General features: G+C 39.9%; 1 protein-coding gene across 1 annotated transcript; it reads right to left on the bottom strand.

Moving 5' to 3' along the window:
* Positions 1–22659: 22659 nt before the first annotated feature.
* Positions 22660–131593, bottom strand: KAT6A (lysine acetyltransferase 6A). Its single transcript, XM_081221089.1, has 17 exons — positions 131503–131593; positions 128041–128957; positions 74497–74605; positions 70459–70574; positions 69556–69637; positions 66694–66829; positions 65045–65361; positions 62493–62611; positions 49201–49316; positions 38941–39082; positions 37289–37450; positions 36185–36278; positions 33455–33686; positions 32487–32742; positions 30693–31310; positions 27484–27796; positions 22660–25399 (listed from the first exon to the last, which is right to left on the bottom strand). The coding sequence occupies exons 2-17, from the start codon at positions 128638–128640 to the stop codon at positions 22725–22727; spliced, it is 6087 nt and encodes a 2028-aa protein (XP_081077215.1). The 5' UTR covers positions 128641–128957; positions 131503–131593; the 3' UTR covers positions 22660–22724.
* Positions 131594–144179: the final 12586 nt, after the last annotated feature.

Genomic DNA, 144179 nt, shown 5'->3' with positions numbered 1-144179 from the left:
GAGCATTCCGGGGCCTCCACATCCTCGCCAGCACTTGGTATCGCCCTTGGTTCTGAGTTCAGCTCTTCCAGTGAGCGAGCCGTGCTCACCTACTGTGGTTTTACTTTGCATTTTCTGATGACTAGAGAAGCTGTGCACACCTCTGTGTGTTTACCGGCCACTTTAATATTCCTCTTGGCTGAAGCTTCGCCCACGTCACTCCTCAGGCCGCGCTCACCCCTGGATGGACACCAGTCTCCGTCTGGATTTCTAACCACCTCTCTAAGGCCAGGGGCTTCAACACACCGAACACCGAGCCCCGGGCTCTCCCCCACCCGGCTCCATCCCTGGTGCTGGCGGCTGCGTCCTTCCAGTCGCTCAGAACAAAAACACTGCAGAGCTCTCCACTCTTCTCTTTCTATCACATTCTACGTGAGATTCGTCAGCCAAGCCTAACGGCTCTGCCTTCAAAATACGCCAGAATCCAGCCGCGTTTTATCAAACCCTCTACCCCACCCTCATGCAAGCTGCCTTCACGCCTCATCGGAAGCTCTGACCCGCCTCCTGAGTGGTGCCCCTGCTAACTCCCTCGCTGGCCTGACGTCTGTGCGCAAGTCGGCAGGCAGATCGCCTCTGTTGAAATGTAGGTCAGAGCGTGTCTCACTTCTCTGTCCAAAACCCTCCAGCAGTTTCCCATCTCGGAGTAAAAGCCAGAGCTCCCCCCCAACCCCGCCCGCCTCCCCGGACCCCCTGCTACCTCTCTGCCCACCTCCCGCTGCTCTGTCCTGGCACACGGGGCATATCCCTGCCTCAGGGCCTTTGCACCTGCTTGTCCACCTCCCCCCTCCCCCCTGCTGGCTCGTCCCCTTGCTTTCTCAGTAAGGTCTTTGTATGAGTTCGCTAAGGCTGCCGTAACAAAGTACCACACACCGAGCGGCTTGAGGAACACACATTGATGTCTCGCTGATCTGGAGGCTAGAAGTCTGAGACCAAGGTGTCGGCAGGGCTGGTTTCCTCTGAGGCCTCCCTCCTGGGTTTGTAGACGGTCATCTTCTCCCCGCGTCCTCACACAATCGTCCTTGTGTGCGTCTGTGTCCCAATCTTCTCTCCTTATTAGGTCACGAGTCACACTGGATCAGGGCCCACCCTAATGATCTCGTTTTAACTTAATTAGCTCTTTATAGGCCCCGTCTCCAAATACAGTCACATTGGGACGTGCTGGCAAGTTAGGGTTTCAGCATATGAATCTGGGGAGACACAATTCAAGCCCATCCTAGTCTTCTTTAACCATTTTTCCTAAAATTTCACCCCCTCCACCCCACACACTTCATATCTCCCTTTCCTGCTTATATTTTGCTCCTTAGCTCTCATCATTTATTGGTCACACTGTGTGTTTTAAATCTGTATTTTATTTCTCATCTATCTTCCCACTTGAATGTCAGCCCCGTGAGTGCAAAGCTTTGTCTCCTGTGTTCACTGCGTTACCCCAATGCCTCTAACAGAGCCTGGGACACAGCAGACGCTAGGCTAATACAACATCATTAACATATATAGTTTATATATGTTTAATTAATTAATTAAAGACACAACTTTTTTTTTTTTTTTTTGCGGTATGCGGGCCTCTCACTGTTGTGGCCTCTCCCGTTGCGGAGCACAGGCTCTGGACGCGCAGGCCCAGCGGCCATGGCTCACAGGCCTAGCCGCTCCGCGGCATGTGGGATCTTCCCGGACCGGGGCACGAACCTGTGTCTCCTGCATTGGCAGGTGGACTCTCAACCACTGCGCCACCAGGGAAGCCCAACACAACTATTTTTACAAGGCCTCCAGAACACCCTGGTGCTCATATTTCTTTCTTTGGATATGTTTATTAAAGATTTTTTTTAATGAACTTTGAAAATGGACTCATCATCTAAAACATTTGCTGTCATCATAAGTGGCAGGCGTGGCTCATCTGTTAGTGGACTGTTTTATCCCTGGTACCATTCCCTCAATCCAACTATAAAAGGCCTTTTCGTTTCTTAATCTCCTTTTGGCACAAGAAGGCATGTAATTTTTTTCCCTCCTGCCCTTCTATTTGGTATTTAAAAGCACACCCTGAGAGGCATAAATACAGCCTTTTTCTCCCTCCAGTGAATTTTCTGTAATTGTGGGCCTTGCTTTAAGAAGACTTAAAAAGTTGAAATACATAAAAAGTTGAAAATGCCAAAAACATCAGCTAAAGGTAGGGGGCAAAAGTGAAGGGTGATTTCTTCAGTAAGATATTTTTTAAAAAAAATTATTAACAATCTGCAGATTCAATGCAATTCCTATCAAACTACCACTGGCATTTTTCACAGAACTAGAACAAAAAATTTCACAGTTTGTATGGAAACACAAAAGATCCTGAATAGCCAAAGCAATCTTGAGAAAGAAAAATGGAGCTGGAGGAATCAGGCTCCCAGATTTCACACTATACTACAAAGCTACAGTAATCGAGACAGTATGGTACTGGCACAAAAGCAGAAATATAGATAAATGGAACAGGATAGAAAGCCCAGAGATAAATCCACACACATACGGTCAACTTATTTTTTATAAAGGAGGCAAGAATATACAATGGAGAAAAGACAGCCTCTTCAATAAGTGGTGCTGGGAAAACTGGACAGCTACATGTAAAAGAATGAAATTAGAACACTCCCTAACACCATACACAAAACTAAACTCAAAATGGATTAAAGACCTAAATGTAAGGCCAGACACTATCAAACTCTTAGAGGAAAACATAGGCAGAACACTCTATGACATAAATCACAACAAGATCCTTTTTGACCCACCTCCTAGAGTAATGGAAATAAAAACAAAAATAAACAGATGGGACCTAATGAAACTTAAAAGCTTCTGCACAGCAAAGGAAACCATAAACAAGACGAAAAGACAACCCTCAGAATGGGAGAAAATATTTGCAAATGAAGCAACTGACAAAGGATTAATCCCCAAAATACACAAGCAGCTCATGCAGCTCAATATCAAAAAAAACAAACAACTCAATCCAAAAATGGGCGGAAGACCTAAGTAGACATTTCTCCAAAGAAGACACACAGATTGCCAACAAACACATGAAAGGATGCTCAACATCACTAATCATTAGAGAAATGCAAATCAAAACTACAATGAGGTATCACCTCACACCGGTCAGAATGGCCATCATCAAAAAATCTACAAACAATAAATGCTGGAGAGGGTGTGGAGAAAAGGGAACCCTCTTGCACAGTTGGTGGGAATGTAAATTGATACAGCCACTATGGAGAACAGTATGGAGGTTCCTTAAAAAACTAAAAATAGAACTACCATATGACCCAGCAATCCCACTACAGGGCATATACCCTGAGAAAACCATAATTCAAAAAGTGTCATGTACCCCAATGTTCACTGCAGCTCTATTTACAATAGCCAGGACATGGAAGCAACTTAAATGCTCATCGACAGATGAATGGATAAAGAAGATGTGGTACATATATACAATGGAATATTACTCAGCCATAAAAAGAAATGAAATTGAGTTATTTGTAGTGAAGTGGATGGACCTAGAGCCTGTCATACAGAGTGAAGTAAGTCAGAAAGAGAAAAACAAATACCGTATGCTAACACATATATATGGAATCTAAAAAAAAATGGTTCTGAAGAACCTAGGGGCAGGACTGGAATAAAGACGCAGACATAGAGAATGGACTTGAGGACATGGGGAGGGGGAAGGGTAAGCTGGGACAAAGTGAGAGAGTGGCATGGACGTATATACACTACCAAATGTAAAGTAGGTAGTGGGAAGCAGCCGCATAGCATAGGGAGATCAGCTCGGTGCTTTGTGACCACCTAGAGGGGTGGGATAGGGAGGGAGGGAGGGAGATGCAAGAGGGAGGGGATATGGGGGTATATGTATACGTATAGCTGATCACTTTGTTATACAGCAGAAACTAACACACCATTGTAAAGCAATTATACTCCAATAAAGATGTTAAAAAAAAGAAGATTCTATAGAAATATATTTAATTGCATGGAGAGGTGTTCTTACTGTACTAAGTGAATAAAATAAATTATAAATTTAAAAAAATTATTAGTTTCTCTGTAAGGATTTGGTGTGCATTTCCTTAATAGTGGTTTTCCTCTGGTGCTTTTAAACTGTGGACTGACATATTTGCATTCATGCAGTACCACACAGAGCGCTCGTACTGCATCAAGTTAGGTACAGCTGTCCTGGCATTTCTTTGGTAAAAGGCCTTTCCTTGACCTTTTCATCTTTGCCCCCTAGAATTTCTAAATGGCTGCTCTGGGCTCCCAATTTTGGAATCAAGAGCCTCAGTGAGCAGAGGCGTGGGGTGGTGATTTGCGGTAACGGGGAGGGGTCGGGGCGGGAGGCTGGTTCCCTGCTCCCCAGTGCCCGGGGGCGGGGGGATGGGGGCTCCCAGCTTCCTTTGATTTCACCTGTGACCGGGGACAAGCCACCTCTCAGCCTGGGGCTTAGAAGATCTCACAGGCATCCCCCTCGTTCCTCAGGATGTCAAGGCCACCAAGGAGGGCGGCCTCCAGGACTCAGGTTGCTGGCAGAATCCCCGATGTCGGAGCCAAAGGCTCGCCAAGATCCTCCGACCCTCCTCCTGCAGAGGAGAAACTGAGGTACAGCGTGGGGAGGAGGGGCCGTGACTTGGAGGGGTCAGGAGGGAAGGCCAGGTCTCCCGAGACGTGCTGGGCCCGGGCTCAGGGACCCCGGAGCCCATGGAGGGGTGCAAGGCCCGAGGCGAGCGGCACAGTGAGCCCACCGGGTGCACGTGGCCCAGCGATCGCAGCCTGAGGTCGCACCTCAAACAGAGCGACGCGGGCTGCAAGAAAGGCCAAAGGAGCCCCGCATCCCATGGGGCCCCGAGGGTAAGTACGGTGGGGGAGGGCAGGAGGGAGGGAAGGGGCCGCGGGGAGGGGGCAGACGATGCGGCCGGGCCTAGGCCATCTGGAGCCGAGTCCAGAGCGGGACAGGCCGTGTGGCCTCTTCCTAGCGGTGACCGCCAGAATCCGCGCTGGGACAAGCGACACTGAGCCTCAGCAGGCGGGGGCGAGGCTCCTCTGGTCTCTCTGCCCCTTGATGGCTGTAGCTTCAGCCTCGGCCAGTCTCCAGCCGTGAATGCTTGTTGAGTGAATGAGCGAGACCCATTTCCGTATCCACAATCACACACAGCCTCAAAGTGACCATCACGTCGTGTGACCGCAGGCAGGCCCCCAGAGCCTCACCACCCTGGGCCCGGCCCCTCATGTCTGCGAGGAGCTGCTCTGCAAGGCCCTGCCACCGGGATACGCCCACAGCCCGTGAAGTACAAGTTAAAAGCCTCAGCTACTAAGACCAAACACACTTTCAATGTAGACCTGTCCAGAAATATGCATATATCAGCACGTTGGACCTTTGATTGTGGGTTTGGCTTTGTTCTAATCGAGCAGAAGGTGAAGGCCCTCTGGGTGGACAGGCCGTCTGGATGAGAGTAGAGGGTAAGGCTGTGAAGGTGGAGGTGTGTGGGGAGCCATCCCCCCAAAGGCAGCTCAGGAGGAAGGAAGCAAGAAGCCGGGTAGGAGGGAGGAAAGAAAATGAACAAGGAGGAAAAGCAAATGAGGAAGAGCGGAGCCGGAAAGGCTGTGCAGGGCCGAGAGGTTTCTAGGGCCAGAGGATGGACCAGGTTCCACGTGATTCACTGCAGGGCTGACCGAGCACGTGGGCCACGCAGCCCTGTGCAGAAAAGACACCGCGGGGCAGGGACACCTGAGTACCAGCCAAGGCCACCAGGAGAGACCGCGCGGCCCCGGGGAGAAGTGGAAAGGGGTTTGCATTAGCCTATAACGAAACATTTCCCCATGATGGAAAACCATGCAGCCTTTACAAAGAACAAGGCAATTCCATGTGTAGTGATGGCTGCACAGAACCCCTCCAAGAGGGAGCCAGGGATACAGAGAAGAGGAAGAACAGTGTTGATGGTGGGCTTGCATCTGGGGAGCTACACGCATGCTCTAAACAGAAGGTGTCTGGAAAGATCTGGGGAGATCATTAATGAGGCTGCCCCTGGGGGAGGGAACGGAGGAGACGGGAGGAGAGAGGAATTAACTGTTCATTGCAAACATACACTTCTATGTGGTTTTACTTCTCTAATGCGTGTATGCCTTACTTTTCTTACTACTAACTACTAGTTAATTGCTCCCAGAAGCATCACTTTTCATTGCAAACATACACTTCTATGCAGTTTTAGTTCTCTAACGCGTGTACGTCTTACTTTACTTACTACTAATTACTAGTTGATTGCTCCCAGAACCATCACTTTTCAGCTCCTCTTTGGTTGTTCTCTCCCGGACGGTCTCAGTAACCTCTTTGCAGGGCCCCGATAAAGGACTCATGTCTGAGCTGGCATAAGCCTAGCTAAGACGGTTCTGGTTCTCTCCCGTGTGTTCCCTTCTCGTGGGCACCGTCAGCAGCTTTTCAGCTCTTTTCCCATCAGTGGTTTGAGCCGGCTGTGCCAGGTGTTGACCCCCCCGACCCCCGTCCTGCTGGCACATGGGCCTTTGAGACCCCCCCAGACCTGCAGTCATGGCTCTCTCAGAAGACGTACAAAGAAAAAAATTGGTCCCTAGCTCCCCTTTGTTGGGTCTTTCCCTTCTCTTCTTTTAAAAATTGTTGTAACATATATAAATTTTAGCATTTTAAGCATTTTTAAATGTACCATAGCATTAAGTATATCCACATTGTTGTAAAACCATCACCATCATTCCCCTCCAGAACTTTTTCATCTTCCCAAACTCTGAACCCATCAAACACTCCCCATCCCTCCCCACTCCCAGCCCCTGGTAACCACCATTCTACCTTCTCTCTACGAACTTAACTCCTCCAGGTACTTTATTTAAGTAGTACCATTAGTGTTTGTCCTTTCGTGTCTGGCTTATTTCACTTAGCATAATGTCTTCAAGTGTCATCCACATTGTGTGATAGCAGGTGTCAGAATTTCCCTCCTTTTTAAGACTGAATAATATTCCATTGTATGTATAGTTCACATTTCGTTTATCCATTCATCCATCAGTGGACACTTGGGTGGCTTCCACTTTGGGGCTATAATGCATAATGAAGCTGTGAACATGGGTGTACAACTATCTCCTGTTTTGTTTTGTTTTGAAATCAAATGTAATGAGGGATAATTTATATACAACAAAATTTACCCATTTTACGTGTGCAGTTTGATTAGCATTGACTAGATATAGGACATGTCCATCACCTCAGAAGTCCATTGTGCCTTTCACAGTCAATCCCTCTCCCCACCCCTAGGCCACAACTGATCTGCTTTCTGTCACTAGAGATTAGTTTTGCCTTTTCTAGAATTTTATATAAATGGAATGATAAAGTACTCTTTTGAATCTGATTTCCTGTGCTCGGCATAGTGTTTTTTTCTTTTTAATAAATTTTATTTTATTTATTTATTTTTGGCTATGTTGGGTCTTCGTTGCTACGCACAGGCTTTCTCTAGTTGCAGCGAGCGGGGGCTACTCTTCATTGCAGTGCGCGGGTTTCTCACTGAGGTGGCTTCTCTTGTTGTGGAGCACGGGCTCTAGGCATGAGGGCTTCAGTAGTTGTGGCACATGGGCTCAGTAGTTGTGGCTCACGGGCTCTAGAGTGCAGGCTCAGTAGTTGTGGCGCATGGGCTCAGTGGTTGTGGCTCGCAGGCTCTAGAGCACAGGCTCAGTAGTTGTGGTGCACAGGCTTAGTTGCTCAGCAGCATGTGAGATCTTCCTGGACCAGGGCTTGAACCCATGTCCCCTGCATTGGCAGGTGGATTCTTAACCACTGTGCCACCAGGGAAGTCCCAGCATAGTGTTTTTGAGATTCGTCTCTGCTGTTATATATCTGTAGTTTTTCCTTTATTGCAGAATACGTTAGTCAATTGGATGGATAGACCACATTTGTTCATCCATTCAGCATTGGGTTCTTTCCAGGGTCGGGCATTTGTGAAACAAGCTGCTATGAGTATTTTCAGATCAGTCTTTGGGAAGATGTATGCTTCCATTGCTCTTGGGTAAAAACCAGGGAGTGGACGTGCAGTGAAGTATGTGGTCAGTTTATGTTTGACTTTATAAGAAACTGCCGAACTTTTGCAAAGCGGTGGTATCATGCACATTCCCACCAGTGCTATGTGAAAGTTCAGAGCGCTCCACATCCTTATCCACAGGTCATAAGGTCAGGCTTTTCCTTCCTAGTCGTGTGAAGTGATGTCTCATTGTGGTCTTAATTTACATTTTCTCGATGACTAATGGTGTGAACATCTTTTCACGTATTATTGGTCGGTCATTCATACGTCATCTTGGGTGAGGTATCTGGTTTTTTTTGTTTTTTTTTTTGCGGTACGCGGGCCTCTCACTGTTGTGGCCTCTCCTGTTGCGGAGCACAGGCTCCGGACGCGCAGGCTCAGCGGCCATGGCTCATGGGCCCAGCCACTCCGTGGCATGTGGGATCTTCCCGGACCAGGGCACGAAACCATGTCCCCTGCATCAGCAGGTGGACTCTCAACCACTGCGCTACCAGGGAAGCCCCTGGTGTTTTTTAATTGGATTGTTTATATCATTGAGTTGTAAGCACTCTTTATATATTTTGGGTGCAAGTCCTTTGTCAGATATACGTATTGCAAATATGTATAGCTCCCAGGCTGTGGGCAAACTTTTCACCTTTTAATGGTGTCTTTTGAAGAGAAAATTTTTATTTTGATAAAATCCAGTTTATCAATTGTTTCATTGTATGGTTCATGTATTTGGTGTCCTCTGGATTCTTTTATATTTGGTTTCTTTTGCTCACTGTTATGCCTTAGATTCATTCATCGTGTGTACTGTAGTTCCTTCACTGTTACTGGTGTATGGAATTCCCTTGCATGTACAGTCTGCACATTTATCCATTTTATTGGTGACGATGTGTGGGTTGCCTTCAGCCATTATAAATTTCACTGCTATGAACACACTTGTACCCATATGCTGGGACATATGTGCATGTATTTCTCTAGGTTTGTAACAGAGTAGAATTGCTGGGTGAGTGATAGGACATGTATAACTTCAACTGTACCAGATAATTCCAGGAAGTTTCCAGAAGGAGGTGAACTAATTTACACTTCCGCCAGCAGTTTATGAGTTCCACTTGCTTCACATTCTCACCAATGTGAGAATGGTTTATATTTCTTATCCTTCTCACTTTTACTAATCTGCTGGGTGCACAATGGCCGTTCATTTTTCAGAATTTCTTTTTGAATATTTGTATTTCAATTAAGCCATAAATTTCTCTCTAAATATTTCTTTGGTTGCATCTCATGATTTTTAAAACCATTTTTATCAGGAAAAAATTTTAATGTATTCAAAATTGGAGAAAATAGTATAATGAACTCTCCTGTTCTCATTAGGCACTTTCATCAATTATCAGCTCGTTGTTAATATTATGTCATTTACACCCGTGCTGGGTTATTTTGAAGCAAGTCCCATTCACACATATCCTCTCATCTATATATGTATTATAGCATTTAACTCTAAAAGAAAATGATCTTTTAAAAAAGAAACACAATATCATTATATTACACTTAAGGTGTAATATAACACACTTTATCACAAACCTCCGATAAAATCAAATATACAGTGTTCAAATTTCCTTGTATCATAAACACTTCTAAGTTAATTTCCTAGACTCAGGATTCAAACAAGGTCCCCACGTTGCATTTCATTCGTGTCTCTTAAATCTCTTAATTTGTACGTTCACACCACACTGCTGCTCTTCCCTCACCTCCTATCTTTTATTATTCTCTGCAATTTACCTGTTGAGGAAATTGAGTCATTTATCCCATAAAGTTTCTCATATTCTAGATTTTGTTGACTGCGTCCCTGTGGTGGTGCTTAGCATGTCCCACTGTCTCTTGTATTTCCTGTAAACAGATAGATTGAGGCTGCTTCCAAACCAGGTTGATTTTCGGGCAAGAACACTTTCATCGATGGTGTGGAGAGCACATGTGTCCTGGATGTCTCTCTTCCTGTGATGCTACCAGCATTTGATGGTCTTCGTTTAGATCCACTATTTCATGTGGGTTGCAAATAATGTCAGCTCAAAATATTTTCTAAGTTTTATCTTTCTGTGGACCATGAATTATCTCAAAGTGTATTTCTTAATTCCTACACATATGGAGATTTTCTAGTTATCTTTTTGTTACAGATTTCTAGCATTATCACAGTCAGAAGACTGTGGGTTGCAAATAATGTCAGCTCACAATATTTTCTAATGTTTATCTTTCTGTGGACCATGAATTATCTCAAAGTGTATTTCTTAATTTCTACACATATGGAGATTTTCTAGTTATCTTTTTGTTACAGATTTCTAGCATTATCACAGTCAGAAGACTTACTCTGTGTGATTTCAGTCCTTTAGTATTTGCTGAAGCATGCTTTATTGCTTAGTATTCAGTCAATTTTTAAAGACAATGCATATTCTGCTACTTTTGCATGCTGTATTTTAATTAATTAATTAATTAATTGTTTATTTATTTTTGGCTGTGTTGTGTCTTTGTTGCTGCGCGCGAGCTTTCTCTAGTTGTGGCGAGTGGGGGCTACTCTTTGCTGCCGTGCACAGTCTTCTCATTGTGGTGGCTTCTCTTGTTGCGGAGCATGGGCTCTAGGCACACAGGCTTCAGTAGCTGTGGCACATGGGCTCAGGAGTTGTGGCTCACGGGCTCTAGAGTGCAGGCTCAGCAGTTGTGGCGCATGGGCTTAGTTGCTCCACAGCATGTGGGATCTTCCCGGACCAGGGCTTGAACCCATGTCCCCTGCATTGGCAGGAGGATTCTTAACCACTGTGCCACCAGGGAAGCCTTGCATGCTGTATTTTATATGTGTTCATTAGGACAGTTTTGTTACTCTTGTGCAATTATCTTATATCATGACTGATAGAACTAGCCTGCTTAGTCATTTTTTTTTTACTTAGAAAAGTCATTAAAATCTCCCACCCTGTGATTTCCTATACACCAGCAATGAACAAGTGGAATGTGAAATTAAAAACACATTACCATTTACACTGGCATCCTTCCAAATTAAATACTTAGGTACAAATCCAACAAAATATGTATAAGATCTATATGAGGAAAACTACAAAACTCTGATGAAAGAAATCAAAGAAGAACTAAATAAATGAAGAGATATTCTAGTTTATGGATAGGAAGACTCAACACTGTCAATATGGCAGTTCTTCCCAACTCGATGTATAGATTCAATCCAATCAAAGTTAAAATCTCAATGAGCTATTTTGTGGATATCAACAAATTGATCCTAAAGTGTATATGGAGAGGCAAAAAACCCCACAATAGCCAACTCAATATTAATGAACAAAGTCAGGGGACGGACACTCCCTGACTTCAAGATTTACCATAAAACTACAATAATCAAGACAGCATGGCATTGCCCCCTCCCACAAAGAAAGAGAGGGAAAGGGAGAGAAACAGATCAATGGAACAGAATAGGGAGCCCAGAAATAGTCTCACATATATAGTCAACTGATCTTTGACAAAGAAGCAAAAGCAATATAATGAAGAAAAGATAATCTTTTCAACAAACGATGCTGGAACAACTGGACATCCACACACAAGAAAAAAAAAAGAATCTAGACACAGATCTTACACTCTTCGCAAAACTCAGAACTTACCTCAAAATGGATTATAAACCTAAATGTAAGACACAAAACAATAAAACTCCCAAAAGATAATTTAGGAGACGACCCAGATGATCTTGGGTATAGCTCTGATTTTTCAGAGACAGCACCAAAGGCATGACCCTTAAAAGACATAATTAGTGAACAGGACTTCATTAAAATTTAAAACTTCTGCTCTGAGAAAGACAATGCCAAGGGGAAAAGGAAACAGGTCAGACTGGAAGAAAATAGTTGGAAAAGATATAGTCACGAAGGACTGTTATCCAAAATATACAAAGAACTCTTAAAACTCAACAATACGAAAATGAACAACACAATTAAAAAAGGAGCAAAAGACCTGAACAGATACCTCACCAAAGAAGACATACAGATGGCAAGTAAGCATATGAAAACATGTTCCATGTGGCATTAGGGAACTGCAAAGTAATACAACAGTGAGATACTATCAGAATGGCCAAAACCTAAGACACTGATAACACCAAATGCTGGTGCAGATGTTGAGCAACAGGAACTCTTGTTCACTGCTGGTGGGAATGAAAAATGGTACAACCCCACTTTGGAAAACAGTTTGGCAGTTTCTTAAAAAACTAAACATTCTCCTAATACACGATGCAGCAATCACACTCCTTGGGATTTACCCAAATGAGTTTAAAATTTATGTCCACACAAAAATACCTGCATGTGGATGTTTATAGCAGACTTATTCATAACTGCCCAAACTTGGAAGCAACATAGAGAAACTGTGGCATGTCTAGACAATAGGATATTATTCAATGATAAAAAGAAATGAATTTTCAAGACATGAAAAGACATTGAAGAAACTTGAATGCGTATTACTAGGTGAAAGGAACCCATATGAAAAGGCTCCATAGGTATCATTCCAACTACATGACATTCTGGAAAAGGCAAAACTAGGGAGACAGTAAAAAAAACAGTGATTGGCAGGGTTTAGGGGAGAGAGAAGGATGAATATGTGGAACACAGAGGGTTTTCAGGGCAGTGAAGCTATTCTGTATGATACTACAATGGTGGATACATGATATAAATTTGTCAAAACCCATAGAAGGTACAATGCCAGGAGTGAACCCTAATGTAAACTATGAACTGCCAGTGATTATGATGTGTCTATGTAGGTTCATCAATTGTAACCAATGTACGACTGTGGTAGAGGATTCCTTAGTGGGGGAGGTGTGCGTGCATGGGCACAGGGTGTATATGGGAACATTCTGTACATTCGGCTCAATTTGCTGTGAATCTAAAACTGCTCTAATAAATAAAGTTTCTTAATTCAGAAAGAAATCCCTCACTATGACTGTAGATTTTTTAAATTTCTTTTCATAGTTTTGCCATTTTTGATTTATATATTTTAGAATCATGTCAATAAGTGTATATGTATATAGAATTCTTTAAAACTTTACTATTAATCCTCTTTTAGTAATCCCTTTTGCTTTAAATCCTATTTTATCTCATATTAATATAGCTTTAGGAGCTTTCTTACTACTATAGTAATTTCCTGACATATATTTTTCTACTTTTTTATTTTAAAATTTTTGGTATCTTTATGTTTTTGCTGTTTCTCTTATAAAGAGCACATAATAAGATTTTTAGGTTTTTCTCCTAAAAAGCTTTCTTTTAGATGGAATATTTAGTCCATTTAGAAAATAATTAAGTAATGAACATACTGGGGTTTAAGTCTTCTTATTTTGGGTTTTCCGCTATTAAGTAGGTTACCACCTGTCTGTGTTTTTTCTCTCCCTTGCTCCCTTCTATGGGATTTATTATTATATTTTATCATCCCATTTCCACTTATACTATTTTGGAAGTTACACACTCTGTTTCTATTCCCTTAGTGGTTCCCCTGGAAATTAAAATATGCACCTTTAATTTATCAATAGCTAAAATTAATCAAGACAATGTAAGGACATTAAAACACTTTCACTCAATTTATCGTCTAACTCATGTGAAATTGTCATTTTATATTTTAATTATATACATATTGTGTGTATAATCATTTAGATTTACCCACGTATTTTCCCAAATATTGGTTTAACATTAGAAAAGCAATCAACATTTTGGCCACATTGATAGGTTATAGGAGGAAAAAATCGAACCCTTTCTCGATAGATGCCGAAAAAGCATTTGATAATATTCAACATACATTTATGATAAAAACTCTTAAAAAACTAGGGACTGAATGAATCTTCTTTCATCTGATTAAGGGTATGCCTGCTCTTACCACTTCTATTCAACATTGTGCTTAAGGTCGAACACAGTGCTGTAAGGCCTGAAAAAGGAAAAAGGTATAAAAATTGTAAATAAGAAATAAAACTCTCATTTTTAGAGATGACATGACATATAGGTAAATAGTCCAAGAATCTGTAGATAAATTATTAGAATTACTAAGTGACTTTTGAAAGGGTTTTGGATACAAGGGCAAAATACAAAAATCACTGAAATTTCTGTATACCAAAAATAAACAGAAAATAAAAATTTAAAAAGATATTTTAATAGTTTCAAAAATATTAAATATCCAAGAATAAAATAACAAAGCACAGAATCTCTATGCAAAAAATCAATAAAATTTTCAGTAGAAATTAAAGAAGTCAAACAAATACATCATGTTAAATGAATGGGAGAGTCAATACTGTTGTCAATTTTTGTCAAATTGATTTTAAGGATCAATGCAATCACAATAAAATGTCATTAGGACTCTTAAAGGAATCTGATAAGTTAGTTCTAAAAATATATGGGCAGGAATTCCCTAGCAGTCCAGTGGCTAGGACTCCATGCTTCCACTGCACGGGTCAGGGGTTTGATCCCTGGCTGGGGAACTAAAGTCCTGCAAGCTATGCTGCACGGCCAAAAAAAATATATGGGGGCAGATAAAAGGCCTAGATGGGTCAATCATTCCTGAAGAAGAAAAACAACTTAGGAAGACTTGCTTTACTTAATATCAAGACTTATCATAAGGCTATAATAATTAAGCCAGGAAGGATATACAGATCAGTGGAACAGAATAAATAGTCCATACATAGATCTATGCATATGTGGACACTTGATTTAGAGAGGTGGTGAAAGATGGAGTGATGTTAAAACTGTATATCCACATGGGAAGAAAGTGAAACTGGTCCCCTACCTTATGCTTTGAACAATAATCAATTCCAGATATATTAAAAAATTAACTATGTAAGCAAAACAATGAAGCTTTTGGAAATTACTCTACAGAGAATACTATTATAACTTCAGGGTAGGAAAAGATTTCTTAACACAGGCAGAAAAAGCACTATCCATAAAGGAAGAACTCTGTTCATCAAACAACACAGTTAAGAAAGTGAAAGGGCGATGAGACTAGAAATCAACTACAGTAAAAAACTGCAAAAAACACAAAGATGTGGAGGCAAAACAAAAGGCTACTAAACAGCCAAATGGATCACTGAAGAAATCAGAGAGGGAATTTTAAAAATACCTGGAGACAAATGAAAACGAAAACACAAAAATCCAAAATCTACGGCAAGCAGCAAAAGCAATTTTAAGAGGGAAGTTTACAGCAATACAAGCTTACCTCAGGAAACAAGAAAAATCTCAAATAAACAACCTAACCCTACACCTAAAGCAACTAGAGAAAGAAGGACAAACAAAACCCAAAGTTAGTAGAAGGAAAGAAATCATAAAGGTAAGGTCAGAAATAAATGAAACAGAGATTAAAAAAAAAAAGGAAAGAAAGAAAGAAAAGATCAGTGAAACTAAAAGCTCATTCTTTGAAAAGATAAAGCAAATTGATAAACATTTAGCCAGACTCATCAAGAAAAAATGGGAGAGGATCCAAATCAATAAAATCAGAAATGAAAAAAAAAGTTACAACCAACACCACAGAAATACAAAGGATCATAGGAGACTACTATGAGCAATTATACGCCAATAAAATGGACAACCTAGAAGAAATGGACAACTTCTTAGAAACATACAGTATCCCAAGACTGAACCAAGAAGAAAAAGAAAATACAAAAAGACTAATTACCAGTAACGAAACTGAATCAGTAATTTAAAAATTCCCAATAAACAAAACCCAGGACCAGATGGTGAATTCTATCAAACATTCGGAGAAGAGTTAAAGCCTATCCTTCTCAAACTAGTCCAAAAAATTGCAGAGAAAGGAACACTTCAGAACTCGTTCTATGAGGCCAGCATCACCCTGATACCAAAACCAGACAAAGATATGATTAAAAAAAAAAAAAGTACAGGCCAACATCACTGATGAACACAGATGCAAAAATCCTCAACATAATAACTAGCAAACCAAATTCAACCATACCATTAAAAGGATCATACATCATGATCAAGATTTATCCCAGGGATGCAAGGATTTTTCAATATCCACAATTCAATCAGTTTGATACACTACATTAACAAATTGAAGAATAAAAACCATATATGATCATCTCAATAACTGCAGTAAAAGTTTTTGATAAAATTCATGATAAAAACTCTCCAGAAAGTGGGCATAGAGGGAACATATCTCAACATAATAAAGGCCATATATGACAAACCCACAGCTAACATCATACTCAACAGTGAAAAGCTGAAAGCATTCCCTCTAAGATCAGGAAAAAGACAAGGGTACCCACTCACCACTTTTATTCAACATAGTGTTGGAAGTCCTAGCCAAAGCAGTCAGACAAGAAAAAGAAATAAAAGAATCCAAATTGGAAAAGAAGAAGTAAAACTGTCACTGTTTGCAGATGACATGATACGATACACAGAAAATCCTAAAGACACCACCAGACAACTACTAGAGCTCATCAATGAATTCGGTAAAGTTGCAGGATACAAAATCAATACACAGAAATCTGTTGCATTTCTATACACTAACAACAAACTATCAGAAAGATAAATTAAGGGAAAAAAATCCCATTTACAATCACATCAAAAAGAATAAAATACCAGGACTTCCTTGGTGGTCCAGTGATTAAGAATCCACCTTCCAACGCAGGGGATGTGGGTTCGATCCCTGGTCAGGGAGCTAAGATTCCACATGCCACAGGGCAAATAAGCCCATGCACCACAACTAGAGAGCCCGCGCACTGCAATGAAAGAGCTCATGTGCTGTAACTAAGACCCAAAGCAGCCAAAAATTAAATATATATTTTTTAAAAGAAATACCTTGGAGCCCCCAAAGAAATAATTAAGGTAGGCTGTAGTGGCTGGTTGGAACCTGTTTTCTTTGTTTTCCTTTGTAATTTTAATAGAATTTCTTCCTCAGCCTCTACAGTTGGTCTCACTATATTCCATATTATTCAGTTTTCAGATTCACGACTTTCTTTCCATCAAGAACCCTTTGGGGACGTCAAGTTAGGGGTCCTAGTCAATTCTAGTTCTTTTCCTTAAACAAGAGCTAGACAAACTTTTTAAAAATTGTGTAATTATTCCATTTTGCAAGAGGTCCTTGCCTCCAGCAAAGCCTTTGCCACTGTGTCCTATTCAACATATAACTGTCCTCACTGTCTCTGGAAAACTATGATCAAATTCAGTCATTTTGAGTGATTTTCTAACCTTCTTTTAAAAAGAAAATGTAATCAACCAACTTTATTCAATGTAATACATCAATTAAACAATTAGAGCTGTTTGTACATGGGGCAGAGCCTCAGTCCTAGCAAAGAGGTTTTGTGTGTGAATGTTTTTCTTTACTTTGTTCACAAGAGACTTTGAACTTAGGATAAGAGTTGAAGGGTTTTAAATGACATTTTCAAAAACAGAAGATTCTGAGGCTCAAAAAGCTCTTTAAGGCCAATGTAAATAACTTGAAAGGTGATCTGAATGGCTGGTCTCCCAGCATTAACCGGATGTCAGTTTCTCAGTGCATATTCATAGACATCCCGGTGAGTCCCGGCACGGTAGCTCTCTAATGCAGGCAAAGGTGATTAGTTTACCTCAGTTCACCTGCTTGCCTTTGCTTTCTCCTCTTTGTGTGTGCATAAACTAAAAACGGTTAAAAATCAACACATCAGGCTTCCCTGGTGGCGCAGTGGTTGAGAGTCCGCCTGCCGATGCAGGGGACACGGGTTCGTGCCCCGGTCCGGGAAGATCCCACATGCCGCGGAGCGGCTGGGCCCGTGAGCCATGGCCGCTGGGCCTGCGCGTCCGGAGCCTGTGCTCCGCAACGGGAGAGGCCACAACAGTGAGAGGCCCGCGTACCGCAAAAAAAAAAAAAAAAATCAACACATCACCCCAGAGAACGCTTTTTTTTTTTGAATGTTGCTTAAATGTGGCTTTCACAAATGTCTGTTATTATAGAGTTAAATGTTAGAATATTTTTTCTTGCTAACAAGAATGTATCTCTCACCTTCAAAAAGAGTATTCACAATAGTCACAGGAAAACAATTCCTTATGACTCTGTCTGTTTCAAAAGAACTCAAAAAACCAAAGTCCATCAGACTCCATGGCTGTCCTTATTTCAGGCAAAAATTACACCTGCCACCTTTCTGAGGTTTATGTAATCTGTATACCAATATTTAGGCTCCTTATTAATATAGCAAGGAATTGCAGTTAAGCCCAATTTGTAAAGCTGTCATTCTGGAAAGAAAATCCATGGGTCTGTGCTGCATTATATAACCACACCAACTTAGATAACAAACCCAACCTGCCCCTTAACAGAAACTTATAAACAAACGAGGTGGGTTTTGTTGTGGGGATTTTCAGCTTTTAATTGGATGACCATGCTCAAGAATTCCAGACATTTGACAACACAAATAAATGTCACTTTTCATGGTTTTGAGTTCATTTATAGAATATGTCACTTGAATTTTTAGATTTAAGTTACCTTAAGAATATGGAGCTCCCTCCCACCCACCATTTGTCATAACTCTGATTACTTTGTTCCATCAACAAGGACAGTCATTTTCTTCTCTTTTCACTATGCTTTTCCATCATCATCACTGACCCATTATCTTGTACATTATGAAAAGACGAGAGGAAGGGCGAAAACCACACACCGTGCAGGGTGTCCCAGGGAGAACCTAACACAGTAATTCTCACCTAAAGAGCTAGAGCTGTCAACCTGACACTCGGTGTTCAGGGAATACACACGGTTCTCACCACACTACAGAGAAAGTTGGCACCACCTGAGATGCTTAGAGAGGCCGTACAGGAAAATGACTCCTGGAAGCCTAGTAACTGAAGGCATGGCAGTAGATTCGAAAACCGGTAGACCAAGGCTCTCGGCAGTGCACACGTTAGTCAAATGTGTTGCCGTTTCCCCCAACACATACCTTCTGAGAGTGAAAAGGCCGGATGGTAGACGGTACAGGAGAGCGTTGGCTACACAGGAGATGCCTCAAGTTACAGTTTACATGTGATACATAGTTAGGGTTGTTAGCACCTCGATGAACTCTGCAGTATATTCTTTGGTCACAGTACCTCCTTGTAGAAAAATCGTAATTGTTGTTATGCTGAACTCACTTAAAAGCAGGTAGTTTGCAGTAGCAAAGGCAGTATGTCTTCGGGACAATTCACTAGTAACTGCACAGAGCAGTGGCAGTCTTGAGCTCAAACTGTTGACTAGGAAGCAAGCAATCAAGGGAGACAAGCCATTTATCTTCTGGAGATGACATGACTCTATGGCTTAAAACTTCAATGGCACGAAGTTTAAAACAAACGCCTGCTACAGACACTGTTCACACCACTTCCTAAATTCCTGACTCAGCGGTAAGGAACAGCAGATCAAGTCAGGAGGGCATGAAAACCTGTGTCTGCCTCACCCCTCTACCCCAGGAAGCCGTTAGCTTCCCAAAGCTAAATCTAATTCTGCAATCTGCCTTACATCCAAAATTCTTAATGATGAGAGGCGAGCACATTAACTCAGAACACACCAGAAAAGATCATCAGTGTTTAGGGCCCAGGTTTCTGGCAAATCTTCCTAGATTACATAATCAGGTCAACTGAAATGAGAAAAAAACACTTTGTTCCAAGTGGGAGCTACTTGTTACTGCAACTGTATTTCCTTTTTTTGGTTGGAGGAATTACAACCCGTCTAGAAGGTTTTCAAGTGGGTTTCCCTAAAAAATCCAAAGTGAGGTCATAATACCATTTTCTTTGGAAAAGAGAAAACCATCTATATTCTTGGCACTGAACACATTATGAGTGAAAACAAATTTCAAAGCAAAGGTCATAAACTTATACTTGCTACATAAAGAAGAACATGAAAAGGCTTATATTTCTAAGTGTCTGTGTGTAGAAAAAGAATCAGAGAATTTGAAACACTTGGAAGGGAGAAAAATTCCACATGCAAGACAGACATCCAAAATGGCTCAACATAATTTATTTTTTTTTATGTTAAAATGTACAGAGTTCTTTTGAAAGTACTTGCTAGAAAGGGGAAAAAAAACTGATATTACATACAGGAGAGGAAGGAGACCAGCTGGCCCAGGAGCGCGTGACACGGAGAAGTACAAAGGCATCCAGGCACCCCTTCCCCTTAGCTTACGAGTCACCATGAACAAAGTACAAAGAGGTTACAAAACAGGAAAAGCAAATATAAACAGACAGGAATAGACTTAGCTTCATTTGTACATGCGGCTTTTAGAGGCATCTGGAGCTCTATTCACACACTCTAGAGATCTCTTTAAAGAGAATTTTTATCTTTCTTAAAATAGTTTTTAATATTCTACAACAAAGATAAAAAATTTTAAAGATGGAATGAAATGAAAAAGCTCTTATTTTAAAAGGCATCAAAGTCACTAACAGTGAGTTTTTAAATTTCTTTTTTTAGAAGATTACCCAAGTTATCTTGCTAAAAATACATTTTTTTAAACAGAAGTGAAAAAATGACAGGTACCAATATTACTGTGTTGGATAATTTCTTTTATAATATAGAAAAGAACATTTTCTCTACAATAGTTCTAAAGTCACAAAAAGGCTTGTGGAAAAGGGAGCTGCCTGATTGAAATTTTTTTTTTTTTTTTAAAGAAACAAAACCAAACACAACCGCAAACCAACAGAAACTGAATTCACGGCCCTCATTTCAACAGCTTCTCCTTCTGCCTTGACCCACCCTCCTCCCAATACACCTCCCTCCCTCCCGACCCACCCTGTCCCCACCCCAACCAGGAAGCAATGACAGCGCCGAAGAGTAGGCAGAAGGCAGCACAGTGCACGTTCTACACCGAGGACTGGGAACTGGCACAGTATATACAGAGAAACTGGGTCCTACACAGCCTTGCACATGCTCAGAATCGATAGCGGTAAGATGTGGAGTTCTGCCTTTTTCTACCTAACACGTTTAATTGAGAAAGTCAATTAAAGTGTATAAAAAAACCCAACAAACCTGTGCGTTTGAAAAAATTTAATGCCTAATTCGTACTTCAAAAATTTATCTATATAAAATGTACAAATAAAGGAGAGAATTTAATGCTTACAGGTATTTCTTTAAGCAGTACTTCCCCCTTTTGGATATTTGACTGCACATACCAAGTGGTATAATAATGTCCATCTTCTAATGATGGAACGTATATATGTATATATATATATATATATACACATATACATATATATATATATATATATATTTTTTTTTTTACCTATCCCTGGAGCAAGTAACAAGAAGAGAATGGGCGAACTGGCTGCACAAGAGAAAAGAGAATGAAGCTGGGAGCAACACAGGAGCCTGCTAAAACCCTGCTGTCCAGATTTGCCCTACTATGCTGGTGGTTGGTTTAATCCCTCTTCTCTTCAGCCACTCACAGGAGAGGGGCTGGCGCACTCTGATTCACAGGGGAGGAACTCAGGATCTCAAAAGACAAAGGAAAACTAGAGGTATGTATCACTGAAGTAGCTATAAAACTCACACCACGATCTCCCTCACGACACACATTCTGCGTCCTCTCTTCCAACACACAGTAAACAGTGTCAAAGGTTAGTCAGGTATTTCTCAAATCATTGACATGTACAGTCATCCACCAACCCTTTACGTGAGAATATAAGAGGCTAATCACTGGGGACTGCTGTTTGAATTTAATCAGAGTCAAAGGCTCAAGAATCAAGACCCTTGGCATCTCAAAGTACATACTAAAAACAAGAGGCTGCGTGGAATATGTGCGTATGGCTGATTCACCAGGTGGTAAAAAACAAGAGGTTAACTGCCTCTTTTTGATTGTTAATTGCCCATCTATTCCTCCAAGGCTGGATTAGATTGCAAACAGCTTTCCTCTGAGATTCCGCTGTTAACTGAGACTTACAGTATTTTTGTGTCTCTGAGTGCTGAGTGGGAGTAGTTTAAAAAAAATTATATTACACTTGATTTAAGAAAAACAAACATTTCAATGAAACTTCATCTATAAAGAAACATTCTTGGGGAAAGGTTTCAAGAGGTGTGTGTGTGTGTGTGTGTGCCTGCACGTGTGCGTGTGTAGGGAGTGGAGGGGATTTTAAGAGGAGAAGCATTTTCCTGCCTCACTTTATTAATAATAATAATAATATTAACAATAATAATAAGTTTAAGGAGCTTGGGTTGTTCTCCATGTCCCCGTCCGAGTCTCCCCTAAGTGCCTCCTGCTGGAATGAAGTAGGGAATGAAAGGCTGGGCGTGGAGGAAAGGGTCTGGCTAACCCTCGAGATGTATATATAACATTTAAAAATGACAACATTGGGAGCTGCAAACACTGAGGGGAAAACATACATCTTAAAATAAAATAAAGATAATTCACTCTTACACAAAGTCTGTCCATGTGGTGTGTAAAGAAAGTAAGGCTCTTTTTAATTATGAAAAGATTTTTGTGCATGTTTCCCCATCCCCAAATCCATTTTTAGATGAGTTCTATTGTAAAATGTTCAAGATTGTGAAGAAAACCAAAACCCAGAACAAAATGAACCCCCCAAAAAAGACCAGGTTTTCTAAAAAATAAAATAAACCAAAGAAAAATTCCTCTAAATCTACAGCAATATTTTAACTGGAAAAAAGGTCCATTTTTCTCTGGTTTGTCAGTATAAAAGGTTCCTTTATTTATATATATTTAAGTTTTTAACTGCAAGTTCGTCTTGCTCATCTTCTCATGTAAGGTCCGTTGAGTGACTGCTTGGGCACGCCAGCAGCGTTCATGTAGCTGTGATGGGAGGGGCCCGTGTACATCATGTTTCCATGAGGGTTTGGCTGCATAGGCTGCTGGGTATAGGCCTGGCTCCCCATCATCCCCATCTGCATCTGCATAGGATACTGTGCTGTCTGGTTCATGTAGGCAGGGTTACTATGGTAACTGCTGTTCATCATGGGCTGCGTCATCCGATAGCTGTTCATGGCGTTCAAGGTGTTCATATTCATGGAATTGACATTATAGGCGGGGGTTGGCATCAAATTAACCCCCATGTTCATGCCACGCTGAACAGCCAACGCACGGGGGCCAGCCTGCATGGCGACCGCAGGTGGGCTGCGACCATACAGCTGCTGCTGGTGAGCTGCCGCGGAGGGCAGGGGCGCGGACTTGGAGCGGATGGAGATGTGCCCCTTGACTGGCATCTGCCCTTGCAGCCTCTGAGTGTGGGGAATGCCAATGTTGGTGGCAGACATGTTGCACTGCAGCAGAGGGGACGTGAGGTTCATGGTAGTGGAGGCCAAGTTCGGGGGCGGCGTCATGGTGGCTTGTGCTTGAGGGGTCCCAGCCAAGGGGTGCGACGGAGCCAGCTGAGCCAGTCCCGTGTTGGACAGAGAAACACTGGTTGCATAGGAAGTCACAGCAGGAGAATGGCTATAAGGCATGGCATGAGGGTCCATAATGGTGTTGGTCAGCTGCTGCAACTTGGCTAGACTGAAGGTGGCTGACGGCTGGGAGTAGCTGCCGGCCCCGAAGTCCCCAGGGATCCTCTCGTAGATGCTGATGTTCCCCGTGCTTCCAGATTCTGGGATCTCCATGATCATGGGCGCTGGGGTGAAACTGCTGTTCATGCTGCACTGGGACAGCGGGGGCTGCTGCTGCTGCTGCGGGGGCGGGGCCGGGGGCTGGGGCTGCGGGGGCGGCGGCGGCGGCTGCGGGGCCGGCGGGGGCGGCGGCGGGGGCGGGGCCGGCGGCGGGGCGGGCGGCGCTTGCGGGGGCGGCTGGGGCGGCGGCGGCTGCTGGGTGCTGGGAGGCCGCTCCACCGCGCAGCTCTGAGGGGACTTGATGCTGCAGGTGGCAGCGGCGGGCGGGACGCTGCTCTGCGGCATCAGGCTGCAGCTGCCGCCCACGCCGGCCATCTGCTGGGTGACCACGCAGCTGTTCTGGGTGAGGCTGCTGGAGGACGACAGGCCGCCGTAGGAGCAGCTGCTCTGGGAGGAGCTGTTCCCGCAGATGCTGCCGCCCATCGTGGAGTCGTAACTGCTGGGGTTCTCGTAGTTCTCCGTGGTGCTCTCGATGCTGCCCAGGTCGCTGAAGCCGCTGTCCACCACCTGCTGGGAGTGGTCCGATACGGAAGGCACGTCCATCATGGGGCTGGTCTCCATGTTCTGCATAGACGGCGCGGACAGGGATCCTTGCTCCGGGCTGATCTGGGTGTAGCCCCCTTCGAGGGCAGGCACGCTGGGACTGCCGACCGAGCGCACCGACTGGCTGGGGTGGGACTGGACAGAAGACAGCGGGCTGTTGTGCTCCGAGGCGTGGCAGTCCTCCACCAGGGGCAGCTGCGGGTCCTCGTCGGCCTGGGTGTAGCTCTGCAGGGTCTGACAGGCCGCCAGGGTTTCCTCGCAGTCCTGGTAGGCGCCCTCATGCTCGCTGCTCTCCTCCTGAGTCAAAGACTGCACGGCCTGCACGGTTTCCAGATCCAGGTCGCTGTGCGCGATCTCCGCCTCCTCTTTCAGCTGCAGCAGCTCTTCCTTAGAGTGGGAGTCCTCCTCGTGGTCGTCCTCAGAGCCCGGCATGTGCTCCGAGACCACGGACGCTTCGTGGGAAGTCTGCTCCTCTTCGGAATCCGGCTCCGTCTCCTCCTTGTCCTTCGCGTGCTCCCGACTGCTGTGCACGTCAGGATCTAAAAAAGACTCCGGGCCACCGTGCTCCTCCTTGACGTCGCCCCCAGCCGGCTGCTCCTCCGGCCCCTTCTTCTCTGTGGACTCCAGGTGGCCGTCGTCCTCATCATCCGCGTCGTGGTCTTCGCTCTGGTGGGTCTCTGCAGCGGCGTCCTCCTCCTCCTCCTCCTCCTCCTCCTCCTCACGTGCACGCTGCGCCAGCTCCTGCGGCCCCTCCTCCGACGGCTGCTGCCCGGCAGGAACGCGGGGCTCCTCCTCCTCCTCGCCCACCTCGGGCCCCTTGGCTCCGGTCTCGGGGCTGCCACTGTCCGCCGGAGAGGCCGCCCTGACGTCACTGCTGGTGGTGTCCTCCTCCTCCTCCCCCTCCTCCCCCTCCTCCGCTTCCAGGGGCAGCTCCTCCCCTTCCTTCCTTTCCTCCCTTAAAGGCAGGTCTTCTCGTGGTCCCACAGCTTCCTGGTTCTCTTGAACTTGGGGTTCACGTCCCGGCTCAGGAAGGGGGACAACGGGCTCGACAACGCATTCTCGAGTAGAAACGGCCGCCAGCTCCCGATTCAGCTTAAGTCCCGGCTTGCGACCAGGTCTTTTCTTCCAGTGGACTGGTTTGCGGCTCTTGCCCTTGGGCCATCCCTTCTTCTTTTTCATGGGCGTGGACGTATCTGGCTCAAGTGGAGAATCCTTCACATCACATTTTCTCAAAAGAGATACTGGCTTTAGGATAGGAGTGTCTGCACAGGAGGGATAAAAAATAAAGACAGATTTTACAGGATCTTGTATTTTTTAGTGCCTCTTTCTGAGACCACACGTACAACAGAAATGATTTTAATAATCATCCTGAACTCCGGACTATCTTCACTTTCAAGTTAAGAATCTAAAGGAGATACCCACTTCATGATATCCTCTAAAGTCACACAGTGAACTGGCAGAACGGATCTGGCCGTTGTTCAAAGGATCCTGGTCCACCCACTAGGTTCAAGTTCATCATCACCAACTGCATGGCTTTGGAGAGTTACTCTTAATATTCAGTTTCACCATCTTTAAAATGGAAATACGCTTTATAAGGATGCAAATACTAAGTAGTTCCTACAGCTACTTTAGACAAGCTGTCTTTACTGTGTAAATTACACATTAGCTCATTTCTCCTTCTTTCCCCCCACCCCTGTTTGCAATTTATATTATTGCTCTGGTTTTCTTAGTTTCTACTAAATCATTACTTCAGGTAAAATCAAGCCAATTACTCCAGGCCATGTCTGAGCAACCCTACACCAGCAGTTCCCAGCCAATGTTGTGTTTGTATAGGAAGAGCCGCAAGGCATGTAGTCCCGGACAAATACTGACCTGAAGCAAAAGTTAATGTACCAATGACAACGGTTTATTAGAAATAAATTTGATTATTAGCATTATTTTCTCCCCATTGATTTTTTCTATTTCTAAAAACTATGAATATGCACAGCATAAAATTTACCATTTTAACATTTTTAGGTGTACAGTTTGGTGTGGTATTAAGTACATCCATATTTCCCATTAATTTTTAAAGAGAAGGCCAGCAAATCCTATTTTTTAATAGGATTGGGGGAGGGGTACTGGTGGGACTGAAAAGGTAGTTAGCAGTAACAACCTGAAAATAAACAAAGGAAATGTCTACATTAGAGAAAAATTTGTCCAACAGGAACTTATAGGATACTATTTTAATCTATGATGATCCAAGACAGAATTTTACTAAAGTGCCACATGTTTTACAAAATAAATTTTTAGCTTCCTATACATCTCAAAATATAACATAATAAAATTCTGGAAAATCATGCACGATAAAGCAAAAAACTTAGTCATCTTATTACTATATTAAAAGTATTTATTATACAAAAGTATGAGACTGAAGAAAATGCAAGTTGTCTACTAGATTTGAAATTGAGTGAATTTATTTTTAAAAGGAGAATAAAAGCCCAACTGGTTAGTACATAAAAGCTATAGGTTTATGTACCAAGCGTGGACAAAAAGATTCCTACAAATTCGCCCAGCAAAGCAAAGCAGCTCAATCTGACCCCAGCAAGGCAAGCCCTGCTGCACGACACACGGGCAGAAACTTTAGGCTACACGTGAACAACTAGTTTGGGACCCAAGTCATATATAAGCCCATTTTTTTCATCTTTAAAAAGGAAATGACAACAAGTCTAATCAGTGGATTTTTAGCTATGCCATAAAATTTAACTTATTTTGAGGTACTGTTACCATTTTTATTAGAAATTTAACTACTTGTTGAGTAAGACATATTAGAGATATGATTCAGGAACAGATCTGAAGCAAGTCCAATTTACATGAATCTGACCTTATTTGAGAACCACTTCTAAGCACTTAGTCATTTAACAATATTTACTGAGTGCCTATTTTAGGCACTCGGCATACACAATTAGCAAAACAGGCCAGGTCTATAGATTGCACATTCCAGTAAAGGGTTATTAATTAACTATCTTCCTGATGCTAAGTCTAATCTACCCATTGACTAAAGATTCAGATAATGGCCAAGAAAGGAGGAGGCAAAAAGAACAATTTCCTACCAGCAAGATATTTTCTGCAGAGGTCTTGAGTTGAAGGGGGAACTACGAAAAAGCACTTTTATAAAAGGACAGAAAACTAAGTGAGAAAATGAGGATGAGTGCACTTGAGACAACTCTTCAGAGGCTGCAAGTCATTCTGCACTTGCCCAGTGGGTCGTGTCTGCCTTTCAGCCCTCTCTGTTGGAGGTCTGCCACTATCACTGCTGTATCTTTCACAACAAGAAAACCACAGTAAGCAACAGCTCTGCGAAACATACCGTCGGCGTCATCTGAATCTTCGTCTTCGTCCCCGTCTTTAGACTTCCTCTTAGAAGCGGGTCGACACCTGAGAACGTCCTGTGAGGACAAGTGACGGAAGTACCCTTGAGAGAAGAGCTCGTTCTCATCCTCTTCCTCTTCCTCCTGGTCAATCTCAAACGTGGGTTCTAATCTTGGCATTGGCCTCTCGGAGTCAGAGTCTTCAAAAGGCTCGTCTAAGACCTCCGTGGTCTCAGAAATGGTTTCTGTGACCACACTGCTATTGTGGTGTTTGCGCTTGCGGACTCGCCTTCTTCGGTGAAGAATTGGTTTCTATTTAAAAGAGAAAGGAGCATTTTATTTACAGTAAAGAATGCTATCATTTCCATTAGTAACATGATTAATAGTTTTTAAACCGCTAGAATTAGCACATACAAAATGAATAGGCCGTTTGCCAAAAGACATTTTGAATATTATTTCAAAATACTATAGTAAAAGATAAAAAATACTATAGTAAGATACTATACATACATAAAGTGTCACAGATACAAAGTATCACTGAATACAACTTTGTAAAAGAATAGACAGGCATGCCTCCAGAGTAGATATTAACATGCCCTTACTAACAGTTCAGTTAAATTTAGCACCCTAGGGAAGCTGCCTATTTCAGAAATGACACAGTGGCTAGTCCCTTAACTTCTCTTTTCCTCAAAAGAAAAAAAGAAATAAAACACTCTTCGTCTCACAGCTCCACTGCGCAGGTCAGCAGAACCACCAGGAAGGCTGCTATCCACAAAGAGTTACAGTGGAGCCTGGAAATCCGTACAGGTCTCCTTGGTGGCCGTGAGCATTCAGAAGTAAAAGAACTCTGTTATTGGGACCTGGTACATTAGGTACAGTTTTGTACTAGGGTTGATCTAACACCTTGAATCACATGAAAGATATCACAAAATAACACTGTATCACCAAAACTGATCTAATTCAATCCCCTCATTCTAGAGAGGCCAGAGAAGTTACAGGACTTGCTTTAAGGTCATATCCAGTCAGTACAGAAATGGCTGTAAAACAGTTTCTGACTCCTAGTCAAGCGAATCTCTTCAAAAACTTCAAAAGTATCCTGTACATGATCTCACTGCCTGTTATAATATTCTCTTTTTACACAGGGAAATAGCACAATTTTATTTTATAAAAAGGCAATATAAGTCTAGGATGGCAAAGATATATTCTTCATGATCACGTAACGAACAGCAGGTTAATCATTTTTTCTCCACTTCAAATTTACTAGTTTTCTAGTTGAGAAGACAATTTTCAAACTAGGTTAAACATGGACTTGCTCTGAGGAGAAATGGCTGATCCTAGGACTGGGGCATGAAATACACAAGATGAACCTGGAACATTTTGTAGAACCAGAATATAACGAAGTGCTCAAAACAAAACAAACCAAAAAAACTTCACAATGTTGAGGGTACGTATGTTGAAGAGACACAGGAGCAAACCTGAAAGAACTCCTCACAGCCAAGGCTGGAACAATTTGAGCATCAAATTAGTAAGGTGGTAGAACTGGATTATAACTTGAAGTATAAAGTAAATATCTATGAGTCCATACTGACATAAATAAATGCTTGAATCAAGAAATAGATGGGGAAAAATGGATAAATCTCCCAAGCAGAATTCCAAATAATTAACACGATATTCTGCTCTTAGGCAGTAGAGCCTAACTCCCTGTATCTTAAGTGTGGGCTGTAGGCAGTAACTTCCTTTCAAAGAATACAGTATGGAAAAGAGTTTGAAAAAAGGAGTAACTTTACAGTAGAGAAACCTGACAAACCTGATACCTGGAGCCAGGCGACCGGGGTTAACGTGGACGTGAACAGTGAGAAGTCACACTGACAGCAGATACCCTGGTATTTGGTAATCGGTACGGACTGACGGCAGATACCCTTACATGATGTGATGAGAACGGCACTTTACCTCTGGGGCCTTCTTCGCCAAAACACATCACCCCATTTTACTATCATAAGGGGCATTCTACAAAATCTAGCCAGCACTCCTCAAACCTGGCAAGGCCTTCAAAAACAAGTAGTCTGAGAAACTGCCACCAATAAGGGGGCCTAAAGAGACATGACGACTAAACGTAAGATGGTGTGCTGGGGCAGGAGAGGACATTAGGGAAAACAGAGGAAAGCTGAATGAAGTATGGACTCTAGCTAAAAATGCGTCAGTACTGGTTCACTATTTGTGACAAATGTACCATACCAAGGTAAAAGGTTAATAACAGGGGAAACTGGGGAATATAGGAACTCTTTGTACTTTCTTTGCAATAAATTTGTAAATCTAAAACTGTTCTACAATGGAAAGCTCCTTCTTTAGTAAACAGCCCTATCTTCTTTTTTTTTAAGGTTCTGCTAGGGAAGAGAACGATTTTATTGCTCTGGATGAAAGCCGTCACCTCACTAGCACAGAATGGCTCATCCAGAGAGCTGACACACTTCTGTCTGGCTGGTGTGCAGCAATGTTTGGAGCTCACTCCATAGCCTGGGAGATTTCTGGTATACAGATGAACAGAATTCACTGTCATCATCACACAGTGTTTACTAACGATCTGGTTATCATTCAACCTTTGCAAGATGATGAAATATAGTTTAGAAAATACTTTTAAAACAAAGTTAAGTCAAACCCCTGGAGGGTTGGAGAGGAGAGCGAGAAGGGAGGACCGAGGACGGGGAGACAGCACCGCCTGGGGTGAGAAGAACGGCTTCACTCGGAGCATCGCAATACAGGGCACCGTTACGTCCACTTTCCATCGAACTGTGTAGTGGTTTCCCCTCCTTTTCTAACAGAAGCATTTCTAATCTGTACGTTTTGTTTGTTTGTGTTTGGCCACACTACGTGGCATGCGGGATCTTAGTTCCCCAACCACGAATCAAACCCGTGCCCCCTGCGGTGGAAGCGCAGTGTCTTAACCACTGGACCACCAGGGAAGTCCCTGTACGTTTTTTTTTAAATCCCTGAAAAGTCATACTTTGAAATCAAACCAGCAAGCTGAAAACAGTCTGTCAGCCCTTAAATAAGTTTATGACTTCTAAGTGAACTCCCATGAACCAAAGAAGTCATGTGCACATTTCAAATGTTCACCGAGAACATCATATGCTACAACATACTGAGGCTTGAAGCGGAAAGGCTAACACACTATGGATTAACTCCAGGACAGCACAGAGACGGGCCCCACCTTCCGCTTCAGCGTGGGCTTGGTGAGGACCGGAGGCGAGCTGGACCGCGGGCTCTCGGGCTCCCCTTCCTCCTCACTGCTCTCGCTGCAGCCCCGCAGGAGGGCCCTGTCCCCATCGCTGTAGCGACCTTCACTGTAGCGACGGGGCAGCCTGTCGTGGCTTTCTGGCGGCCCACACTTCAGAGGCTCGGGGCTTCTCTTGAGCGGTCCTCGCCAGAGCTCGAGCCCCTCACTCGGTCTTCTTTTGGGACCATCTGGCTTCCCGTCCTGGCTCTGCTGCTCCTGCGAGGCTGCCGGCTGCTCCTGGCTTTCCGGGTACTGTTCTTGGCAGGTTTCTGATGTGTCCTCACAGTCTCCATACTGCTCCGCAGGAGCTGATGTCTCTTCCAAAAGCAGTTTCGAATCCTCATCACCAAAGCGCTCCTGGGCTTTTCTGTTCTTCCTCCTCCAGCGGCCTCTCCGCGATGGCTGATTATTGGCAGGAAGACTGTCACGGGGAAGGAGCTGTTTGTTCAAACGCGCAGAACTGGCTGGTGCCGTAACTTCTGGTTTCTTTTCACTTTCTACCGAAGCATAAGAATCTTGTTCTTTGTTCTCACGAGATGCAGACTTCCCCACCTAATTTTAGAAAATAAAGCCATGGTGGTTAATTTTCAGTCTTATTTGGTTATATCTCCTATTCTGACCTTTTAAATACTGAGATAAAAAAAAGAAAACAGAGCTTTAAAGAGAAAGTTATTAATTACTTAATGGCTAACATAAATATGTTATGTGTTAGGCACTGTTTTAAATGCTATATGGGTATAATTCACACCAATTACATGAAGTATTATTATTATTATATCCCCATTTTACAAATGACGTAACTGAGGCACAAAAAATGTAAGTAACTTGCCCCAGGTCATGCAATGGCAAATGAAGAAGCTGGGATATAAACCCAGACAGTCTGATCCAAGAGTCAGTGCTCTTAACTGCTATACAATACCATATTCAATAAACAAAGTGAATATTATTATTCTTATAATCTAGTAAATGTTAAATGAGATAGTTTATGAAATTTCTCAGAAACAGAAATTTATAAACAGAGGAGAAGGACTCTGGGGCATGGGCAAGAGAAAGAGGATGCTCAAAAAATGAAAGAAAATTTCTGTAATTATTTTGACTTATTTTATTCTGAATATTTTATTTTATTTTGAAAATTACACTAAACAGGGGCATGAAACTTTATGTTTATCAAAGGAGGACACAGATTTTTAAAGGATGAAAAGCACTGCTTTAAAGAATAGAACAGAGACAAGTACACATCACATGAAGAAAAATATTGAAAATGATGTAGTACAGTCCCTCATTAACCCTTTAATGGCTAGAGACACCGAACTATTTGGTGCTCTATTAGAAAACACGCATCTGTTTATTTCCTTAATGTTTTAAGGAAAATGGATCTTCATTTTATTTTAAACAATGGTCAGATTTAGATTCAATTCAGATTCCTCAATTCCTATACAGCTTCAAATTTAGCTGCTTATTGGCACTGTGATAAGAAATATTTACTCATAAGTAACATATTATAACAAATTTAAAGGTTTCCTAATGATACAAGGCTTAAAAATATAGAAAGAAGTAAACAAAACCCAGTCTTCCTGAAATTTCTATCACTTAAATAAACTCAGAAACTCTAATGTGAATTTATGGTGTTAAACAGTTTAAGATATCATTATAGGTACATCACAAACACTCATGAAAACCAAAATATGCTCTTGTATCCCCAACAACAGGGACCATTCGTGCCCTTACACTCAGCTCTAATTCTCCTTCCTGGCTCTGAGGCTCTTCCTGTTCTCCTTCCTCTTCCTCCTCCTCCTCCTCTTCTTCCTCCTCCTCCTCCTCCTCTTCCTCCTCCTCCTCCTCCTCCTCCTCCGAGATGACGGAATTGGAGACTATGACAGGAGTCCAGCGCAAACACTCTGGATCTACATCCACGGGCCGCAGATTCAGCTGAAGCTTTGCCATGTGATCTTGGATAAGTTTTTCCCGGCGGATAATCACAAATCTGAAACCAGAGGAAAGTTTATAGCAATCAACGACGCACAAGGAGTACCAAACAATGAATATGGAGCTACACCCTCAGAAAGCCCTGGAGATAAATGCTTCACAAAAAGCCTGCCTGGGAAGACACCACCACTGAGATGGCTCAGAATATGAACTGGACAAACACTTCACACTCAACTAGAGCGAGGGATGAGGTTGTCTCAGCCACTTCCCGTTCTCACACTTCCCACCTCTGAAACTTCTGCTACTCTCCTGTACTCTATCTTTTACTCTCCTGTACCCTTTTACTCTCCATCTTTCTAGCCCAAATGCCTCCTTTCTTTGTGACCTTTTCTCAACCACACTAGAAAAGGGTAAGCTGTCCTTCCTTTGACCTGTATTTCTTTTGTCCCATTTGTATGGAAATTAATCAAGAGTGTATTTTATTTGACACTATTTCCACAGTTGTTACTTCTTGTATGGTGAAGGAGCTCCCAATAAATAAAATAAAAGATTCAGTAGCTTAGGTCCAAAAGTTAGAAGGAAGACCAGAAAAGAAGTTAAAAAAAAATATGGTCAACAGTATAAAATACAGAAAGGAAAATGATGTCTCAGTATCACCAAGTACACCATTCGTATTAGTTTACGTCCTTTAATTGACAATTGGGCTGTCCGATCCAAAACCTTCCACCTAATTATCTTTCAAAGGTTACACAAAGGGATGTGATACTCACTGGTCACTCCGGAAGTCCAGCATTCGCAGGTGGTGGAGTGTGGAAGTAATGTCTTGAGGGCAGATTCCAGTCAACTTACTTAACTTCTTGATGCTGATCTGCTTGTCATTTTGGTGATAAAGGCACTCCAATATGACACTTTTCCAATAAGCCATGTAGGAGAGACGACCGAGGTCGGATAACGGTTTCTCTGGAGACCCCGCTTGGCCTTCACGCTTTGATAACAAATAACCTAAAGAAACCCCCAAATCACAGATGTGTCAGAGAGCCTAAAAGAGGGCAGTTTACAAAAATAACAAGCCCCTCTTCCACAATCAATCCAAGTATCATAGGCTACAATTTCAAAAGTAAATTCCTTCAAGCAAAAGAACAAAATTACAAAACCACTTGAAAACAAATTTGCAGGAAGATAACATAATCTGTATACACTGAACATTAAGTTAGTATTACTTTGTCTACAGTTAATATAAATCACACTGTTAGAATATTCAAACTGTTAAAAATCAGAACTTCACATTAATAGGCAAGAATGCTTTTTATTCAATGTACAAGGAGGGGAAACCACCCTTGCATGTTTTATTTCAACCGCTAGATGGCAACAGATTTACACGAATTGCACAATACAAAAGAATGCCTTTAGTTTTTACATAACCCTATCTATGAAGATTGCAGTTCTTCTGTGAGTGATTTAGATGACGATTTCTCACTTCAACCAAAGCTCTCCTCACAATTACCTATCACCCTAATTCCTGGTGAGCAAGAATGTCAGTGTGCGAGTGTCACTGTGCATGGTGGTGGTATTACTTTGTCCTCTTGTCCAGTGCGTGAGTCTCAAGAACAGGAAAAGAAAGGCATAAATTCTAAGGGAAATCACTCTAAGAATGGTAATGTGGGAAAATACATTGCATTAAAATAAATACTGTAATCATACAATTATTTGTATATCTCAAAAAAATGACCAATGCATAATAAAATATTTTCCCCTAACTTTGCTACTTAATGGCGTACATGTCCAATCATGAGTCCTATTTCAAAACAATATACTGATATTAAAGGAAATAATCTGAGTTTTACCCTCTACTATTACTCGGAAAAAAAACACCAAGAAAATGTAAAAAATAACCAATGGCACATACTTCCAATAAAATATAGTCAGGAGCACAGTGAATAAGCTTCATTGGTCTGCATGAGAATTAATACTAGTGATGTAATCATCTGATATTTAGAAGAATTTCCTGTATCAAAATCCTTAGTTTAACCGTTACTTCTTTAAATATTATTTAAATATTATTATTATTTAAATATTATTCCTTTAAATATTATTTTTAGCAATTATCTGAGGGAAAATATGCCCTCAAATACCACTATTTTATAATCAATATAAAATTTACCTCAAACATACATTTACTTTCTAAGCAAGATTATCAATGTATAAAACAAAATGCAGGGCTTCCCTGGTGGCGCAGTGGTTAAGAATCCGCCTGCCAACGCAGGGGACACAGGTTTGAGCCCTGGTCCGGGAAGATCCCACATGCCGCAGAGCAACTAAGCCCATGCGCCACAACTACTGAGCCCATGTGCCACAACTACTGAAGCCCATGCGCCACAACTACTGAGCCCATGTGCCACAACTACTGAAGCCCACGCACCTAGAGCCCATGCTCCACAACAAGAGAAGCCACCGCAATGAGAAGCCCGCGCACCGCAACGAAGACTAGCCCCCGCTCACTGCAACTAGGAGAAAGCCTGCGCGCAGCGACGAAGACCCAACAAACACAGCCAAAAATAAATAAATAAATTTATATTTTTTTAAAAAACAACAAATTGCAAGTTCCACAATAACCTTTTTTTAGAACTGTTAGCTTTCAATTTTAACTCAAATTTTTCACTGTATCATTTACTTCTAAAATTTTTAAAGGTGCATAGCATATTTTTAACCACTAGGTAGAGCCTGTAACTAAAAAAATGATGCAGACACCCATTTTCTCAGATAACTGGGTAATAAAAAGAGGGCAGGTGCTGCACTTCTTTATTTGTACTAATTTAAGTAGTTCTACAGTGTTTTTAATATTGTTGTGAGAATTAACTGCATAAAACAGAACTAAGTTCTGTTGTAAATTAATAGCTGCAAATTAAAACTATTTGCTATAGATCACACAGAAGCTCATATCCAATATTAGCTATTTTTGAAATATTCACATGCAACCAAAAGAAAAAAAATGTTCATGGCCTTAGGCTTTAAAGTTCCACTCAGCAGGGCTTCCCTGGTGGCACAGTCATTGAGAATCTGCCTGCTAATGCAGGGGACACGGGTTCGAGCCCTGGTCTGGGAAGATCCCACATGCCGTGGAGCAACTAGGCCCGTGAGCCACAACTACTGAGCCTGCGCGTCTGGAGCCTGTGCTCCGCAACAAGAAAGGCCGTGATAGTGAGAGGCTCGCGCACCACGATGAAGAGTGGCCCCCACTTGCCACAACTAGAGAAAGTCCTTGCACAGAAACAAAGACCCAACACAGCCAAAAATAAATAAATAAATTAATTAATTAAAGTACCCTTAATTTTAAAGAAAAAGAAAAGTTCCACTCAGCAATATGACAAAAGATACAAGCAACCAATAAATCATCTGCAAATCTTTAAACACACACACACACACACACACACACACACATACACACTATCTCTCTCTCCACAGGAAGAGACAATGAGCAATTATGTTACTATAATCCTTACTGAAATCGATGAGAAACCTGCCATAGCCCTTGCGTTGGTACTGGGGAAGAATCATTATACAGGAAACGTTGTACTTCTGTTGGCAGTGCTTTTCCTGGTGGAGAAAACAAAAGCCAAGTTTTTGGCTGGTAAGACTAAACACTGATGCTAATTTTTAAGAAACAAAGACCAATAGTCAAAACCACAGCCCTGGTCCTTTGGGAGTAACAATGCACATCAAGAGAAAAACACCCCTCTGGGAGGAGAAAGGACACGGTTAAGTCACTGCCATTACCCACAAAGCAACCATACCAGGAGAATAAAAATATAAAATGGAATGATGCCACCCAACACCAAGTGCAACTCAAAAACAGTATGTCAATGCCTGAGGTGAGCAGAGGAATCCGAGTCCCAACGGATCTGCAAAGCTACAAATGGTGTGTCAGTGTGGCACCCTAGAAGTGGGATGATTCATCACCAAAGTTTCTTTTATTTCCCTTTTTGGTGCTACATAGGGTGGGTATAAATACACTTTTATAAATCAAGCAATATATTTAAAATTATATTTAACTATTGAAACAGCCTAATAACAGAACTAGGACTTTTCACTTAACTATCTTTATACACTTAGATTTTACCATGGGCTTGCTTAAATGAAAGTACATCTTTTACATTGTTTGACTACAAAATAAACTTTTTTTTCTCCCCAAGAGAATGAAAAATTGAAGGAGAGAAAATACCCTTTAATAAAAATGGCTTCCTAAAAATTCTTACGTCTATGCCTAAAATGCAAATTAGGAAGAGATTTAAAATGAGAAAGAACTCAGAGAGGTAATGACTCTGTTTATTTCACGAGTTCTATCTATCATCACCATGGGAGTAGAAGTCATAGAAGCTCTCCCTCTGGGTAAGCAGTTCATGTTCCCAGCAGACTACAGTCTGTTGAACATTACTAGGCACCTGCTGGTACCAGGTAAGTTTCTCAATGTTCCTTCTGTTTCCCTTTCCAGAAAGCCAGATGGAACCCAGAGGTGCTGCATCCTGTAGTGTCTCCTAGTGAGAACCAGCAAAGATCGTTTCAGATTTCCATACAAATTCAAAAAAAATTTAAGCTGATATACTTACTTTAGAAAAATAGCCAACAAGGTGGCAGCCCTTGACATCATTCTGGGTTAGTACATAAAAAAGAAATGGCTCCACGTCATAATAGAGTGTTTTGTGGTCAAGAAACAATTTTGCCAAGAGACACAGGTTCTGACAATAAATGGTACTCACATTCCCATCAACCTAGAGGAAAAAAATAGACAAAATGGTCAGCAGGGTGTCTCTTTAGTTCTAGAATAACACACATCAGAAACAAGCATCTGTGGGTACCCACAGTCCAGCCTAAGAGGAGCTGGCAGCTATCAGAACAAAATGGACCTGGAAGCTGTCCTTTGAAATGGCAGAGTACAGTGCCTGCTATTTTAAGACAACTAAATATATAAAACACTGCACTTCAACAAAGCATGAAAAGTCTAGACAAGGAGGTGATGGCCAGTTTTAAAAATAGCACTTTTTGCTTTTATAACAAGATTGACTACAGGAATCCTTCAGATGGCAAGCTGATCTGATGTATTTTTTCAAGTATTTAATTCAACAAAAGATCTAAATGCAACCTCTCTTCTAAAATACATATAAGCAAGGTAAAACTATAGTTTAATCTGTGCCAGCAGCTAGAAGCAATGTAATCTGACTGCCATGATGAGATTTCCCCCAAATAAAGCTACTCAAGGGATTATTATCTATTGTCAGAAGCACCAAGCAGGTTCCCTAGGCAGCAACCTGGCAAGTGAGGTATTTCTTGGACTCCAGTTGGCCAAGATCAGGAGGACTAGGCTATATGCTCCCAATACCCCTGCAATTCTTGGCATTGCTGGAGCCAGCTCTTTTATGAAAATGCCAACAATTGCCTACATCAGACCCAAAGACCAGTTGACATTTCAAGACTGCAATTTCTTTAGCAATTTAAGTATTTATTGTACACCACACCCTTTCCCTCCCCACGAGGTCAAGAGCTCCTCTATTCCTCACCTAAAATAAAGGCTTTGGGAAGATGAGGAAAGTGAGGGATGGAATAGTTCCTGACAATCTGAAATTCTATCATCATAGTAATTAACAGAACTGAGCACATGGCAGGTACTCAATTAATACTTGGCAATTAAACCACAGAACTGAGATCAAGAAATTAAAAACCACTACTAACAACACAGAATCACGGATGTAGCGTGAGTCATACAACCATGATGCAGTCAGGAAATATATTAAGATTTATTCAATATACAGCTATTACACATACCTCTACACAACATTCCTTTAAATAGAGCAGTAGAAATCTTTTCATTTAAGTGTCATATTTCATAGATTCTAAGACACAATCTTATCACATCTAAACATAAGTAAAATCTGTTGGCATTTAATAATCGAATGGAGTTTGATCATAATTAGCAGTACCTTTACCTTCTCAGTGGTACATAAAATAAGATATATTACAACTGATGTCTTTGATTCAATGAAATACAGAATAGTTTATTCAGAGATCAAGCTTGTGAACTGGGTACCACTTAGATTGGCCTAATTCTGCTTCTCCCTCATACAGCTGAACTACTGACTCAGTAGTGAATGAACAACAGTAAAATAACATTTCCAAAAAAAAAATCAAGTTGTGCAATTAAAGTACAGGTGGCACTGTACTTGAAATGGGTAGGAAGACAACTACTAAACATCTTCTACTTTACCTCAAAGACAGAAATGTTATTCTTTCTATAAATCTCATTAGCAGGAGGATGGAACCAACCACATTTCTTCATGTGCTGCTGTAGAATAGTTCTACTTTTCATATATTTTAGACAGAATTCACAGAGATACAACTTAGGCAGCCTGTAAAAAATAATTACACAAATAAGAGGGCTTTATATTTTATAAGACTTTAAACTTTCATCACTATTCTTTTCTGATTCTCATTACTACCCAGGTAAAAAGGTAAAGAATGTATCATTATCCCCATTAACCAAATGAAAAAAAGGAAAAACTAAAACTAAAGATAAAACTAAGTTGAATAACAGGATCCAACTAATTAACGGCAAGAAGGCAGGGGTGAGAATCAATTCACCCAATTCAGTGCTCCTCCTATTAGACTAATACTTTGCAGTCTTTTTAAGTTATCCACGGGACAGACGTGAACATCTCACCTTCTCTACTCCGTGATAATCTCCAGTAAGTAAAAAGTCAAGTCTACCTTGAGAACACACCAGTAAGTGAAGAAGATTTTGTTATGCTATATATTCTTTCTTCCTTTATTTGGTCATTCACTCATTAATTTCAGAAAATGATTTATTGAATACTATCAGGCTCCTGTGCTAGGTATACTAGGTACAGAGTGCTGAGTAAGATGGACATATAGTAGGTATTATAAAAGCAGATTTTATATATCTTTTTAAGTATAAAATTATAATATGTTTTTTTCAAGTTAGGACATACTACACTACCTCCTTCCTTCCACCCCTGAAATTCTGGCTTCCTCTCTAGTTAAATATCACATTAAATCCTGCAACTCAAAAGTCTATTTTTCAAGGTGAAATAAAATTTCAATTTATTCATTCACATATTCTCTGTTATAGTCATATCATTTATATTTATTCAACAGTCTTTCTATTTTAGCCGTAGTTTAACAGGATTTCTTCCATATAATGTCCCTTTTATGAGGAGCTAGGCAACAAAGTGATGAGATCAGTTCATAAAGTAACAGAAGGAACATAACCTAAACTAAAACCCAGTGGCTTTTATATGTGTTTTAGTCTGAATTGAGAAGACTCCTGATGGCTCTCTATTATAAAATATACACCCCATGTATCCTCAGCACAGAGGCTTCCCTGCATCCTGAACTGTGTCCAAAACTGGTAAGCACACCTTGGTAAGCTCAGATCTGATCCTACAATGAAAACTGCATATGTGAAAATACTGGATGATATGACAAAAAATATAATCCAAATAAAATATGGTATCTTCCCTCATATAAATAAGTACTGAGGCTGAAGGAAATTTTTAAAAAACCAAAAAACCTCATTAATTTAGTGTCGCCATCAGTTTAGATAGCTATGCTTTAAAAAGATTAATCTGGAATTTAAAAAAAAGTAGATTAATGTACAAAAATGTTTGCTTTGTTAACGTGTGAAGACCATAACTATTTTTTCAAGTTCTACTTTAGAAGCAGCTTTTGAAGCATATTTATCTGAAAACATCTAACATTCAACTAAAGCCTTTCCCAGGTGTATTATGGAACACTAGTTCTGTATACACTTAAGTGTTTCATGCTCAAGTAAAGTGGGAAAAGGCATGTGATTAATTTTTTCTTCTCCCTTGGGGATTCACAATGTGTATGAATTCCTTCTCTACAATCCCACATCTTATTTTTAAAACTGCCATTCAGCACACTAAAAGCTTCCATGGAACTGCTGTGGTATATAATATTTCTAAATGTCTACAATATGTAACACAAAAATAATATCTAGTATTAGTCAAACTCAAACAACCCGAAATTATATCATTAGTACAAAAATAAGCCATTCCAAAATAAAGTACTGAGTGAAACAAATAATGACTGACATTACAAATAAAAGCAGAAGCCAAGAGCACAGAAAAGAAAGGCTTCCTAGGCCACTCTGCTTACTTCCCTTGCATGTTGCCTCAAACTACTCAGAGAAGGAATGACAGCAGGATAAACAGCTTTTTCCTTCTTTCCCACCAGAACTGAAAAAACCTCAAAATGAAATGGCCCCAGTTGAATACTTCATCATCTAATGTGGGCACTAAATGTATTAACTGAGTCTCAAAGCTGACCCACAACTGCCAGCCTGTCTTCCTGAATATCTTGGATTTTGAACAATTTCTTCTTCAAAGGAAGGTGGAAGAATGAGGTTCTCCCTATAAATGTACCTAATGGCATCCTCCTCCCTGCAACTACTCTCCTACTTACCTATTCTTTACTTGTTCTAAATTCTCAATGAGCTATATCTAGAGAAGACAAAAGCTCTTTGAAAAGATACATGAACCTCAATGTTCACAGCAGCACTATTTACAATAGCCCAGACATGCAAGTAACCCAAGTGCACATCACCAGAAGATGTGGTACATATACATATACACCCATATACATGCAACGGAATATTACTCAGCCATGAAGAAGAACGAACTATTGTCATCTGCAGCAACATGCATGGACCTAGAGAATATCATACTAAGTGAAGTCAGACAGGGAAAGACAAATACTTTATGGTATCACTTATATGTGGAGTCTAAAAATGAATACAAATGAATCTACATACAAAACAGAAACAGACTCACAAACACAGAAAACAAACTTATGGTTACCGAAGGGGAAAGGGAGGGTGGAAGGGATAAATTAGGAATATGGGATTAAGAGATATAAACTATACATAAAATAGATAAGCAACAAGAATCTACTCTGTAGCACAGGGAACTATATTCATTATCTTGTAATAACCTATTGATATAATGGAAAATAATCTAATATATATCAAATTATTTATAATATATATAAATATATATAACAGAATCACTTTGCTGTACACCTGAAACTAATACAATATTGTAAATCAACTATACTTTAATAAAATAAATAAACAAATTCTCAATGACCAATTTTAACTTGTTGCAACATGAAGATAAAGAATCCTTGAGTGTAGGTTCAGTGTGACAGCTAAATATTACAAATAAATATTTCCTACAAATGTGAATCTAAAAAACCTAAACAAAATTCTGAGCTTTTTGAAATAAGAAAGAAAGTAAGAGACAGAGAGATGGAGGGAGGGAGGGAAGAGAAGGGAGGGGAGGGGGAAGGGAAGGGGGGAGAGGAGGGAGAGGAAGGGAAGAGAGAAAGAACCAGTGACTTTTCCAGGTTACAATAATGACAAATGCCAACTTCAAGCTGTTTACTTGGAATAGCAAGATGTATGGCATTTTACTGATTATTTTTTTTAAAAACTTCACTGGGCCTTATTACATGAAAACTAATAAAACAGAAGCAAGCATAATATGATCTAGTTTATTCTAAATCAGTTCCTGCTGAAAACATTCTTAAAGCCTCCTACTTATTTTTCTTTTTTTTATTGAGGTATGGTTGATGTACAATAAGTCCCAGGTGTACAACATTGTGATTCACAATTTTTAGAAGTTATACTCCATTTACAGTTATTATTAAAATATTGGCTATGTTCCCTGTGCTATAAAATATGTCATTAGCTTATTTATTTTATACATAGTAGTTTGCACCTCTTCATCTGCACCACTATCTTGCCCCTCCCCCTTCCCTCTTCCCACTGGTAACCACTAGTTTGTTCCCTGTGTCTGTGTGTCTATTTCTTTTTTGTTACATCCACTAGTTTATTTTTTAGATTCTACACATAAGTGATATCATATAGTATTTTTCTTTGTCTGACTTATTTACTAAGCATAATACCCTCCAAGTCCATCCATGTTGCTGCAAATGGCATTTCGTTCTTTTTTATGGCTGAGTGGTATTCCTTTGTTATATGTACATATATACATATACACACACACATACATACATAAAAAATGTTATATATACATAACATCTTCTTTATCCATTCATTTGTTGATGGACACTTAGGCTGCTTCTATGTCTTCGCTACTGTAAACAATGCTGCTATGAACATTGAGGTGCATATATCTTTTTGCTTTAATGTTTTTGTTTTCTGTGGATATATACCCAGAAGTGGAATTGTTGGATCATATGGTAGTTCTCTTTTTAGTTTTTTGAGGAACCTCCATACTGTTCTGCACAGTAACTGCACCAATTTAAATTCCCACCAACAGTGTACAATGGTTCTCTATCCTCCACATCCTCGCCAACATTTGTTATTTGTAGATTTTTTGACGATAGCCATTCTGACAGGCATGAGGTAATATCTCATTGTGGTTTTAATTTGCATTTCTCTAATGATTAACAATGTTAAGCATCTTTTCACATGCCTGTTGGCCATCTGCATGTCTTCTTTGGAAAAATATCTATTCAGGTCTTCTGCCCATTTTTTAGTCAGCTTGGTTTTGGGGGTTTTTTTGTTTGTTTGATGTTGAGTTGTATGAGCTGTTTATATATTTTGGATATTAACCTCTTATTGGTCATATCATTTGCAATTATTTTCTCCCATTCAGTAGGTTGTCTTTTCATTTTGTCAGTGGTTTCCTTTGCTGGGCAAAAGCTTTTAAGTTTAATTAGGTTTCATCTGTTTATTTTTGCTTTTGCTTCCTTTGCTTTAGGAGACAGATCCCCCCCCCAAAACTGCTGTGATTTATGTCAAAGAGTGTTCCACCTATATTTTCTTCTGGAAGTTTTACGGTTTCAGGTCTTATCTTTAGGTCTTTAAACCATTTTGAGTTTATTTTTGTACCTGGCTTAAGAAAATTGTCTAGTTTCATTCTGTTGCATGTAGCTGTCCAGTCATCCCACAATCATTTACTGAAGAGACTGCCTTTTCCCCATTGTACATTCTTGCTTTGTCATAGATTAACTGACCATAAGTGTGTGGGTTTATTTCTGGGCTTTCTATCCTGTTCCACTGATCTGTGTGTCTGTTTTTGTGCCAGTACCATACTGTTTTGATTACTGTAGCTTTGTAGTATAGTCTGAAGTCAGGGAGCGTGATGCCTCCAGCTCTGTTTTACTTTCTCAAGATTGTTTTAGCTATTCAGGATCTTTTGTGTTTCTACACAAATTTTAAAATTTTTGTTCCAGTTCTATGAAAAATGCCATTCGTAATTTGATAGGGACTGCACTGAATCGGTAGATTGCCTGGCGTAATATGGTCATTTTTAACAATAATAATTCTTCTAATCCATGAACACAGTATATATCGTTCCATTTGTTTGTGTCATCTTCAATTGCTTTCGTCAATGTCTTAATAGTTTTCTGAGTACATGTCTTTTACCTCCTTAGGTAGGTTTATTCCTAGGTATTTTATTCTTTTCGATGCGACTGTAAATGGGATTGTTTCCTTAATTTCTCTTTCTGATAGTTCACTGTTAGTGTACAGAAAGGCAACAAATTTCTGTATATTAATTTTGTATCCTGCAACTTTACCAAATTCATTGATGAGCTCTAGAAGTTTTTTGTGGCATCTTTAGGATTTTCTATGTATAGTATCATGTTATCTGCAAACAGTGACAGTTTTAATTCTTCCTTTCCAATTGGGATTCCTTTTATTTCTTTTGCTTGTCTGACTGCTGCAGCTTGGACTTCCAACACTCTGTTGAATAAAAGTGGTGAGTGGGCACCCTTGTCTTGTGATCTGAGAGGAAATGCTTTGGCTTTCCATAACTGAGTATGAAATTAGCTGTGGGCTTATCATATATGGCCTTTATTATGTTGAGGTATGTTCCTTCTATGCCCACTTTCTGGAGAGTTTTTATCATAAATGGATGTTGAATTTTGTCAGAAGCTTTTTCTGCATCTGAGATGATTATATCGTTTTTCTTCTTCAATTTGCTAATGTGGTATATATCACACCAACTGATTTGCAGATACTGAAAAATCTCTGAATCCCTGGGATAAATCTCCCTTGATTATTGCTTACAATCATTGTTTATGATCATTTTAATGTATTGTATTTGGTTTGCTAGTATTTTGTTGAGGATTTTTGTATCTATGTTCATCAGTGATATTGGCCTGTAATTTTCTTTTCTTGTGGTATTTTTATCTGGTTTTGGTATCAGGGTGATGCTGGCCTCATAGAATGAGTTCAGAACCATTCTTTCCTCTGCAGTTTTTTGGAGTAGTTTGAGAAGGACAGGTGTTAACTCTTCACTAAATGTTTGGTAGAATTCATCTATTAAGCCATCTGGTCTTGGGGTTTTGTTTATTGGGAGTTGTTTTATTACTGATTCAATTTCATTACTGGGAATTGGTTTGTTCATATCTTCTATTTCTTCCTGCTTCAGCCTTGGGAGAGTGTAAATTTCTAGGAATTTTTCCATTTTTTCTAGGTTGTCCATTTGATTGGCATACAGTTGTTTGTCATAGTCTCTTATGATCCTTTGTATTTTAAAAGCCTCTTACTTTATTAAAACCAAGCCTACTGGGATGACACTGTTAGTCTAAAGGGAATCATCCAATAAAACTCCAGGAAAAAACCAAAATATTTCTTCTAGTAATAGTACAAACAGCTGCAGTTCTCTGATTGAAAAGATATTATCATATAGGAAAAACACTAGATCACATGAAATGAAATGCAGTTATTAAGATTATGAATACTCCCTGCCCTAAAGAATACTGCTGGGTGCTGCTTTCTGTCATCTTCTTCCTGAGAGCACCTCGGCCTTGACTATCAAGTTGGTGTATGGTCACTGTGATTAGCTGCATCATGGGGTATAGCCCCCATACTTGACATTTATTTTCAAGCACCCATTACATGGACACCACAGTCTATGAAGTCAGGACTGGGCTGCAGCTTATTGTTTCCCTTACATCTAGGATGATGCAAATATTCTTCCTAGAAATTCCTACAATACCTTCTTGGCTTTTGAACATTGCCCAAGATAGTAGCAGTTTGTGTGACTTTTCTAACAGTTCAACTTGTAGGAAAATTTTAATACAAATTGTATCAACTACTACTTAAGTCAAAGACTACGGTACAAGTCATCTAAGATCAATCTAGGTATCAATGCTATATGGAGTAGTGAAGCACAGAGGTTAAAGGTTATGGCTATATGGTAAGAGAAGAGTGGGATTAAATCCTGGTTCTGCCACTTATAAACTGTATGGTCTTGAATATGTTTGCTGGGCCCTAGGCTGTAAAACGAAGAAAGCAATATCCACCTCACAGAATTATTCCAGAGATGTTCAGTCCAGTAGCAAGCTCAGTGAATGGTAACCATAGCTGCTATTATTTATAACTAATACTATGAATATTTTTATTCTCCTTTCACCCATTTTACATCATCATTTAATGGTCATGCAAGGACTTCAAGGATGCTGTTCTTTAGTAACTGGGGCTGTACATAATCTACGCATCAAATCAAGTCAGGAACAGGATCAAAAGGTAGAGCAAGGTTCTTAAGCTACTCAATAATGTGGGAATCTGCCTTCTTAGGATCTTAATATGATCTTGCAGCAAAGAGGTCATTAAGAAGCTAGGCTCTAAGCAGCTCAGGAGTAGAGGCTATCCCATGATCACAGTTCCTCTTGCCTCTAGCCCATCAATGTCATGTTTTTAAAGGTAGAGCAGGGCCCTCTATGGACCTGTCTATCATGTGTGTGCATAACATGGCCCTGTTGGAGAAACCTAGGGTTAAAACCCTGGTTTCTATTTTTCAACAACTGAGACTTAATCATACTGCTCCAAATGAAGCAGCATTATTGCTTCATTGCTGTTGTTTCATTTTGCTTTGTTTTTTTTTTTAAGTCATGGATGCAAGATTACTTAACATACACTACACACACAAATATCTGAATATTATGGGAGACAATGCATAATCCCACTTCCCAAAAGATTTTTCCTCCTGTGATCGTTTTTGTTTTTGCTCCAATTGTCCTATTTTGCATGCTTTAGGATTTGGAATTTTTTTTAAGTGTTTAAAACATTTAACAAGAAAATAATTTGAAGTAATTTAGCAGAGAATAACAGTCATTAACAAAGTAAAAATACAGGTTTATTATCTGGAAAACATAAGATCTCTAAACATTATAGTCAACTCAAGTTTAAAAGAACTCAGAAGTGAAACAAACCTAAACTCATTTTAAATAGATATATGTGGTTTTCTAACAATGTACTTAAAATTATGGATAGAAAAAGATCACAATTATAGATACTAAAGAGCTTATTAAATTACAGAATATTTTCTGAAGCAAAGTTCAGGGAACCCTCCACAATGGTGGATAAGGAAATGAATAGAAAATGTCTAAAATTCTACTTAAGAAAGTTGATGAATTTTACAGTTCTTACCCTACTGCTGCTTTCTATTACAATTCCTATTATACTTTTTTGGTTATTTATTTTTCTGCTGGCAATGTTTGTTCATTCTTTCACTGACAACTAATCCTGTCAAAGCTGATTAAGAAGTCACGTTCTAGTGACAACCTCATCAGAACAAAAAGCACATTTTTGATGAGGCTTAATATCTTAAAATCAACAGCCTCATGGTTGGGTCCATTCTCATCTTCTCTCTATCTCCATTCCTTAGTACATGGAGTTCCTCTCCTCCCCTTGAGGGGAAGAGAGAAGGTGCCTGTGGTTCCAATCTCTGCACTACAATCCCTGGAACAGGTGACACATGTGTTGAACAAGCTTTCTTTTCTAAGTGAAGCACTCTTGTGATTTGGACAGCTCACTTAAAAATGGCAATAATTTATTTTAAATTACTATTACTTTAAATAATAATTTATTTATTAAAATAATTTATTTTAATGAAGGAATTAATTCCTCAACTTTGTTGTTCTTGATCATACAATATCCTGGCTACCCAGAACTCCTGAGGAGGAAATTGCACTGAATACCTGTGTTCTGTAGGTAGTTGAGGAATTTCCTTCCCTCTTTTAACATATATACATAAAGTAATATATAAATATAATTTAATCTTTTTAACAAACTCAGATTGTTGTTCTTCCATGAAATAAACAGAATGCTGCCTTAAAGATCCACCACAGAGTCTGGGGCTAACTGACCCTACATTAAATGGGTCTCAGTTTGCTGTGTTTCATGAGCTTTATGTTAGTTTCCTGGAGTTTTGCTTTCTCTCTCTCTCTCTCTTTTTCTTTTGGTCACTGAGGTCTAGGTCTGTAACAACATTCTCATTCTTATTTTTCTATTTCTGTTAGACTTGGAAACCAGACAAGCAAGTTATTAAGTTACATGGAAAGAGAAAGTTTAAAAAAATACTGAGTTCTAGTTTTTTAACAAATTATACTGGCCTATTCCCAGCTTCTTCGAAATAACCCATATTAAAGCACTGTGTATACTATAAAGCACTAAATAAATCACTGTCAGTGTAATTATTTTGGCTAACATTTTAGACAAACCATGTTACTAGGTAGGTAAGAAGTTATATAATGAGTACTCTGAATACGTGTTTAACCCACAGAGCACCGTAATTTATTATTCCTTACAACACTCTGCTAAATGGGAAACTGAGGCATAGTAGCTTATGGATTAAAGAAAGAATTAATATGACTGCTGTACTTCAAATGGTAGGCCAGTATTTAATTGTTTGACCAAATTTTACTTTAACTCTTTTCATTTCAACCCTAAAAGAAAAAAGTAATAATAACTGACATTACTGGGCACTCACCATTTTGAAGTGATTTACATATTTCAACTCATTTAATGTTCACAATAAACCTCATGAAGTAAGAACTACTGTTATCTCTATTTTACGGATGAGGAAACTGAGGTACCAAGTAGCTGGGTAACTCCTAAGGTTACGTAGCTTATAAATGTCAGAGTTGAGTCATGAAACAAATCTGGCATGCTGCCTTACCCCAAAAAGCTGGTGACTGACCAATTTTTATATCTAGAAACCCAAGCCATTTATATGTAATATTTGTCCAATTACTCCTGGGAAAACAAATTATTTACTAAGTTTGTCAAATTATAAAAATTTAAATAAAAGGCTACTCAGTGAAACTTTATTTATAGTTAAAAATAAGAATCTCCCTTTAAAAAAAATTCTTAGTGTGAGGTATGAAGGCAAATTTCTCATAAACAAAAAATGTTCCCCTTTCATTCTGACTATGTGTCGGGTTTCCAATCTTAAGTAACAGCTTTTGGAAAGGTTACAGCAAAGAAAACATACAGCCAACTGAGATTAAGTGGCTGCCAAAGTATGCTGCTCTTATGGACATTTAAAACCAACCAGTTTTTTCAAATGTAAAAACATGAACTGCACCACAGTGTCTCCAAGATCCCTTCTAGTGCTGAAGTTCTATGGATCTAAGAACAGAAGGTAAACGGTCTCTTAAGACATACCTTGAGTATTCTTGAGGGTATGGAGAAGAGTACCAGGTGTGGATCTCATACTTCCCAAACTCAATAACAGAGGGACAGCGGACTTGTGGGTCAGGGGGACCGGTCACTCCAACTTTCTGTGCAGTGAGAAAATACATTAATTACACAAGTTAGCTACATTAAATACACTGAGACAGATAACAAAACCAACAAAACAGAAAAAACCCCATCTGAATCTAAGTGTCGCCTTCTCAGGATTCCACAGGAAAAGTTAAAAAGCCAGGAACAAGCTATTAAGTTTTGAAATAAGCTGTATTATCCTTTAAATAGAGCATCCAAATGAAGAATAAAAATGCTAATACATCTCTTAGAACCAAATGTAGTTGGTGACACTGAAGTTTCCCCATTTAATAATACTGTGAATATCCTCAACTAAGCTCACTCCTTAATCACTTAGTTGTTAAACAGACCCTGCTGGCACTTGGGGATATAAAGTCAGGGGTGGGGAGGAGTGCCTGCTGCCCACTGGCCGAGATCACATGTATAGTGTCCCAACTGACAGCAACGGCAACCACCTACTCAACATGTGAGCATGTACAGAAAGGAATCATCCTCCAGTTTGTGAAAACAGATATTAAGGAACATGACAAAACAAGTAAGAGTCTTCATTTTACACTGCCCCTAAAATTCCCTTCTTAGTGGCTTTTCATAGGTTTAACCAAAGAAAGTAATACTCTGTTAAACACATACTTTTATCCCTTTTTATCTATCTTCTGTTTATAATTAAGATAATTTCTATACCCCCATCCCTGCAATAACCTGAACTACACTATCTTAAATAAAGAATAACTTGTAAAGCGTTGAGGACTTCCACAGCAGCAGCTCAAATATAAGCCACTGCTAATGACTACAAGGATCAGGTTTTAGAACCTTAAATTCAAGGGGGATTTGATTTGCCCTGCACCCAATATAGCAAGATTCATATATGTATACATGTATATAGGCATACCTCGGAGATACTGTGGATTCGGCTCCAGACCACAGCCACAAAGTGAATATCGCAAGTCACACGAATTTTTTGGTCTCCCAGTGCATATAAAAGTTATTTACACTACACTCTAGTCTATTAAGTTTGCAATAGCATTATGTCTAAAAAAACCAATGGACGTAACTTAATTAAAAATACTTTACTGCTAAAAAATGCTAACCATTATCTGAGCCTTCAGCAAGTCACCATAACAGATCACGAGAACAAATATAATAATAATGAGAAAGTCTGAAATATTGCAAAAATTACCAAAATGTGACAGAGCCACAAAGTGAACAAATGCTGCTGGAAAAGTGGTGCTGATACACTTGCTCAACTCAGAGCTGCCACAGCCTTCAATCTGTAAAAACCTAACTATCTGTGAAGCACAATAAAGTGAAGTGCAATAAAACAAGGTATGCCCCTGTGTGTTATGCATATAACATATAATATATATGCATGTGTATTTGTTATGGATATTCTATAAACATTAACTGACTTTTTTTAAAAAAAGGAGCTAGAATTCAGCCTAATCAAACACGAGTATTAATAACTCTTCAAACGAGCAACCAAAATTCTCCTTCAGCTTTATGCTTTAAAAACCACTGAGAGATTACTGAAGTCTCTTGTTGGAGCTCGTGACAAACACACACACACACATACATACACACACACACACACCCCTTCTAACAAAACTAAAAAAAATCAGAGGTTTTTATTCACTTTTCATATAAATTCATTTAAGGAAGAAGCCTTTTCACCACAACTCATTTGACAACTCTCTCTGGTCTTTCTAACCACTCCCTTTATAAAAGGCCAAGGGACTTATCTCAGGTTTCATGCTGGAACACAGCCAGGTGAAACCTCACCTCTTCCTCAGACACCTCAAAACAAAAGACAAACATCTATTAGGTGGATAAACTGTGTTATGACACCAAGGAGTACTGAGGCTCTTCCAAAGGCAAAAATCAAAAAGAAAAACACAAGACAGGGTTAAAATAAGATTTTTTTCATGTCTGAAAACCAAAATAGAACTCTGCAAAAGGTTTTAAACACACTGTTCTTTAAACTACATTCCAGAATCATGTATTCTAATTCATAAAGTAGTATCTTTTAGCCTATCTTCACAGCTCAAAACAACAAGAATAGTAGTATAGAAAATATCAGAATAACCAATATCAGAAACCAAATCTAACTTCCTGAGCCAAGGATCAAGCAGGAAGCATGAAAAGTGAGACTGTGCACCTGCTGCGGCGCCGCCTGCTGTGTGAGAGCTTCCCCATCGCCGCCCAGCGCTCCTCCAGGTGGATGCCCAACGCAACAGTGGATACTCAGCCCCAGTACAACTGTCTGCACATCGCCGCCACTAGGAGAGTCTATGTAAAACCAGACTCAGAGCAGACCTCCTCTGCCTTCGCAGCCCTCGCCTTCCTGCACTGTGAGATGCGCACAGCCACAGGGCTCCTCGACCTGCAGCTCCCTTGGGAAAGAAGCCTCTGAGCCAGTGTGTTTCCCTTTACCAAGGTCTGGAAATTAGCAAAGGCTCTGTGCAGTGAGGAAGAAACAGCTGCATCCATACCACTCATTAACCTAGTCCTTGCCAAATTCAAATTGTCAAATCTGAATTACAAGGTTATCTTTCCTAAATCATTTTATTTTTAAATTTCAGTCAAAATTTCATTAAACATGCAGCTTTCAAAGTAGCAGATATCTAATATAATCAAGGGCACAACATTGTTTTAAACTTTTAACTCAGGTTCTGCCGCTCTGTGCCCTCCTTCTCATTTGAATATGCCAAAATCTTTAAAACGTAACATATATTCTGGGCCAGAATGGACTTTTTAATCTAAGAAAGTAAGGGGGGCACTAAATGCACTAGTAATTGGGCTAAATCAAAAGGTAGCTTTAAATATACCTATTCTAGATAATGAAACTTTTATTACCAGCAATTTATGAGAAAAGGCTGCTACTCTTCTGCAAAAACTCCACTTCTGTCAAATGACTAATATATGTTTTCCAATACAGAGACCACTCTTGCACACAGAGACCCCCACGTCTAGAGCCAGTACAGAACGAAAGTTACAACGGATGTAGATAGAGCCCTGCTCCCTCCCTCTGCCGGACCTTCCTTTCCCATTCCCTGTGCGAAGTGCCATTTTGGGGTGGGAGTGGAGGGTAGCGCCGCACCCTTAGTCTCAGTGCGAGATGTGAAATGTGGGGAGAGGGCAGGTCTTTCTGGCATTTGAACATTTCCCCATAAAAACTATGATTAAAAAATAACTCTGTTCCTTAGGGATTAAAAGTTACCTGATGAAAGAGATACATAAGAATGAGTTCACATGCTGCCAAGTGGAGAGAGCATGACCTTATGGGGTGAAGAGCCTCAGCACGTGTGGGGCTCCTACTGTGCAGGCTCTGCACCCCACACTGTCATCTCATTTATTCCCCACAGTCCAGTCCCCAAAGTAGGAAGCAACACGCCTGCTTTATAGATGGGGGAGTGGGGAGAAGCCAAGGACCAGAGAAGTTAAGAGGGAAAGAACTCCAGTACAGGAATATGAAGAGTGAAGCACAGAGACAGAAAAGAACCAACCGGGTACAAGGTGAGATAGAAAGTATGGGTAGCCCTCAACTAACTAATGTCTGAATTCCAAAAGTTTGTGTGTACGTTTCTTTGAACTGGAACTTAGTCTTCCAAAGAAATGAAGTTACTACACGTCCACAGTCTCTTATCCAAAACCCTTGGAACAGAATGTACGTCAGAATACTGAATTTTTCTCATGTTAGAGAAGTACTACAGGACCTATATGTATCTTAAATCAACAGCCTCAGTAGGATTTGCGACAATGCTCCATAATCAGATACATTAATATTTCTTTAGCAAAGCACATGAATAGTCACATTAAATGGGATAAGTAAAGAATATATATAGTCTAAACTCAGTTCAGATCATGTTTTGCCAACAATTGAATTAGGGTGACTAAGATCTTACTATAAAATGAGTTATAATTTTTTTTCATTCTCTAAAAAAGATATACATACACATGGCCAATATGTACATGAAAAGATGTTCGACATCACTAATCATCAGGGAAATGCAAATGTAAACCACAATGAGATACCACTTCACACCCATTAGGATTGCTACTATAAAAAACAAAACAAAACACCAGAAAATAACAACTGTTGGCGAGCATCTGGAGAAACTGGAAACCCTCGAGCATTGCTGGTGGGAATGCAAAATGGTACAGCCACTGCGGGGAAAAAACAGTATGGCAGTTCCTCAAAAAATTAAACACAGAATCATCATATGAACCAGCAACTGCACTTCTGGGAATACAGCCAAAAGAATTGAAAGCTAGGACTCAAACAATTATTTGTACACCATGTTCATAGCAGCATTATTCATAAGTCGAAAAGGCAGAAGCAACCCAAGTGTCCACTGACGGATAAAGGGATAAAAAAGATGTGGTACAAACACACAATGGAATACTATTTAGACTTTAAAAAGCAAGAAAATCCTGACACATATTACAACATGGATGAACCTTGAAGACATTATGCTAAGTAAAATAAAGCCAACACAAAAGGACAAATATTTTACGATTGCACTCATGTGAGGTCTACCTAGAGTAGTTAAATTCATAGACAGAAAGTAGAATGGTGGTTGCCAGGGGCTGGGGGAGGGAGAAATGGGGACTTAGACTTTCCTTTTCTCCTTATCCAGCTTAGATTCCAAGGTCTTTTACTGTACCTCATCTTTACATATATCCTTAACTTCCTTGCTTTTCTCCTGATTCTCCTGAATCCCAACTCTGGTTAAATTCAATATTCCAACACAATCCAAGTTATTACCCTCATATCTGAACACTATTAGAGAAAAACACAGAACCATGCTCACTAGTCTCAACTTATAATTCATACCCACTAACCTCAATGGGTGCTTGATGCTTCCCTACTCCATTCACTCTCCTGTTCTTCTAGATTATTTCATTACTTTCTCCTGTCTCTCCTCAAGCCTCCAATACCTTGTACCCCATCTTCACATTCAAGCAATGCCTTTGCTTTCTAAGAAGCAATCAAGAGAGCTTCCGCAGCTTTCCACTTTCCACGGCACATCTGTATGTCTACCCTTGTGGCCATACACCCTGCCCTTCCTTAAGGCTATGGATGAATGGTCTAGGCTCCTACCTAAGGCCAACACCCCAAATGACATGAGTGACACACTAAGCGCTTTGCAAGTATCAATTCATTTAATCCTTTCAAGAAACCTATTAAGTAACCTGGTTGACCAAGGGCACTCAGCAGAGACAGGATTTGAACCTGTGCAGACTGTCTCTAATACCTAGGCTCTTAACCACTATCTTAATAAATACTCAATAAAATTTTGCTAAATCATCAAATGAATGAACTCAAAATACATCTAAACAGCCTTCAATATGTGACTCATAATTAACGGGTAAACGCCTTCAGACACTACAACAACCCTCTGCTCCCACCCCTAGTTTCAGCAGTCCCAAGGAGTCCACTCCAGCAACAAAAAAGCAGTCATGGGGCTTCCCTGGTGGCGCAGTGGTTGAGAGTCCGCCTGCCGAGGCAGGGGACATGGGTTCGTGCCCCAGTCCGGGAAGATCCCACATGCTGCGGAGCGGCTGGGCCCGTGAGCCATGGCCTCTGAGCTTGCGCGTCCGGAGCCTGTGCTCCGCAACGGGAAGCCACAATAGTGAGAGGCCCGCATATGGCAAAAAAAAAAAAAAAAAAAAAAAAGCAGTCATGGGGATACCTTAAAACCCCAGCACGCTAAAACTAACATCCTCTTACTAGCTTTCAAAGCCCTCTAAAATCCAGCCCTATACCAGTAATTCAGTATTTTTTTCCATTACCCAACCATGTTCCATGCAGTTTTACCTCTCAGACTAAACTACAGGCAGTCCTTGCTTTGCATGCTACCATGTTAACTGAAACTTATGCATATCAAAACTGAGATCCAGTCTCAGTCGCTACAGAGTGCATGAAGCACGAACACAATTCTGATATGCATGTGTCGCCATCAGCACAGCACCACACAAAGCAAGGACTGCCCGTGTTATGACACCTTCACAGGCAGCTACCGTGTTTCTACATCATCGCCACAGTATGACCTGCACATAGTAGGCCCTCAAATATTTGCTGACCTGATGGACCAATAATCACAATGTCTCTTGTATTAATACAATATATACACTGTATTCCTCAAAGCTGAAGTTAATGTTGTTTACTCTACCTGGTAAGCCCTCATTCTCTTCATTTACCTAAATCCTGCTTCTTCTGTGACCATCTCAGATCATACCAACTCTTACTAATCGTAGAATATACTGTGAACATATGGAACAGTCCATATCATTTAATACAGCAACAAATTACATCAATTGGTACTCTGTGCCACTGTTTGCTGTTTATCTTACCTTTCTCTACTTGCATTCAGTACAGGCTTTATGATTTTGATGCCTCTGTAACATCTTTTACAGGGTAATGCAGGAGGTTACTGTGATCAGGGGCACAAAAATGGAAGTCACACAGGCCCCAGCTCTAATCCACCTCTACCATTACTAGTTACATAACTTCAGGAAAGTCACTCAACTAAAAGTCTCGGTTTCCTTGTGTAAAATGGAGTGGGTTTCAAGAAGCGTGCCCTTCGGGCACTCAAAGAAATCCAGAAATTTGCCATGAAGGAGATGGGAACTCCAGATGTGCGCGTTGACAACAGGCTCAACAAAGCTGCTGGGCCAAAGGAATAAGGAATGTCACATACCGTATCCATGTGCAGTTGTCCAGAAAACGTAACGAAGATGAAGATTCGCCAAACAATCTCTATACATTGGTTACCTATGTACCTGTCACCACTTTCAAAAATCTCAGACAGTTAATGTGGATGAGAACTAACTGCTTAAAGTTATAGAACCGCCTTTGCATCTTGACTTTCCTATTCTAGTTGTAGCTAACAGGCTCATATATCTTAGAGCAGTTCCCAATTACAAGATCATCTGGAAAGTGTTTCCTAAATACTGTACCTGGGCCCCTTTTCTCCTCAGTCCCTGGAGTTTCTGAATATTCGAACAGAGCCTAGGCAGGTTAAGGTGGTTTTGAAGTACATCCTGGCTTGAGAATGACTGTTTAGGTAGTTGCGACACTGGGCATATAATGTTAATACTTTTACATGCATGTTTTGTTAATTCTAAGATAAACATTTTTCTAGGAAAAAAATTAATTACTTAATTAAATTAAATAGGGATAACAATCCTTACCTCATAGGGTGAAGAGAGTTGTTGAACCTAGTTTATTCCATTTCTAATTAACTGTTCAATTCTTTATGCAAAGAAGAAAATTATTTTAGTGGCCCACACAGATTTCAAAAATGCTGTTAACTTTCTAGAACCACAAAAAAAACACAATCAAATCCTTCAAAATTAGAAAGCACTAAAATTACTATCGAAATATAATGTGCTATTTGGTGATATTTTATGTAAAAATCATTCTATATATTTCGAGGAGGCTGTTATGCTCTTCAGTGTAATGACTTGAATACAAATGCTTCTTTCTGGTGATGCATCTTTTAAGAAAAACCATTCCTTACAAGCTCACAAGATCACTGTTGAAATATAATTCCAAACAAAAGCCTATACTACTAATTTCTTATGCTTCTGTTTTTCTTTTTAGAGGTGGCTCTTTTTTATGAAGTGTTCACTGACTAGCTAGTAATGATGGAACACAGTACCAGGCAAACTATATTCTTCTCCTGAAATTAAAACAAAAACAAAAACAAAACAAAACAAAAACAATTAATAGATGACTCTTTTTTTGGGGGGGTGGCACTTGCTAAACATTTCAATAATGCTCAACTTAATGAGATAATGTATCATACAAAATTTAATTGTTCAAGGTCATCACTATGAGCCATCACTATTGGATTTGCTTTTGTGAGTACGTTTCCTACTAAATGGTAAAAGCTCTATGAAAATAAAAACAAGGTCTCATTCATAGCCCCTGCACCTAGCATAGTTTCTAGAACAAAGTAGGTACTTAATAAATGATGGGTTTTTGGTTGGATGGATTCCTATATTAACTCCTTTATCATTTATTTGTTACGAAGACAGCATAAGACCCTGTAATAAAATCTTCCTGCAAAATTTGTGGAACAAAGGTTGAAGCAGTTTCTACTAAATATCTAGGCTCTCAAAAATGACTTTGTATGTTATGTTTATGAATGCTTCTATTATTTAAAAACATCATCTAATCTAATCAATAGTGACTCTCCCCACTGGCTTCAACCCACTTTCTCTGTTACATTAGGTCAGAGAGCCTGGGAGCTGTCCTTGACAACCTCCCGCTCCTTTACACTGCATGCTGAATCTACCACCAAGTTCTGCTGACTCCGTCTCTGAAATGCATTCTAAATCCCTCCACTTCTCTCCCATTTCCACTGCCACCTCTCTAGTCTAAGTCACCATCTTCTTCCATCTGGATCACTGAAAAAGCCTCTAAATTGGTTTCCCAGCTTTGACTCTTGCCTAATTCCAATCCATTCCTCATAGAGTGGCCAAAAAAAAAAAAAAAAATCAATGCAAATCTGATCTTTCTATTTCCTTTCTACAATCATTCAATGATTAAAGAAGATGTGGTAGGGCTTCCCTGGTGGCGCAGTGGTAGAGAGTCTGCCTACCAATGCAGGGGACACAGGTTCGTGCCCCGCTCCGGGAAGAACCCGCATGCCGTGGAGCGGCTGGGCCTGTGAGCCATTAAAAAAAAAAAAAAAAAAAAGATGTGGTAGATATATACAATGGAATACTACTCAGCCATAAAAAAGAATGAAGTAATGCCATTTGTAGCAACATGGATGGACCTAGAGATTATCATACTAAGTGAAGTAAGTCAGAGAAAGACAAATATCATATGACATCACTTATATGCAGAATCTAAAAAAAATGATACAAATGAAACTTATTTAAAAAACAGAAACAGACTCACAAACACAGAAAACAAACTAATGGTTACCAAAGGGGAAAGGGACAGGGAGGGATAAATTAGGAGTTCAGGATAACAGATACACACTACTATATACAAAAGAGATAAACAACAAGGACCTATGTATAGCATAGGGAACTATATTCAATATCTTATAATAAACCATAATGGAAAAGAATTTTCGAAAAAAATCATTCAATGGTTTCCCACTACAGTTACAATAAGAACCCCAATCCTAACGTCTGTCCTCAGCTTATCTCTTCAGCTTCATCTTTTGTGACTTTTATTCACTGTACTCTAGCTATACTGGCCTTCTTTCAGTTTCTCAAATTTACCAAGCTCCTTTATGCCTCAAGACGTTTACACAGGCAGCCCCTATGTCTGGAACATTTTTCTTAGTAGTTTTGTGCCTTGCTGACTTTCCACTCAACCTTTAGGTCCCTGTGTAAATTATCACTGCCCTAAAAGAGGAATCCCAGACACCTGGACCAGGAAGTTATCTACTATAACCTCTCACTGCATTCTTATTTTCTTCCTATTACTTACCAGTTTGTAATAAGAGATTTATTTGTATGATTGTTTACTATCTGTCTCACTCATGAGGCAAAGTTTCATGAAGGCAGAAGCTACAACTTTTTGTTCAGCCTATAGCTCTAGTTCCATGCCGGGCACATGAATTCCAAATGAATGAACCCCATGCAGAAATACCACCATCATCAGAATTTCAGTGCACTGCCAACGAAAATAAGCACAGACTAGAATTCAAATATCTAGTTATTTCTTTGGTGCCAGATACATACATGGACAATCACAAGCTTAATAAAATGCCGGAAGAAACACACAATTAGCCAGATTATTGTCAATCCAAATTGATATTGTCTCCACTGGGTCTCAGCAAGGCTCAGCACCCCTTTTAACTCTCCCTAGTCATCTTTCTCTTCACACTCCTATTATTCCAACTCCTGGCCCATTTCTCCCAGCAGAAACGTTCATTTAAACATCCATTCATTAAACAAATATTTACTGAGCCTTTACTATATTCCAGGTACTTGGTATAAAGCAGTGACCAAAAAGAAAGTGCCTGTTCTCAAGGCACTTACGTTCTAGAAATAAATATTTACATTCAGGAAGTGATAAGTACTATACAGGACAAGCAGGCAGGTAGGGGGACACAGAGTGATACAGTGGGGATAAATGTATGCTATTTCAGTTTGGGATGCAGGAAGGGCCTCTCTGATGGGTGACAGGAGCAGAGACCTAAACAGAGTGCGCCAACTAGACGTCTGGGCCAGAGGAAGGGCAATCCAAACGGGGAGCCGTAAGTGCAAAGGCTCCAAGGCAGAAGGGTGCCTGGTGTGTCTGAGGAAGAGAAGGAGGCCCGTGGCTGGAGCAGAGCCAACAAGGGCAAGAGTGGGAGGACAGCGTGGGAGAGGGGGGCAGGCACAAGGTCACGGTGGGCCTTTGTAAACAGTCTAAGCAAGACTGACAGACACTGGAGGGCTTCTGGGCAGAGGCGTGGTATGTTTCAAAGCATTTACTCCGGGCCCTGTATAAAGAATATAGACTCAAGATTGGGGTGAGGAACAGGAGTGGAAGCAAGTAGATGATGAGTCTGGAGACATGACAACAGCCGAAGCCAGAGGTGACGTCAGCTCAGGCTAAGACAGAGGAGGAAGGGAAAAGAAGTAGTCATGTTCTGGATACATTGTGAAGGCAGGACCAACAGGATTTGCTGATGAACTGAATACGTACAGAGCACGAGACAGAAAAAAAATCAAGGACCTCTTTGGGCCTGAGCAAGTAAAAGAACAGAACTACCACTGACTCCTATTCTCCAATAAAAGGAACCAGGGATTCTTAGAGAAATGGCTGAATCTACAACTAGAACAACAAGAGCCTAGGATATACTGCTGTGGCCAAAAGTAAGTATGAATATGGACTATACAAATATCGAATCATTTTGTTGTACACCTGAAACTAATACAATGTTATATGTCAATTATACCTCAATTTAAAAAATCACCAAATGAACAGAATAAATTGGAGAAAGTGACACACACAAAAAAACCAAAGTTAAGGGTGAGGTAGAGATTAAAATCACAATAAATGTTCTCAATCTGTGTGGGGGGAGAAATGACAGAGACACGTCGGAATGATGCAGCGGCCGGCTTGAAGTTCCCCCTGCCCAAATCTGGAACAATCTGAGTATCAAAATAAATATCAATAGCAACAAATGATAAGATAACTCATAAAATAAGAATCTACAAGTCATAGATAGATAGATAGACATATGGATGGAGGGATGGATGGATGGATAGACTGATAGGAAGAAGGAAAAGCTCTTCCTAACAGCAGTATGCCAATTAATAAATGTAAAATAAATGATGGAATTAGAAAATCATCTAATTCCATCAAAGCAACCTGCAAAGTCTAGCAGGTAAAATTTGATAAGAAACAGGATATTTACATAAAGTGTATTCCCACAAGATACATATCAATAATTACAGAGGGCAGATGATTTCACAGAGAAGAAACAAGGCACGATACCACTGTAACCAAGTGATCAAGTTAACATCACTTGTAACAGGACGAACACCTACTACGTGCCTCCTGGTATGACACGCTGACGAGGACACGTCACCTCTGTAGACATTCAACAAAATAAATGACCTGCACACGTCAAAAATGTCGAGGGCGTGAAAGATAAAGACGGAGAAAGTGTTCCAGGTTAAAGGAGACTAAGGAGACACAACAAGTAAACGAAACACATGATCCTAGACTGGACAGTGGACCAGGACAAGGCTTTTTTTTCCTTTTGCTATAAAGAACATTAGTGGTACAGCTGGTGAAATTCGATTAAAATCTCCAGATTAGGTAACATGCTTCATTGGTGTTAAATTCCTGATGCGATGACTGTACTGCGGTCACGTAGAAGAACGTCCTTGTTTTTAGGAAATACACACAAATAAGCAGGAATAAAAAGCATTAGCATATGTCTGCAACTTATTCAGGGAAAAAAAAGGTTCTTAAAAAGTGAAGAACTCCTTTGAATTCCCACTGAACATCATGCAACTTTCTACTACAGTACCTATAAACACTTTTTTTTTTTTTTTTTTTTACTTATTGTCCGGAAAAGAATATGCCTTCAGAGGTGAAGCAACTTGCCTGAAGTAGAAGTTAGTAAATGACAGACCAAGGCTTGACCTCAGATCTACCTGACTCAAAGCCAATACCTGGTTAAATCATAAGACGGTGAAATGCCGAGTAAATGTTTGCTGAATATTTATACTGTTGTCTTTATTGTTCAAAAACACTCTACATAAACAATCTATTCACTAATGGGTCTCTTAATCCAAACAGTTTCACCTACGCAACAGGAATCCCCAGCATCAGCCTTATAAATTCTTCATTTCAAGAAAAGAGACAGAACTCAACTTGGCTTACACAGTGAGTTGGTGGCAAAGAAGGAAAAGACAAAAGATAAATAAACACAATCCAAAAGAGCCTTTATGATGTACCCCTGCGCTCTTCTCATCTGTTCTCCTGCCATTATCTATACCCTATGTTCTTCACATTGCCCCCCATTTTCAAATCTTCACACTTCCGTTCCTTCTAATTATATGGGACCCCATTCCTTGTCATCCTGATACACTCCTGTACATTCTTAAGACGACCTCAAGTAGTATTTCCCCTCAACGACTCCTCCTCTGACCTCCACAGACAGAAGTACATACTTGCCTCCCACACTCCCCCAATTCCATGTATTCTATAATTAAACTTTCACATTAAGGAAATTATCTATTTACAAGTCTCTCCTGGCTAGAGAAGGAATCCTGTCATTTACCTTGGCATCTCTAGCATCTGGCATGTAAGTAGGTTCTGTGTCTGTACATTTATATCTTGCTACGTGTTAACAGAGGATTAAGGCAGAAGCATTTAATAAACATTTCCTGAATTAATGAGTATGTGTTTTATCACTTGAGAGAGGCTTGGTTTTTGTTTCTTGGTAAAATCCTAAACTCGTCTTCATACATAAGACAGAAAATATTGATAAGTAAACCAAGCTCATTTGATACTGGTAGTCAAAGCAATGTGTTTATCTGCAAAACCAAAGCAGTTATCATGGGTTTGGAAAGAACACCAGCAAACTATGCACACGCACAAACCACATCTATCCGCAGATCAGATGGATAAATTGCTATTACTGCTTTACCCACAATATAATTAATCCTCTGTTTCTCATCCATGAACAAACTGTTTGTCCCATCTGAATATTCAACTTTACCTGCAGTGCTTGTTCTTGGATATCACGAAATAATTCCATATCTTTCTCAGTCATGATTTCCTGGCTCCCAAAAAGCCGTTCCTCACTTTCTTGTTTGCCGTCCCAGCCATCCTGATTGTCTGCACATTAAGAAAGGGCTCACGTTATTAATGCTACCTTCAGTTTAGTACATGAACTAGAACAAATTTCCAAAGTCTTAATATTATTTATATAAAAGAGAAGAGGATAACATAACTGACTCCCAGAAAGATACTAGTCAATAAATAATACGTACATATTATATCTTGCCTTATAATGAAAACCGTGAATTGACTTAAAGCTGCTTAAAAATACTAGCTAAATAACTAAATTGAAACTTCATTAAAAGAGATTATATTTCAGTATATACATACATACATATAAAAGTAGAACAGGAAAAAGGTCTAAGAAGTATGAAGTCTATTTTGAAATAACATGAATATAAAACTTTTAATATGAGTTTAACATGTCAACATGCAAATGTTGCTTCTTCATTCTTTGGTGGTATGGAAGAAGTTTATGTTATAGCAAGACGTAATTTTTATCACTTCAGAGCAAAACAAGGAAATTTTGCTCCTTTTAAAATTCTCAATGATTCTGCAATCTTCATAAGGCCAATACATTCTTATCTCAACAAGAAGATGTATTTCAAATGGCTACTTTAACTGATCCCAAGTACTACCGACCCCCCTCACATTCTGGTACCCTTTTAAAGCAAACTCCAAAGCCTGAGTATCACAGATGGTAATCCTCCGGCTAAGTGTGACAAATTATAATAAGCATACACTAAATGATGCACCTTCCTCAAATGGGTAAAGAAATGCGTGAGAGGAGCATTGAGGGGTTAAGTAGATCACTATCCTTTGCATTTGAAGACGACACTGATGTGGTCTCACTTCCTCTCTGTATGAGTATGGCTGAAAAAAACCCATTAGTGACAGACAGTTCTCTTTTAAAAATCAATTGCCCATACATTTACTCATTTAGTGTAAGAAGAAGAAGGACAAGGACTCACTCTTGACAATATTCCTAAACTGAAAAATACATATATAATCTGAAGATACTCTGTGCCTTTAATGCCCCCTAGTGCATGACACAGACGGATGCAGGCACAGATCTAGCACAGTATTCCGTAGCATTGTACCAGATGGTGCAGATTGCTTCTTAAACTCTACAATTCATAAAGAAAATGACAGAGCCAATTAAAGCAAAAGCTCATACCAATGCCTAAAGCTCAATATTGGTTCTCCATACACTTTATACATTTGCTCTAATAATTTCTAACGCCTTCCAGTAGATTCTTCTAATAATCCACAGCCAGTGAAATGGTTAATTCAAAAATGCCTTTTATCACGATCTGCTTTAAGAGATTCCTTCCTAAATCCAACCTAAATGGCTTGCATATTTTCTTAGATAAATGTACTCAGAGTGGAGCTTATCTACAGTCTATGTGGCTGATAAAGACATGAAAAGTACTTAAATGCTTAAACTGTAGTTAGTTGATTGCCACTCAGGTGAAAAGCCAATCAATACAGCATAAAAGGGGGGACCTGACAAGGATGAGGATTTTTCTCTCCTGCAGTGGACCAATCAATCATTGATATAAGCAGGAATGATGAAGCAGTGAATACAATCACCAATGGGACACTGCGGGGAAGGAAATAAAAGTTAAGGAAGTCCTTGCAGCACATGAGACACTACAGATTCGGCCCTGTGATCCTAGAGCCCATTCTTTTTCTTCTGCTTTCCTCAGAGCCCTTTCTAACTTTCTTCACACGGTTAGGCTCTCGCAACTCAACAGCGATAAGACCGGCTCTAATTATCTGGACAGCTCATCAAAATGTTCTCCTCTGACTTGAATTATCTGCTATACTTTTAACTCTTCTCCACAGATGTTTTCTACTTTGAAAACTAGGGACCTGAGCCTGACACATAAGCAAATGGTGTGAAGCTGTGGTTCTCTTTCTCTCTCTTTTTAAGTATAATCCATGAAAAATTACAACTGTATTTGCCAAGATCTGAAGTAGAAAAATCAATGACCTCATCATATTTGCATATAATTTGGTCTTTCACTTATACTCATATCAACAGCATTTTATTGGGTTGGCCCAAAACTTTGTTCAGGCTTGGAAAAACCCAAACGAACTTCTGGGCAACCCAATATTTACCTATACTCTGCAATTTCCTTCCAGGAATAAAGTAAGCACCTTGATGTTCATCACATAATTTATTTTGTAATTTATGAAATATTACATAAAGTTATCCTTGAGTCAAGGTTATACACCAAATTTCTGTAGGCAGAAGCATCTTCTTTTGTCTAAAACTCCTACTTGTCCATTCTCCAACTTCATCTCTAGCCTCTAAGTTCCTGCCATAGTTATCACCTGAGTATCACCTACATACATATATTTAGCACATTCTTATAGTCCAAGACCAATTTTTAATAATCAAATATAAATCTACTCTAGATAACTATTGTTATTCCAAATAACACACTCTGGAATACTTTTTGTTTCTAAGTGAACAACTTTTACCTGTGGGCCAATCGGAAGTGCTTGATTTTCTGTTGCCCTTTTTCCTGACTCTATATTGCTCAGAGTAGTCCACCACTTCCCCTCGAGGTTTCCGCCCATCAGGGGAAGGGGTAAAGAATTTGGTAAGGCCATCGATGAGCCCTTTGGTTTTCTTATTGAACTTCAAGGGGACGCTGCCATCTCTGCAGAAGTCCAAGCCATCTATTTGCTCTAGATATCCATCTTCTGATGACGATGCTGACTGGCTGGAGAGAGTGATTTTACGTTTCCGACCCCTTCCAGGGCCTGTTCGAACTTTGCTGAAGGGACCTTTTGACCTAAAGAATCAAACAGGGAAAAGGGAAACTATTAAAAAGAAATCTTTATATGGTTTCTATTTAATATATAACACACACTAAATAACCTACAACTATATTTTAAAAATCTATATTGTTAAGAATATTCCATAAACTGTAAAATTATATGACTAAAAAGTAATGTTATTAGAAACATCTATTTCTGGGAAGCCTATTCATTTTATAGAGAAAAGAATCCTAGGCCAGGAGTCAGAGGGCATATCTGAGTCATAATTCTGCCACTTACTAGCTGCACATCTTGGACAAATCACATTCTCTTTTAACAACAGTGTCTTCATCTATACAATGAGAGTTGTACCAGAGAAAGACTAAGACCTTTCCAGGTATGAAGTCCAAGCATCTATGCACCAACTCACGAGCTACACTCTTACCTCTAAACATAAGGATGGGTTACTCTCTGCAGGTCAGGAATCAAAAGATCTTTTTACAGGAAAGTTAAAGCTTGATTTAAGATTTAAAATATGAACTACAATACTGGTTCTATGTATTTCAAGCTGCTAATGCCCACTCATTTCAGCTATACCACCTTCGTCTTAAGTGTACAAAGGGTGGGTAAATTTTGTGAGAGGCTGACAGGCCTAAAGATAGTTTACGTATCATCAAAGGTGAATTACTGTAAAGATACTCCAAAGAAAAGAGAAAATTAGCTACTTAATCTTGCCCCACCTCCTCCAAACCTAGCCCAGTTTTCTAGTCCACAAGAGATAATTATATCCCTGATTTCTGCTAACAGATGAAAATCCACATTATTTTACTTCAGGACACAGAAATGGGACTTAGCTATGACCTCAACAGGAGAAGCTATCCAGCAATCTGTACATATAACAGAAATAAACTACTGAGATTACATCAAGAGAAGAATCTGTGAAATGCTTCAATAACGTAATTTTTTCTTCCTTGTTTTTTAGGTAAAAGAAGCAATCTAAGGTAACGGTTTAGAGCCAGACCTTGGGGCCAGCCTATTGGGGTTTTAATCTCAGCTGAACACTTACTATAAACTATGCAAGTTAATCGTTCTAGACTGCAGTATCCTCCTTTGAAAAAGGTGAGTACCAACAGTACCTACTTCACTGGGCTGGTGGGAGAATTAAATGATTTAACACACGTCAAGCACTTAGAACAGTGAGTGCCTTGGTACTTTATTAAGGGCTCAGTAAGAGTTAGCCATTATTGTTATATAAAAGTGGCAGCTGTGACAACTGCGTGTCTTTTCACAGAGCAGACAAGTGAACCCTGTGCTACAGAGAAGACCCTACGCTCTTCTCCCCTCACCTTGCCACAAGTACAACTTACACCGTGTTTTGTTTCTTTAACCTGTTTTTTGGACGTCCTATTGGATTAGCATAGCGCCGTTTTATCTGTGCCGCCTTCTTCTGTAGAAGTTTTCGTCCTTTTTTCCTAGGTCGACATATCTGACATATCCACATGCCTATAAAGAAAGAAAATTCCACATAAAAGCACAATGGACATAAATGCAGTGAAAGAGTTCAGATACTTTAAGCCAGGAGTTCTTAACCTCTTTCAGGTCAAGGACTCTCATTTGAAAATCTGATAAAAGCCCCCTAGAAAAATAAACATGAAAACATACACACACAAAATTCTACAAACAACTAGAAGAGACTCACAAATATCCTGAAGGCCACACATGGCTGAAGTCCACTGATCCTCACTTTATACCCAGAACCCACATACGGGCTTCTAATTACTGTTCTGCAAGAAAAGAAGCCAGGTTCCCATAGAGGAATGGCTGAGTCCAGGGCTGGAGCTGGGAAAATACAAGATGACCTGGAACAGCTTGTGGTGCCAGGAAATAAAGAAGTGCTCAACAGATGATGAAGGCATGTGAAAAGGACCCAGAAGCCAACGTGAAGGAACTGCCAACAGCCAGATGTGGGTCAATCCAGAAAAAAAGGAATAATCACAGCAATGGACTATAAGCCATAGAATAAAATAAATATCCATGAGTCCATAATGATTTGAATGGCTGAATAAATAAATAAGTGGGAGAAAGGGATCACTCTTACTTTTTTCTTTTGGTGTGTTTTTTTTGTTTGTTTTTACATGTCCATTTATTCAACCAGAACTCCTTCATGACAATTTAATACAGTATTTATTAATGAGTAGTGTTGAGAAAATTATTTCCCCCTACATACAAAAATACAGATTTGAACACTATGAAAACAATCAGGACAAGTACCGTGAAAAACTGGTTCTTCAAAAGAAATAAAGGGGGAAAACTGAGGGCAGCATGAGGCTTTGTCTGCTGACGGGGACAAGCCAACAGGAGCACAGGCTTTGGGGTCCCCAAGCCACTCCAAATGGGTAGAGTCAAACCTGGGAGCCCGTGGGAGCCAGGTGGTGCCCACCCCAGGGCATCCATATCGGCTTCAGAAGCCAGGATGGGAGCTCTGACAGGAAAAACCAAAGTTTGCCAAACAGGCATCAGCTCGGATCATCCCACAGCTGGGGATCACTCTTTCTTATAGCAGAATTACAGTTAGTAAATGTAGAAGAAATGATGGAAATAGAAAAATCATCACTATGGAGACAAACAGCACAGTAAAAAGTGGTGCATGCACGAATCAATGACTGATGCTAAAGGAGATACAAAGCAGAAAAAGAGTAACTTTAAGGTGTCTGTCAAGTTTCTCCACTATAATCAAGTGATCCAAGTTCACACCACTAGTAATAAGACACAGCAGTATAATATACCCCTGTTATGGTAACATGAAGAGGGCACTACATCACTTCTCTAGTATTCTTGTCAAACTGCACAGCCTCACTCTAATCGCAATAAAGCAAGAGACAAACCCAGATGAAGGACTTTCTACAAAATACTTGGCCAGTGTTCTTCAAAAGTGTCAAGGTCAGGAAAGACAAAATCTGAGGAACTGACTGGAAGAGAGTAAGGAAATATGACAACTAAATGTAATGTGACATCCTGGATTGGATTCTCAGGACCAGAAATTCAAATAAGGTCTGTAGATTAATCACATCAGATCAATGTTAGTTTCCTGGTTTCAATAACTGTAAGATGTTAACATTAGGGGAAGCTGAGTAAAGGGTACAATGAGAACTCTCTGTACTATTTGTACTACATTTCTGTAAATCTGAAATTATTTCAAAATAAAATGTTGCCTGCTTTAAGCTTCCATAAAACTTCTTTTGTAGGCATTAAATACACAGGAATGGAGTCCTAAGAAAATCTTCACTATCTTGAAGGATTCTCAGAAGGCCTTTTGCCCACATTTCAAGTAAATGGAAGAAGCAGGAAATGTAGGATACTTATTCTTCCAATACATATAAATGTAGGCTCTTCAAAACGTGACAATCAATAGTGGCACAGAGGGACTCAAGTAAAATCCTAAAGTGGAATAACTTGGCTGTAACTAAGGTTGAGTCCCTTTCCATCAACAGGAAAAATTTCTTCAAACAGACACATCAAGTATCCCATAAGCATTTTACTTAAGAAACCTATAAATCACAAAATCCAAGTTGAAAATGGAATTTATGGTAAGACAAAGCAGGGAAGACTAATGATTTTTTTTAAAGAAACTATAAGCATAGGATAAGATGGAAATCCAACCAAGAGGCAACTGTATCCCAACTAAATACCTTTCAAGACACAGGAGTCAAAAGAATAGAATAACATTATTAACCTGTATTCTTCTGATTTGGGCACCTGTTTGTTTGCAAAATGTTATAAAAATTTTAAGGTTTTCAATAAATCAGAGGCCCTAATAGCTTTAGGCCCCTCAAAAGTGATGAGCTGTGATATAATCAACATGACCTAATACAACTTCACTTCTTCCTTTCAAGAAATAGATATTTCAAACTATTACACAAGGCAAGTATTTTGCCCTCTAGCTATAGAGCTGGCAAAAAATTATAAGTGAACACCTTCACCCTCCATGGACACTTAAATAATGAAAACAGAGGAAACTAACAATAAATCCACACCACATAAGAATGTTAGAATGCCTAAACAGAAAGGCTATCCCCACCTTTATGGTGACTGCTCGCTCTCTTCCTACTTATACAACACCAAATAGAAAGATGCAAACTATCCTCTCATCTTAACAAATCAGATTAAAAAGTGCTTTCACTAACCTGCCCCTTTATATTGCCAGACTGATTTCAGAAAGTATGTCTTACCTTTTGGCATCCGGGTGAGCGGCGGATCACAACACTCCATGTGAAAACCTCGGTCACAGGAATCACAAAAGAGCATGTTATCCTAAAGGAGAGAAAGAACAGTTCAGTTCAACCTTGTGAAACATGTCAGGATCATGACTTCATGAAACCTAGGAAGCTCCTTTCCATAAAGAAGATGACTTACCATAATAATACAAGTTCCCTTAATTTGTATTAGTTGAGTAAATGGACAGCCTGAGTTAGCTTTGCTAACCAAAAACAGTTTTGCTTCATCCATCTTTAATAAAGAACTAAAGTTTCATTACTTTTAAGTTTATCCAGTAGCCAGATAAAAGCTAACTTTAGTCTGTTTTAATAAAAGAAGAGAAATGGATGACTGTAATTAATATAACTGACCATCCCTAAATGAATACCTCCATATTACTCAAACAAATTTCACGAGGTTTTTTTTTTTTTTTTTTGCGTTACGCGGGCCTCTCACTGTTGCGGCCTCTCCCGTTGCGGAGCACAGGCTCCGGATGTGCAGGCTCAGCGGCCATGACTCACTGGCCCAGCCACTGCACGGCATGTGGGATCTTCCCAGACTAGGGCACGAACCCGTGTCCCCTGCATAGGCAGGCGGACTCTCAACCACTGGGCCACCAGGGAAGCCCACGAGTATTTCTTTTAAGTAGCTAGTCTCTCTGCAAACATACAATTAAGGTGCTTTAGAAACTACCTAGAAATCATCCAAGTGTCAATGAGCAAGTATTCTAAACTAATGATGTGTAACTTGAAGGAGCTACTGTTCTAAATTCTGCTGGACCAAGTGACTGAAAATAACCAACCATACTTAGAGGAAAATGCCAGTTGTACATTCTACTTCTAAATGAAATATTCACATTGGAAGATGAAGATACTCACTGCATTTTTGCCTTGATCTCGACAGGAGCTGCACGTTTTACACTCGATGCACTGCCACCGTAAGGCCTTCACTCTAACCGTTAGCTCAGGGGAAAACTTTAAACAGGATGGATGACCTAATAAGGGGAAAGTTCGCAAACGCAACAATGAAGAATCATTTTGTAACTGTATTAAAGGAATGAGGTAGAAAAAGGCAATTTTCTTAAATCAAAACATCAAGGAAAACAAGAAGCCCCTGGAAGCTTGCCACACACGCCTCATCAGGACTGCGCACTCAATTCAGTTTTATGCGTGCTACATACATCACCCTCCCCAACTTGATTATAAAAAACTTGACAAACTCCAAACTTTTATTAAGCCTGCATTAATTAAAGCATTATGTGTGTACACGTGCTCCCATGCATACGAATACAAAACATGCCTGGGACATTTCTGGAAGAGTAACACAAAAACTGTTTACAACTGTAACATCCTAGGATATAGAGCTATGAATATTTGGCAGGAAAAGGATTTTACATTTTACTTTATACCCTTCTGTGCTCTCATTTTTAAAACAATAACATGAGTTACTTTTATAACTAAAAAATATTATTTTAAAAATGCCATCATTTAGAAGTGAGTTATGGGGCTTCCCTGGTGGCGCAGTGGCTGAGAGTCAGCTTGCCGATGCAGGGGACGCGGGTTCGTGCCCCGGTCTGGGAAGATCCCACATGCCGCAGAGAGGCTGGGCCCCTGAGCCATGGCCGCTGAGCTTGCGCATCCGGAGCCTGTGCTCCGCAACGGGAGAGGCCACAACAGTGAGAGGCCCACGAACTGTTTGCATGCATGAATAAATAAATAAATAAATGTGAGTTATGTGCTCATGATTTAAGGCACTCAAGCTAAAACTAAAACCTAAGCGATACTTCTACTGTGATTAAAATTAATAGTAACAGAAAAAAATGTTTCTTCTCCCAAAAGTTAGTATCAGGTTTGATTCTCAAAAACTTAGGGTAGCCAATTTGCTCTTAACTCTGAAAAGATTTATCCCTTTCCTCTAAAAATTGGTTATGTTTATTTTTTTCAGTGAGAGAAAGGGTTGGTTAAATTATCTTCTCCCCTCTCTCTTCTATCCCTAAATAATTTTCTCTTTTCAGAGATGATAAGAAATTTATCATCAAAACATCACTAACATCCAAGGAAAATGGAAGAGGTGTAAAAAACCTCACCCATAATCTCATCGTCCTAGAACAGCCTCTTTCGTGTCCTACTCTTCCTTTGTAAACTAACTAAAGCCCTTGCATGGTTTTAATTATAGAATATATATGGCTTTGTTTTGCTTTTCTTCATTATTTTATTCAAGCAAACTTTATATTTACGTTCCTTAAACTGATTATATTCCACTGACTTGACACACTATAACCTACCTGACCATTTCCGTGTTGCAAATATTTAGACAATTTTACCCATAACAGTATTAGATCACTAAAGTGAATTATTTCATGATGATAGATTCTTTCCTTCTTTTAAGTTAATTCCTGAGAATAAATTCCTGAAAGAGGAGTTGGTGAGTGAGATGAAATAAACATTGTTATAGCTTGAGAGGTAGACTTGCTCTGCCAAAATATGCTTCAAATCCTATGATATAATACCCAGTGCCACCAGCAAACCACAAATATTTCACCGCAATTTTATCAGCTCCAGTTTGGGCTCTCTTATCTTTCGAGCTCTATAAAAGCTATAAAATAACACTTCGCTGCTGCTTTGGTGTGTGCTCCTATTATTATTTGGGTAGAACGTTTTTCACACGCTCAACTCTTAACTTCCTCTCGTGTGAACTGCCTATTCATAGGCTCTGCCCCCAGCCTTCACGTTTAGAAATGTAAGCACACGCTCTATACTTCAGAGCTTTTGGCCCCTTGCCATATTTAATGCAATTATTTTTCTCAAACAATTCTTGCTTTTTAAAATTTGGGGTATTTTAGTTCTCAATTTGAAAAATACCAAATTTCGTAGACTTGACCATGTCCATACGTTCTTCCTTGGTTATTCTGAGAGCCAAGCTCCAAGCAGCCCTCCTGGCAGTAACACCAGTTCACAGCCTTGTGTAGTTCTCTCCCACACCAAACAGGATACAGCTGAAATGACAGCGTGACTTCGAAGGTAAGCATAAGAGATGCTGCCAATTCCGCCTTGCTCTGTCTCTCAGATACCTTCTTGGGGGAATCAGCCGCCACCTGTGGACACTCATTTAGCCCTATGGGAAGGTCCACAGGGCAAAAAGCCGAGGCTTCCTGTCGACAGGCAGCATTAACTTGCCAGCCAGGTAAGTGAGTCACCATGAAAGCCTTCAGATGACACAGGCACAGGACCTGCGATCTTAATTGCAACCTCATGAAAGATCCCAAATCAAAACCACCTCGATAAGCCACTCCCTAATTCCTGACCCAAAGAAACAACATGAAATAAACAATGTTTGTTGTTGTTTTTAGCTGCTAAGTTTTGTAGTAATTTATTCCTATAGCGATGGTAACTAATAGTTATTTATCTTACTAGTTCTTTAAAAGTCCCCTCTACAGTAAGATTTTCAAAGTACGCTCTTCCCTATCTTACAGAAACTCCGAGACCACCTCAAATATAATGCTTCTTGGAAGGCAGGGCTACAACACAACCCTCTCCCTGCTCCCATTTCATTCCTACCTCACCTAAAGCAGATTCATTTTTATCTGTTTTATATATTTGAGTTCTCATAAGATTTCTTAAGGGTTCCATTACTAAAATCGTTTGGAAATCACTGTATTGTATGACATGTCACTATATTTTTGTCTAACTTGTATGATTTTATGGTTTATATGTAAGGGTGAAACCCACCCAGGATTCATTTTGGTTTGTGGTATTATGCTGGATATGGTCACCACTACTCAAGATCTCTTCCCACCTCCTTCTAATGCCTTCTATACATAAAAACCGAAAAGCTGAAGACTATACTTCCCAGACTCTCTTGCAGTTAGGCTCTAGATATGAATTAAATTCTACCAATGGGATGTGTTTGAGTGATTTCTGAAAGGTAGTAATGAAGCAAAGACCATCTTCTTCCTGATACTGTTTTCTAATGAAAAGTTATGAAAACGCCAGTGTCTACTCTCCACCTTCATGGCTATCCAGAAGCAGTTGTGACGATGGCCGAATTCAGCATTTCAGCACCAGCTACAGAACTCAACAGTTCTGCAGTACTTCCCACTTCCACCTCTTCCAGACGGAGGCAGATGCAGTGGCTCCCTGGTGGGCCAGTTCTGCAACGCCCCAGGAATCAGCCCTTGAGGCCCAGTCCAGAGCTTGCCTCTTCAGCCCTTCCAACGATCTCACAAAAACCTGATTCTGGTATTAAATTCCTCTCCCCTTGAAGTATGTAGTGTGTTTTCTGCTTTCTGGACTAAATCCTATTTGTCACTGGTATAAAACACTGACTATTAAGCCAATGATTAAAGATACTGCAAAGCCTCATAAGTTCTTAAAATGCAGACCAAGACTATCTCTGGAATTGACAAATTAGGAGACTCTTTGCAAAACCTTTTTTAGAGCCCAGAGTTTCACACAGCTCACTAAATTGCAGTGTCAATGCTCTATTTCCCAATGTGACATATGTAAGTTTCTATCAAGAAAAACAAATCTGTTATCATCCTGGTTCTATTCATGAAGCCTGAGGCATAAATCAAGAAAGATAAGTAGTGATTATTAAAGAAACCAGCAACAACTTCTAACTGATTGCTGTGATTTGAACAGATGTTTGATAGTGAAAGATAAAGACCAACAGAAAAAAATAAGTCTATGGAAAGCTTTTTATAAAAACAACAATCACAGCTGAGGCCTGATTTAACTTAACTGAATAAAACATTTCAACTATACATTTAAATCCCTCCCTCATCTAGAAGCTCATCTCAGGTACCTAAAACCAGAATCAAATTAAAATGTTCCTTTCTTAAGGACCAAGGGTACAAACTCCAGTCAAACATCCTCTCGCCTGAGGGCACCTGTCACAAGGACACAAGGGCTACATACCACTGTTGCCGCAGTCTGCACAGGAGATTAGTTCCTCTGGCTTCTTTTCTCGGTTTTGGTCTTTTGTACCAAGACAGAAACTACAGATGGGGATTGGTTCAGCAACTGGCTGTAAAGAAAAACACAATTCACTCAGGTACTGGGGCTTTTTTTTAGTATAAATATAAAGACATTACAATTACAGTTGTAAATTCCTTCGAGAGTTACGTATAACTTTAGGACAAATGTATCCCCCTCCTAAATTTCCAACAAAGTAGGTGAGTTTTTACCAAGCTGCTTTGGCTGGGCCTTTACAAACGGTCCCCATAGTGACAAGTTTGGTCCAAAAAATCATATCCCAATCATGTTGGTCACTTAGAAACTAAATGATACAGTGTGGATTAGGCAAAGCAAATCCATTACCTAAGATTGAAAAATCCAACTGAATTAAGTAAGCACAAGAAATCACAGTATCAGCCCTTAAAAGGCATGTGATGTAGGAGAAAATTAAGATGTTTAATAAGCATAATGAAAGGTAACAGTAAGAGCTCTGTACAAATGGGAAAGATAAATTCCGACTGTGGCTTGGAGGAGAAGGGCTGAACGAGGAAGATGACACATATTAAGTGCCAGTACTTAATACATGTGTGTTATGGTATCTTAAGAAGCTTGTCCAAGGACAACAGATAGTAATTGTTAAAAGCAGGTTTAAACCTAGGTCTCTAGGTTCCTCCACAACGCTGGATGGAGAGAAAGGCAATACAGGTAGTATAAACAAGGTGAACTTCAGTTTGCAGTCTGCCAAGGCTAGTGCTTAAAGGATATGGCTTCCGTGATGAGCAGAGGAAGACTAGACCGGTTCTTTAAGATTGCCACTGAATGTCTTATAAAGAAGTTGGACTTTATCCTGAAGAAAAGACAACAGGTTACTGAACCAAGAGATGATCAACTGTATTTGACAAAAATAATTCCAGTAGCAATAACAAAGACAAACTGGGGAAAACCTAAAGATAGGTAGAACATTTAAACAGTGATTGCAATGGTCTGGTGAAGACAGGATAAGAACCTGAACCAAAGCTAAGGGAAAGGAATAGGAAAACACAGCTATGGACTCAGAAACCAGCTGGCTGTGGAAGTGATAGAAAAGGAATTAAACATGACTAACTTAACTGAAAAGATGGTGATGTCATCAACTGTGAAAGGTGAGTCATTTTAAAGAAGAAAACCAGGAGGAAAGCAAAGGGATGATGAATCTGCTTTCAGGTGTGTTTAGTTGCAGGTTCTCTCTCTCATTCACCTCTCAACTACTTACGCTAAGCACTGTGCAGGACAGTGATACAAACCCCTCAAGGTGCTTTTAGGCTACAGGGGAGAACAGATGTTTTCAGGTACCATGATAGGGAAACAAAGGAAGAAGTGATCACGTAGGGAAAAGTGGTATCAGGGAAAGGCTTCACAGAGGTATTTGACAGGCAGGCATACCTGAAGGGGATGTTCAAAGAAAATATAGAATCATACAGAATTGGATATGGGAGTTGGGAGTTGGGAGTTGGGAGGTATGAGCTTAGTTTGGGACATAATGAGGTTAAAATGCCTAAGAAACATCAAAGGGGCAATGCCCATGGATCTGGAGTTCAAGAGAAAAGGTGGTCTGGAAATAAAAATCTGGAAGTCATAGACAGTCAGCCCTCCATATCTGCAGGTTCCACATCCTTGAATTCAACCAACTGTGGATCCTGATCAGTTGAATCTGGAACCCGGACCCTGCAGATACCTTGAGGGCTGACTGCACATACAAAATGGCAGTAAGGCCATCAGAGTTGATGAGTTCTCCCATGGAGAACAGGTGGAAAGAAGAAAGCCAAGGTCAGAACATCAAAATTTAAGTGACTGGCAGAGGAAAAAGCCTGAAAAGGAAACAGACTAGTCAGAGAGTTGGATGGTACATCAACGTAAAAATGTCCAACACAAGCAAAACTAACAGTACTGCTCAGCCAAGAGATGAAATGAGAGATGAACAGCAGGAAGCTGTCTTAACAACTGTGCCTGTGGTAAAGACAACCACATCCTTTCTTTAAAAAGAAATATGAAAAGGAACCAGGGACTAAAGTCGGGAAAGACTTCATCCAGGGGTAGAAACTTGAAGTAACCTCTAAAGAAGGCAGAAGCAAGGTCATGAGGCTTAAGCTTTATGCTGTAGCCTCTAAGTGCCACAAGAAGATTTTAACAGAGGAATGATGTGAGTAAGATTTGAAGTTTAGAAAAGTCACTCTGTACATGGTTGGAAGTGGATGGGAAGGGATATGATCTATGATCCAGGCCCTGAGTAACAAGGACCTGCATTAAGGCACTGATGAAAGGACTGGAGAAGAGACAAAAGAGGTACTTAAAGGTATAACTGGCAGGAACTGCTGGCTAATTGATTTGGGGTAGGGAACACAGTAAGAAGGACGCAAGACTAGAAAGACACCATTGAAGAAGTGAACAGGCAAGCCACAGAATGGAAGATATTAACTCACATTTAACCAACAAATGTTTATATCCAGTACTGTATACACAAAGAACTCTTACATGTCAATAAGGAAAAGACAGACAGAAGACTTCAACAGGTACTTTACAACAGCAAATACATATGTAATATACAAGTGGCCAATAAACATAAGAAAAGATGCTCAATCTCACTAGCCATCAAGGAAGCAGATCTTCAAGGATGGCTAAAATTATGAAGACTGGCAATAGTAAGTATTGGTAAGAAAGTGGAACAAAAGAAACTCTCTTACACTGCTGATAGGAATATAAACTGACAAAACCACTCTGAAAACTACTAAAAATAAACACAGCACACCATATGATCCTGCACTTCCACCCCTGGCTATATACCCGAACGAAGTACATACACACCATATATAATAAAGCATACACAAAAGCGAGCAGGGCACCATTACTCATAACACCAAAATCTACTCAAATAAAAACTACCCAAATGACTATCAATGAATGGTTACGCAAATAAATTATGCTATATCCATACAGTGGAACATTAGACAGTAATGAAAATAAATTACAGTCAACAACATATCACAAACAACAGCGAACGAAAGAACAGACTCAGAAGAAGACATAATATATCATTTTATTTATATAAAGTTCAAAAATAGTTCTATATTATTATAAGTCAGGATAGTGACTGTGGTTACCTTTAGGGAGAAAGAAAGAGGTAATGAATTGGAGAGGGACTTCTGAGGTATAAATAATGTTACTTTTCTTGACCTGGATGATGGTTTCATGGATCTTAATTAGGAATTAAGGCATACACTTACAATCTGTGTACTTTTCTGAATATATATTTTAATTAGAAAGTTAAATTTAATTATGAACATCTATTAAGGAGGACTGTGGTACCTCTGGAATATTCTGAAAGAAATACCGATGGTGATTTAGACAGTGAAGTTTGGAACTTAGAAAAGAGGCTAGAGATAGATTCAAAAGACATGAGCGTGCAGGTGATAACTGACAATGCCCAGTGAGAGGGTGGAGGTAAGTGGAGTGGGTTGGAGGGGTAGACAGTAAGTGAGACAAAGTCGGGATAGAAGAGCAGCAACATTTAGAAGCATCAGAGGAAAAGCAGGCCAGAAAGGACCAAGACAAAACAGAACCAGGAGAAGTGATGACACAAGAATTTCAAGAAGCAGAGAGCAATCAAAAATCAGTGTTGGGAAGATAAAGTAACTACTGCATTCTACAACTGAGAAATAGCTGGAGACCTCACTAAGAGAGAGCCCTTCTCAATGACAGGATAAGAACTGAAGTCATCGGAACCAACAAGCTGCCATGCAGGGACAGAGAGTAGACAGGAGACAGCTAAAAGGAAATGACAAAGGGTTTTGGTGTGTTCTAGTTATTTCAAATGAGAAAGACTAAACCTATTTAAATGTGGAAGAGAAGACACACATGGTCCAAGAGATTCAAGAAACAAGAAATAACAGGAACATATTATGTAGTAAGGATTAGAGCTACCCTGTTCAACATGGCAGGCACTACAACATGTGGCTATTTAAATGTAAAATTAAACTAATTTAATCCCTCAGTCATACTAGCTACATTTAAATTGCCCAAGAGTCACATGTGGCTACTGACTACAGTTCTGGACAGCAAAAATATAGAACTATTTCATCATTACACAAAGTTCTACTGGAAAACACTGGCTTAGAAAAGAGGATGGATTTGTAAGCATAGGTAAAGGGACTGGCCTTCACAGACAGAATGGTGTAGATGCATACTGCTTGTAGGTGGGATGGTGGGAACAGGGAAAAGTCCAGGATGCTCACTTTCAATAGCCTCATTATTTCTGGAAAATAGGAAATAAAATCACCTGCTACAAGTGGGACAGGGATTGGCTAGACAGACCATGAGAAAGTGATAACTGACAGAGAAAACTGAGAGGTGAGACTGGCTGGGTTTAAGAACAGAGATAACAACAACAGAAAAACCTCCTATCAAAATGGAAATGGACACACATTCCTCAGGCAAGACAGAATCAGCAAAGTATGTATTAACATAGAATAAATTTGAAATACAGAAGAGAAAAGCTGATGGAATCCCTGCAAAGTGGCCTCTATATTTTCACTAAAATAGAGGCTATGTTTTTGCTTAAAGAGAAGTAGATAGGTATGGGTTTGGGCATTTACAGAGAGCAGAAAAGTCTAAAAATCTGTGTGGAAAGTGACAGGGAATCACTTCGTGATGGAAAATAAAACTGTCAATCAGCCCTAACCACAAAGCTAAGGTAGGAGAGAATCAATTTGTAGTTATTTCCGATCAAGACAGTTGTACAACTTTCCTTAACACCTCTGAAGCCTTGGACTCACAAAATCAGAGAACTGTAGATTGACAAGATAAGCTAAAGGGTGGGAATTCCCCAGAATGCAAATATAAATATTTCTACAATAGTGGGCCACAAAGTTAAGGCTGGACATCATAAGCAGAACAGGGCCTGACAAACTGAAAGTCTGAGTTAAGGACCCATAGGAATCCTGATCAAATGGAAATAAAGGTCCAGTAGAAAGTAAAAGAAACAGAAAAGTAGAAAGACTAAAGATTGTGGTTAGCAGAAGAGTGTTAGAGTTTCTGATTTCCTACGTATGAAGTTCTTGCTAATAAAGAAAACCCCAAATGGCAAATGTGCATGAATTCTTTAACATTTAGTAAACACTATTCTAGACAATTGAGGGTACAATGGTGAGAAAGACAAAGCTCCCACTTTCAAAGAGTTTTACATTCCAGTTGAAAGCAGAAGAAAGTAAAATTGAAGACAATAAAAGAAGTCAAAAAGCTGGGAAAGCATGATCTTAGAAGAATCATATACATGTGTCCAACTCAGCAAAAATGATGGCTGTGCCCAAGACAGGAAAGTTTTGCAAAAACTTTTTTAAGTTTTAGAGAAAAGAATATTGGTAAATGACAGCTCTCCCCACCACCTGCCAGCACACACACACACAATCAGAGCTCATGGTGGGAAGAACTTCATGTCAGAACTTGTTCAATAAGAGAACAACAATCATCTGAGAAGTGGTAAAGACCAAGGACTGTGTATCAACTTGTCTTCTTGGGTCTCTCCCTACCCACCCTCTTTTTAAAATAGGGATAAGAGTATGGAAAAGTAGCTCCACTAGGAAGATATGGACACAGTCCAATATAAGGATCTGCTATTGGTAGACTGGTGGTTCCACATAAAGTGCAGTGTATCACTTCAGCAGTCTGGCTAAAAAAGAAACAAAGCTGGGTTCAGATAAAGAATCCTGTATATCAACCTGCAATCTTGGAGCTGGAGAAACCTATGTTACAATAAGAAGCTACAGGGCAGAGCAGGAACTGTATCATAATTCAAATTTAGTTAACATAATTAACAGATATTAAGTTAATCTGCTGCTACTTCTGAGGGATAGATTAGATCATATTTAAGGAAGCAAACTTGCAAGGATGAAGAAAAGAGGAAGTCTGAAAAACAAACTGTTATTCTTCAGTATAGGAAATATAGTCTTAAAAAAGTAAAACTATGCAGTAATCTGTCTTCAAGCATATATCTTTGTCATCTAGAACCAGACAATAAACAGTTCTTAATTGCAGAAATGTTACTTAAAATCATACCTAAGAAATCTTTACCAAAGCTATCCCCATATGTTCCTGTATGTTCCCTGTAATATTTCTGCCGTTAATATTTTTAATATATGATCACTGCTCCATATTACTAGATTTTGTCTACCTCAAACAAAATAACTTGAGTTCATTCAAGTCTTTCATTAAAGTTGGGGGAAAGGGGTGAGCAGTGATTTAGACATACTGGCTGCATGGTTAACCTGGAGCTGTGCAGGCAGTGTTACTCAGTTATTCTGGTACTTATCAAACGACCACAGTCTTAGACCTTGCTTACTCCCTACACAAAACAATTTGATTATTATCAGCAATAAAAAGTGTAAACAGTATTGGTATTTACAGTATGAAAATAAGACAGGCTGGAAAGCAATTTGTTAAGTCAATTAAAGACATTGGTCCAAACAGACTCAAATTTTATACAGACAGATACTTTTCAGTAACACATGGCAGTACAGCCATAATTTCCTTGAACTAAACACTGTACACTGAAGATTTTATTCTTTGACATCATAGGACCAAGCATAAAAATAATAAATATTTCAGCTACCAAAACAAAACTGAATCCATAAAGAAATACTATTACGAACAGTGATCGTGATATTTTAACTAACTGATAATTTCAGGGGTTTTTAAAAAAATTATTTTCAGGGCATTTTTAAGTGCAATTTGGGGAAGAGTAACAGTACTCTGAGGATGAGTCATTTTAGCTGATGAACTAGAAGCAAAAAAGTGATTTAAATAAATCATCTAGGTTACAAAATAAATCTGAGGTTTTCTGTGTTGATCAAATAGAACTGCTTATCAGTTAACTGTGTGATCTGTTTTAGCATATGCCTAACCATGTCGTGAAGTGCGTAAAAAATTACAACTCCAGATCATTCTCATTCCCAAAATATCACTGAGCATGAAAATCAGTGAGAAAAGCTAACACTACATTGTGTTAACTGTAAGATTTGAACCTGAAATGTACTGGGGTAGTGATATTCATAACATTTTCCAAGTAAAACTCTACCAGCTGATTTCAATTATCCTGTATCACAAAGACAGAATAAGAACAACTGATAATCCACAAGTAAAGTCTTTTAAAATATGCACAGAGATACACGATATGCAAATCACTGTTCCCAGAACTGTCCAAACGTAGTCCTTATATCTGATTGTTCTCATATCTATATAAAGTAAACCTACTCCTACAACTAATAAAACAAGAAAAAAAATTGTAGCAAATGACTTTACACACCGTTAAACACGGAAGCCAGAGTGAGCCTGTTAGAAGGTAAATCAGAGCAGTCGCTTGGTGCGCCAAACTCTCCATCCAGCCCAAGCACTTCCAGCTTAAAGGCCCCATGTGACCTGTACCCGGGCACACAAGCCCACAGTGGCCTCTCTGACCTAATCTCCTATTGCTCTCTCCCTCTCACTTTCTACTCCAGCCTCCTTGCTTGCTCTTTCTTTACAAGTCAACTGTTCCAGGCCTTTGCATTTGCTTTCCTTCTATCTGGAATGCTCTTCCCTAGATCCTTCGGATCTCTACTCAAAAGTCACCTTCTCAGTAAGGCTTTCTGTGGCCACTCCAACACTTCAAAGCAACTCACCAGCTACAATAATTCATAATCCCCTGCCTTGCTTTATTTTTTCTCCTTAACCCTTTTCACTAATTAAAATATTGTGTGTGTATGTGTATCTTATCATTTGTCCCCCACTAAATATAAACTCCATGAAGGCTCTGATTTCTGTTTGTTGAGGACTGTATTCCTAGTACTAAGAACAGTGCCCAGCATGTAATATGCATTTGAGAAGTGCTGTTCAATACATTAATCAAAGTACCTTGAAAAACTGTAATAATAAGAAAAACAGTATCTTAGAAAGAACTAAGAGTTGGTTATGAGCCTGATAAAGCTATGCACAGCTCAATAATAATCTTAATAATATAAAAATGCTCTACTGTTTCAAAGGAATCTCATCAAGTGATTTCACGGCCTCAATAACTAAGTAAGATTTCTGTCACAGCAACCTACTGCCATTCAATTTCTCAAAAGTAGGGGGAGATTTGTGGCAGGAGGCACTTAAATTGTACCCCGTGTCATGGGTTGCCCTAGGCTGCCTTAAGCACCACGTTGAGATCTCCACAATAATCACTGGATGGCAGCACGGAGCCAAATACACAGTAGATGCTCCCATTAGTAGACAGATGATTGAGTAGCATTCTGACTTGAGTTTTTGGAAATAACTTTGATTAAGAACAGCAAAAATTTTGCCCAATGATCTCTATTACACGAGGTTACGCCATGAAAGAAAATAAATTTTGGACACAATCATTTAGACAATCTTAAATATAATGACATTTTCTAAATACTGAGATACATCATCTGAGATATTCCCATCTTTATTAAAGTCCAATTTTAATTCTTCCCAGACTTGATGTTAATTTTTTAATCCACTATATACCTGTCACTGTCTTCATTTTCTAATATCTTCTGAGGACCTCAAATCCACCTTTATGTTGTCTCTGTTCTTGAACACTGACATAAAAGATAATCAAGAATCTGTTTTGTTGCAATTATTTCTTTCAAGACTGACCTGAATGATAAATTCTGGAATTGTGACCACCAGAATTTTCAAGAAAAAAAAACCCTGCACTTAGACTTATGATTTCAGAAACCTCTAAGAGATCCTGTCACAGGCTATCAGGCAATAAAGATTTGTGACTTCTTAAAAGCTACAAATTCTCGTTTTATGACCACTAGAAATGACTGAGACAAGTTAGCAGAGCCAATGTTAAGAGTATGAAAGAAGTACGTAATTCATATAAGACGCCCTATAATACTCAAACATGCACTAAGCAATAATAATGGTCATATCGTTCTTAGACTTAAATACGAAATACCTATAAAGCACTATAAAAACATTATATAAAAAACTTTAAAAAAAACTTTATGTTCAACTATAATTGTTGCAACTTATTTTTTTTTTTTTTTTTTTTTTTTTTTTTTTTTTTTGCGGTACGCGGGCCTCTCACTGTTGTGGCCTCTCCCATTGCAGAGCACAGGCTCCGGACGCGCAGGCTCAGCGGCCATGGCTCATGGGCCTAGCAGCTCCGCGGCATGTGGGATCTTCCCGGACAGGTGCACGAACCCGTGTCCCCTGCATCGGCAGGCGGACTCTCAACCACTGCGCCACCAGGGAAGCCCGCAACTTATTTTTTAAAAAATCAAGTGGAAAACCACAAAAAGGAAAAATATTGTATGATTCTACTTATATGGGGTACCTAGAGTGGTTAAATTCATACAGACAGAAAGTAGAATAGAGGTTACCAGAAGCTGGGAAGAAGGGGAGAATGGGGAGTCACTGTTTAATGAGCACGTACTTAAGATGATGAAAAAGTTCTGGAAATGGATAGTAGTGATGGCTTTAAAACACTGTGAAGGGAATTCACTGGTGGCGCAGTGGTTAAGAATCTGCCTGCCAATTCAGGGGACACAGGTTCAATCCCCAGTCCGGGAAGATCCCGCATGCCACAGAGCAACTAAGCCTGTGCGCCACAACTACTGAGCCTGCACTCTAGAGCCCGTGAGCCACAACTACTGAGCCCGCATGCCACAACTACTGAAGCCCACACGCCTAGAGCCCATGCTCCACAAGAGAAGCCACCGCAATGAGAAGCCCACGCAACGCAACAAAGAGCAGCCCCCGCTTGCTGCAACTAAAGAAAGCCCGAGCGCAGCAACGAAGACCCAACGCAGCCATAAATAAACAAATAAATAAATATTTTAAAAAATAAAACAATATACTCAATTGTACTGTTTAAAATAAATTTTATGTAAATTTTACAATAAAAAAGAACAAAAAAATTAAGTGCTATGATTTTTCATATTCTCACAAGTCAGATGATTGAAGTAATAAGGTCAAAACCGATAAAGGTGAGAAGCAACTACTATAATTTGTCCTTATCTTGAAAACCTGTATCTTTTAACTGTTCCTGTGGAACCCCTTATTATGTTAACTTTGAGTGCAGTAGTTAAGACTTAGAAATATAGTTTTAACTCTCCCCAAAATGAAAACTTTTTTTTTTTTTTTTTTTTTTGCTGTACGCGGGCCTCTCACTGTTGTGGCCTCTCCCATTGCGGAGCACAGGCTCTGGACGCATAGGCTCAGCAGCCGTGGCTCACGGGCCTAGCCGCTCCACGGCATGTGGGATCTTCCCGGACCGGGGCACGAACCTGTGTCCCCTGCATCGGCAGGCGGACTCTCAACCACTGCGCCACCAGGGAAGCCCCTGAAAACGTTTTTAATTACAGATTATGGTTATTAAATTTAACCATTAGGCATTTTATTCTCACTGTACCTACACCGAAGTTGGTTACCTTTTAATCCAATTACATAAAAATAGTTCACCCTTATGCCTTAACAATTTTCTTGTAAAACAAGTCTAAGAATAAAAGTCTATCAATCAATCACCAGTCTCAAGCTGAAACCTCTTTCTGACCACTGTGTGATCCAGCCAGTTTCTGAACCACCATAAGCTCCTCTCAAATCTACCCAATGAACTTCTCTTCCTACATTTAACTTTTCCTGAAACCACCGGCCTCACCTACCTCTCTGAATTCTTCTAGTGGTTCAGATCTATTTGTTTATCCTGTTTCTTCTACTGCAATTATAATCAAGTAAAGTAAATTTAACTGCAAATTAACTTTCTTCAATGGATATTTATTTCACACAACTTGAAATTTAAATAATTTTCAGCAGAGATATCACTTATTAGTTGATAATATCTACTGCTAAAGTACTGTTATGTATAATAAAGCTAAAAGAATGGCTCTATTATATATAATAAGTACCCAAAGGATAAAGAGGAGGTAAGTCTTAGCTTAGAAAAGATGAAAACTGAACTATTCTTAGGTATGGCATAGTGAAGGAAACCAGAATGTTGCTCAGTGACTGAGAGCACACGGAAAGCAAATATTGCTACCTTTTCAAAATACTATCCAAAGCATAAGAAGTCTGGTAAATATTACTGTTTGGTAAGCACTGTAATGTAACATAAATATTTGAGAAGACAAAAAAAGAATCAGGACTCACATTTTTAAAGCACTTATAAATGTCAGTAAATACAAAACAAAATCCACACAAAATAATTAGAAACCAACTAAACTGGTTTCACTTTTCACATTAACCACTTACACACACACATAAAAATTCAAAAGCAAGCCTTTTGAGAGGATGTTTGCGCAATTCGTTTTTTCCAATATTAGAAGAGAAGCAAACTGGCCCATAACAGTTCACTTTAGGAAATGAATGCGTTCTTGGAAGGCGTTTATACTCTGTTGAAAAAGCTGGACATTCTAACATACGCTGTCCCTCTTCCAGTCAGGCAAGTCCTCCTCTCAGTTTCACCCAGTTCTTCATTCCTTCACTACCAACGGCCTTGGGTGAACTCATGCTCCTTCCAAATCCTTTCCAACAGCTTAGAATCCAATCTGCCTTCATCTTTTCCAGAAAGACAACCCTAGGTAAGCAGAAATCACCCTAGACCTCTTAATTCATCTCGTTAAGTGCCTGTACACAGTATGTACTAAGCACTCGCTGAAATTAAAATACAACAAAATCGGGCTTCCCTGGTGGCGCGGTGGTTGAGAGTCCGCCTGCCGATGCAGGGGACACGGGTTCGTGCCCCAGTCCGGGAAGATCCCACATGCCGCAGAGCGGCTGGGCCCATGAGCCATGGCCGCTGAGCCTGCGTGTCTGGAGCCTGTGCTCTGCAACGGGAGAGGCCACAACAGTGAGAGGCCCGTGTACCAGAAAACAACAACAACAACAAAATCATGCTTAGCTCCAAATAGGTTTATTAGCTACTTCCTCAAAGCCTTTCCTCCAAGAATCAATAACCTTCAGGGGAGACATAGCTTGGGTAGGATTTAATCTCTTTGATTCTTCAGCACCACATATGCTATTAAGTACTCTGTGGCTGCTTATTAAACATTCTTTTAGGATAATGTTTTCCTCAAAAGCATACAGTTGTAAAAGATATATAATAATAAAACAACATGAATGGCCTGGAAAAGAGTCCATTTTCTACTATTTACAGTCTACAATAAGGTAACCTTGCATAATTTTAATCAGTTCCAACATAACCCATTAGCTATTACAAAGCTTTAATAGGGGTACTAAATTGAGTTATTTTGTTATGATGAGTTCATTCAATAACTTCTACAATTAGATACAATAACAAGATCATTGGTGAAAGAAAATATGTTACTGATATAATTAGATCAGTAACGATCGATTTCAATTTACACTTTTACTATGTATACAGATTACTGTACATTTAGATGAGAAAGCAATCATCTGTCAAGATACTATAACAATTTTTTATTTCTTAATCAGAGGTGACATCAAAAATGATAATATGCTTATTTGCTGGATTTAAATTCTATGCTAAGAAACTGTAAAGAGTTGTCTTTCTTTCACATATTCATCAGTTATTTGAAAGCTCCACTTTCAGTTTGTCAGATACATCACTATGTATCAATTTCCTCATTCATCCAAATATGATACTGCCAAGTTATTACTGCCTCTCCCTTACTTTGTGGGCCTTTCCTTCCTATTTCAGCTTCTTTTCTATACCTATGGCTCTCCCCTAATTCACAGTCATATCACCATATACAATCTTCTACACGGACTGATTCTCTCTACTCTGTTTCTGCACACTACTACCAGATTAATCCCCCTAAAATACTTTTTTTTAACCCAGTTACTCGCCTGGCTCAAAACTTACACAACACATCCCCACATACCAACTCCTGCTGGCTGGTATTCCATTCCCTCCACCATACACCAAACTACCTTTCTCACACTATCTTCCTCTACTTCCAATTACTCACTTGTCTTCAAAGATCATACTTAATGCTCTTTCTCCAGGTTATTTTACCCCATCCCTCAAAGTCCTTTGTATCCCTGCCTCTAAGAATCAACTCAGTAGAGCTTAGGGACAGACTGGGCTCCTACTACGGCATCACTTTGGCCAAGTTACTTAACATTTTGGTGTAAAACGGTACAACATACCTACCTTTAAAGTTATCATGAAGATTAAATGAGATAAAGTTATTGGGTGTGTAACTCAAACATAAGAAGCACCTAAAAACTCTGACTTCTTATATTCCTTTTCAAAACTGTATCTATCCTTCAAAGTTTACCTTTGTTAAATGACCACCACTTTTTAAGTCAGGGCAAATGTTTGTTTTGTTTTGACACCCCCAAAAAGGCATGGTGATTAAAATTTTCCATGGACTTATAGATTTTCTATATATGGTATTTATTTGCAAGACTGCATTAAGTTTTTAAGTCTTTCTGCACACACACATTTACCACTTAAAAAAAAAACTTTAGTGGTACCTGAGTATAACAGTATTAGCAAAAGAATATTTTCTATGCTAAAAACATACAAAAGTGATGGTTTACACGAAGCAAGATGTTCAACAAGACTTTTGTGTTCCCTTACATTTTTAAGAGACTGCAATTATAGGCATTTATTCTGGCCAAACTAAAGTCTAAAACAAGTAGCACTTAAACAAATTGGCAAAAAGCATCATTTCCTCAAGTCCTACCAAAAATAATAACTGACACATATCTGGCAGAACAGGTAGTGTTCTGCTACTACCAGAATCACGGTGTTCGGAATTGGAAGGGATCTTCAAAAAATATTATATACTAATTTTACCAAAGATAAAAAACACTGTCAAAGGCTATACATGACTAGTAAAGTAATTAAAGTTATTCAGTCAGGTAGACAGTCCGAATCTATTAATTAGAGTATTAACTCTAGTCAACAGCTTCAACTCAGTCACTCAAGTAAACAACCTAAAGATAAAATAATTTTTTAAAAGAAAGAAAGACCTTACAGATGGGAAAGGCTGAGCTTCCATTATTGGTAAACAGTGATACCATCCACTAATACGGTGTGGCAGGATTTACACTTACACACCTAAAACTAAAGCTGACCAGTCATCCTCTCCTGCCTTCTTCAAAGAGAAGCATTATTCGCAGCAATAAGAAATCAATCTTTGGGAATTCCCTGGCAGTCCAGTGGTTAAGACACGGCGCTTTCACTGACATGGGCCTGCGTTCAATCCCTGGTCAGGGAACTAAGATCCTGCAAACCACCTGGTGCGGCCAAAAATAACTAAGTTAAAAAAAAAATCAATCTTGTACCCCATTTTCCTACTCTGAGGGAATGATTAAGGAGGGGGTAAGGAAAACAAAAATGTAGAAGCCACAGCACGTTCCTAAATGTAACTAAAAGGGAAAAGAGCCCTTCTGTTTCAGCACAGCACATTAGGGTCTTGATAAACAAGGAAGGCAAACTGTCTGCCTAAGAAACCAAGAGAGGGTACTGAGAGAGGGTCAAGAAATGTGGAGGGGGCCTCCCTGGTGGCGCAGTGGTTGAGAGTCCGCCTGCGATGCAGGGGACACGGGTTCGTGCCCCGGTCCGGGAGGATCCCACATGCCGCGGAGCGGCTGGGCCCGTGAGCCATGGCCGCTGAGCCTGCGCGTCCGGAGCCTGTGCTCCGCAACGGGAGAGGCCACAAGAGTGAGAGGCCCGCGTACCGCAAAAAAAAAAAAAAAGAAAGAAATGTGGAGGAAGGCTGGAATGTGGATAAAGAGGTGGCCGGTAAAAGGACCTTGAAGAACTGTATAACACTCAGTTCTAAGACTGTTTCCATGCTACAATAAAGATGTTGAAACTTGCACTCCACATGAAAAACAGAAGTGAGCGATTTTTCAGTAATTAAAAAAAAGAAAGTGAGGGAACTTCAGTTTGGTTCTTCACAGAGCAGGGCAGAGGTAAGAGAGCCCACTCAAGGAGCCCAGTCAGAAGCTTGTCCCTGGGTATCTGAGTAAACCTGCCCCACAGGGGGAAGGAGGCTGTTAGAAGACCAGCCTCAGCATCGAGGCTGCAGTGGGAAATGCTCTCCTACCTACAAAGCACCCTGGGGTTCTAGGACTTCCAGAAGTCAACAAGAATACTTATTATATCTTTGTCAGCTGCCTCGTTTTTAGTTTTAATAGAAAACTTTAGTGTTTGCCCTAATAAGAAAATCATTATATTCTCATTTAAAAAATTAGGTAAGAAAGAGAGAAGAGACAGTTAACTTCTCCCTAGTCTTTCTCTTCCTCCCCTACAATACCTGCCATTTACTGAGCATCCGAAACACTGTCACATATACTTTACAGGTATTAACACTTTTAGACCTAACAACCACCCTATGGGGTAGGTACTGTTATCACCATTCTCCAGATGAGAAAACAGATCGCTAGAAAGATTACTGTAGCCTCGGTCATACACAGGGGCAGAGCCACGCATTACACAAACCCCAGGCGTACGGGCTTCAGGGGCCACACTCTGCAACCTGGCACTGTGCTGCGTCTTCTCATGTGCATTGTTCTCCGCTTTCCCTATATATACAGTGTATATACACAGGCTCATATTACACGACGTACCATCTGCTTTCTGTTAAAGTCATTTCCACGATAATCTACATCAACATCATCTTTCTAATGCCTATATAACATCCGTTACGTTTTAAGATAATCTAACCAATCCCATATCGATGAACATTTAATGCTGCTCATGTTTTATTACATCCAATGCTGCACTCCAATATCCTTGTACATACATCTTGGCTCACTTTGGGGATCACTTCCTTAGGATATACTTCCTGAACTGGAATTGCCGGGTCACAGGGGTGCGCATTTCTCAGCTTTCTGACACGTGTCGCCCACGCAATCTGGGAGAGGCTGACTCCCACCAGTAGCACCTGTGCCAGCTAGACAGCTGCTGTCTCTCAAGTCCAATCGCGCCCTTAGGCTGCTTCGTGATGCTGGGCTCAGAACGCACACTTCGTTGCTCCTTGCTCAGCTGCCTGCCCGTTAGGATCCACCAGTCAGGGTGCTAGAGGGAGACCAGAAGGTAAAGATAAAAGAGTGGACGTGCTCCTTCTGGTCTGTCTCCTGTTCCTGCCAGTGCCATCCTAGAAGTGGTCCTTTCCCAGCAGCAACAGTCATCTGCCGTCTTCAGCTTCTTCCAGCCCTCTCAGAATCAGCCTCATCAGCAGCAGGACAATGTACCCTCTATCCTCTTGGGAGGCCTGCACCCCAGCTCTGTGGGGCACCTCTCCAAGCTTTTATTTTTTATAAAATTATTTTATTTATTTATTTTTGGCTGTGTTGGGTCTTCGTTGCTCTGCGAGGGCTTTCTCTAGTTGGGGCGAGTAGGGGCTACTCTTTGTTGTGGTGTGCAGGCTTCTCATTGTGGTGGCTTCTTTTGTTGCAGGGGTCTAGGCACGCAGGCTTCAGGAGCTGTGGCTCGCGAGGTCTAGAGCGCAGGCTCAGTAGTTGTGGCGCACAGGCTTAGCTGCTCCGAGGCATGTGGGATCTTCCCGGACCAGGGCTCGAACCCGTGTCCCCTGAATTGGCAGGCAGATTCTTAACCACTGCACCACCAGGGAAGCCCTGTCCAAGCTTTTAAAAGAAACCAGGCAGTGGGCCCTCCTCATAGGTCTGAACTCCAGCTCCATGGGGCCCCTCCTCCAAGCTTCTAGGTTCTAATAATCCAAATCTCCTCCTTTTGTTGTCCCAGCCCCAGGAGTGGTAGCTGCTTATGGAAGTTATCATCTTCAGTGTTCCCACTGTACTTTTCAGTTCTCCAACATCTGCTTTATCAATGCCCTATCCTGCATTCTCTCAGGGTTTCTGTTTTTCCGACTACATCTTGACTGGTATGTTATCGCATACCTTTTTTTTTAGTTTTTCATTTTATATTGGAGCATAGTTGACTAACAATGATGTGTTAGTTACAGGCGTACAGCAAAATGTGTTATCTCATACCTTAATAACTTGGCATATCTATCTTCAGGCCAGTGTTCTGGACTGAACTGTATCCCTCCAGGATTCATATGTTAAACCCTAACCCTCAATGGGACACCTGTATCTGGAGATAGGACCCTTAAGGAGGTAAAGTTAAGTGAGGTTACAAGAGGTCCCTAATCCTAGAGGTCTGGTGTGTTGTAAGAGCAGGAAGAGGTGTGGAATGTGAGCAGGGGGGTGTGCCCAGAGGAAAGGCCATGTGAGACACAGCAAGAAGGTGGCCATCTGCAAGCCAGGGAGAGAGGCCTCAGGTGAAGCCAACCCTGCTGGCACCTTGATCTCAGACTTCAGCCTCCAGAACTGTGAGAAAAGAAATTTCTATTTTTTAAGCCACCCAGCCTACAGTATTCTACAACGGAAGCCTTAGCTGACTTAGACAGTCAGCTAGTAAAATCACCTCACACAATTCTCATCTTCAATGTTACCTCTACATACTATTGTCCGTACCATCTATTATGCATAAGGACACCAAATTCGATGCTGGAGAAACAAGGTGTGACAAAACTAGTTCCCTGCTTCTGGGTCTCACAATCTAGTTGTAAAACCAGAACATACACATTAAAAATACATTACAATACAGGGTAACACATGATAAGGAACAAATACAATGAAAATACTATGGTTAAAGGCACCCAAATGAACCTATTTAAAATAATGCTTTCCTAAAATGATAAAAAAAAAGTAGGACCTCATCTTATTATTTTAAAGGACTATATAAATCTTTAATTAATAGCTAAAACCATTTTCTTTAGACACTGATTTAAACAGTCTCACCAAACTATGGAAAAGAACAAAAAGCTAATTTTTTTCTCTAAAATCACTGACACATTTTACACAGTCTAGATACTCAAGTTCATAAGCAGTCTTGAAAATAAGAACCCCAAACTTCCAGATCTCATATTATCTTCTTTAATTCAACACAGTAAGTAAATGAAATCACTTGTCCTAGAAATGTCTATCTGCAATGAAGATCAACAGTTTAAAATGAGTACATCTCTGAACTGTCTTCAAAGTCATTTGAGATGATATCGCTCTTCCTGAAAAATAGATTTTTTTTTTTTTTTTTTTTTTTGCAGTACGCGGGTCTCTCACTGTTGTGGCCTCTCCCGTTGCGGAGCACAGGCTCCGGACGCGCTGGCTCAGCGACCATGGCTCACGGGCCCAGCCGCTCCGCAGCATGCAGGATCCTCCTGGACCGGGGCACGAACCCATGTCCCCTGAATCGGCAGGTGGATTCTCAACCACTGCGCCACCAAGGGAAGCCCTGAAGAATAGATTTTTTATAGCGATGTAATAATTTCAGGTAGTTACCAGGACCTTACTTCTCTACACCACCCTAAGGTTGTCAGAACACATGAGCACATGCCCACACATGCCCAAGAGGATATTACATCAAATTAAAATCTCTCTTTCAACCATAATTCAAGAAGAGTCACGTACCACAATGTTCACTGCAGCTCTATTTACAATAGCCAGGACATGAAAGCAACCTAAGTGTCCACTGAAAGATGAATGGATAAAGAAGATGTGGCACATATATACAATGGAATATTACTCAGCCATGAAAAGAAACGAAACTGAGTTATTTGTAGTGAGGTTGATGGACCCAGAGTCTGTCATACAGAGTGAAGTTAGTCAGAAAGAGAAAAACAAATACCGTATGCTAACACATATATATGGAATCTAAAAAAAAAAAAAGGTTCTGAAGAACCTAGGGGCAGGACAGGAATAAAGATGCAGATGTAGAGAACGGACTTGAGGACACGGGGAGGGGGAAGGGTAAGCTGGGGCAAAGTGAGCAAGTGGCATGGACATATATACACTACCAAATGTAAAACAGATAGCTAGTGGGAAGCAGCTGCATAGCACAGGGAGATCAGCTCAGTGCTTTGTGACCACCTAGAGGGGTGGGATAGGGGGGGTGGGATGGAGACACAAGAGGGAGGAGATATGGGGATATATGTATATGTACAGCTGATTCACTTTGTTATAAAGCAGAAACTGACACACAATTGCAAAGCAATTACACTCCAATAAAGATGTTAAAAAAATAAAATCTCTTTCAGACACTAATATATTTCATCTTCAATATTACCTCCGTAGCAGTATAAATAAAGCCTTAAGTGTTTAACAAGTTTGAAGCCTGAGGACAGTAGCTTGTCAAAAGAAAAGGCAGTGTCCTGAGGGTGGAGAACACAGTGACGTAATGCTCCACAAGGAAAGCCCTGGGCTCACAGACTGCACACACAATAAGAGATCAGGGAAGCAAGCCTGAGCAGCCAGCTTGTCTTCATGCTGCACATTTTTGGCAGACAGTCAATTCCTTCTGCTGTTTTCCTAGCCAGCACATTTATCTCTGTAATGTCACCAGATCTAGGGAGGGAGTGAGGTTGAGAGGAGGAGGAAGACGAAAAAAGCTGTTTCACAGGCTGCCAGCCCCTCCACACGTGCTGTCACTCTACAAAGGATGTGTAGAAAGCCAGTGTGCCGCCGCTGCACAGATCCAAGCGCTACAAGCAAACACACCATGCACACGCACGCGCGCACGCACACACGCGCGCTCCACCCAAGAGCATCTGCAGAGGACAGAGCTGCCTGTGGAAAGAAGAAAGCCTACACTTAAAAGTCTTGATTCACAAGCAATGACTCCCTTCTGAAACTGATGTCAGTTCTTGGAAGAAGGAAGGAGGAGGGGAGGTATTCTGACCCCATGGGGAAACAACGCAGTCCGCAAAAAAGCCTCAGCTGGTCTGGTCCATGCCCACTACGAGCATATGCTACCACAGAAATAAACCAGTAATACTTCTGAGAAGCAAAAGTATCCTGTCTAATAACAATTACCTTATAAATACCTAATGTACACTTTGCCAATGACTACAGAGAATAAAAATGAATTTCAAGGAACAATTCAGATACCCTAGAAAGTCTTGTCTGTATGTAGGGAAGTTTGCTGTTCTTAGTATTCGTGTGTGTGTGTGTGTGTGTGTGTGTGTGTGCCGGCATGCATGTGTGTGTACACAATAATAATATTGAAATTGGAACTGGAATATGAAAGTAGAGATCAGAATTCATAGCTCACAGAAACGCAACACTATTAGTTTCAATAAATGGATACTCCAACCCCGTGACACATTACATGAGTCACTACCACCAAACGCAATACATGAAAATAAAAACCCTGAGTATTTATTTAACCTGAGAAACCAATCTATTTCAGTCTAAAACCAAAAATGCCTTTTCAAGATCAAATGCTGTATCTCCAAAAATAGAATACAATCTGCCCCTAAGAATGTGTCATAAGAAACAAACAGGAAATATCGTGTGTTGAAATCAGTAGTTATAAATAACTTTGTTGTACACTGACATAGTTTATACACAAAATAGATTCAACCAACAGTTGTGCTTAGGACTTGATTCAGTTTAAATTTTAAAATCAGCTAATTAAGGAAACAGCTTGACAGGAAGCTATCCAAGTTCTCTAGTCCTAGTTCTCCAATAATGGGCAACTTAGCGTGTCATGTTCTTCATTTGTAAAATGAAAATATTTGACACGATTATCTCTAAAGCCTCTTTCAGTTCTTAATTTCTAAAATTACAGGTTAAATACAAAATAGGGTTTCCTACTTTCAAGGGGCTCATAATCTAGTTAAGGGTAATCGTATTGGGTAATCATAAATGAATTAGCAAATAATGTAAGACAGTGAGTGGTCCAGAGGAGTGACACAAGTGTGAGACCATTCAGCGAGGCACTGAGCTGAGAGTCCTGACCTTAAGTAAGGGTTTTAGAGGCTGAAGGAAAGCTGAGGCTGAGATAACTTCAAAATAGAGCAAAGAGTTCTGCTGGGACCAGGAGGTTCATCGGGATTCGAATTGTTAACTTCATAACCCCAATCAATTAATTCAAATTCCATGTGGCCATTATCTCATTACTTCTATCGATAAGGAAAAAGATATTAAGCGTTAAGGCTTAAAAGATATTAAACATTTTCAACATAAAACACATTTGCAAATTTTATATTACTTAGCCCAAAATACCCTCAGCGTAGTATGACTGATTTATACAGAGCCAGAGAGACTAAAAAAAGATTAGAGTGAGTGTGAACATGACAAGCTTGATCCACAGACAGTAAATCACAAAGCTCGTCTCATTAGGATAAATAATTCAAAGCTCAGATTTTTAACTCCAAAAAACCCTAAAGCTTAATAAACAAAAGCAAACCCTGTCCTCCCATGATACTTTCTTTAATACTGTTCTTAACTGAACTTTCTGTGAAGATGAAAATGTTCTAGATCTACCCACGTGTGGGCTAGTAGGTACCTGAAATGTGGCTACATTAATTTTTTTAACTTTAATTAATTTAAATTGAAATAGCTACATGTGGCTAATGGCATCTGTATGGGTACCATTATAGAAAATCCATATAGAAGGAAATCACATTTTTAAACTGATAAAAAGTTTTAAAGTTGATGCATAAAACAATGATAAAAAGTGAATACAGCAATGTCTACACAGCAATATTTTACCCTGAAAAACAATTTTTGACACACTCACCAGTGTATGACTACATGCACAGCACCCTGTGCAAGGCCACTTCTTAATACCAAGTGCTTCACATCATGTGTCATCCCTCACCTTTAATATAATGCTCTGAGGGTTCAGTTTAGTTGGCTGCTGAAAATATAGCTAGCTACCTATACTGGTTCTCTTTCATCCCCCATAAAATGGAGATAACAGTAACCAGCTCTGTCTGACTTGAGTAAATGAAATAAAATGGAAACCATTAAGTACTCTGAATTAAAACATAAGAAGGCATTATCACTACTTTATACAGGAATAAAATTTTTTTTTTTTTTTTTTTTTTTTTTTTTTTTTTTGCGGTACGTGGGCCTCTCACTGTTGTGGCCTCTCCCGTTGCGGAGCACAGGCTCCGGACGCGCAGGCTCAGCGGCCATGGCTCACGGGCCCAGCTGCTCCGCGGCATATGGGATCCTCCCGGACCGGGGCACGAACCCGTATCCCCTGCATCGGCAGGCGGACTCTCAACCACTGCGCCACCAGGGAGGCCCCAGGAATAAAATTTTAAATACTATTTTTAATGCTGTTATCTCAAGAAACTTCACAGTAACTGTGATTCTCACTGAAAAACCATATACAGTACTATTTATTCTATCTAGGTGCATATAACTTAACAAGGGAGTTTTTTTTTAAAGCTCTAAGAAAAGGCATAACAAAAGTGTCTTCATCGAAAAAGTTACATATGAGGTGGCCCTAAGTCAACCGTGTGTGTGTATGTATTTTACGTTCCTCACAAAACTTTTCATGCGTTTTTCTGTTTTCCCACAAAACATTCGATATTAGCATCCTCTGTCAAAAGCACAAGAATCTCCTTACAGAAAAAGCACGCCTTCACCTAATTTAAGACGATAGACCCAATTCTTGAGTGGTGAGTGTACCTGTATAGAACCCACCATGCTACACACTATCATAGCTATTAATCTCAATTACCTTGCTCCCATTAACAAGCCCCAGATTGGAATCTAAAAAGCGAAGACAAAATTCTATGCTATGTACTTGGCTATAAAATTCTGCCCTCCCTCTAATTTAAGAGTTCAAGTTTGCTTCATATAAATAAGACTTAAAAACTACTCTTAAAGCCCATCTTTCCAACCTACTCTCAAATGTGCACTACAACTATCAATAGGACAAACTGGCAAGAGGCTGTGAAGGGAAAATCCTTCAAACACTAGTGCAAAAGACACACAATAATCTACTGACAGTGGGCCAGACGCCTGCAGATCAGACAACCCATGTATTCTCTGAGTATTTCAGCAAAACACAATACTAGTTTCCTATGGGAAACAAAAAGAATTTGGTTCAGATTCTAGGATTTCAACCTTATCCATAAGGCAATTACATCTACTAAATGGGACAGAACCCTTGGCTCCCTGTTTACATTCAGTCCTCAAAAAGATTCAACAAAGCCCAGAGCTCCGCCTGGGTTCCTCTAACACACTTTTAGGCAAGCTGCTTTCCCATTGAAAGCTCTCAGGCTCAGAGCACCCTATCCTGCAACAACTGATTATCACCTCCCCATCACTGGGATTTTCGAGACAGTCCAGGTTTACACCTGTTTTCCCAGCACTCCCTTTCAGCTCAGAAACCACCTAATTTGAATGACAAACTGTATAATCACCTTAACCCTCACTAACTCAACAGTCATTCCCAGACAGGATAAACTTTTTGTGCTCTAGTGCATGTCCAAACATTCTTGACCAGATCCTTCTCTGTCTTGAACTTCCCAGCACTGGTTAAGAGAGCAGCAAATAAATGGACAGTCAAAAGGAAAGTGACAGGAAGGGACAATACAAGCAGCTGAACAGAAGCCTCCTAGGGTAAGCACAATGGAGAAACATGAAGGTGAATGTCATTACTGATGCTTTAAAACATCTGGTTGGCCCATAACATGGCCACACCACACTAAATACTAGAAAAAGAGTGCTAATCACTCTATTGGCTATTGTTTTAAATCAAGATTTTAAACTTAGTTTAGACCAATGCCTGCAGATAACTCTTAGAGATTATGTCTATTCAAATAATTATACTAGTAAATACAATGACTAATACCAGAATTAATCACTATTATTTTTCTAAAAAAAACTAAAAGAAGTGTGGCATCTCATCATAGGTTAACTTGGAGCCTACTGTGGTGGCTACCGTGTTTCTGTCTATCCACCAACCCCCAGCCTAAACGGGTACTAAACCCAGGTGGGGCCAACTGTAAAAAGGCATTCTGATTCATTCATTCAAAAACCTTTACATCCTACCATATGCCCCTCACTACACTAGAATTGGCAATACAAAGGTAAACAAGATAGTCCCTAAATGCAAGCAATTTAGAGTCTAGTGGTAAAAAGACAAAATCCAAGCAAAGAGATGGATCAAATGACTCTCAGCTGTTATAAGTAGTACTATGAAGCAAATAAATAAGGAGTTTGGAAAGAGACGGGAATGAAGAAGGAGCTAAACTCCTCAGAAAGAGAACCTCTCTGAGGTGGTGACACTTAAGCAGAGGTCTAATGGTAGAGAAGAAAGTATACCCCTAGAGGGTAAGTCACTGCATGCAGAAGGAACAAACAACATGTGCAAAGGTCTCAAGAAGAGAAAGAGCTTGGCACATGGAGAAACTGGGGAAATAGCAGTGTGGTTACAGAGCAGCAAGCAAGGGTGATGGTCTGGATATGGAAGAAGAGGGCTATTCTAAAGGAAATCGAGTAGGACTCCTTATTCTCTGGCTTTGATAAGGGGTGGATTTACTGACAGAAAGAAAACTATGCGGGGGGGGGGGAAGAGAGAGAAGAAAACAAGAGTTTATTTTATTCCCATTAAGCGGGGGGGGGGGGGAAGAGAGAGAAGAAAACAAGAGTTTATTTTATTCCCATTAAATTTGAGTTAAGATGTTCAAGTAGGTCAGAGTGACTGCTTTTTACTGATCTGCATGTGCCTTCATGCTGAAAACCCCAGGGGTTTTCTGAACAAAGTCTGCAAAGAAGATCTTTTTTTCCCTCTAGGGTCTGAGTCCTAAGAGAAGTGAGACCAGTGAGAGAAAACCCGTCTGAGGGAGGGGACAATGTAACCAATTCAAAGAGAGAAGCAGAGTAGGAAAGAGAGAATTCGCAATCATCCAGTCCTCAGACCAGCGGTCCCTAAAGCCAGCTCCATCTCTACCTTTCCTTACAGTTTGTTCATATGCACTAATAAATCACTCTCTTTACAACCCCAGACCTGACTAACACACCCACCACATGCTGATATAGCTTCATTTCTTTTACACAGTAGATCTATTAGGAGCTAGAAAAGGACTCAAGTCTAATTTATTCAGCTTTAGAAACTCAAAAAGGAAAGTTTGCAGCAAGGAAATGTAAGAAACATCAAGGATTACAAAAGCATCAACAGCTTCCCTAATTCCCTGGGACCCAGGACTAACTTGGGGAGAACAGAGTTGTTAAAAAATGAGCAAACTCGGGCTTCCCTGGTGGCGCAGTTGCGAGTCCGCCTGCTGATGCAGGGGACACGGGTTTGTGCCCCGGTCCGGGAAGATCCCACATGCCGCGGAGTGGCTGGGCCCGTGAGCCATGGCCGCTGAGCCTGCGTGTCGGGAGCCTGTGCTCCACAACGGGAGAGGCCACAACAGTGAGAGGCCCTCGTACAGCACGCAAGCAAAACAAAACAAACAAAAAACGAACAAACTCAACTGAGAAAATAACCCAATTTTTAAAATGGTAAAATATATGAACACTTCACCAAAGAAGATATAAATAAATAAATAAGCACATGAAAAGATGCTCAACATGACTAAACAATATGGAAATGTAAATTAAATCACAATGATAAACCTATTAGAATAAGTTTTTTAAATGACAATACCAAGTGCTAGTGAGAATGCAGAGCAAATGAAACTCAAACATTGCTGGTAAAAATGTGAAACAGGGACTCCCCTGGAGGTGCAGTGGTTAAGAATCCGCCTGCCAGTGCCGGGGACACGGGTTCGATCCCTGGTCCAGGAAGATCCCACATGCCGGGAAGATCCCACATGCTGCAGAGCAACTGAGCCCATGCGCTGCAACTACTGAAGCTCGCGCGCCGAGCCGGTGCTCCACAACAACAGAAGCCACCGCCATGAGAAGCCTGTGCACCGCAACAAAGAGTAGCCCCTGCTCGCCGCAACTAGACAAGGCCTGTGAGCAGCAACGAAGATCCAATGCAGACAAAAAAAAAAGAAAAAAAAATTGTGAAACAGTAGAGCCACTGTGGAAACAGCCTGGCTGTGTGTTATAAAGTTAAACATACCTTTACCATTCAACCCCGCAGTCCCCCTCCTAGGTGTTTCCTTAACTGAAATGAAAACCTGCTACAGTAAGCTGAATGACTGTCCCAGAAGATATCAGGTCTTAAACCTAGGAACCTGTAAATGCTCATTTATTTGGAAAAGGATCTCTGCAGATGTGATTAAATTAAGGATCTTGATCTTGGAAACTACCCCGGATTACCATGTGAGCTGTCGTATTTATCCTTATAAGAGAGGGACAGAGGAAGCCTGGACACACAGGGCGGACGCTGACGTCAAGGTGGATGCAGAGCCTGAAGCGATGCGGCCACAAGCCCAGGAACGTCAGGAGCACCAGGAGCTGGAACAGCCCGTAGAGGGAGTGTGCTCCTGCCAACACCTTGATTTTGGCCTGGAAATACCATTTCAGACTCTGGCCTCCAGGACTGTGCAGGAATAAACTTCCATGGTCTTTAAGGCACCCAGTTTGGCAATGTGTTACAGTAGCCACAGGAAACCAAGCCACCTATGTCCACACAAAAACCTGAATATGAACGTTTATAGCAGCCTTATTCATAACTGATAAAAACTGAAACCAACCCAAATAACCCTCAATAAAGGAAAAGATAAACTACGGTACATCCATACAATGGAATGCTACTCAGCAATAAAAAGGAACAAAATACTGACATAAACAACATGGATGAGTCTCAAATGCATTATGTTAAATGAAAGAAACCAGACTCAAAAGGCTATGATTTCATTTATATGATAGTCTGGAAAATGCAAAACTATAGGGAGAATGGCAGCTCAGTAGTGTGCCTGGTCAGAGGGTAGCAGGGTTTGACTGCAAAAGGGTAGCACAGAGAAAGTTTTTTGGAGAAGATGATGGAATTTTTCTGTATCTTAATTGTGGTGGTGGTTACACAACCCTACGCACTTGTCAACACTTGTAAGAACTATACACCAAAAAGAATACATTACTGTACATAAAGGGAGGGAGGGAGGGAGGGAGGAAGGAAGGAGTTACAAGAACTCTGCCATTTACTACTTTAAAAGAAAGTTCACAGGCACACATGTAAAATCACTTTTTATTCAATAAACATTTAAACACCAAATATGGGATTCCCTGCCCCTATCTTAACCAAGGTTGCTTGTCCATTTATGACTTTCTTTCAAAACTGTCCTTGATATTAATTTACTAACCCTATTTCATCTAGACAAAGGGTATAGTAGGAGAGGAGATAGGCGAACAACGTGATGGCCTTCTAATCTCATAATATACCCCTCACAGACGAGGTAAACTCTGGAACAGCACTAATCCATGCATAAGTGACATTCTGAGCACTTTACAGCCTCCCAGCATTTCTATCACCACACACTAGAAATAAGCCTGGCCTGTAAAACCACAGTCCTGAATTCCCACAGGTGCTCTATTTCTTGCTCTCCCTTCCCTCATTCTTTTCCTTTCAGCTCCCTCCAAAATCCCGTCTGCCTAAACTTTTTAGAAAAGTAATCTTCAATCAGCAATTCAACTTCAAAAAGTCTGTTTGTAAATCAGTGTTTACAACTTGGAACAAAATGTCCCATTTTTTAACAGTGTTCTAAAAGTTGATTAAGCCCCACAAAACTCATGAAATACAGTATTACTGAAATGGTTAGATCTCTAACTACTTTTCAATACACAAAGGAGGTGTGAATTAAAGCTCTAGATGACAGAAACACCTTCCCTCCTTGGCCCTATCCCGTAAAAAATGTGTGGGGGGAGGGAGAGGGTGTGACTGCTAGGCACCAGAAATCTGTTAACTACAACGTGACAAAATATAATAGCTATAATCTGTTGAGAACTATATACTAGTATCTTATAACATTATTTCATTTAATTATTACAGTCCGCCTACAGTATCAATTTCTCAGTTTTACAGATGATAAAAATTAGGCTTAGAAGAAGACAGTTTGCCTAAGATATCACAGAAGCAGGAATACCACTCCTTACTGATACGAAAAAAAAGGTACATAAAAAATAATGGGCTAGAGACTCAGGATCTATACCTAGAAAGCTGCATTACCTCAAAAAGTTAACGTAGCTTTCTAGATCTCGACACAACCTTTAAAACCAGTGAGATGGAGTACATGTTCCAATTCTGAAGTTCTATTATTTATGAAGACCACCAGAGAGAAGTATCTTTCTACCCTGGAAGCAACAAAGAAGGTGCCTACCTGTAAGTCAAAAGTTGGCAAACTGTTTCTGTAGATCAGAAAGTAAGTGTATTTAGGTTTTGCAGGCCATGCAAAGTCTGTGTCATCTATAGTCTCTCTTTTTTAAATAACCCTTAAAAATATAAAATTGGCTGAAGGGCCATATAAAAATAGGTCTTGGACAGGATTTGGCCCACAGGCTGGGTCTAGTTTGCTGACCCCTGCTCTATATCAATTGTTTTGAGGCTATTTTGAATTAGGAAAGAGAAGAATGATGGACGAGGGGAGGAACATTTGCGTAGACTTCCTTACGGGCCTTCCTATTTAGAAGTAGGACACTCAGGTCACTGCCTATCTAGATGTATCACTAAGCACAGTCTTGTTTTTTTTCCCCCTTCCATCACCATCCAACATCACTTTTTTTAAATGGCTATCTTTCCACTACACATATGTAGCTATTTGATCTGAAAAGAAACAAAATCATCTTGAAGAGTACTTAGTGGTTCTGAACTTCCTCCTTTGCTTCCAAATTTATCACCCAATAACCTATTTCTTACTAAAAAGCAGTAAATACATGCAGTGATAAGCATGTTATAAATACCACTGGTAAAGAATAAGTCTAGGGATTAACAGTTCACCTAGACTGATTCATTTCAGAAATACTTACTGAACACCCACTATGTGCCAGACACTAAGGAAAAAGCAGGAATCAAAAAGAAAGCTCTCTTGGAGCTTACATTCTAATTCTAGGAGGAGGAGACAAACAAAAATAAAATACAGAGTATGTCAAATGGCAGTAAGTACTATATACAAAAACAACACAAAAATGGCACTAATGAATCCCCAGTGTGGTGGAGAGACTGCAATTTTCTATCGGGCAGTCAGGGAAGAAGGTGAAGTACACAAATATTTATTTTGGAGACCACTCCCCCCTCCCCGCACTGCCACTCCCAGAGATCTTTGCATACATCACTTTATCCACAAGGCCTCTCTTAGCACAGTCTATTTTTTCCCATTGCATGTGTCTTATGACAAACTGTATCCTTTACTTTTTATATTTGCTATTATTTTTACTGTCTACACACACACACACACACACACACACACACACACACACACACACACCCCAATGTGAGCTACATAAGGTGATAAGATTTCAGGTTTTGCTCACAGATAAATCCCAAGAGTTGAGGGCAGTACCTGGTACACAGCAGGTACACAATAAATACCCACCGGGCGGAGAGAGTTCCAAGTAGAGGGATCAGCAAATGCAAAATGTGCTTAGGCAGGGATGTACCTGGGGACAAAAAGAAAGTCCATGTGGCTGGTGGACAGCAGGGGAGGAGAATAGCAGGAAGTAAAACCAGGAAGTGTGTGTTATGTGGAAGGAAAGGGTTTGGGAGGATTTCATAGTATCTAGAGCAGAAGTCAGAACACTAAAACCCACAGGGAAAATCTAACTTACCACCTGTTTCTGCAAATAAAGTTTTATTGGAACTCAGCCATGTCCATCTCTTTTCATACTGCTATGTTTGCTTTTCCATTACAATCAGAGAAACTTTACACACTTTTCACACTTACCCTGAGAAAGATAGTAAACTATTAAATGGTTTTAAAGCAAAGCAGTCACAAAATCTGGTTTACTTTTTAAAAAAAAGTCCTCTGGCCATGCAGAAGTAGGGGAACAAGGACAAAAGCAAGGAGATAATTAGGAAGCAACAGCAATGGTCTAGTCAAAAAGTTTGACCCAGGGACCTCCCTGGCAGTCCAGTGGTTAGGACTTCGCCTTCCAATGCGGGGTGTGTGTGCAGGTTTGATCCCTGGTCGGGGAGCTGAGATCGCACATGCCTCACCACCAAAAGACCAAAGCATAAAACATAAGCAATACTGTAACAAAACTGAATATAGACTTTAAAAATGGTCCACGTCAAAACAAAAAAAGTTTGACCCAGATAGTAGCAGAGGAGGAAGTGAGAACTGGATGGATCCTGCTGTGTACTCTAGAGCAGTGGTCCCCAACCTTTTGGCACCAGGGACCAGTTTCATGGAAGACAATTTTTCCATGGACCGCGGTGGGGGGCGATGATGGGGACCCCTGCTCTAGAGCAGGGCTTGGCAGACTCTTTCTGTAAAGGGCCAGGAAGTAAATATTTTAGCCTCTGCAGGCCATATTAGCTGCAACTATACTCAACTCTGCTGTAAAGCGTGAAAGAAGCCACGAACAAGTGTAGCTGTGCTCTAACAAAACTCTTATAAAGACGTGAAATTTGAATTACATATACTTTACACATGTATGAAATACTGTTCTTCCTTGGACCTTTTCAACCATTTAAAAATGTTTTAAAAAACATTCTTAGCTCACAGACTGTACAAAAAAAGGTGGGGGCCAGATTTGGCTGGGGCCGTAAATCACCAACCCCTGCTTGAGGGCAGAGCCAGAAGGGTTTGCTACTGGACTGCAGGTGACATGTGAGAAAAAGCTGCCAGACACACTACCAGTCTCTCTGCTATAGTTAGTACTCCTACCGCACTGCCCCATACACAATACGAAGCAAGTGCACTTCTGTAAGAACTTTTTAATTCCTGTAATCAGCTACTACAGGCCGTTCACAGTCACTGTACCCATGGTATAGCTATCCAGGGCCAAATCCCATAGAAAAATCAACTGAAGGCAAATATACCAGCAAAAACAGCCACATTTTTGGCTTAAGATTTAGGGGCTATGCTCTTTCTTAAGACACACACAGAGAGAAGTCTCAAGCTACCAGGGTCTGTTTTTTTTTTAATATATAAGATTAAATCAACAAATAGCCCTTCAATCCATAGCATGATCAGTTTTTGTTTCTGTTTTTATTTTGGGGTGGGGCCGAAATCACAGCAATAAGACAAGGATAGGTAGGAAGACAAAAGAGAAGCAAAGTAAGAAAAAAGAAAAGGATAAAGTGAGGCAGGGAGGACAGCAGATCCGCATATGCATATATATTGGGTTGGCCCAAAAGTTCGTTCAGTTAATGAATCCGTTTTTCAATAAAGTTCTTGGTGAAAATGAAAAATGTCTTATTTTTACTTAAAACCGAACGAACTTTTTGGCCAACCCTACACACACAAAGAAATTCAGAGATGTGTTACTCAATTAGAGCGAGCAACTTCACGTACAAGGGAGACAGAAACTGAAGCAGAATAACAAACTTTGCTACGTGCAAGGATTCATTTTAGCTACAGGTTCAGGATTACATTAGGTTAGGTTAGATTATAGGTTCAGGTCTCTTTAATTAGCTGAGGAAAGACTGTTCATAATTCTTCAACTACCCCTCATCCTTAAGCCTCAAGAGACTCTTTCAAATGGCTGAACCACTGCATGAGGGGAGACACTAAGGCAATGAGAATAGAGTAAGCTAGAAAATGTCAAGTCACAGTGAGAGATGCTCCACCAATGTCATCCCCAAAGACATACCAAAACCTCCTGATATATCACTGACAGCAAAACCCGCAAATCATCTGTCCACTGAGGTCAGGGCCATGCCTGTGTCCCTTCTGTACTAAAGAGAATCCTGACTCAAGCTGACAGGCCTGTGTTACAGTAAGCAGGACTACAATCTACAGCCAGATCCCTTCAGCCCCTGTGAGCTGGGGGAAAGCAGAGCTGGGAAGCAAGGAGGGCAGGTGACTCAGGAGGCAACTACACAAACAACTTTCCAGACGCCACAGTCACATTGAACGGCCATCCCAGGTGACGAACAATGTCAGGACACACAGGAGGCACCTGATAACTGAACACAAAGCCCTTCTTGCCTTAACTGAGGACACAAATTACTGTGGCACATAAAACAGTATTTGCCCGTGAGCAACATAAAGATGAACACTTTATCTTCAAGGCGCTTACAGATTAGTAAATCTAAAAAGCCTGCAATGCCAGTTCACAATTTCCTGTAAGTTTTCTAGACACATTTCAATTCCTGGAATATGTATTATCCTATCTTCTCAACAGAGAAACAGGTAATTAAAAAGCCTGAGCCAAACAGTTATGTTCAAGGGTATTTTTCTTCATTTGAAAGTTTTTCTTTAAAAAAAGAAAAAAAAGGCATTGATTTAATCACAATTTTGTTTTAAACATCTTTTTGTCCCTTCCAATGCCATGAAAAATTGAGTTGAATGTCAGTTTATTCCTGCTCCAATAATCCAAACAGCCAACAAGTCTGATGTTCATATAAGAACTAAAAGACAGCAAAGAAGTTTGCTCATGGACATACACAAATGCCCTAGCCACAGGTTTTTCCAACCGAAAAAGGCTGGCTCCTTTTTCCCCCTTTAAGTAACTCCCCTAGATATTTTACTGCAAAAGCAGGCAAGAGCAAAGACTCCAACTGCCATTAACAATCAAAAGGCCAGGTTCTGAAAGAATATTAGAGCCCCAGAAAAAGCATGACAGCTGTGGTTCCTAAACAGGTCTCAAGGGCAGTTAAGAGGTGGGAAAGGGGGGAGTTGCCTCCCCTTATCCAAATAGGTTTAGTTAAGTAAAGTGAAAAAGGTGTAGGGGTGGAGATTCCACAATGCTTTTAATATGCTTATGTGAACTATGAATATGCACTGTTCCTAAACTTACTGTTGACCGGGATTCCTCTGTTCTCCGAACACGAGTTCAGGAACTGGTAAACCAAGGAAGCAATTTGGGAAACACAACTCTCTTCTGCTTACTGTTTTAAAATTAGTATTAAAAGTGAGCAATAAAAATTAACATCAAGGCTCATCAAAGATTAACTAAACCTTTTCCTTATAACAAATATACACACACTGTGTGTGTACATTAACAATCCTTTTTAACAATCCTTTTCAAAACAGAAGATTTACATATGCATATCCCTGAGTTGAAAACACCAGCATGAGCATACAAACACTTTTAACATCTCTAAAAATACACAACAGATTGAGAGATTAATGGTTACAAAACACAAAAGTCAAAGAGAACTGCAATATGAAAATAACTAATCTACTATTTAAAAAAGGAGGGATATTGGTGAAATATGAGATATACAAGTAGACAGCTCTACTACAAAGGTCATTTAAGGTCAAAACTTGATTCTTATTTGGCGGAAGAAAACATTTACAAGCCTTCACATTTTTAAAGATAATAAATACAATGATTTAATGAGCAAACACAGTTGTTTAAAATATATTTTGTATGCTACTAAACCATGCAAATGGCTGAGGGGTGCAAAAAATATTGGCATTTTATATACTTCTATACTTCCATTTCCCCAGTTTTTTCCAAACTCTTATTAAATTTTTAATGTAAACTTATTGAAAGTGCTCTTATTTAGACATATTTTTATCATTACTAATCTTGTGCAATCGAGAAGGAAAAACGCAAGCAAAATTAATTAAGTATCCTTAAACCTTGTTCTGAATTCAGAGTTCATCTCTTTTGGAACACTTTTCTATTCAGAGCTGTCAGTGCTCATTTTTTGGTGGTGGTTTTTTGTTTGTTTAGAGTATCACTCTTTGAACCATGCAGGTGTCAGTGATACAGTAATTCTTAAAGACTATTTCACTGTGGTCTCCAGAATTTTCTTCCAAGCTACTGACCCATTCTCCAAGTTTGGATGCTGACACTTTCTTAATCTTACCAGAAGGTGTCCACAGAAGGTTTTCTGACAAACCAGGACTCATATTCCTTCCTCATATGACCCTAAAATGGTTTGTGGATCCCTAAATTTTCATCAGTCTCTATTCAATAGTTTAAAACACTGCTTTACTAAAAAGATAACATCAACACTGTTTGGATACTTGACAGTAGAGACTATTTATTATTTACATGTGTGTGCACGCACGTGTGTGTGTGTGTGCACACGTGTGCGCGTGCATAATAAAAAAGATAGCCTGTTATAAAAGGAAGTTGTCAGTCTTATCACTGACTCATCTGAGAGCAGGTTATCTACTTATCTATTATCTGACACATAGTAATCACTCCACAAATTCAAAGGTTTACTGAATGAACCCCCAACACTCTTTAGTCATCTTGATAGCGCTGAGATAGTATAAGTTTCATTTCACAGGCATTTCATTCACTGTTCAATAAAAATTTCAAACTATGAGCCAGGCCCCTTGAACTGAAAAATAAAGAATAAAAAGCAACTCTGCCTTTAATTCCAGTAGCAGAGGCAGCTAAATAGACTATCATAATACGGGGAGAAAAATCAGCATGCCTAACGTACCATGAGAATATGTCTGCTATGGTCATACAGGAAGAAAGTCATCTCACCAAATCAGTAATGGTGGTGGGTAGGTCAAGGAGGCTTATTAGCTAGAGAATGTGGTGCCTACAGGGAACTGCAATATGCCGAAAGACAGTAAGTTAAAAGAGTATGGCAACAGATGAAGCTGCATAAAGGCTCAGGAGCCTGAATTTTATCCAGACATTAACAGAAATCCAACAGGCTTGAGGATTCTAAACAAGGGGAAGACAAGATATTTTAGAGAGAATAATCAGACAGTACAGATGTGAGCTCCAAAAGTCTAGACTGGAGTCTGCTAGATAATATAAGCCCATGAGAGCAGGGATTTTTATCCATTCGGTTCGCTGCTCAATCCGCAGCATTTATTGTCAGGTATCATTTACTGAATGAGGGAAGGAAAGCCAGCTGAAAGACAACTGCAATAAACCAAGATAGAAAAGAACTGAGTTAAGGCAACAGGAGACAGATATAGGAGCATGACTACAGCTGCTAAACAGCAATTATTTTATATATATGCATAATTTTTTCTGGCTTGTCAGTATTCAATATCTCCTTTCCCTTCTACTAATGCAATTCAAAAAGACTCACAGCATTATAAATTCTTAGGTCTGCAAAAAAAATCCAAGTTAAAAGAGCTACAAAAATGTCATTTAAAAATTGTTCCTAGTGGCAACATTAAACAAATCAAGATTATTTAATTTATAGTCAGGACTATAGTTACTCTTCATCTCTGTTGAAGTCAGAAAATTATTTGAGTCAACGTTTACCAAGGTTCCAAAATAAGCAAAGAAAGCTATTAGGTGCTTAAAATGAAACAAGATGAATTTAGCTTAGAGATAAAGAAATTCCTAACCAAGAGCCAGTAACATGCATTCATCAATGTTCGAGTGTCCTTCTCTACCTATTTACAAAGACAACATAGAGACACTTAGGGGAAGTCGTTTAATCTCTTCTCATCTGTAAAAATATGGATTTGAACTGAAGGAATTCCTAAGACTTTTAGTTCCACAATTAAATGATAATTTCTTACCTACTTACCTCTCTATTAAGAGGCCTTACATTTGTTCGCGTGTTATTTTGAACATGCTCCTCTTTTACTTTTTTACCTCCAAGAAAATTTTAACATTCTTATATGACAGAAACATTTTTTCTTTATTTTCCTCAGGCAGGTCAGAAGGGAGGGGAAGCAACATCTACTGAGGGCCTACTATTTACCAGTGCCATCAAACAGTGTTTCTTGTCATCTCCAAAAACTGTATTCAGTATCATGATCCCATTAAGAAATTGAGGGGCAAAGAGGTTAAATTCTTTGCCCAAGATGACACAACTAGTTAAGTGGTGACACCAGAAAGCAAACTCCAGAGCCCAAGTTCTATTCACCACCCGGAATGATAACTTATTTGAGTGCCCAAGAATGTCACCCTCTTCTGGTCCAGAAATTACATGTTTTTCAATACAGGCCAGAAAAAGTAACTTATGGCAACGTTTCATGATATAGCTGTACTGAAATTCCCTAACCCCTCAAACCTGTCACAGCTTCTTTCCCCATATAAGAAAAGGAGGAAATAAGTTTTTCTGCTACTCTTTAGGAGTACTAACTATAATTCTTTACCCTTCCTTTCCCGATGATACACATGACAAATGACAATCACATGCATGACATATTCTCAGGGGTATCCCTAGATATATGAACTCATGTTCCAAGATAGCATATTTGAATGCAAACAAATCAGTAATGTTATTATAGAGGTAACCACCTCAATTTTTTAAATAAATCATTACTTTATTTTCAATTATTTTCAACACATCTTACAACTGAGTAATATACTGCTGTTCTAGAGCAAGGTGGGCAAACTATGGCCTTTAGACCAAATCCAGCCCACCATCTGTTTCAATAGGTAAAGTCTTTTGGGAAGACACGTGTTCATTTACGTATTGCCCATGGCTACTTTGCTGAGAGCTGAGTAGTTAGGTCAGAGGCTATAGAGCCTACAAAGCCTAAAGTATGTACTCTCTGGCCCTTTACTAAAAAAAGTTTGCCATCATCTGGTTTAGACTGACACTTTGATCAGAGTTCCACTTTATTCCTATTGGGAACTTAGATGTCAATATACCAGACAACCTAGCTTCACTATCTTCATAAACCTGTTTAAAAAGTAGTTTTGGGGGCTTCCCTGGTGGCGCAGTGGTTGAGAATCTGCCTGCTAATGCAGGGGACACGGGTTCGAGCCCTGGGCTGGGAGGATCCCACATGCCGCAGAGCAACTAGGCCCGTAAGCCACAGCTACTGAGCCTGCGCGTCTGGAGCCTGTGCTCCGCAAAGAGAGGCCGCAATAGTGAGAGGCCCGCGCACCACGATGAAGAGTGGCCCCCGCTTGCCACAACTAGAGAAAGCCCTCGCACAGAAACGAAGACCCAACACAGCAAAAATAAAAATTAATTAATAAACTCCTACCCCCCCCCAAAAAAAAAGTAGTTTTGGGGCTTCCCTGGTGGCGCAGTGGTTGAGAGTCCGCCTGCCGATGCAGGGGACATGAGTTCGTGCCCCGGTCTGGGAAGATCCCACATGCCGCGGAGCAGCCGGGCCCGTGAGCCATGGCCGCTGAGCCTGCACATCCAGAGCGTGTGCTCCGCAACGGGAGAGGCCACAACAGTGAGAGGCCCGTGTACCACTAAAAAAAAAAAAAAAAAAAAAAAAAAAAAAGTAGTTTTGTACTTAGATTTTCAGAGCTCCCTGGACTCACCACGATTTCATATACTTGGTTGTTATTATTTCCTTGACTGAGAGCAGAGTATCTATCCAGCATCCCCATTATAATCCCAGTCCTAGCACAGTGGCTGGGACATAGACGTTCAGTGGAAATCTAAATGAATACCTGAAAATAACCATATGATTTAAGACACAATCAGTCAAGAGTAAAGGGGCTTCCCTGGTGGCGCACTGGTTTAGAATCCGCCTGCCAATGCAGGGGACACAGGTTCAAGCCCTGGTCCGGGAAGATCCCACATGCCGCAGAGCAACTAAGCCCATGCGCCACAACTACTGAGCCTGTGCTCTGGAGCCCGCGAGCCACAACTACTGAGCCCGCATGCCACAACTACTGAAGCCCACACACCTAGAGCCTGTGCTCCACAACAAGAGAAGCCACTGCAATGAGAAGCCCGCACACCGCAATGAAAAGTAGCCCCCGCTTGCCGCAACTAGAGAAAGCCTGCGTGCAGCAACGAAGACCCGACACTGCCAAAAATAAATAAATAAATTAATTATTTTTAAAAATGAGTAAAGGAGAGATTCAGTCCTACAGAAACTTGCTGCTTAACATGTGTTCTGTGCAGTAGCGGAACTGTTGGGAGCTTGTTAGAAATGCAAAATCTCAGGCTTCAGCAAAGATGTAAAACTGCATTTTAACAAGATTCCCAGATGAGAATTTGAGAAGCAGTGCTATAAAAATAAAACATGGTGCTCAATTATATTAAAGTCCTTAGTTTGATTTCCGATATGGGCCAGGTTGCTTTGCATGGGGAGAAACAACAGCTCTACGGCTTCATCCTTACTCTAATCTTGAAATTCAAGATACAAAATACAGACTTACATTAACAACTTTAACAAAGGGGGTGCTCTGGGGGGAGGGGGTGATGAGGGTTGTTGGTGTTTTGGTTGTTGTTTTTACTCGGGGAAGAGAGCTACTATTATTTTAAAAACAGGACCAAATGAGGGACTGTCAAATATTCTGCCTATTCCAAAAGAACATGACCAGAGAACATCCATCCTAACTTAAATGGATTGCAGACATGTGAAAAATGCTTTTTAAGCTATTTATAAGTCTGCTTCTATGTCCTGTTAAAATTGACATGTGTTCATGAAAACTTCAGTCTTTAAAGTATGATGGCAAGATTTTGTGGGTTAATAAATTGATTTGTTTGATTTCATGTTTGGTGTTTTACCGGAGAAAGGAGAGGAAAATCAGCACTATTTCCTGCTGTTTATTTTTGAAAGTGAAGGCCAAAAAAAAAAAAAAAAATCCCTGGAGCCATGACCTGCTCAGGCTTAAAACAATCCTCAGTAGGCAGCTGCTGCCTGCACTGGGTGGTTACTTCTCTTCTACAGAAAAAGAACTGAAGCTCATGGAGGGCAAAGTAATTTAAAGATCAAACAACAAGTACTGATGAGGTCAAGATAATGTACTCCTAAATATAAGCCCTAAACTAATCAGAAATAATGTTGTAATAATTCAGGGATACTTTAAACCACTGCACCAATTTACCAGTTTCAGTTGATCTCAACTCTGAATTCACAGTGCTTTTTTCTTTTGACACTCCACTAGCCTCTACATTCTGGCATGTATACTAAAACTATACAACCTTGGGCATATCACTAGACCTCTATGAGCCTTTGTTTCTTCTATAAAATAGACAGTCTTCCTTAAAATGTTGTTATGACCTAAATGTAACATCAAGCATATAATATTTATTCAAAATTATATAAGTTTTCAAATACAAGCACTGACAAAGATCGACAAAGAAGGTCATACTAAATCATCTGTTCCTTGCCATCAGGAGAAAAGCGACAGGCTAAGATTTCTACTTGGGGGTGTTGTGGGAGCTGACTCTACGGGACAGAAACCTATCAGTATAAGCTGCTGCTCACAAGGGAGGTCCAGCAAAAAGACCTAGACACTTCTTAAAGCAACAAAGCAGCAGTTAAAAAAAATTTACAATGACCCCCAAAATTGTACATTTTCAAGTAATCAGGCTTAAGACAGTCTAACAGTAGAAATACAAATCCGAGGTTGTCTCTGGTCACTAGGTCGGAAGAGCTAACTCCAATGAAAGCAAAACAATAGAGTCAAAAATGGATAATGATTATTCATTTATCAGACCGCCAAAGATCAAAAGGTTTGATAAAACTGTGCTGCCAAGGGTGTAGGGAAACAACTATTCTGTGGGTGAATCTCTATGGAGAGAAGTTTAGAAATATCAAAATTACCAAGACACACTCTTTGCCCAATTATTCCACTTCTAGGAATTTGTAAGTAAAATAATGCACAAAGGAGGTTACTGAGTGCTATTTGTAGTCACAAAAAACTGGAAACAAATGTCCATCAGCAAGGGACTGGTTATATAAATTATGGCACACCCACATAAGGGAATACCACCAAACTTTACGTATTGATGTGGAACACACTTAAGATATGTCGTTAAGTAGAGGGGGAAAAAAGGAGGGTGCACAACAGTATGTTAAGATATGCTACCAACTGTGAGAAAAAAATGTATATATAAAGTGACTGCTTACATACACACAGAATCTCCTTGGAAGGTAAAAAAGAAACGAAAGCCACTGACCGCTGCCCAGGAAGGGAACCGGTCGGCTAGGGAACCAGAGTCAGAAGAACACTTCTCGTGGGATACTCTTCCGTACGTTTGAAATGTTATGTACCCGTAAATGTATTACCTATTGGGAAAACACCATTGCTTACACTTTTAAAAATACTACAGGGGTAACAGAAAACAAATATTACCCCAAAGGAAGTGGCAAATGGTACTTTTCAGTTGAGGTGTCAAGCATTTGCAGAAAACGTCTGAACTCTCTCTCTCCTTTTAATCTATATTATTTTGAGAGGACAAATGGTTCGGCTTCTAAGTTTACTAGGAGACTTAATATTTTAAAAAAAATTTAAAAATCAACCTAATTTCTATCATTCCCCTTTCCAGCTTAAACCTGACAGTTTCCATTCAACAAACATTTTCTGAGCATATTACAATTTGTCAAGCCCTGGATACAGGATTAATAACATGTATGACTTGATAAGTGGTTTCACAGATGTATGTAATAAATGCTGAAGAAGCACCCACTTTTTTAAATGCTTGTCATTTCCATGAACAAGAGGCAGCCTAATGTGGCTGAAAGAGTACTGCGCTTGAAAGGGACCTGGTTCTAGTTCTATTTATTCCCTTAACTAACCATACAATTCTGCATAAGCAAAACCTGGCCACCATAGCACCTGGACTGCCTACGTTACTACAAGTACTATGTCAAAAGAAAATATGTATGAAAGCAAGATTCTTTTTAATCTGTGCAACACTTCAGAGTATGTTATTACCACTCATACAAAGTTTTGGGGAAAAAGACTATTTCCCTTTTTCCTTCTCTAGCTTTCTTGGCTGAAGTTGAGTTCTCCGCGTAGCTGAAGTTATCAGAAACAGAACTGTGCATTTTTAACTTTCTTCAAAGTTAGCAGATGATGGAGCCAACCCACCTGTAGAGCATTCAGAGAGAGTAAAAGGTGAGTTTTTACTAAAAAGTACATAGATAAAGTGGGTATTCAACAGCTATGAAAAAGGGAGCTTACATAGCACATTAACCAAGGCCTTGATGCGCTTACAATGGAGGGTAAATGAGAGCAACAAGAAGCCTAGGATGGCAGCAACGAGGGCAAAAAGGGCCAACACAGAGCGGGGCTACAGAAGTGACCAGTGGTGACTGTCACGCTGGCTGCCTTTCAGCCTTCCTCATGATGTGCTCTGTCAATGCCCTAAATTTGAAGTTGCCTGCTTAAAATCTTGGCCTGTTCTTATGCAGTGAAAGTAATGCTGTTTAGCTCTGCTACCACTGATGTGTTACTCACCCAGTAGGATAATTCTTCAGATAAATTCTTTCTTCTACCATAAAAAGGCAAAAAATAAAAACCAGGAAGGAAGAAAGAAAAAAGATAAATGTATCCTGCTGGCTTGGAGGTTACCCTATCATACCTTTAATCATCAGCTCAAAGAAGGCACGATATCAAATACAAAAGCTGCTTATAAAATGCAGAAACATAAAATGCTAACTGAAGTTTACTAGGGAGAGTAGCGACTTCAAAACCAAAACCTAAAAGTTAAACATGTGACTTTTTATTCATATTCAATTAAACATTTATTATGGGCCCACAATGTTTTGCTTCTAGGTCTTTGTACATGCTGTTCCTTCTGCAGGAACCGCTCTCTTTCCCACCCCACCCATCTGCTTCCCCATTTTCTAACCTCTCACATGTGACTTCCTCTGAGAAGGCTTCCCTAACTTGCCCCACCCCCTCTTCTGGGCTTCCACAGCACTCTGTTTCAGCCCATCAGAGCACTTATCACTGTGTGTGTTAATTACGGGACTGTATCTTCTTCACTCAGGACCTAATCACTGTGCTGGCTGGCACCTGGAAGATGTCCCATAAATACTTACAAAGCACCAGACACCGCGTTAGATAGGGTATAAAGATGAAAAACCAGATCCTGAGTTCACTATCAATACAGTGTAAAACGGGCTATGAAGGAGGGGTGTTCAGGATATCAGGGGCTTGAAGAGAGCTCTCTAAGTCAGCCTGGAAGCAGGATGAGTGACAAGGAAGAAATAAAGGATATGCCTAGGCTAAGTCTTCAAGGTTAAATAAGAGCTAACTGGTAAAGAAGAGAGAAAGGATTCCAGATGGGACGAAAACAAAGGAGCAAGAGAAGACAAGGTGGACCTGAGGAACTCCAAGTAGTCTGGAATGTGCAAACCTCAGCACGCATCAGAATCAATGGGGGGCTTATTAACATACAAATTGCTGGACCCCACCCCCAGTTTGTGATTCAGTAGGCATGGCATATGGCCCCAAAATATGCACTTCAAACAAGTTTTCCAGTGACATTACTGCTACTTCTGGTCCTAGGACCACACTTTGAGAACCACTGGTATAGTGAGACACAGAGGGCACATGGAGCAGGAGCAGTAGGCAATTTGGAGCAACATGGGAGGTAAAGTAGGGGGTTAAAAATCATATATATGATGCCACAGAATCTGGCACTGAAGGATCTTAAGCAGAGTTTATTTTAGAAAGATGGTAATACGTAACATTAACAGAGCACTAGACTTCAATGCAGCAGCTGCTAGTCATATGTGGCTATTTCACTTGTTACAATTAAATAAAACTTTAATTTAAGTTCTACAGTCAACCAGCCATACTTCATGAGCTCAAGAACCACATACGGCTAGTGGCTACTGCTTTGAGTACAGGTATAAAACAGTCCACCATCGTACAAAGCTCTATTAGACAACACTGATGTACATTACATTAACTCGTTAAATCTTCACTACTTCATTATGAGAGAAGTACTGTATTATCCCCATTCTATAAAAAGAAATGTGGCAAAGAAAGATTAAGCAAATTACCCAAGGTCATAAGGCAAGTAGTACCCACATGGGATGCAAACCCGGATGGTCTGGTTTTTGAGCCTGTGTTCTTAACTGCTTCTTGATAAGATCATTCTTGGCAATAATGTGAACTAGGAGATGATACTGGAGGAAGGAAAACCAGTAAGGAAGCTACTACACTAAGTCAGGAGAGAAACGATGAGGACCTTCACCAAGAGAGTAGCAGCTAGAATGGAGAAAGGGCTCATTAATAGAGATGTTAAAGCGGTAGAAAAGACTGGGGATGGACTAGAACTGAATCCAAAAGAGGTGCAAGTGAGGCGTTAGAAGATGGCACCAAAGTTCCTGTTTTAGGAATCAGAGTCAATGGCAATGCCTCTCACCACAGTAAAAAATCAAAAGAGCAAGCTGAAGGAGGGTGATAAACTCCTTCTGGGTCATCATGAATTTGAAGTGACTGAGATTAAGACACTACACTACACAGTGGGATATGTAAGTCCAGAGCTCAAAAGAGAGATTTGGTTTAAGATATGAATTTAGAGTCATCAGTATAGAGAAGGTACGTCTAGAGATAACTCAGGAAGGTTAAAACAATAAGCAGACAAAGAACAGAACCTTAGGGAATCCAACATGTACTACTACAGGCAAAAGATAAAAAGTCAGTAAACGGAAAATGAATCACCAGAAAGATGGGAGGAGTGGGGGAAGACCTAGAAAAGAATTATCCCAGAGGTCAAGGGAAGAGAGGAGTAAACAAATGCTAAGTGCTGCTGAGAGGTCAGGTTAAGATAAAGACTGAAAACTGTCCACAAGAGCTGTTTCAGACGGCGTTAGGGCCAAAGGCCAGATTGCAACAGATCTGGAACAACTGTAGACTTTTTTCCAAGAAGTTTCAAAACCAAAGGAAGGAGACAGGGTGTAGATGGAGAGAAGAATCTGGAGCAGTGTTGCTTCTGTTCTGACTTGACGGCAGAGACTCCTCCACGCTAAGGGGCAAAGAGCGAAAAGACTGGAACACTTGATGGAGCAAGGTTCCCAAGGCAGGAAAGAGCAGGATCCTGCACATAAACAGAGGTATTACCTCTAGACGCTTCTTTCACGTCCTCTGAAGGGGTAGTAAAGGGGGTAAAAGTAAGTACAGATGTATTTAGGGTAGTGTGGGAAGGGTAAAGCTGGATGAGCTCATATGGTCAGAGAGATTCTCTTCTCTCTATGAAGTAGGATCCAGGAGTATCTGCTGAAAATGAGAGAGGCAAAAGGGTTGGGGGGAATATTGAACTGCTGCAGAGAAAACAGACTACAGACACAGACGTACATCCCCAAGCAGAGGACAGAGCTGCGATTAGAGGCCACAAACTTGCAAGTGGCACCCTACCAGTGGGTTTGTGCCATTTTCTTCAAAATGATCGAGTCTCATAGAGGAGCAGGGAGAGGATGGCTGGCTTAATTTCAAGGTTGGGGTTTGCCAATTAGGTGCAGGAGTAAAGTGAGTAACTGCAATGATAAACCGTAGGGCCAAGCAATTAGAAGAAAAGCATTCATGGGGGGATAGGAGGGGTATCAGAATCACACAGGGAACCTTCTTTGAACTACATTCCCTATGGGAAACCTTGATGAGATCAAAGAGCAGGTGCAGCAAGAGCAAAAAGAGAAAAGTGGAAAATTAAGGCAGTTATGGTCACGGAGTAGAACAAAATTCAGGTTTCCAGAGGTACCCTGTCCTGGGTTCAAAGTGCGCTCATGAGAGTAGGTGTGAAATGTGCTGTTTCCTGTATCTGAATTTCAATCACCAGGCAATTCTGTCCCCTGACTCCCTCAGCCAGTTCCCACCACAGGACATGTTGGTTCGCTAGAGCAGTGGTTCTCAACCCTAGCTGCATATCAGATGCACGTGGAGACTTCAACAAACAAACAAACAAACTGAAATCTGGGCCCCACTGTTGGAGTCTAATTGGCTTGGCGGTTATTTTTTAAAGCTCTTAAAGTAATTCTAAAGTGGATTTAGTGTCAAGAACCATTGCTTTAGAAAGAACAGGTCTTTAGCTTTATGTTAGAGAATTAAAGGAAGACAGACTGGCATGAGAAGAAATGAAATAACTAAAGCAGGAAAATGGTGAAAGAGGATCTAAACCCTACAGTCAGATATTTAAAGATGTCCTGAATAGAAAAGTTAGGAAACTATTAAAGCACAGCATCATACTCAACACACACCCAAAAATGTAATAATGTTTCCAAGAGTTCTGCTATAGGTTCTACAAAACTCAGGAGTTAAATGCTTCGCTGTAGCCAATGACTAAGAAAAAAGACAAATCTGCACTGTACTAAGCAGAAAGAACTGAAAACCAACACTGAACAACAGCTCTCTAGGTCAACTACAGTTCACAACTCCCTGGAGGAAAAGGCAGCCTACAGTAAAAGCATGATAATAATCTCATGTACATGGACTCCACCTCTTCTGCACAAGAGGTAAAGGAATCAGCTGTCTTCTTTCACATATACAAAGGTTTTAAGTTTTTTAGTCTGCCTGATTGTCTTTCTACAGCAGTCACTTTCTCCTTAACAAGTTTTACCAATAATCTTAAAACCACCTACTGCAAATCTAAATGCTACACTCCTATAATCTCTATGTTTAATTTAACCCTAAACCAAATAGTGCCATACTACTCTATCCAATTATTTTATAAGTAACTGTCCCCAATCTTAACCTTTATTTGCCACTTCCTAGTCTATTTGCTAAGTTTTACAACAAAGTAAAAGTTAAAAAGTAATGCAGAGATGAACGGTTAGTCATAAAGACCAAAAAAGACAAACATGACCTGTTGTCTGTTGCCTTCCCTGTAAGGTTTGTTTACTGGTATTACAAACTCACCCAGAACCAAGATACTATGTATACATAACAATGAGTGATAAACTGTACACTCCTAGGCCACCCATATTTAATGCCTTTAATGAGAATTACTTCATTAATTAATAGAAAGGCTTGTACCTTTCTATCTCCGTCTTAAATATTTTAAGTTCAAACCAATTACCCAAATCACTCGGACATCATCTGAGTTGTAGACTTTCTGAAAATCAGACTTAACTGGAAGTGGACATTTTTTTCAAAACTCAAGGAGTACTTTATCTCCCAGCATTAGGGTAGTTTAACATGTTCTCCTAATATTTAGCTAAAACAGAAGAAAACTTTCTAATTCCTCTAGTTTGGGTCATAAGAAAGCAGTCTTTTCCAAAAAAAAAAAAAACTGTTTCGACTTTCTGGAGTCTTCAAACACCGAAACAAGCAGATTTTCATATTTGTGGTTTACAAAAACCACCAAAATTCTCTACACCAGGGTTCATCCTATGGTTTCCATTAAGGAAGAGATTTCTAACAATGTTATTTTATACTCATTCCTCTCTAAAACTGTAAGACAGTACTACAGCCTAACGAAAAAAGCACAGAACCGAGAAGGGCCCGACCACTTCTCCCAGATGCAATTAACTTGCTGTGGGTCATTAAGCAAGACACTCAAATCTCTCTGGCCCTCAGTTTCTCTATTTGTGCAATAAGATTAGAATCATTTTTTATGCAAGATTGCTACTGGCTTCAAGTTCTACAAAATGGAGATGATTCTACTCTTTATTTTTTCTAAGAATGTATCTATGCTTTGTAAGCATAATCCAAAATAAAAATTACATACCTTAATAAAAATGTATACTTTAATATAAAATATTAACATAAAACATACAAAATATAAATAAATGTATAAAATATACTGTAATCAAAAAATATACCTTACTCAACACTATAGCCAGACTTATTTTTTCTTAGCAGGTCTTTTTCTTTAATTGCTAGCAGTTAAAAACTATTTTGACCCAGAATGGCATTCTGCAAATCTAAATGCTACACTCCTATAATCTCTATGCTTAATTTCGACCCTAAACCAAATAGGGCCACACTACGAACTGTTTCTTCACCTGTTCCCTAGTAAAGTTGAAAGTAATTCTTTTGACTTGAATTTACAGAGTTATGTACAGTGCTGATGAAAGCCATCTGTTGGGAACTTTGACTTTCCTGTCAAAAGGAGAAAACCAGAAGAAACAGCCTAGATTTTCCTGGGAACCAGCTGCAGCTGAATGAGTCCTAATCCTACTCCAGCTGGGAAAAGCAGAAGGGTGAAGTGGCTACTGGCTTAATTCATCTGCTGCAGATTCTTTATGAACTGACTCCACCCTTGAGTAGCCAACTGGTAAACAACTTTACCAGACTGAGGCTCTTAGTTAATCCCTATATGTAACATTTACTTGGTTCTTTAAAAAATTTCAAATCAGAGCATGAAAAGTATTCAGTATTATAATTTTAAAAAACATTTCCCAGTTCACTAGAAACAAAATTTTTAACTCTAGTTTAACCAGCAAACTTGGCACCCAGATTCAGTCCTCTCACATATCTAAGAAACATGTCAGTGTAAATATACTTTATCCAGTATTCTAAATAGAAAGGGAAGATATATCTGTGAAGGAGATTCTTACAACCTCAAGAGGCCTGGAATGATACAATATTTTTTCCCCAGATTCATTGCACAGTTCCTGTTATCTATTTGCTTTCATAGTATTAACAGTAAGTACAATGTAAAAAAGTGCTGGCCCATGTGTCCGAATGAACTGAATAAAAAACAGGCGGCAGAATAAGAAAAATAATGTATTTTGCATATATTTATTTTCCATTTGGCATTTTATAAGAAACCACAATAAAAGCTTGTATTATTAAATAGCTGTTATATAAATATATCATGCCTATAAAACTTAACCATGTAAAGTTCTTCTGAGACTTCAATAAGAAAGTACATGTTAAAGCACTCAGAACAGTGCCCAACACACTGTTAGGCCTTAACAAATGTTAGCTATTAATAGGTTTCTACAAGCAACTGCTTACATTCCCTTGGCCTCTTGATACAGGATAAAGAAAGAGGTTAGAAGCCATTTGTAGTACTATCTGATGCCTTCATTAATTTCTTCCCTTTATTTCATCAATTTACAAGAAGTTAGCCCAAGAATGAGTAAAGTGTTAGCAACTGTAACTGTAAGAAAAATGCTCAGGTTGTGTGCACTGGCTGGGTACAGAAGTTTGATCAGCAATGGCTAAATCAAAGGTTGCTTTAGTAGTTCAAGTTTTCTTTCAGGGTGTGTCATGGACTGAAAACTACCAAAGCACACAAAGCTCAAAGGCTAACTAGAAGACCAAAAAAGTATCTGTACAGGGACTTCCCTGGTGGCGCAGTGGTTAAGAATCCACCTGCCAATGCAGGGGACATGGGTTCGAGCCCTGGTCCGGGAAGATCCCACATGCCGCGGGGCAACTAAGCCCGTGCGCCACAACTACTGAAGCCCACGCACCGCAACTACTGAGCCCGCGTGCCTAAAGCCCGTGCCCTGCAACAAGAGAAGCCACCACAATGAGAAGCCCACACACCACAACGAAGAGTAGCCCCCACTCGCCGCAACTAGAGCCCGCACCCAGGAACGAAAACCCAACACAAACAATAATAAAATTATTTAAAATATCTGTACAGTTGATTGTATTTAAATAAATATTGCATTACAAACATATCTCTGCCTGAGTTATTTTTAAATTTCCGTTTTGTTTTGGTTTTTTTAAATAGAACAAGTCTGCTGAGACGAAGTCAGTTTATATTAACCACGTTTATATTTAATCCACCTCAATGACTTGTTAGTAACAAATTTTTATTTCTAGCCAGCTTCTCCTCAGAAACCAGGACATTTAAGAGTCACCAAAAAATGGTATAAACAATGATGTAAGAAATGTACAATTATTGTAATTATAATTAATGTAATTAATTATAATGTAAGAAAATATAACTATTGAGATCAATCAGTTGCAAACTGGGTGACATTACAAAATCTACAATATTCATGTCGCTGTACCCTTGCCATTACTTGAAAAATAAAGTCAACTACGCGAGGTTAGGATAATTTTCGCTAAAATAATCCTTCTTCACTTAAAGACTGATACAGTTGGCATTATCCTCCATTCCCTCCCCCATGATGTAAGAATTAAAACTTGCAACTTAAAGAGTTTCCCAATAATTTTACTATGAAATACACTTCCTTGCATGCTCTCATAAGGATTTTTAAATTGAGAACTTCTTCCACTTTTTACTACTGATGTATCTCTTCCCAACTTTTTTGCAGCACCTTTGCTTTGCAGTTTTTTGGTGTGCGTGTCTTTTTTTTTTAAATAGACAATCATTCTGCCAAGCAGTCAACACACCCCTGAATTTAATAGCATGGACAATTACTATAAAGTATGATAGCAACAAAATATCTGAAAACGACATTACCAAGCTTACATTTATAAACAATTTTATCATATCACTGTTCTAACACATAATATGTGAAACAATTTTACAACAAAGGCCATTTCCAAATAGCTAAATCAAAACTATCATTCTTAACTCTCGTAACCTGAAAACATATTTCCATTCTAATCAGCATCTCTACATCAAATACCAAAGTTCCTGTCAAAGCCCCTTTTATTCTATGAATTTAAAATGCCAAGTTCCAGTAACACAAAATAATCTGGACTGCACTAAGAGTTTACTGAATTGTGATATAACTTATATTAGAAGGCTAGTATTTATCACTTGATCTTTCTGCTCCAAGTCACCTAAATAATAACATTAATAACCTAATGGGTAATAAGCTAAACAATAACATTAGCTGACAATATCTTCTCTTCCTTTCCCAAGTGGAATGCTTCAGTAAAATATAATTCTGTTCCACAATACTCCACAGACTAACAACACTTTCCTGATGTGGCTGATTACCGTAAGCGTATAGTTTTCTGTACTAGTAATATGGAACATAAGCTTTAGATATTCAAGTAAATTACTGTGTGTAAAATGAACCCAGAAATTTGAAATGAAGGTGAAAATTACTCCTGAAAGGGAAATGGATCCTTCCAAGACTCAGTGTCCAAAGTAATTCTTTTAATGGACCATTAGAATCTCAAATAATAATTAGCCTCACCCAAGAAACATCTCATTCTTTCTCAGAGATTCACAATACCTAATTGTTACCAAAAAAAAAATAGTGAATGCAAAAAACTAAAAGTTTTATTTCATAAGCTAAACAAACACTGCAAAAAAGTTATTTCATATTTCTATGCCTTAATCCCCAACAGGACCTAAACCCTAAATGCACTGTTCATGGTAGACACCTAAATGCTTACTGAATAAATAATGAATAAATGAAGTAAATGAACAAATTATCTTACAGTAATATCTGTATTTCAAAAATAAAAGAAATTTGCAAGGAGGACGTTATTATTTAAGCTAGTTACACACTATCACCCTCACCTATATCCCATAATTCAAAGGAAAGCAACATTTTGTCCCAAATGAAAGCACTCTATTACAGCCACGCAACCAATCCCAAACTACTAATCAGAAGACTTCAGTGACATCTGAAAGGAAAATGAAACACAGAAAATATCTTTAAAAAAAAAAAAGTCAAGTAGACCAAACTTTTTTTTAATTTATGGACCTCAGGTATAGAAAACTAGATTATTCATAATCTCTGGTTTCTGATACATTCTTAGTCCTGGTTCAAAGTCAATTTTAGAATTCATTCTATGACAGAAAGAGAAAAAAGGGACGCAGACAGTGAACTGGGAACGGGGGTGGGGGTGGGGGAAATGTCCTTTTACAATCAGAGAACGTGCCTTGAAGTGAACACCAAGAACATTTACAATTGTGTACTTGAACGCGGTGACAGGCATTATACCCAACAACTCCCAAGAGGCAGTAGGTATCGCTGTCACAGAGACTCTGGAGCCAGAATGCCCAAGTCCAAAACCTAGCTGTCACCTAATATCTCTGTGACTCGGACAAGTTACTGAACCTCTTTTATGCCTCAGTTTCTCCCTCTGTAAAACAACAGTACCTATCTCATTAAGTTGTATGAGGATTAAACGAGTTAATATATGCCTGGCTGATACAGTATAAATACATCATCAAGTTAAAGAAACTCACCATCAACTACAACAACCTGAAGTTAGTACAGCAAATCTCCCTTATAACATGGATAAAAACTTTTAAATCACAGTATCTCCAGATTCTCCATCAAAACTTTTATATCACAGTATCTCCAGATTCTCCATCAAGTGAAAACACACTTAAGTTCAAGTGTCTTCACAAAAACTCTTAAAAATATTTCTGTGCAGCTATCTCACCAAAAACAGCAAAACAAACACCACTCAGTGGCTGAAAAGTTAACGTACAGTTCCTTCCAAAGGTTAATATCACAATAAAAGTTAGAACCGTATAGAAGAAAGTAAAGAAGAACGTACTCAGGCCGCTCCATAGTCCCTGAACTTCATCTCTCACCCACAGCTGAGCAGACCAGTAGGTACACATACACTCCAGAGCAGGTAAGGCCACCGCAGCTCCAAGCAGAGCGCCTGGCCCACAGTAAGTGCTCAGTAACTATTTGCTGAATTAATTAATGCCCTAAAAGTGAAACTACTTCTAGCCTACACTTTCTTTTCTCCACCCCTGTCAGATATAATCTGGATAATTTTTTTAAGAATATCTAGGTTTTCATAACAGCAAATCAATCAATTCCAAATGGGAAACGATTGGACAGTTTTTTTTTAAAAAAAAGAGGAAAGTAGTTAAATACAACAAAAGGAACAAACATAATCTGTTCATAGGAGGAGTAATTCCTTGCCCTAGAGTTTACTGTATTATGATTTTTAATGTGAGCTTTTCATATCTTTGGGGAAAGTCATGCACAAAACTTAACCACTGAAAATAAGACTCCATTTAAAAATATATAACAGATCTTATCAACTCTAATTTTGTAGATACTACCATAAGTTTGTTTCCCAATCAGACCAGTACAAATACACAAAAGTCTACTCAGCGAAACACAATTTTTCCAAGTTTAGTTACTTTGGTTAACAATACTGTATATTAAAGTTATATAAACCAAAGAGATGTTTCTAACCAAAGCAAACCAGCAGATCTCTACTGGATTAAACATTTTTTTAATGCAAAGGTCTCAGGCTCAGCTGCAAAATAAGGATTGCTGGAGTAGATGGTTCTTAAAGGTCCCTTTCAAAAGTAAAATCCTAGCGGGACCTCCCCGGACACGGGTTCGAGCCCTGGTCCGGGAAGACGCCACATGCCGCGGAGCAACTAAACCCGTGCGCCACAACTACTGAGCCTGCACTCTAGAGCCCTCGAACCACAACTACTGAGCCGGTGAGCCACAATTACTGAAGCACGCGTGCCTAGAGCCAGTGCTCCACAACAAGAGAAGCCACCGCAATGAGAAGCCCGCGCACCGCAACCAAGAGTAGCCCCCGCTCGCCGCAACTAGAGAAAGCCCATGTGCAGCAACGAAGAGCCAACACAGCCAAAAATAAATAAATAAAATTAAAAAAAAAAAAAAGTAAAATCCTAGGGTGACAGGACTCAGTTTAGTCCTACACTGTACTATATTGACTAACTTTAAAAAAATATGCACTACTGACATTTTATGTATGGCTAATATTTTTAAAAATTAAAATATCTAATTCAAGCAAGGGAAATTATAATAAACACAAGCACCCAGGTGTTCTAACAAAAATTTATAATACCCAATTCACAGATATGACACTGAATTCATTCTAAACTTTAAATTATTTCCTGTCTCCATGCACTAAACCTGTAGACACCTGATAACAGTTGTTGGAATCGTTATATTTAATTTCAGCTATGTGATCAAGAAACAGTTCTTACAGATAAGTCCTTACAGCACTGAACTGCAGAATAAAGTATTTCAGTTACCTGTCCACCTTGAATTTTCAATACTACACCTTTAATAAATGCTCCAATGATACAGAACCATGTTATGAATGGAATTGCCTACTAATCCATGACTCCATCAGAACCATTTTAAGGGTAGTAACAGTAAGATAATGCTTCTATTTCAAAGTTCACAGGGAAAATTGAACCTTAAAATAGATCTCTAAAACCTTCATCCCCCCCCCAAAAAAAAAACCTGTTCATTTTCAGTTGCTATTTAACCAAAAATCTACTGGTGGGTCACTAACTGCAATGAATTTAGATCAAATCTCAAATATTTTAAAATACATTCAATGTTAACTTTAGAATCTTAACCCCCTAAAAGTAGCCTCCATGATCTTAGGCAAAATGAAGATGATGTTACTGGTGTACACTAAGGTGTGCAACAACTTAAAGTACAGCCACTCCCCACAGAACCACAATTCAGAACACCTGAAATAAATTCACAGCTAAGACACCAGGTCAACGTACAAAAGAGCTACTAACAAAACTCTCCTCATCCTCGAATATCTATTTAAGGGCCAAGATTGACTGTTGAGAAGACATACTTTCAACGGTACAAAGTAATGGCATAAAACACACAGCACAGTAAAGTATACCATTTGTGTATCAAGACTCCAGACTCCCCAGAACTTTAGGAACATAGGCTACTGTATTCCTGACGCATGCAGTTACACCTGTCGTAAATAATAACGTTTAGGACTTCATCATATGCAAAAAATAATGCATGACCAAAAGTGAGAATACAAAGAGCAGAAATAAGAATTGCTAAATCTGCTTAGCCACTACTATGGTCAGGATAATCGGTCTCATTCCTGTCTAGTAATCGGCAACAAAACGGAAAAAAGAGAGAAGACAGGTTCTTAGAGTCTCCAGCATTTGGCTGCTCATCAACTTCAGCAGTAAAGTATCAGAAGAACTTCTATGTAACAGGTTTAAAATTGTGTGCTACTTTTTAATTCTAATCTAGATATGTCCTTTTAGGCAGAGCAATACTCTACACTTTGAATCTTAGGCATCAAATATGTCAAAGTATCAGAACAATTAGCATCTACTGAGTTCTCACGCCTAGAATTCACCAATAAAAAACAGGAGGTGATTATTCAACAAAAGGCCCCAAACACCAACGGTAACTTCTATTCAACTTCCTAGAAATGTGGCTTTGTAGCATGCTGTATCATCAGCTCTGCGAACACTGATGCATGGGCCATTCTTACCTTATCCTTTTCATGTGGAAGGAGTGACACTGGAGGTAAAGAAGAAAGAGACTCACAACTCTCTTTCCCATCCACATTGGTTGCTTTAGTGTTGAGCCGATAAAGAGGTCCATCTTTAAGGAGTCTGCCGTGGCCAACGGCGCGTTTAATAGCCAATCGTAACTGCTGGTGAAAGCCAGAGGCAGCACCGCCTCCAAACAACGCAGACACATCCTTCTGACCTTTCAAAAAACGTTCAATGCTTTTCAAGGTTGAGCCACCGGACTCTGCCAAGCCCTCGACTGCCCGCTTGATCAGTTTATTCCAATCTACATTTTGTTTATTATCCACTTTTCCATGATTTCGAGGTTTAGGAAGTGCTATTCGCCCAGGATTATCAGGATCTTTATAGGAATTGAGTCCTTTATTTGAGACTTTCAAAATTGTTCCATCTTTGACGCTCAACTCCAATTGTTCTAAAACAGTTTTGCGATCCAAGCCATGGGATGAAGACACTGCATTGCATATCCTTTCTTCGGAAGGACGCTGTTTTTGCTTCTTCACTTTTTTGATGGCCTCCAAAATCCACTCCGTATACAGCGGGTTGGCGAGTTTTACCATGGTGAAGGATTCTGTATATCCATAGAGTCGTTATCCCTTATCCTGATGCTGAGTAAGTTTTACACCATGGAAAACAACATTCCCGGAGGCTGGGAACCAGTTAACCATAGCATACAAGTTTTCTGGCCTGAGTCCTTCCTCCTTTCACAAAACAGAGTGCCTCCCCACTTTTACTTTAGAAACCAAAACAACCTGTTATCTGAAATATCTTCAAACTTCTCAACAAACTTCTCAATAGCACCACACATGGGTCTGTTCATAAAGTTGTAAGAACTCAAGAACATCTCATTCCCAGCAGAAAAATGTGCATCTTATGCCTGGAAAACAATTAAAACAAGGTCAGTTTCCTATCAAGGCCCATTTTATAAACACACTGGAACTGAAACATCCTAGTCTTTAAAGCACTCAAACAGTGTTCACTGAGCACCTGTAGGAGTTTGATCATGCTTCTATCAACATTCCAAAACGATCATGTATGTAAACCACTGGGAAAATGAAGAAAAGGAAACAAAGATAAAAAATTAGGATACAATGAGGAAACAAGACAGATGCACTGTGAATGATCTCAGGCTACAACTGACCAGAGGGGTGCTGGCTATTCTGCCCTCCACAATCTCTGCTCACCAGTCTATGAATTGAAACTCTTCCTTGACATCTTTCTCCAAGAAACTATTCAGCACTTCAACAAGTATTTAGATTAGCAGAAAGAATCCTGCAATAAAAGTAAGAGCGAAACTTTCATCTTTCAAAATTCCAGACATTCAGACTGGATGAAAACAGTCCATAAGATGGACAGAAAACCATTGAGAACATTTTAACTATTACATATAGTAAAAGAAACAAATACAATTTCCACAAACGAAGTGCACATTTTAAGTACGATATTACTTTCAACATTCCAAGTGGAAACAAAATTAACACTGAAAATAGTCAAGTGCGAAAAGTGTTCAAAGAATTTTTAAAAATTCCAATTTCATTCAAACTTTAGGAATCACATGCTAATAAGCTTCTCCTAGTAACATTCAATATACTGGAGAGAGTCCAACAACTGTCAAAATGTTCATAACCAATCTACAGACACAGCAACTAGAAATGAGAATGGCCCAGAATCACTGGGTTCAAATGTACACACTACGTATCAAATGTACAGCACAGGAAAAAAAATGTATTGCCTGTTTGTAGTCTAAAGAGAACATGACCTCGTAAAGATTCAAGACTGCTGTCCTGAAATGAACATTAATGAATAAGACACCAATATATACGTATGCACACACACATCTATGTATGCATGCACACACACACACACACACACACACATTGACTCTCCAGGATCAAAGTCAGTATTCTTTCAGACAAAAGAATCTGGCAGATACAAATCTTTTTGAAAATCACCAAAATAATGAATTCCGAATCTAATTAACTTCTTTGCTTCCCAAAATAAATTTACCTTTACCTAAATGTTTTTTTAGAACTCCTGGTACTCTGAGGAGCACTTACAACATAAACATCCTAGAAAAATGGCTCCCACAGTAATCGTTCTTCCGAGTGCCTCTAAAATCAAAAGGAAAACTAACAGATATGAAGAAACTGATAGTACTACTAACTCTGATAAGAAAGAAAAGGCTGAAGGAAACACGCAAAACCTGAGCCAAGACTTCTTTTTAAATTAGCTGACTGAAAAGCAGCCCCCCGAGAGAAGAACTCAGCTTCACCGTGGTGAGAGTCTCGAGAGGGCAGAAATCATGGTATTATTACTCGGAGTCAGTGCATTACGGAGGCATTAACGCTACAATGAAATGAGAGGCTTCAGCCCGAGTTGCAGACGTTGGGGCCGTCCTGGCTGCTTAACCTCGCAGGTGAGAGAACGAAGGACAGTCACCGCGGTCTCTCGGGCCGGGCTGCGCACGGGTCTCCAGGTCTTCAGCAAGCGAAGCCTGCAGACCTGAGCTTTAACTCCGGGAAAGTACCCCGGCGGCCGGTGAGAAAGTGCAGCTCGCCTCCAGCACTCCTTCCCCGGCCTCCATCCCCCACCCCTCCCCGCGAACGCCTCTTCGCGCTCTATTTTTAAAGGGCGAGAAACTTCAGAAACTTGCAACGGCACCAGCCCGCGGCTTGCCGACGGGGAGTCGGCGGCTCCCACCGGACGGGAACGGAACCCGAGGACGAAGTTAACAATGAAATCACGTGAAAGAGTTGAGAGCCGCACATCTGCGCTCCCAGCTTCGCCGAAGCCGCGGCCGCCCGGAGGCCGGTCCCGTGCGGCGGGGCGCAGGCGGGCCTGGTGGCTCCGCGCTGACAGGCGCCCGCCGCCCCCGGCGCCGGGGCTGACAGCCCGGCGCACACGCCGCCGCACGTGCGCCCTCCGCACCACAACACGGCCGCCTGTCACCCCGCGCCGCGCGGCCGCAGGGGCCGAGCGCGAGCGCCGAGAGCGCGGGCGCAGGGGCCGGGCGGGCCGGGCGGCGGGCGCAGGAGCCAGGCCAGTGGGCGCGCCCCGAGGGAGAGCCGGCCGACCGCACGGCCCGCCCGCGGCTTCGCGGCCTGGGCCACCGCCGCCGCCCCCTCCCGGCTGCCCGCTCCCCGGCTCCCCAGCCGAGCCCGGCCCGGGGAGGCGGCGGCGGCGGCGGCGGCGGCGCGCGGGCCGCGGGGCGGGGGAGCCGGGAGCCGGGCGCCGGCCGGGCGCGAGGGGGCGGCCGCGGCGCCCCAGCCCGAGGCCTGGCGCAGAGCAGCGGGAGGCGGTGCAGGCCGCGGCGGGGCCTGCAGCGGCCACCGGCCCCGCGAGGCAGCGAGGCGGGTCCCGGAGCGGCTCGGCCTCGGGCTTGACGGCCGGGGGCGGCCGGGGGCGGCCCCTCGACTACTTACCGGGAGTGAAGAGCGCCGGGTAAGTGGGGCCCCGGGCCGGACCGCGGAGATGCCCCAAACTGACACGGCCGCCATCTTGGAGACAGTGAGCTCCGGCCGGGGGGAGGGGAGGCGAGGCGGCGGAACAGCCGCGGGGGGAGGGGAAGCGTCGCGAGGGAACGGCTGCCTGGGGGAGGGCGCGGGAACAGCCCGAGAGCGAGGCGAGCGGGAGGGGGAGGAAGGGGCAGCGCGGGAGGGGGACGGCCGAGGAGCGGGAAGAGCTGGGCCGAGAGCCGGGAAAGGCCGGAGGGCGGGGCGGGGCAGGAGGGAAGAGCCGGCCGGGCGGATCACGTGGGGCCGGTACAAAAGGCCAAAGCCAAAGCGGGAGGAGGGCTGGAGGAGGCCGGCGGCCGGGGGCTCCTGCTCGCCCCTCTAGTGCGGTTGGGCCGGGCGGATAACCGGGGCCGGAGGTGCTGTGTCCCCATTGCACAGCTGGGGAAGAGGAGGGTCGCGCCGGGGTGGGGAGGCATCGGTGCGGCGCGGAAATCCGGTAGGATCTGAACTCTGATGGCGCCTGTGTTTACCGTCACCGAGCCTCCCTCCGCACCGTGGTGCCCGCGCCCAGCTCCCACGGCGACTCCCCGGAACCGGGTCGGGAGCTGGGGCGGAGGGCGGGGAGGAGGCCGCCTCGCTTCATCATTCCCTGTCTGCGCGCATCTTCTCCCCACACATCCACCCCTTTGAGGGAAAATCAGTAGGTGCGAGGAGGAGGGGAAGGGTAGAAAGTTGGACGCCGTGTCGAGCCCTTTCACCACAATGACTTCATCCTCCCTACCCCGGGAGACTTGTTGGACCTCCCCAGAGCCATCTTTGTAGGGACCAGCGAAGGCTCGGTGGTGAGATCCGCACAGGTCACACAGCTGTCTGATGGCACACTTCTGAGTTTGGAGCCTCCATCTGTCTAATGCCGACGCCTGTCTTGCACCTGTGCCCTACGCAGCACTGCTCTTGTCCGAATTTATGGCCGAGCTGCGGACTGGCACTTTTCATGGCCTGCCTGTCCTCTACTGGCTTGCATGGATGTTTCTTTGTCTGGTCTCTCTTCCAATTTAAACTCCTGAGGCAGAGACTGAGTCATACTTTTTATTACCCTGCATTCCCTGGAAGGGCAGTAAATGACAAATGAAAAGACATACTAAATAACTGATAATCTTGTGTGGAAGCGTTTTCCTGCCACTGGACCTTTTTATCTGCTAGACTGTGTTCTCCCCAACACCTCCTCGTTTTATCTCAGCTTTACCTTTTGAAGTGCACCCTCTCACTTACTACCTTATCGTCTACTTCCTTTTCTGAACTTTTGTAGTTTGACCACTTGCCCTGTTTTTCGTGTGGCACCGGTTGTGTGGCCTCATCTACATTTTATGAATGCATTCCCAGGTATATTCTCTTCTAGGATGCCTCTTTGCATCTCTAGTGGCCTAGAGTTGTGCAAGCAGTACAGACTCCAAAAAATGTTGCTAGTGAATGAACATTATTTCAGTTACTAAGAGATTGAATTTCCACCCCCCAAATCAAGCCCTGCCTTGTTTATACCTCAACCTATACTTTCCTGTCTCTATAGCTTTGCTCCACTCTAATCCTTAGCTTTATTTTTCTATACCATAGACTGTCTAGACCATTCAATAATAACATAAAAACTTATATTTTCAACTCACTATCCTACCACTGACAACTGCTAACGTCAGTGTGATGTGGTGAGATTTACTGAATCACCCTTCATCACCTACTGCCAAGCCGCATCCCCAAATTAGGAGAGAAATTTGGGGATAGAAAATAATCTATTAGAAAGAATATTTTCCATCCTAGATGAATCAGACAGATGCAGTCTCAGGTAAAATGAGAGATATTTGTAATGAAAATACATCTGGGGGGAAGAAGTGGGGGAAATTCTCTTTTCGAAGAATAAAGCAATGTTTTTATTTCCCAAAGAGGACAGATAAAGTCATATTAATAGAAAAAATGAGTTCTTCGTGTGAGACTAGTGTGTGGTTTTCAGAAGAAAAATAATACAGAGATGAGTTGTGTTTGCTTTTGGTTAATTTAGGAAACTAGCCACAGGCATTCCCGTGAAAAGACCAAACTGGAGTTTAAGCACTCAGTAGCAAGAATTTAAAACAATTTGCAACAACAAAGCACAGTTTAGCTTTTCAAACAGCTTCTACAGAGACTCTTTGCTTTACATTTGCATAACTTAATGGCACATTCAGGTGGTCTTCTCAAAATAAAAGGTTTGCAACAAAAACATATTAAGGTCTTCATCTTTTTCATGTTAAAAAACAAAATCCACAGTACTGAGAGGACAGCTTCTCTTTGGTTCAAGCTTACTCAGAATTCAACCATGCAGGGCTGGCAGCTAAAAGTTCTTCCCCCTTACACATTTCTCTCTAGGAATCCCTGCCCTTTCAGTAGTATCTGTTATAAACTACAGTTTATGCAGAGTCCAGCTAAGCGTAAAATTGGAAGGCTGCTCTATCCTTGTTTCAACAGGAGTTTTTAGTCCATTTACATTTAATATAATTACTGCTGTATTTAGATTTATACCTGCCATCTTATTATTCATTTCCTTTGCCCATTTACTTTATATCCCTTATTCTCTTATTTCTTGCCTTTTGAATTAATTTAAATATTTAAGTATACCATTAACCTCCTCTATCAGTTTATTAATTATACATTTCTAAAGAAGTCTTAGAGATTACAGCATTCCTGATTGACTTATTACACTCTAATATAAATGATTACTTTTACCACTTTCCCCCAAATGCTAAGGGCTTAGAATAATATTGTGCCTCCACTTACCCCTTCCCCTTTTGTGTTTATTGTCATGGATTTTAATTGTGCATATATTTTAAACCACACAAGGTTTTATAATCATCGTACAGTCAATACTCATTATATTCGCCTACATATTTACCCTTTATGTTGCTTCTTGTTCCAATATACATTTATGTGCTTATGACTGGAATTTTTTTCCCTCTGTTTGAATAATTCCTCTGTTCAGAGCAGGTCTGCTGGAGACAATTTCTCTCCATTTCTGTTTGCCTCAAAACTTCATTTTATCCTTCATATTTTTGCTGGGAATAGCAGTCTCATTTAGCAAGTTTTTTCCAGCACTTTGAAGATCTCTGGTTTCCATCATTCCTTTGTTACTCCTTTGGAAAGTAATATCATTTTTCCTCTGGCCACCGAGCCTGCGCGTCTGCAGCCTGTGCTTCGCAACGGGAGAGGCCCGTGTACTGCAAAAAAAAAAAACAAAAAAAAAAACACTATAGAGGCTCTGGATAATATTATCCAGATAGTATTATCTCCTTTGCAGAGCTCTTAGGAGGACTGAGCACCTTAATAGATCAGAGACTGAATTAACTTATTGTTTTCACTGAATCATTGGTCTGCTCGAAGTACCCCCACCATACTCAGAACCAGGAAAAGTTTTAAAAATGAAAAGTTCTGTCCTTCCTTCTGATTAGAAGAATGTCTGAACAAGGCTTTGCCTGATGTATCAAGATATAGTTTCCAACACTTCCTGTGTATCAGAATCACCTGAGTACTTTTTAATAAGTAAAGATTCCAGGATTCCAGGCCAAACCTACTGAATCTGAGTTTCTGAGAGTGAGATGAATTTGACTCTGTGTTTTAAAAAGCTCTCCAAGTAAGAACTTCTGCTCTAACCATGATTGAGTAATGGGGACTGGATTTATCCTCCCCTCTTAAATGACTAGAAAACCTGAAAAAAGCTATATGAAACAACAGTTTTTAGACATTGGACAATAGACAGTGTAGGGCAGTGATGACTGAAACAAGAGAGGTACACAAGTGGAACCATCTAATTGCCCCAGCCTACTGCATTGAGACAGTGTCCAGGCCTCAGCCCAGAGCCCAGCAATATGCTGAGTTGAGGATACAAAGATCACAACTGAGGGAGAACAAGATAGCTAACATTTGCAGGACAGAGAACCAGAAAGGGGGAGGATGCATATATATATAGAACCCCAGGTATCTGCAGGGTCTGGGGATGGGTATTAATTTGCACATGTTTGAGAACAAACTAATTGGGGAAAGAGCCACCAAAAAATGACAGGTAAAACAATTCCAGAGCTCCCATGTGGGTGGAAATAGTGCCTGTTTCCAGAAGCCAGAATGGAAAGAGCTTTCAACACTGTCGGCCTTGGGTAGAGTCCTCAGGAGGGTATCATCTTAGTACTGAGGATGAATTTACCCTCTATTGGGGATTAGCAGAGAGATTTGAAGAATAATGGCTGGAATATTCCCAAATTGAATAAAAACTGTAGATCCACAAATTCAAGGGAGTTTAATGAACACCAAGCAGAATAAACAAAATTATAATTTTGCTTATTAACACCAAGGCACATTATAGTAAAGTTACTGAAAATCAATGATAAAGAGAAAAATCTTAACATTTGCCAGATTAAAAGAGACACATTACATATAAAGCAACAAAGGTAAGAATTACATTAGACTTATCTTTAGAAACTATACAACCAAGAAGAAAATGAGAAAAAATAACTTTAGATTATTGAAAGATTAAAAACTCCATCTGAAATTCCTTAGTCAGCAAAAAAAAGAATGTCTTTTAGAAATGAGGGCAAAATAACAAGTTTTTCAGACACACAAAAAGCTAAGACAGTTTATCCCTAGCTGACCTAAACTGCCAGAAATGTGGAAACCATTTCTTCAGAAAGAAGAGGAAAGTATATATCCTTTATTAGATGGAAATGTGGGTTTGTAGAAAGGTATTAAGAGTACTGGAAATGAGAAATGTGTGGATAAGCATAATTTTTTAAATTAATCTCCTTTATAAGATGATTGATTTGAAGGCAAATTAAAGACAATGCACATGGAGTTTAAAACTGATGTAGAATGAAGTGGATGGTGGGGTTGTCTAAGGAAATGGGAGTAGCTGTCACAGGGTTTTACACTGCACATACAGTGGTATAATATTTGCAGGTAGACTGGGGTAAGCTAAAGATGCATATTGTAAACTCTAGAGCAACCACTGAAAGGAACAATAATAATAAATCTGAGGTATAGCTAATAGGCCAGTACTAGAAATAAAATGGAGTCACAAAATTACTCAATCCAGAAGACAGGAAAAGAAGAATAAAAGGAACAAAGAACAGATGAGATAAATAGAAAACTATAGCAAAATGATAGATTTAAACTCAACCATATTGGCAATTATATTAAATATATATGGTATAAACATCCAAATAAAAGGCACAGATTATCAGATTGAATAAAAGCATGAGCCAAATATGTAGTGTCTATAAGGAACAAATTTTAAATGAAAAGACACAGATAAGTTACTATTAAAAGAATGAGAAAAGATACACCATGCAAACACTAATCAAAAGAATGCTGGAATGGCTGTATTAATATAAAAAAAACGGTAGATTGTAGATCAGGGAATATTACCGGGAATAAAAGTGGATATTTTAGAATGATAAAAGAGTCAATTCATCAAAAGGACTTAACAATCATAAATGTATATAGAACTAATAACAGACCTTCAAAATACTGAAGCAAAAACTGATAGAAATGAAGAGAAATAGACAAATCTACAATTACAGTTAAAATTTCAACACTCCTGTATCAATAATTGATTAAAAAATCAGTAGAAAGAGAATGAGTAATGATATAGAATATGTGAAGAACATTGTCCACTAATAGAGATTTATAAAACATTGTACCCAACAACAGAAGAATCCACATTTTCTGCTAGTGCACACAAAATATTCACCAAAATAGACTATATTCTGGATCATGAAACAAATTTTAATATATTCAAGAAGATTGAAATTATACACACTGTGATCTCTGACAAAAAATGAAATTAAGCTGATATTAATTACAGAAATGTATCTGGAAAATCAGGAAATGTTTGCAAAGCAAGGAACATGTGGGTCAAAGAAGAAATTACAAGAGAACTTAGAAAGTGTTTTATTGAATGAAAATGAAACATATCAAAATATGTAGAGGCTAGCTAAATCAGTGCTTAGAGGGACATTTAGAGCACTAAACAGTTATATTAGAAGAGTGGGAACAAATCAATGAAGCATCTACATTAAAAAATTAAAAAAAGAAAAGCAAACAAAAACCCCATAGTAAATGGAGGAAATAATAAAGAGTTGCAATCAGTGAAATGAAAAGCAGGAAAGCAAAAGAGAAAAATCAATGAAACTAAAAGATGGTTTGTTGAAAAGATTTTAAAAATCAATTAAATTCTAAGGAGACTGACCAGGAAAACAAAAAGAGAAAACATGAATTAACAATATAAAGAATGAAAAGAGAGACATAACCTTAGATACTACACACATTAAAAGAATAAGGAATAATATGAACAACCTTATGCCAAAACATTTGACAACTTAGATTAATGTCATTCCTTGAATGACAATCTACTAAAGGATATACCAGAAGAAATAGATAATTTGAATAATCCTACATCTATTAAAGGGATGGAATTTATAAACCTTCCACAAAGATACTTCAGGAATATATGGTCTCACTGGTAAGTTCTACCAAACATTTAATAAATAAATAAAACCAATTCTCCATAAATTCTTCCAGAAAATTGAAGGGGAGAGAATATTTCCCAACTTATTTTCTGAGGTCAGCATTACTCTGATTGCAGCACCAGACAAAGGCATTACTAGAAAAGGAGTATCCTTCATGAATGTGGAAGCACAGATGCAAAATTCTTTCAAAATTTTTAGCAAATTGAATATGGCTGTATATAACACAGATAATATATCATGGCCAACTGGGTTTATCCAGGAATGCAAGACGGGTTTAACATTTGAAAATCAGTTGAGGTGATTCACCATCCTAGAAGACTAAAAAACAAAAAATCATATGATCATCACAACAGATACAGAAAAAGCATTTGACAAAATCCAACATCTATTCCACACAGAAATCTCTCAGCAAATTAGGGATAGAAGGGAATCTTTTCTCCCCCGATGAAGAGTATTTTTAAAAATGTAAAACTAGCATGATATTTAATGATAAAAGACCAATACTTTCCTTCGGAGACATGATCAAGGCAAAGATGCCTGCTGTCACCACGTCTCTTCAACATTATGCTCTAGATTCTAGCCAGATCAGTAAGACAGGAAAATGAAAGGGCATTTAGATTGGAAAGAAAGAAATTAAACTTTTATTCACAGATGACATGATTGTCTATCTAGAAAATCATACAGAATCTACAAACAACTGCTAAAATTAATGTTTTTCAAGGTTGCAGCACGTAAGATCAACATACAAAAAGCAAGTGTTAATGATCTGATTTCAAAATGGGCAAAGGATTTGAAGTGACTTTTCTCCAGAGAGGATATGCAAATGGTCAATAAGTGCATCAAAAGATGCTCAACATCACTAATCATTAGGGAAATGCAAAATCAAAACCACAGTGAAATACCACCTCACACCCATTAGGGTGTCTACTATAAAAAATAACAAACAACAGAAAATAACAATGTCGATGAAGATGTGGAGAAATTGGAACACTTGTGTGTTGTTCAAAATGTAAAATGTTGCAGCCACTGTGGAAAATAGCATGGTTGTTCCTCCAGAAATGAGAAAGAGAAATACCATGTGATCTAACAATTTCACATCTGGGTGTATATCTAAAAGAATTCAAAGCAAGTTCTTGAAGAGATAGTTGCACATTCATGTTCATAGCAGCATTATTCACAGTAGCTAAGAGGTAGAAGCAACCCAAATGTCCATTGATGGATGAATGGATAAATGAAATATGGTCTATACTTACAATGGAATATTATTCACCTTTGAAAAGGAAGGAAATTCTGACTTCTGCTACAGCATGGAAGAACCTTGAGAATATTATGTGAAGCAAAATAAGCCAGTCACAAAAAGACAAAAATTGTATGATACCACTTATATTGAAGTCCTAGAGTAGTCAAGTGTATAGAGACATAAAGTAGAATGGTGGTTTCCAGGAGATAGCGGGAAGGGGAAATGGGAAGTTATTATTTAATAAGGAGAGTTTCAGTCTTGTGCTGGAGATGGATGGTAATGATGGTTGCACAATAACATAATGGATGTACTTAACACCACTGAACTGTACATTAAAAATGGTTAAGATGGGGAATTCCCTAGTGGTCCAGTGGTTAGGACTCCATGCTTCCATTGCTGGGGGCCTGGGTTCCATCCCTTGTCAGGGAACTAATATCTCACAAGCCGTGCAGCATGGCCAAAGGAAAAAAAAAAAAAGGTTGGTGAATTTTATGTTATGTGTATTTTACCAGAGTTAAAAAATAAATTGTGGGCGTCCCTGGTGGCACAGTGGTTGAGAGTCCACCTGCCAATACAGGGGACATGGGTTCATGCCCCGGTACGGGAAGATCCCACATGCTGCGGAGTGGCTAGGCCTGTGAGCCATGGCCGCTGAGACTGTGCGTCCGGAGCCTGTGCTCCGCAATGGGAGAGGCCACAACAGTGAGAGGCCTGCGTACTGGGAAAAAAAAAAAAAATTGTATTTCTATATACCAGCAACAAACAACTGGAGCTGAAAATGTAAAAAAACAATATATTTTATAATCACATCAAAAATATGAAATATTTAGGGGTTAATCTGACAAATAATGTGCAAGATATGTTTATTGAGTACAAAATATTGCTGAGAATGTTCAAGAAGGCCTAAGAAAATGGAAAGATATACCTTCTTCTGGATTGGAAAACTCAATATTGTTAAGATGTCAATTATCACCACATTGATTTATAGATTCATTGCACTCGCAATCATAATCCCAGCAGGATTCATTTCTAGAAACTGACAAGCAGATCCTAAAATTCTTTTGGAAATACAAAAGATGTAGAAGTGCCATGCAACTTTGAAAATGAACAAAGTTGAAGGAGTTTTTACTGCCTGTCTTTACGACTTTCTAAGTTTTCTCATGCAGGGCACATCAGTAGTAACAGCGGCCATACTGTCACATAGGTCTGTTGTGAGAGTTTAAAGTTGCTATAGGTATAGCACTAAAATAGTCTGCATTATATAATAAGCACAATTTTTAGTACTGTTATTATTGTGGTAGCTTAATGTGCATTTCCCTGGTTACTAGTGAGATCGACCTTTTTTTATACATTTATTGGCCATTTCAGCTTTCTTTTCTGTGAAGTTCTTGTTCTAATCTTTTGCCTATTTTTCTATTGCATTGCTTGCATCTTTCTTAATTCTTTATATTTTCCAGGTCCTGATACATGTCAGTTATATATGTTGTATATTATTTCCCCTAGTTTTTAGCTTGTCATTTCACTTTTCTTAGTGGTGTCTCTTGGTGAACAAAAGCTCCTATTATTAATTTACATAAATGTGTCAATCCTTTCTTTTTATCATTTGTGTGGTGATAGTTTGTACCCTTGTCTTGCTTCTAATCTTGCAAAAGAAATGCTTTCAAACTGAGGGTGATATTTGCTATAGTTTTTGAGGATGCTCTTAATAAGAATGAGGAACTTACCTTCTATTTCCACATTGCTAAGGGTTTTTAACATTACCAAATACTGAATTTTGTCAAATGCTTTTCCTGCAACTAATGACATGATTGTTAATTTTCTCCTTTAACCTCTGAAGGCAATGAGGGACAATGATTATTTTTCTAATGTTAAATCCATTTTGCATCCTGGACAAATCCAACCTGGTCATGATATATTATATTTTAAAAATAGCAGGATTTACATGCATAGGTAAATTTTTTAGGATTTGTGTGATTATGTCCCTGAGTGAATCTTGTCTATAATTTTCCTGTCTTGAATTATTCTTTCTTATTTTGTTATCAGAGTTACGCTTGCCTCATGAAATGAGAAAGGAGAGTTCTTTCTTTTTCTATTCTCTAGATAGTTTTTTTAAGATCTTTATTTATTTATTTATTTATTTATTTATTTATTTATTTATTTATTTTGGCTGCTCCGGGTCTTAGTTATGGCATGCAGGGTCTTCGTTGTGGCATGCGGACTCTTAGTTGCCACATGCATGCAGGATCTAGTTCCCTGACCAAGGATCGAACGCAGGCCTTCTGCATTGAGAGCACAGAGTCTTACCCACTGGTCCAACAGGGAAGTCCCTCCTGATAGTTTTATAAAGTAAAATTATTTGTTCTTTAAATATTTGGAAAAATTCACCAGTAAAACCATCCAGACCTAGTGTTTTCCCTGTGGGAAAATGTTTGCATACTGATGCAATTTCTTATAATGGTTGTAAAATAATTATGGTTTCCCATCTTCTTTAATCAGTTTTGATAACATATTTTTCTAAGAATTTGTCTATTTCATTTTCATTTCCAGGAAGTTGTTTATAGTATCCTTTAATATCCATGTAATTTCTGTAGTATCTGTAATTATGTTTTCTTTACTATTCTTACTATTGTTTATTTTTGCCTTCTCATCTTTTTTTCCTTGAACATTATTGGCAGAAAATGCTATAAACCTTTTCAAAGAAACAGCTTCTGGATTTGTTGATCTCTATTTCTGTTTATTTTTTAATTTCCTTAATTTTCATCTTTATCAATATTTCTTTTCTTCTATTTACTTTAGATTTATTCTTTTGTTTTTTATCTAACTTCTTGAGGGGATACTTAGCACATTTACCTTTTCTTCTTTTCTAATATAAGAATTTAACACTGCTAAACAATGGTATGTGGTATTTTTATCATTTTCAAGATCAAAATATTTTTCTGAGTTACGTAATATTGTATTTGTTAATTTTCAAATATAGGGAACTTTTCTAGTTATCTTTTTATTGTTCATTCTTAATTAAGCTATGGTTAAATAACATAATTTGCATGATATTAATCCTTTGAAAATTTGTTGAGAATTGTTTTATGGCCTAGTGCATATGATCAATTTCATAAGTATTTCACCGTGCTTGAAAAAAAAAGTGATACTGGAAAACAATACTCTATATATGGCTATTGGATCAAGCTTCTTAACTGTGTTGTTTAAATCTTCTGTTACCTTATGTTGTTTTTCTCCTGCTTGATTTATCCATTATTAAGAGTAACGTAAAATTCTCTACAATGATGATGGATTTGCCTATTTTCCCTTGAAATTCTCTCCAAGTTTAAAAATACAAGTGTGTTTTGAGGCTATGTTATTAGGTTCACATACACATAATTGTGATATCATTCTTGGGAAGTGAACTTTTTTATTATTATACTGTGGTAAATAATCTCCAGAAGTATTTTTTGCCTTAAAGTTTATTTGGTCTGATGCTAGCTTTCATTTGGTTGGTATTTGCCTGATATATCTTTTTCTACTCTTTTCCTTCAACTCTCTGTATGCTTATGTCTTAAAAATGTCTCTTGTAAGCCAACTAATATCCTGACTTTAAAAAACATAGTTTAGGGCTCTCCTGGTGGCACAGTGGTTAAGAATCCACCTGCCAGTGTAGGGGACGGGGGTTCAAGCCCTGGTCCGGGGAGATCCCACATGCCGCGGAGAGACTAAGCTCGTGCGCCACAACTGCTGAGCCTGCACTCTAGAGCCCGCGAGCCACAACTACTGAAGGCCGCACACCTAGAGCCTGTGGTCCGCAACAAGAGAAGCCACTGCAATGAGAAGCCCGTGCACCGCAAGGAAGAGTAGCCCCTGCTCGCCGCAACTAGAGAAAGCCTGCACGCAGCAACGAAGACCCAACACAGCCAAAAATAAAATAAAAATAAATAAAAAACAAATAAATTTATAAAACCATAGTTTAATATTTTTTCTTTAACTAGAGCACTTTGTCTATTTTTTATTTGTATTTACTTCTACTATTTTATTTTGTGGTTTTTAGTTATCCTATCTTTTCTATACTTATTTGCAGTTACTTTCTTGCCTTATTTTGAATTTTTAAAGATTTTTTAAAAATTGACTGAAGTGGATGATAAATATCCTTCTTCTAGTTGTAATGCCAGACATTTTAATACATATACTTGTCAAAGTCTAAAGTTATTATTTCTATCATCTTGTTGAATGGCACAAGAATCCTAGAACAGTTAAACTGTGATACCCCGTTCTTAGTATACTTGGTATTTTTTTCATGTGTATTGTCTCTTTTTTTTAAGTCCTCAAAATATTATTGTTTACATAGTTTTTTAAAATATTTATTTTAATTAATTAATTAGTTTTTTAAAAAATTTATTTCATTTATTTTATTTTTGGCTGCATTGGGTCTTCGTTGCTGCGTGCCAGCTTTCTCTAGTTTCAGCGAGCGGGGTCTACTCTTCGTTGTGGTGCACAGGCTTCTCATTGTGGTGGCTTCTCTTGTTGCAGAGCATGGGCTCTAGGCATGTGGGCTTCAGTAGTTGTGGCTCGTGGGCTCCAGAGCACAGGCTGAGTAGTTGTGGCTCACGGCCTTAGCTGCTCCGCGGCATGTGGGATCTCCCCGGACCAGGGCTTGAACCTGTGTCACCTGCATTGGCAGGTGGATTCTTAACCACTACACCACCAGGAAAGCCCTTATTTATTATTTATTTATTAATTTTTGGCTGCGCCAGGTCTTAGTTGCGGCACTCGGGATCTTCGTTGCAGCATGCAGGCTTCTTGGCTGCAGCATGCATGCGAGATCTAGTTCCCCGACCAGGGATCGAACCTGGACCACCTGCACTGGGAGCGTGGAGGCT

Source organism: Mesoplodon bidens, assembly GCF_964165515.1.
Source record: "Mesoplodon bidens genome assembly, chromosome: 20".
NCBI lineage: Eukaryota > Metazoa > Chordata > Mammalia > Artiodactyla > Ziphiidae > Mesoplodon > Mesoplodon bidens.
Note: the sequence above shows the minus strand (reverse complement) of the source record. Positions and strands in the feature narration are given on the sequence as shown.

Excerpts from the sequence above, each read along its gene's own strand:
- KAT6A (XM_081221089.1), bottom strand. The coding sequence starts at position 128,640 with ATGGTAAAACTCGCCAACCCGCTGTATACGGAGTGGATTTTGGAGGCC. Across the intron at positions 33,687-36,184 it reads CAGGTTTCTCATCGATTTCA|GTTATTTGTTATCAAAGCGT; the intron begins GTAAGGATTATA and ends GGGTTTCTTTAG. Across the intron at positions 25,400-27,483 it reads AGATTCAGATGACGCCGACG|ACACTCCTATCCTAAAGCCA; the intron begins GTATGTTTCGCA and ends CCTCCTGTGCAG.